Genomic DNA, 144,179 nt, shown 5'->3' with positions numbered 1-144,179 from the left:
GCTTCAATGATAAAATAAAGAAATGCTATTTCTTTAGTTAAATAATAAAAAATATGACCTAAAATCCAATAAAAGGCCCGTCATCTAAAACATTTAGACATGTTATCTATTCAGATACCTATTCGATTCATTTAATTCTTCAAGAGATACTGTGAGCGGTTTAAAAATTTTAACACTGTGACTATATGGTTGGAGAAAAAAAATAAAAAATATTTTTGTTACCATTGTAGACGCAGACTTATCATCTGTCCTCATTAAGAACTAGCGGTGGGGGATAAAGCCCTTATTTTCGTGAACTAATCCGCAGATCGTGTTAATAAAGAGTGATAAATGGGTGGTCCACCAGTTTTCCTGACCAGAATCTCCATAACTAATTGATATTCTTGAGAATAACGGAAATTGTGTAAACATTTTAAATATCACTGCTTATATGTGTTGCCGGCGGCTTCGCCCGTGTACATTTTCCACGGGAACAGTTATTATTCCTGGATGAAAGTACCCTATGTCGTTCTCCGTCCACATCATCCATGTGCAAAATTTCAAGAAGATTGGTTGAGTAGATAGAGCATGAAGAGGTAACAAACAAACTTACATTCACATTTATAATATTAGTATTAGGATTATCTCTGGTTTTCATCTACATGCACATCGGTTCAGTAGTTCTTGAGTTACAAATGGTGTAACAAACCCATAACAGGTTATTAGATATTATAGGCTTCGTTCGGGTAGAATCGTAATAAATCATACACTTTAACCTTCATCAGAAATCAATCTATGTATTGGTGAAAACCACACAAAAATCCTTACGATAGTTTTTGAGTATATCGCGTTCATATACACAGATGCGTTTCTTTTATTATATGTAAGGATGACAAGTAATGTGTGCTCCGAATGTAGCGTAAAACAGCGTGTTAAAAACGTTCTTTTGTGATTAATTCTCAACTGCCAGCGCTACGTAAATTGAGCACATTTAAACAGACAGGTCTCAAGTTTTATCCCGGGGTATGTACTCATTACAGCCGCCAGATGGGGCAGCTTAAGCTGTTAGCTCGCAGAAATATGAGCTGTTCAAGCCGCTTACTGAGACATGGTAACAGGTGGTATGGATAACGCAACAGATACTGTGTTTTACTTAATTATTTTTTATATCTGTCTCTTTTTGATATTGGCTTGTTCCTGGTTTTATTATCTGTGTCCCAAGGGCGAAGTATACCTGAAAAATAAACCCTTAAATTAAATTACACCTCTAATTTTATAGCCGCTTTCTGGAATGCTCTTGTCAACTAGCATTTTGTTCCCTCGTGATTTCAAATTCAAATTCAAATCATTTATTCAGAAATTATACCGTCACAGGCACTTTTTCTCGTCAATATTTATAGTTATTTCTCACAAGCTACAAACTACTGGCATTTCGGAACGACCACTGCTGCTGAGAAGAAATGCCGAAAGAAACTCATTTGAACAGTGTTGGTCCCTATCATGCCTATCTCGTACATCTACGGCAGTATTCTGATTTCGTTATGTTTAGATTTAATCACTCTTATATTAATTGCATAGACTGATACAATATGATACAATATATCCTTTATTTGTAGCATATTACATTGATTTGTTTCTACGTCCAATTTGTGCACATAATTTGCGACGTAAATTATCAACTGCAGAAAAATTATAACATCATTTAAATTTATATTGCTATAAATAAAGGATACTTTTAATACAGATAGATATACATTACTTTTAATACAGAATTTATCTGAGATTTTCGACAAGTCATAGCAATTTTGTTATAATGTGAAAATATATCGAAATACTAATCTAAAATATTTCTCCCAGACACGAACCTAATATGGATCTATCAAATAAAGCAACAAGTTCAATTTCACGCTCTGGACTACGTGTGCTTGGAGCACAGACATACCTACATAATGTAGAGATAATAAAAGGTTACTAACTTTATTCGTATGGAAAGCGTAACTTTTCTCACAGCTTCATCAATAGGCACAAAATAACTTATTTCTTATCGACTTGGTAAGTTATTACTAGCACAGATTTTGATTGCTTTTAATGTCTTTATTATACATTTTAGGGCACACGAACGAAGCCTTTCAAGAAGTCTAGATTAGTATAGCATGCAATCACCATAGCCGATAACGGCCAGGGATAATATTATGGACCAAGTGATTAATTAGACGGTATCAAAAATGACCGCGCTACTTGAATAATACCCAAAATGAGATGGCAATCGGCAAGTGTAATCAAATTTACTGGTCTAGGTATATTATAATGCTTGTCATATATTGGGCAGACTACAATTACAAATTTATTTGTTAGACAAATTGAAAACCGCCGACTTTCAATATTCATTTCGCTACAACTTTTGAACGGATGCACCGATTTTGATCAAACTAATCTTAGAACCACCGCATAAATATTTGCTATCAAATAAAAAAAAACTCATCCAAATCTGTTAATTCGTTAATGAGCTACGGTGCCAAGTACACACAAGTATTTTATTTTTCTTTATTTATTATGTTGGGTACGTGTATGTAGCTACAGTCAATGTTTATTGTATAAGTAATATATCAATCGTAGTTATATATCTCCTTCTTCACTGTTAATATACACACACACCGTTCGCACACTGATTCAGGTCTCATCTGAAAATCAGTGTATCGCCCCTCGGGGTGATATGTGTGCTGAGATGGGCCTTTTTGTATTGCTGCAACACAGTACACTTGCTCAATTGTGCTATGTGAATACTGTGTTTCATTTTGTGTTTTTAGTCTGGTTGTGTATTGTGTTGTTGTTTTACAAATAAATATGTTATCTATCTATCTATCTATCTACACACAGACACACAGACAGATACACCTAGCGGTCATACTTATAACACCCCTCTTTTTGCGTCGGGGGTTAAAAACGGGTTTTATTACAATTCTCTATACTCCATGTAGTCTAGTCGCAAGCAAGCTGGAGCCGTATAACCCCAAAATCAAGCGCATCAAATAAAAAAAAAAACATATAACCACGTGAACATAAAAATTCAGAACGTCTACACTGCGTGCCCCGCATAATCTATTATACACGGGTTTTAATTCGTCCCCTTGACAACAGGTCTAATAAGCTTATTCCTGTCATGTCCCTATATCCCATTTTCTTTTGATGCAATGTCATTTCATGTGATGTTTTGAGAGCTGACGATATTTATCTTCTTCGTGGAAGACGTATCGTGGTAATGTAATAAATTAGATGGTTTTTATTTTGCGTAAAGTTACCTAATTAGGGTGATTTAAAAAGAAGTACGAAAAGAACTTTGAAATAGTGAAGTTTCTGCTATCTCTCTCTTTCGTGTGAGTGTTTTCCCGGTTCTTTCGCCACCGTAAAGAATCAGAGCCTAGTAAATATAAGTCCGCCACTACCGCCGTCAAACGTCTAAAAAAATGGTGTTACATTTTACATTTGAGTGAATTAATAACTTTTTCTTTTAAGTTTGAGGTACCGGTTTTCCTTTGCAAATGCATCAACCCCTCCATTGCTGCAATTGATTCGTCTCACTCGAAGTGAATCGATTGAGATAAGTCGATGAGATTAATCTTCTCGCGTTCGATTTTTATCGTCGGGCTTCCAGTGAGAGAATAATCTGCTCTACGTTGCTTTATACAGTACTTAATTCATCTTTAATTCCTAATTGAGATTGTTTTCGATTAAAACTGAATACACTTATCTGAATCTATACTTTATTAAATTTACATTCGTTTACCAATCGCGATGTTACAGCGTAAATACAGGCGTGCTTTTTTTTTCAATATTGTGCAATTTATATATTTGGAAATTTGTCCCTAATGGGACAATAGACTTTATTTGATTATATAAAATCTTTGTATTACTTTATGAAGTGAGCAGGAATTAAATTAGCATATATAAAAGGGGTATGTAGATGTTTCAAGTCATTAAATCTTCTTCCAATACAGTACGTTCCAACGTACAGTAGACCGCATGTCAAGCTACCAGAATTCATTGGAAACTCACATTTATTACCACCGCATACAGGGCCATGCAGGGTAATTTGACATTGATAAAAAGATAAAGTTCATTATTTACTCCAAAGATTTAAGTTTCAACGATTTAAGTAATTTTTAGAGTTCCGTTCTGGGTTTTTTTTTCTATTCGTAAAATAATGCGCGTTTTGCATTAATAATATTAATACTACGATTTTAGTCAATTTTAGGATTCATTTTTTTTCATTTTTTTTTTACTTCTATTTATCATTTTTATCATTTATTCGCACAAAATATGGCACAGAAAGATGTTAAAATTAAATAGTATCACATATTTTGCCAAACAATGGCATGCAAATGTAGCTACATAAATCAATCAATTAAACTCTAAAATTGTTAATTTCCAAGATTACATTATGTCAACAATAATTCGTTTTTTTTTTGTTCGTTAAATATTGATTTTTTAGATAAGTTCAGAACTGAAATGGCAATTGGCATATGGCCAGGTAGCCTATATCCAGATTATATTCTCGCATCCATCCTAAAGGTTCCTACGCAGCGGCCGACTTTGGCAAATTTCGTAGAGTTGCTGAAATATTCATCGAACGATGTGATGAAAGGTCGATATCCGACCATAACGCGGTTGTTATAGCGGTGGCGGTACGGTGCATGAGCGGAGCGGGAGCGTTTTTCACGAGTACACAGAAGATCACAACAGGAAGAAAAAATAATTAATTGTTGTAGCACACTAAAGTTTATTTAGCCTTTTGAAGAGAATATCTCCTGGGCTACTTGGAAATTTATAGTTTCAATTTCATTTAAACATGGCGAACCTGCGCTTGGCTAGTTATTTGTTGCATTTTTTTTTGGTTGTTCAGCGCACGCCATGAATAAATGTATGAATATTATTGATAATAAATTCATCTTACATATTATTAGACAGTATTTTGTTGTTTCCAACATCAAATAGTGAAATGAGGCTTGATAAAGACATAAATCAAAAATATCGTTAAAAAATAGACGTGTATTATATAATTATGTGATCTCGCTTAATTGGATTTTTTTGTCGACACAAATATTTAACTAGATTTTTGCATAATCGCTTCCGCCTCTGCACTAAAGCCTCACCCGTTCACGTGCCCGTCACTACAATACCAGCCCACCGGACGGTTAAAGGAAACTCTCCAACTATTTAATATGTTTTCTGAGGAATTCCTCTGGCATTTGGCATTCTTACCAAACCACTACCTACTTTGTTGCTTTACATGTAATTCCATGCAAAAGCCTTCTTGAGTGTGAAACTTTCCTTTATTGTGCGTAAAAATTGTTTCTTTATATTAGTATCTCTGTTCATCTTCGCGTTCATATTGTGTACTGATAAAAAATTATACATAAATTTATATTTAAAAAATGGTAAGCCCTTCTGGCATAATAGGGACCAACACTGTTTGAATGAGTTTCTTTCGGCATTTCTTCTCAGCAGTGGTCGTTCCGAAATGCTAGTAGTTTGTAGCTTTGGTAAACATCATTTAATTTAGAATATGACGTGAAAAAGTGCCTGTGAAGGCCTAATTTCTGAATAAATGATTTGATTTTGATTTTGATTTGATTTCGCATGTTTCAGGTTAGATTAGATCGAAGCTGTGACGCCCCAAGACCCAGGATACGCGTAAAATTATGTTGCTTTATGGTAGTGTCCAATTGAAATTATTATTATTATTATACCACACTAGCGGCCCGTCCCGGCTTCGCTCGTATAAAAACATAATAAATTCTACCTTCCTCTGTAATCACACTATCTATTGGTGAAAACCGCATGAGAATCCATGCATCAGTTTTTGAGTTTATCGCGGACAAACCATACAGATGCGGCAGTGCACTTTATTTTTTTTAATATGTAAGGATAAAACAAATGATGGCTTTTTTAAATAAAATTTGCATTGTTGAATAAAATGAATGAATATTTATTGTCAAAAAATAAAAACACCACAACACAATTTTCTTATACACGTATGAAAACATAACACTCCATGTTTCCTGCAGCAGTCGCGTAAAAGTATCTATTACCACCTCCTCAGCTGTTCTTCCGGATAACAACCCACAATAGACAGATAAAGAGCATCATTATTTTTCCCATTAGCTGAAGAGGCTACCTACCTATTCTACCTAAGTTCGAGGTGCGAACTGGCCTAGTCTTCTACACATAACTGCACGTAAGTTACCCTCTATGCCTTGGTAATAAGGACCAAATTGCAACGGATTCGGATCGGTTAATTCGCAGCCGACTGTACTTTGCCTGCGATTAAATGATAACGTTGTAATTGGCATCGTAATCCCCGAACGTTCTATTCTTTTGCGTGATTTGCTTTTGATACTTCCACATTAGTGAGGAATTACGGGATATGCTTACCTTTGCTTTTTTTTTATTTTTATTACGAAAAAATAAGAAATACCTCAATTACAGTAATGTGTTGCTTTGTTGACCCTCTGGGTATCGATTCTACTAACGACAAGCCGTTATCGTGTCTCAATAGTGCGTTCATAATGCATATCAATAAGAGCTACTTTAGGTAATTTAGGCTTAAAGTTGTCGGAATAAACAACCTTCTTGTATGTCATATTATACTATAAAAAATTGCCACATTTTTCGTGTGCATTTATGTCGGTAAATTTTATACATTAAGCCATGGGGCGCAGCTAGTATATATTCAATGAAATAACAATTAACAATAAGAGTAAACGAACCTGGATAACTCGGTTCATGGTTGTAACCACTGAACCATCAACGCTTCAACTTCGTCATGTCACTAAGTGCATGGAATTTTTAAAGATCTTAAAACTGAGATTAATTCAGTTCTTCATATCGTCCTTAGTTTTTATTATTGTTATTATTATCGACCTTCACAGTGATTTGTAAAGCTTAATCATAAAAAAAAAACAGACATCTTTGGTATTCTACAATGTGCTCTTTTGAATATTCATCAAAATATTCTGAGAAATTTTTAAGAACAAACAGTTTTCATACGTTTCTTAGAAAATATGCCTCTTTGAGTTACCCAATCTTATAAGATAACGCTCTTCAAAAGATCTCAAATATATTAAGACATAATATTTACCAAATTGTAACAAGTAATAATATTTACTAGTGGAAAAGTACTACCTATCACATATGTATTTGAAAATATTAACTTCAAAGTGTTACTTTAAATTTCCTACTTAAAAAGAAAACAAAAACAGCACTGCACACACAAATACTTGATTTGTCTGATAACAAGAACGCCAGCTAAAGACATTATAAACCTGTCTCTTCATAGTCGTATTTCTCATGGCTGAGGGTCGTGGTCATTACGTAGAATGAAACACACACAACTACTTTCTTTGCATTATTAATAGAGTGGTTTGCCATTGCCTTCTCCATTTACACGAGTTGAAAATCAATCGAGTAGGTTTCCCCACGATGTTTTCCTTCACCAGAAGCAAGTGGTCGATGAAAACACGAGTCAGATTGATATACAAACTCATGAAGCACGAGTAGGATTCGAACCTGTGTTTCATCATTAACAATGCACCATCTCTTCAATGTAAACCGCTTCCTTGTAAACTGGATGAGAAAAAGTAGGTAAAGTGTACCTTGGGCTCCAATGCTCTCATCATCATGGGGTGCCATCTTCGAATTGAAGTTTGGAGGTCAGCATACGGAAACCCTCGCGGCTTTGGGCCGATATTTTCAGTTGGTTGTATCTAAGTCCGGTCCAATCCGTTATGTCATCAAACCACTTTCGCCGAGGGCGGCCAGGCGGTCTTTTGCCAGGGATTTTACCAATTTATGACTTTCGAGAATCAGTCAATGCTCTACGGCTGTGGAAGTAACCAGAAATGTACTCTGATGACAGATACTCTTCTTCAACAATCCTCTGAATCGATAAATTTGTTTACTTCAATTCAGTTTCGAATTCAAACAAAGACAATGGCGTTCAAGCATCAATTTCACAGTTCGAAGTGGATCGCATCCATAGATTTATAGAAGGATAGATATCATATTGTCTTCGCCGCCACACTGGAGCCTATTATATACTGTAAGTATCTATATATGCTATATTTATACAATCATCCCGTTAAGTATATGGAAAATGTTAAAATTTAAATGTTTTATCACTATCGCATTTTGTAATATTTGAGACATTAATAGAAAGAGATAAAATGTATAGCTTAATTAAAGTATGCTTTAACTTTTTTTTAATAACAGTTTTAACATCTTTTATGAATAACCAGTGCTTTTTACGTTTAACCTATCTGTTATTACATTTGTATCTGATGTGTATTCTGTTATGTATACACACGAAACGTGGACTTTCCTGTATGTATACAGGACTCGTACATGTGACGACGCAGATAAAAAATATTAATGGCATAGTGACCACACAACTGCGAACTTATACTCTAAGAAAAATACTGTACAAGCTGAATTTTCATAAAATGCTCAACACACAAAATACAAACCACCTATAAAAAATATTTCTATAGTTAAGTCCGATCAGCTGATTGGATAATGATAAAATGGTATGGGAGAGTAAACATTTTTTGACGATCTCGGTGGTGCAGTGGTAAAGTGCATGCCTCTGAACGGAGAGGTCCCGGGTTCGATCCCCGGTCGGGTCATGATGGAAAATGATCTTTTTCTGATTGGCCCGGGTCTTGGATGTTTATCTATATATGTATTTGTTATAAAAGATAGTATCGTTGAGTTAGTATCCCATAACACAAGTCTCGAACTTACTTTCTAGCTAGGGCTAGCTCAATCAGTGTCATTTGTCAAAGTATATTTATTTATTTTCTTAAATATTTCGCAATTTTTTTAATGCCTGCTTTGACCCAATGTTACCCAAACCTAATGTGAAAAAGAACGTATGCGCAAGAACAGATTTCGGTATCTAGCCTAAACCATATCTATGATCCAAACAATTGCCGGCGAGTGAATCAAGTTTACCCACTCGAAAACGAGAGATTGCCTAATGAGCTCATTTTTAAAGATCCCACACAAAAGCGCAGATAGGGCCGGCATTTCGGGATGAGCTGTTGTGCTATCATTATATTTTATACTTGTGATCCTCTTTTGTTTCAAATGAATTATGAGATTTGTTTTTGAAACGCGCCATTTCCAAATTCTGAACGGAATACAAACGGTTCACTTGTTCAGCTTTTTTTCTTCTGTCTTCTGTCTTTAGAATTGTAAAACTCAATCATAGGCTTTGAACCTGAGGAGTCTTCTCATACGTGTTAGGAACGAAAGTCAGTTTAGCTGTGGCTAAAAGTGACTTTCTAAATCAAACTGGCTGTCTAGATAGCTCTCTCATTATTATTTCCAAAATAATAGTGTGAAGTTTGTCCATAGTTCCGTTACAAAAGTTTCATGTAAATCATTCATTAGTTCAATTCATTCAGACAACGAGATTTACTCGAGCAGTATCTAACATTCATTGAAATGCAGTGACACCCATTCACCGCATGCATTCAATAGGCACATACAGACACAAAAGCACAAAGCCGAGGTTTACGGACGAACCCTGTTACCGATATTGATGCCTCTGTGTGAGAATGTAAGGTAAATTGATCTTATATATGTACATAAATATATACACAAAATGATCGTAAAAATGTTGACTCATGCTGGCAAAGTTTGACATTATGTATTTAACGACCTCTGTTTCCAATCGGCCATTCGGATGTTACGGATAACTATCGATAATAATGTTTTCTTTCAAACAATCGATAATCTATCGAAACGCTATCGATAGTTGACTATCGAGAAACACAATGTTATTGTAATTAATGGAAATTATTCCATATTTCATGTCCGCATCATTCGTTCATGGTTCACCGGGTCGAATCACTCGTTAATTGGCGTCGTTTTAATATCAATCAATTGGTTGTGGTGTTGTTAATGTCAAAAGTGAATTTCGGCATGCGTAACTGAATACTTTAAGGGCGAGTTGCACAGTCAAATTTTACATTAAAACCACTGCGCCGAAATCAGTCTGTGATCAATCAATTTGAAGAGTCTGTGGTAGATTAGTCCATTAGAAAAGTCTTGTCGTCGAAACTCTCAAATGACAGAATGTTTCACATTCTGTCGACGAAACGTCCGATAATTTTTAAAAACTAATCGTCCTGTTGTTCACTAGTGCAAGGGAGAAACAACTGTCGGGGAAAGCTGGTACAATCCCGCTGATGTACAAATTGGCGTACCTCGTGTTTTTCTGTTAAGGTTGACGATGCAACCCTAAATCCACACGCCGTAGTTGCAATGTCACAGAAGCTTAATTTTAGCACATTACAAGTAAACTGTCGAGGTCTCAGCTCAAAATGTACCAAACAATTTTGAAGATTCGTCTGTGATTTTACAAGCTGCCGTCTGGCTGACGTCAACCCTTCTTGGGTATGATATTGTTGCCTTTCAGCTGGCAAGGCTATATCTTAGTTGCCTCTTGCATCCACCTCCAGGTTCCATACCGTTATCTATAAAAACAGCAAAAATCACGTGTGTTATATGGGAGCTGCCTTAAATATATACATCCGAACAGCGTCAACAGAACATCATCTGTGAAAATTTCAACTATCTATCACGGTTCACGAAATACAGCCTGGTGACAAATAGACAGACAGACAGACGGACGGACGGACAGTGGAGTCTTAACCCACTGTGTGCGAAACCTTAAAATAGACGCCATGTTGGATGTCAATTTATCCATGAAAATATTGCTGCGGTGGCGTGTGACACTGGCAGGTGGCCATTCTTATGCATTTACGAATTTTATTTATTTACGCTCGCGCATCCAACGGGTTAATCAGACTATGTTGCAGTGAGTGTAGCCTCGAAAGGTCACAGGTTCGAATCCTACTCGTAACACATGTGTTTGTATTCCTATCTGACGCATGTATGTATGTATAGTTTCATATAGACTACCACTTGCATCGAATGAAGGAAAACATCTTGAGGAAACCTGCACATTGATGGACAGTTCAGTTCACTAGTGTCTATGCGACTATTTGCCCCTAAACGGCGGTAAGTAGTCATAAAACTCATGTCAGATGCCTTTAGACAACTAGAATAAAATCTGACACCAGTGCTAGCAATAACACACTCGATAAGAAGAAAAAAGTGATTGATATGTTCAAAATACATATTTTAGAGTCTATAAGAAAAACGTTATTTGATGAATTAGTTTCTCCATTATGTGTTGCTGTTATAAGTATCATAGATGGGATTACAACTAGTATTAAGAATTTCGGAAAATACTAGCTCAGGGCGAGATGACATTTTTCTGCGCTTTTCCGAACCCATAATAGATTTATGAAAGTATTTAGATACTTGAAGAAAATTATTATCTGCATGGACACTTGGTGAAGAACATAATAATGTAATTACTCAATAAATATTACCCATTATAAATAGCGAAATTGGAAATCTATTGCATTTTACAAAATAACACGAGCATTAGGCTCCTACTAACGCTCAATACTCGTACCATTTGGTAATAAGCCATAAACTCGCTATAAGCTACAACAAACATTGATCTGCGATACCATGAAATGTTAGTTTGGAAGCGGACACTGTCAATAATGTGTGCATGGTTATTGCCCTCTGCTTTCCACACATTAGCAAAATAACGCTCTCAAAACTGTTGGCTTAATGGAGTATTATTGTGGTCACTGTACACATTCGCCTATTTGATTGGCACAGTCTAAAAACACCCATACAAAAACACACTTGAATAATTCAGTCGATCAATGAATGTTCGGAATGTTTTTACACTGTGTAGAGAATTTAATTCCTAGTGAAAACCACATTCCGCAATACGTTTTTACGAGGTCCGTAGCTGTTACTGTTATTAGAATCGGTTCAGAATAACCCTGCTTATGTACTGTGCACTTATCAGAAGCCGGTCAGTTTACATTCATGGGCTTCGATTTTTGTTAGGGATTATTTTTGTTGATTTAGGTTTATTTATTTATTTATTTATTTATTTTATTTCGGAAAAACAAACAGTTACATAATAGAGCTTAAGTATAATATACATAGTTCTAAGAATAATTTTTATTTTGCATCCCACAGCGTTTTTCACAGCTTAACAAGTTCCATTTAGCAGTGATGTTGCCACTAGAGGTAAAGTAATTAAAATATATTTATGATTACGTGGGTACTTATCAATTTTTTTTTCACATGATTGAAGGTAAGTGAGAAATATGTAGGTAGTTGATACAGTGAAAATTGGGTAAAAGGTTATGAACACAAAAAATAAATAAAATTAAGGTTATTATGTGTGCTAATTCACAAAGTGTCCATATCGTATTTACGCAAAATTGAGTTGAGCATATCTTTATAGATCTTCAATTTGCATGCGAGTATGTCTATTTTAGTATCAAAGAGTTCATTGTATGACTCAACCATACGACGCATAGGCGATCGCCGTCCAGAGTTTGTTCGACAAATGGGAAAAGCGAAGAGCGGTTGTTGTCGATGTACAGCACGTCGGGATGCTTTTCTTGGTACAATATAAGATAATTTATTAACAATGTAAAAGGATTCAATTTTATTCTTGGTTATATTGAAAAGCAGAACAGCTTGAAGATACGTCTAGATTCAAGAGACAGCAGATTGTACCTGGCAAGTAATTCGGTATAACTAAGGTAACGGTTCATTTACATAGTTAGTTTTGAAAATAAGTAGTGTATTGTTTTTTGTATTTGAGTGTTATATTATTATTGAGTAATTGAGTATGTACAGTCAACAGCACATCAACCCACCAAAATTCATTGCAAACTCGCCGCCGCGCTATAGAGGTTCATCCAGGATAACTTGATGTGCTGTTGACTGTACTGTAAATTGTGTGTGATCAGTATCCACCTGATGAAACTCCGTTACTGCGGTCCTTTATCTAGGGAAGCATAAGTATCCGAGCCAGATATTTAATATAAATTTGTAAATAATTATAAAATTGTTTCTGTTTAAAAGATATTGTTAAATATATGATAGTGGCGCTAGTGTGCGCTCGGTACACCCTTAAGGCATCAAAACCATTAATATTACCGGAAAATTCACACAGATGAGAGGTCCTCTGTCACCTCTAACGTCATACCATGATATATAATATGTTTACATTTTAAATGTATGTAAACATAGTATGTAAAAGTTTGATTATAAAATATTTTCCGGTTACAACCTAGCTCACACTAACTTTGAAAGTTCTAGAAGCTTTCCAGCAAAAAATGCCGTGAATAAAGCGCTTGAAAGCGACAAAAGTTGCGACACCTGTTTTTGCGGCGACAACTTTACTCGAACTGCAAGTTAAACCAACTTATCAATACGTGAAAAGATTCTCTATTTTTAAGTAAACAAGGTTGGGATTTGTTCGGAATTGCTTAGCTTTAAAGTTGTAAATGATACAATACCTAAGTTTGGAACTCGAGTAAACTAATCTGCTAATGGGAAAGAAAGTTTTGGACGGATGAGACAATGATTATGGTTTGTGTGGTTCAATGGAGGTGGGGTAGGTTTGCGGGGATGATTATAATGAATAGGCTGGGGACTCATTTTCATTGTCCACTTTCCATATGTTGCCAAAATATATACATACCTAAGTAGCGGAGAGCGAGGTGATTTTGCTCGACCGCCACAAAGGGAAGATCTTCCCGCGAAGCTAGGTGTTGCGCCTGGGCACCGCACGGCTCCTACGGTATTATGTCGGAGGTTGTATATATGCTTCCAAACGAAAACGCATTGTCTGCGCGTTCTAGGCTTGTTAGCTTCTGGTATTGAGTTGACCGTAGTGCCATCTGTCCGTAGATGTCGTGGATCACTTGTGTGTCTTGTCATCCGTTGCGTTTGGTCGGCTTTTTATATCTGCGGCGTTGTGCATGTGGCGTGGTAGATGTCGCCACACATATTATAAAACTAAAGTCTTCTGCCGCGTCTGCATAAACTTAAAAACGACGGTACAGATTTTCATACGGTCATCACCAAAGATAGTGTGATTCCTGACGAAGGTTTAGGTTAATATAATTTATTATGTTTTACATGGTTTTTACCTGAGCGAGGCCGGGACGGGCCGTTAATTATTTTAAAATTAAAATGACATTTTTATGAGATTCTTAAAAAATATATAATTCATTAAATAATATCAGGACGATTCGAGCGCTAAGTAAATGTTTACTTACATCTACATTTCCAGGATAATCCTAATAAACAACTAAATGTAACAAGCGATCTTTAACAATCACATCCAAAACAATGATGTCAGTTTATTATATGAATCTATGATAATCTACTTTTACTTTGCAAAAATGACGTTACTTAGCAAAGCAAACAATAAATAAATCACAACCTCGTAATATTTATATTTAATCTCGTAATACTTTTCTATGGTAGCTATCATCAAGTAGCTATTGCCCGCGAGTCCACTCGCAGCAAAACAAGTCTATGTCTCTCTCCAGTTCTCCAAAAACCACCACACACACTCCAGAAATCACCCCAGTTCAATACTCAATACTTTGGACATGTACAAAGGACACACATTGTTCGAATTAAATTAATTCTTAATCCGTGTATAAGTTTTCTTCGACCTAGTTTGGTAACTAATCTCTATTCGATAGTTGTTTATACTTTGAGTGCGTTGCACCAGTCATGTGTAACGTTAATTTTAATTTTAATAGTTTCCCGCGCAGCTGATGTTTAGATAAAATAGCATACTTTGCATTTATCTGCGCAAGTTTAAGTTAACATCAAAGTTGATGCAACGTACCTTTGCAAAAGTTAAAGCATATTTTAAGCTAAATCATATTTTGTCTCATTCTGTCAACGTCAAATATTGTAAAATGTGATAGTGATAAAACGCATTCTTTATCTTAAAGTGTTTAATAACTGTTTTATGATTTACAAAGTTAGACTACAACTGTTTTTTTTTGTAATTTCAGAGATCGATATTTTATTTTACATAAAAAAAGTTACAAGAACTTTCACCTCACAGTCACGGTGTCTGTCTGTACTGTTCTCGTAACTCTTCTACAATTCCATTTCGTTACAACCTTATCTTCTAATTACAAAGAAATCGTGGAACCTCACCTTTATTCGTGATCGCACATCGCATGTTCAATCACGCAATTACTTAAGAACCCCCCCCCCCCCCCCCACTTGAGGGGGACAAATCGAAGCACCTCGAATATTTTATGACCTTAAGTGTAATGAGCCAATTCCTTAAATTACTGTTACACTTTCCTATTTCTTATACAAATGATTAATTTGTTTTCGGGGTCACAAAGGGCGTAACTGTTCCACTTTCATTTGATTTGAAATATTTATTGGCATTTTCAAAATTCAATTGGTAATATCTGAACTGGGTTCTTGCAGATTTAGTATTTTTCAATACTGTTTCCTCTCGACGATTTTACTTCCCTATACGATACCACACATGCCTTGTATTTTAAAAGAATTTAATAATGAAACATGTTTTATACATAACTCATCTTTATAACAGACTCATTAATAAATATTCTTTTAATTTAGTTATGTAACCCTTACTAGAAGGCGGGAAAGTCTAGTCTTTTTTTAAAAGTAACTGTGACACTTCGGGATTTTAAATCTCGAACCTTCTAGAACCTTCCTTGTGAATATCAAACCGATTTCGATATTTTTGATCCACTTCAATTTAACACATTGAGCCTAACAAACTCTTCTAACAGTGCTAGATGTTTATATACGTACTGGTTTAATATCGCAGAGGGGGTAATTAGAGATGGGTGGCTGGTGCGTGAAAATAACAATAGGAAAGTGGATTCATGGCTACGAAATCATATGAGAGAGAACGTAAAGTCAAATAATTTTAATTAGACCGTTTTCGTCACGTATCCGTTTACTTTAATTATTTCTAACTAGCTCGAACGCGGCTTCGCCCGCGTGAATTTATCTGCGAAAGCGGAGCAGACAATTTTCATACAAACTTTCACACCTCATTATAGTCATTTGGAGGTTGATTTTTAGAAAAAAGTAGCCTATGTTTGAATAGGGGTATTTAATTATATTCCATACCAAATTTCATTAATATTAGTTCAGCAGTTTAGCCGTGAAAGCGGAATAGACAGACAGACTGATAAACAGACTTTCGCAATTGTAATATTAGTATGGATTTATTGTTGATTAGTGGCACCTTCATCATCTTCCTAAACCTTCCTCGGGAATTACACAATCTACTTGAGAAAACCACATGAAAATCCGTTTGCAGTCTGTGTTTATCGCGAACAGACATACAAACAGACGCGGCAGAGAACTATGTTTTACATTAAATACGAAAGCAGACATTAGTCAGTTATGTATACCTAATATCTGTATGTATAACACTTGTTTTACTGTGTATATAATTGTAATAGTTTGGTAAGTATTATAACAAAGTAGATAGATGGAGACAAAGATACATCGACACGCTGCCGGCAAGTTGAAACCTTTTACGATATCAAATAAGCTGGAAATTAGACTGGGGATTCAGGGATCCAGGTATACGTCACACACCTTACCGACATAAGACGTAACTTGTACGTTTCGAAATTTTAAATCGAATAAATATTTTGCTTAAAACCGCCTTTTGCACAATGTATTTAAATCATAATGTCATGTTATGTGTGATTATACATTTTGTACTATGTAATTAATTTATGCAATAAAGAATGATTGTATAGTATTTTGTATTTTAAAAAGTTAGACATAGTTATACATTATTATTAAAAATTAATGGCGAACTTAATGTTAAAAACAGCAGTTTAAAGTACACACATGAACGTAAATTAATTTATTCTTTCTATATTTCTTCTCAGCAGTGGTCGTTCCAAAATTCTAGTAGTTTGTTGCTTTGGTAAATAATGTTATTTAATTTAAAATATGACGTGAAAGGGTGTCTGATAAGGTCTAATTTCTGAATAAATTATTTTTATTTTTATTTTACAAGAGACGATAAAAAAATAATTACCTGTCGGTCGTCCCATGTGCCTACTGCTGAAATGCTCTACCACTACATTATGTACTTTGTTATACTATTCAAAAAAAATATGTATGAAACAACAATGGTTAGCCCTTCTGGCATGAGAGCGACTAAAACTGTTTATATGAGTTTCTTTCGACATTTCTCAGCAGTGATCGTTCCGAAATGCAAGTAGTAGTAGTTTTTTGGGAAATTACTGGGCCTAGCTCAATCTGTGTGATTTGTGTGTATAAATAAATACATTTTATGTATGTATGATATATGATTGTAACGTGATAATTTTCTAACCACTGGCTAATTTTAATGAAATCTAAGAGTTATGTAGGATCTGTCAATAGCAACAAAATTGGTTAAATCGTTTCGAAATATTTACAATGTTGTAAAAATGTATTGTGTTCGCGGGGTCTAAGTGAAAATAAAACAATTTCCCAATGATCTTGCGCAGTTACGTACATATTTCATAAGAATGCGCTCAGCGCGGGCGTGAACTGCAATATAGAATATATTCTCAAGTCTCCATACCTACTGCAACTTATACTTGGCTAGCGTTTTCCTGCTGGCACTTCCAGTTTCGATCAAAATTTCTCTGTCTTCATTACTTTCGCATCGCCAAATGTCTCACATTCGAATGTAAAATGTTAACTAAAGATTTTTCTCATAGGTTATCTCTATCGTGGGTTTTAAGTTTCGCAGCTCCTCATATTATAAGTGATAAAATACGTCATTCTGTATAGATCCAAAGATGGCGGAAAGGTAAACCCAAGATGTACTAGGTTGATTTCGTCAAGGATGTGATTAGAGAAGAGAGAGAATGACAGAATTAGAGAAGAAAATGCAGGAAAGCTGAACATGGACTCCAGACGCTCTAGGACTGGGGGGAAAATCAGCAAATTATGCTCCACATTAAATAAATATCTACTTTCTTCTTTGTTCATTGCACAAAAGTTCACGTTATTGTTTTAAAATGAAACAATTTTCATATAATCCGATCATGCGCTGTAACATACATTCATTGTTAGAATAGAAAACTTCTAAATCCTCCCGTAACGTATCGTACGAGGTGACTAAGGGATACATGCCTTAATAACTGATAAGCGACAATAGAATCAATAGAATCCCCAAAGAGGGTTGACGTCAGACAGGTAGCCGGTTGTAAAAGCATAGCCAAATCTTCAAAATTTAGTAGTTTTAGATTTTATTTGCTCAAACCCGGGGCTTTGGAGCGTCACAGCTCCGAATCTGACCACGTACGGAAACATATAAGGATAAGAGAAATTGTTATCAATAAATAAGTTTACAAAAAGTTTATGCAACATGTCGAAAAACAAAGATGAATTGTACGAAAACTTTGAAATATCCAAAGTGAAAATTCACTAAATTATGTAGTAAACATTAGTATTTAAACGGATTATATCGAATCATTGTTATGAATACTATATAGAATATCACTGTTTAAACAAAAGAACTATAAAAAACATAAAAGTCTTTAAAATTTCTAGAACCAAAGAGATTATATTGACTAAAGAGATACATGACTCCAAGCAGCAAAAGTTTCGAATACATTTGAACAAGACCTGCATTATATTTTTGTACGTTGTTATTACTACACTATTGTAGTACAAAGATGTATGTTAAAAGCTTATATCGAATATCTGAATTGAATTTTATTTGTAGAATAAGCGACTTCTTGAATTTGAATTTACACTTTAAAAAAATATAACAGACATGTCCACGACTTTCTAATAATTATACTAAACTTAAATATTAAATCCACAATCAACAACAAAAAGTTTTTTTAAATGACATTTTTGACACAGGTATTTATTATTGTCGAAGAGATCCTATTGCTTTTAATGTTTTAACTTTGAGGACTTTCCCACATCTGGAGCAATCCTGCGTGCACTATCTAGTCATGCTTATCATAATAATGCATTGGCTTCCAAACTAAACATTTTAGCTTAATATGCTTCAAATTTGAGTTGCAAGATTCCACCCGAGACATAGTTAATATTGCAAGTTAAATAAAAGCTTGTAATAATAATAATAATCGGCGGATATTTAAACTTAGAACATATATCTTATCTATATTCTTATCTGTGGCCAGTGTTCTATCCTAAATGGACTGGACAAGGTTAAAAACTCCACTTGTTTCTGAATAAATTGTAAATATTTGTCGTAGACTCTACAGCCGTTTCGTAGCATGGCTTTAGAGGCTACGCCGTAGACCGTCTACGCCGCCGTAGCACCTTTCGTAGATATGCGTTGTATTAAAACTACTAGAAGTAAATGATAATGAATAATAGGGTAGTTGACAAGTTCAGAGAATTGTAAAAAAAATGTATAATATAATAGATATATTTAGTATTGTTATGGTAATTCATTAACAATCATCATCATTATATGGAGAATTAAAGTTGATTGGAAAATCCATTTTCAAAAGTATGAAATTATACAAACAAACATAACCATCATAAAAAACTAAAATTTTGTAAAAAAATATATTGAGAAGTCATCACCATAAATGCAATATTTAATGTAGCTGTCGAACAAACATATTTTTCTTTGAGAATATTTTAGCAAATTTTGACGTCACTGTTCGTGTCATTTAATATGGAGCGTAAGCTGACACATTGACTATCAGGCTTCTTGACTACGTGAATTTGACACTTTTGAGACAAAAAGTACCCCATGTGATAATACAAGGTATCGACTACCTCGATACCAAATTTAATAAAAATTGCGCCAGCCATTTGAGCATTATCAAACATATTCACAATCACAAACTTAATAATATTAGTGGTATTAATTCAAATATTAAACAACTTCATCTAAACTTTCGTTGCGAAATTATCACTGAACTTTATATGATCCCAGTTATATACAAGCGTCAAACAAAAACATACCGCAATGGTTTGAAGTTTGCGAGCTTTTCAATGTACAGCGCGAACTTAGAAAGCACAAAAGCTCGTCTTACGACAGTGTCGGAACTTCGGCCAGCAATAACACAACTACATTTTCACAGCTTTAGTCAGTATTGTACGATATTAGTTTCCGACTATTTTAGATAGTTGCGGATACAACTAAACTGGTTTTAGTACTGCTCAAAAAAAAGAAGTGTTAGATTTTCAGTGTTGATGTTTTTATCTGTGAGAGTTTATTTATTATTTCCTAGCAGTACGTCCCGGCTTTGCTTGGGTAAAAACATGATAACCTATGCCCTACACGTAAACCTTTGAATTTTTTTGATTCACTCCATGAATCCTGAGGAGAAACGCGAGACGGGAGAAAACCGCATGAAAAACCGTGCAGTAGTTTTTTGAGTACATCGCGAACAGACAGACAGACGAACTAACATTCTTTCGGACTAAGTCCGTTGCCAGAGACACGCTATGTAATCCGCCGTATTGATTTCTGTAATGTCAGGAATCTTTATTTGTTTACTTAGGCGTTTAAATAAAACTAAAATTAACTCTTCCAACACGTTTAAATAAAATTTAAATTCTTTTGTCCCAAAACCCATTCAAATCAATAAAAATGAACGTTAAGTCAATTCTACTTATACCGTGATGCGAGTTAAAAAAATAGTGATCTATTTTTCCTACCAATAAATAATTCGAGCTGGAAATTCTCGTGGAATGAAAACCACACGGTCACAGTTTTGTATCCGCTCAAATTTGCTATTCTAGAACCTTCTAGTGAGTTCGTAACTCGCTGCAGTTGTTAGACTAGAACTTCCTACACTCACTATTAGTTTTTGCATATATAGTTACATATACTTATATTCTGTAATTTAAATCTACTTATACTATCTTCCTTACGTGGTAGTGAAAATAATAAATAAATATTAGGACAAATCACAAAGATTGAGCTAGCCCCAAAGTACGTCGAGACTTGTGTTATGGGATACTAACTCAACGATACTATATTTTATAACAAATACATATATAAATAAACATCCAAGACCCGGGCCAATCAGAAAAAGATCATTTTCCATCATGACCCGACCTGGGTTCGAACCCGGGACCTCTCGATTCAGAGGCAAGCACTTTACCACTGCGCCACCGAGTTCATCAAAAACTAAAAAAGAATAAACCAATTGAATTAGTACGTACTCCGTACAACTACTAATTCCATGAATAAACCTTATTTTTTTAAAGATTCAGCTGTTATTTTACATGCCTACCTGTCCGCTGTCAACCCTCCTTAAGACTGCTATAAATTAATTCACATCATTCATTCAACTGTACATTTGCAGGTCTAATTTCTGAATGAATGATGTGTAATGGCTTTGTTATATTTATGTTTATACATTGGCTTGAAAAGTTTGTTTCTATACGCGTTTTGGAAACAAAACACATCCATAAAAATATTAGACAATAACTTCATAAAAAATGAAAATATGTGTTTCATGCACGAGTTCGTTTAAATACGCTCAGCTGTTTAGAGGTTATTATGTAACTTACAGACCAATTGACGCTTTATAACTAACATGAAATAATATCTTCAATTTCGATAATACAAAAAGTACTTGTACAGATATTATTTACAAGAAATACACCTAATTTGACGACCTCGGTGGCGCAGTGGTAAAGTTCTTGCCACTGAACTGAGAGGTCCCGGGTTCGATCCCCGGTCGGGTCATGATGGAAAATGATCTTTTTCTGATTGGCCCAGCTCTTGGATGTTTATTTATATATGTATCTATTTATAAAATATAGTATCGTTGAGTTAGTATCCCATAACACAAGTCTCGAACTTACTTTGGGGCTAGCTTAATCTGTGTGATTTGTCCTAATATATTTATTTATTTATTTAATACAGGAGAGAGCACTAATATTTTGTTACATATCGCGTGCTGGCTTTTACCAGGTAGGATGGACCACGTAGTCTGAATAGGAGTAACGTTTATGTATGAAATAGTTCTATCTCCTGTGGCAGCACTCACCCCATGTCTATAGTTTTCTCGCTCTACAAGCAAACCGCAAGATAAACGCGCTGATTGTCCGTCACCTGTCAGAGATGTGCCTTAATTGGGATGATTAATGGCGGGTTTGTGTTACAGTCTGTTTTTCTTCAAAATTCGTAGAATATGCTCATTAAATTTATTTTCATGTGTACATGGAAGAAAATAGTAGTTAATTTGTCTAATAGAACAATTTAAATGTTATTGATTTTAATCTCAAATCAGAATCGTACGCAAAGTCCTATTCACAGAAAAAAAAAGTTTAAATTCTGTAGAATACATTGATATAAGTAACTTTAACATTTTGAAATAGCACAATGTTATAGTTCCATTAAGAATTGATAATAAGTACAATACAATGACAACCCAACATTTTTTTAAAATGATTCAGCCACACTGGTCATTACAATACAATAGCAATAGGTATATAATATCTATTTTAATTTAAGGATTTAGTACCTAAGTACTTCGTGTACGGAGTACCTACTAATTCCATGATAACATTGGCTATGTAAATAGTAGTAATATGATTTATGTAAGTAGGTTGTTAGTAGTAAATTGTTATTTTCAGCGACTGTAGCGCCACTGGACTAATCCAATTTTAGGTAAAATATGACCGAAAAAGTCAAAATGCCTCAAACATTAAGATCGCATCAAGTTCAAACTTGGGAACTTATAGTTCTTACGAACTGAAGCCCGCTTAGTTAGTGATTCAGAAAAACGAACTTATTAACTTGGGCCCTGAACTATCTCGCGTTTCACGGCGCAAGAGCCATAGTACAAGTTGTATAGTAAATTAATTTTTCGCTCACGCGTCTGGCATGGATGCGAGTGCGATACTTAGTAAAAAGTAATATTGAAAACCCCAAATTTTTGCTAATTCTTAGTTATTAAGATATCTGTCATGTCATGTCTGTTTATTATTATATACTTATGTTCTTTCTTGGTCTATCAAACTCCTTTGTACCTAATATTCTCTGTAAGCACATGTTTGGATTACAGCCTGTTTTCTTTGTATCTTATCTCTATGAATATTTTATATTTGTTGTAATCTGTTTTGTGCGTGAATAAATAAATAAATAAAATAAATAAATAAATAAATAAATAAATAAATTTTGAGGAAAAATACTATATTTGGTCTATTAATTGATTTATACTGTTCAAATCGTAAGAATAAAGTCGTTGTATAAGGCTATTCAATGTCAATCGCATAAATTAAGCCCTCCTGATTACATATTAGTAAATTACGCAATTGAATTTTTGATTGCAATAAATCCCAATTTACTTAGCTATCTATAATATATAAATATAATAGGGGATGAGAAATAGTTGTGTGGTTAACATACCTAAATCGTGCTTAAGTTTTCTTTTATACAAACTGATGATATATAGGTATGATACCCTATAAGTATGCAAACTTTATGCCTATAATAGGTACGTTTTCACGAAAAATAGTTCAGTACAACATCACTAGATGGCGCTAGTAGTACTAATTGAATAAAAACTGATTGTACGGAACCCTCTTGACCTGTTTATTAGTTAGTTGTGGCAACTGTCTCCAATAGAATACAATGATACTTTCTAATGAAATCATTTATCTACTGTAACATAATTTGTAAAACTACTTTTGATATAATAAATAAAATATTTTTTTAAAATGTGATTATAGTGCTAGGTCTGGCTCAGTCCTAATAACAGCACATCACGTGACCAGTGGCGCAAACGAATGAGCGAAAATATAGTCCTCATTATACTTATTCAGAGTTGACTTACTTGTTAATATTTACTACATCGAGTTCCTGTATAATGTGCAGCTAATCCATGCAGTTTGAGTTCTGCACGCGGAGTTTTTAAACTGTAGGACTTCCTAACTTGCCGGCATGTGTGGTATGAACTTTCATATTTGGTCTTGTGCAAGATTTTAAGCTGAGTTTAAATATGGAACTTTATTTTACCGCCAATGTAATATAAAATAAATCTCTCTCTCTCTCTCTCTCTAATCTCTGTAGGTTTCCGGTTGTGTTTGGGGCTATGATGCCGGGAAGCCAGAGGTGAATCGTGTAAAAAAAAAACAAAAAAGAAATGAAAATTCGGCTTTGATTTTGATAACCGCGACCGGCCTGACCTTGGGAATACCATTGTTACCTTCGGCTGGCCTAGGCTATGTATCCTTTAGTTGCTTTGTCATTCGACATCCACTAAGGATGTTGAGTACGTAGTCCTATACCAGACGCTACGCTGCCACATTTTTCGGTCCAAATTTAGTCGATTCATCTTTCGAGATAAGATTGTTGTCGCCCTCAATGACGTCAACATTTGAAACGAGTGGAAGGGGAACAAAATATAAAAGTGGCTACATCGAGACTGGGGGCATTCTCACTTGAGCAGTCGGACGGAACGGTCGAATAAGAAAAATATTGGTATCTATAAATAATAATAACGTAAGTAAACTCTTAACTTTATAAGTGTGTTAAGTGATTCAAGACGTGGAGAAATAATTATATTAAAATATATATTGGTCAAATAAAAAGTTAAGTAAGGATAGATTGTGCTACTAATATTAATTAAGAGTGAGTTTTGTGATTAGAAATAATTTAGTGTAACTATAATTATAACGGTGGAATAAACATGTGTGTGTTAATATATTTGTTATTATTTCAGTTGAAGTTTGATTTAATAAGATGAGATGAATTGACCAAAAGCCATTTACTAAACTATTACTATGATAGGTTAATAATCATGATATCAATGACAAAATACCACTGTTTGGACCTACTACTTAATTATTATAATTTAAATGAGTGACTTTTTCATAAAATTTAAAATAATTGCAGAAAATTAATGACAAATTGAACGCTCGCTTATTGACAAACATTCCAAGTTAACTTGAGAAATAAACGTCACACAGAGTTTTATCTTTCCCACAGGGAGATTAGTCGCCATTAAACCAAACTTTGACGTCTCCAAAAATTCTCAATTACGTAACTTGCATAACATAAATAAATCTGTCCTATTCCGTCCGCAGTGGGCCGAAAACTGTCAAACAAGTTTGAACAAGTCGACTCGTTCGCCCAACCGACTTGTAACTTAATACGTATCTAATAAAGCAACTTGTCTAAATTGAGACAAATGTGACCACTTCATTATACAGGAAGTTTAATTTTGCCGGGATGTTTAGACCATTCGTCCACATTAAGGTAAATTAATGGATTTATAGCTTTTTTATATTGCATCGCGTCTGCGGCTGACACAACTATTCATTTGAAGTGGGGTTATGTTCGTGAAATCTATCTTTCTTATCTATGGTTGTGTTACTGCTACTTACTGATATCACATACTTATTGATCGAGTCAGTGGGTGAGTTAATTAATAAAAAAACAACATCGTAAAATATTCAACATTATTTAATTGCACTTAAGTAATTATTATAATAATGAGTAGTTACTCATGTGTAAACCTTAATATCTGTTTATTTTTTTGAGTACAAAATGTTAAATTGATTAAAAATGACTACATCATTCGTGACGAGGTACCTCTATAAAAATAGTCATAATTTTTTTTAGATCCCTGTTTTCAGCATACTAAATCTGCATATAACTATAACTTAAAGCGAATAAATGCATATTATTAGACACCTGAAAGTAATAATTAACAGTTGGAATATTCGAATGAATTCGATTTAAAATCGATTTGATTTACACCAAAAGAGTCTTTGTCCCCTTATCTACTCAATTTAATGTGAGTTATTGGAGAGTGCGGTTCAGTAACCGGAGGTATATATCAAAAAGATTGTCTAATTTAAAACTTTCTTTACGAACTTACAATCTACACTAGCTGGTTGTAGTATTGCGTATGATGCGCGTATCTATAATAATTATACCAGCTACTAGATTACCCGTTGGGCAAATCTCGTAAGTGAGAATTTTAATTACTTACTACCTACTAAGTATAACATGTTAAGAAGGAGCTAATGACCCGCTTAAGTTGGTTAACCCCTGGTTAAGTTACTCTCACAAAGGTCAGTCATTGGATGGGTGACCAAAAATATATTATGTTGAGCTCCTCTGTGCTTCGGAAGGCACATTAAGCCGTTGGCTGTATATGGGGTCATTAAAACTCACCAATGGGCCGCCGTGTGGGTCACGGTCCATACGTCTTATCCATCTATAGGGGAGGCCAGTGCCCCAGCAGTGGGAAACTCAAAATGGCAGATGATAATGATCATATATTGTATAATAAATTTCATCGACATTTGTTTCACGATTAGCTGTTGTGCGCTTCTTTAAACGCAATCCATTTTCACAGATATTATCTTGTTTAACATTACTGGAATGTGACATCTTTATATATTTTCTTAATTTTATTGTTGTTTTATATACAAGGTAAATAATTCCAAAATGTATGAATTCGATTTAGTATCCTATAGCACTTCCGTTACCTCTAGGGTCAAAAGCACCCTCCAGTCTACCATCAACATGTCTTACTAACGCACCCGCTATTCCGAATTTAGCAGAAAATGCCGGCATCAGATCTAAAACATGACCTCTTTCTTTCAAATATTCCAATGTATCTTTAGAAAATCTGTCTTCTAACCTCAACACATCTACTAGATCTTTATCAAGAGTATCACCATAAAGCCACCTTGGAGCAGACACAGCCATTTGCAAATTAAGATCCTGGACAACATATCGGTGGAAAATAGCCGCTTGAGTTTGTGGCTGTCCATCCCCACCTCTCGTTCCATAGACCATTATTCTACCATCTTTTAGTTTCGCTGCAGCTGGATTCAATGTGTGCAACGGTTTCTTACCAGGTTTTATATATCTTACATGGTTTTTATCTAAACTAAAAGTAATTCCTCTATTATGCCATAGAATTCCAGTTTGGGGCAAAACAATGCCACTTCCATAAGGATGATACACGCTTTGAATAAATGATACGTTGAATCCTCTATCATCCATCACTCCCATCCAAACTGTATCACCTGGTCCTTCACAATTTCCAGACTTAGATGTTTTATTCAGGTCAATATTTTTCGCCATTTTAATTATATTTGCTGGCTTTACTAAATTATCAGGATTTAGTTTCATGTCACGGGGATCAGTTATGTTTTCGCGGAGTATAAAGGCTTGTTTAGTTGCTTCTACTGATGTATGAATTAGAACCCCTTCATGTTGTCCCTGAACTTTTAATGCATCTAAAATGCCAAGTATGCTTAAGGAAACTGCACCTTGCGTAGGTGGAGGAGAATTCAATAATTCTCCATGCTCATGAGCCAGCCTTAGTGGTACTTTTCTTACAGCTGAGTGTTTCGCTAAATCTTCTCCAGTAATAGGCATCCCTACACTTTTCATGTCTTCTGCTATGAGTTTAGCAATATTCCCTGTATAGAAACTATTTAGCCCATTCTCTGCTAGATCTTTCAATGTTTTCGCAAGTTGTTTTTGTTTAAATATCTCACCAACTGCTGGCACTGTACCATTTGGCATAAATGTGTTTTTGAAATCTTCTGATACAGTTTCCGACTTCACATATTCTGTCAAATCTGCTTCTTCTAAAGCTGAGATGGCATAACCATTTTCTGCATAATAAATAGCGTCTTTAAGTAGTTGATGTACGGATAGTCTTGAATATCCACATTCAGATACATAATTAAGAGCTTCTTGCCAGCCACTAATGGTTCCTGCTACAGTGCTTGCTGATCTTGGACCTCTTTTTGGAACTTTACTAAAGCCTTTGTAAAATTCTTCAGTTGCTAGACTGCCACTTGCACCACAAGCCTCAATAACGAACGGTTCTTCATGTGGTGGGACTATAAGCCAGAAACCGTCTCCTCCAATGCTATTCATAGCAGGATTAACCACAGCAAGTGTAGCAGCAGCGGCTATGGTTGCTTCCATGGCTGTTCCACCTTGTTTCAATATGGATGAGGCTGTCATACAGGCAAGATGGTGAGGTGTGACCGCCATGCCACGGGTGGCAATTGTACTAAACTCCGTTTGAAATGACATGGTTCTAATATAATCTTCTTTCTGTAACAATAGATAGTTAAATTGAGTTACAAAAATAAAACATAAAATCTACATTTTTAAATGGATTTGCTATACATGTCATACATGCTTTTTAACTTTAAAAAATTCTGGAATCGAGCGGGAATTGAACTCGCGCCCCTGTCTATCAGGGACAGTGCACTTAACCACTCAACTATCGAGACCACGCCAGTTCGGCTGAATTAATTCGTCTCTTTCGTTTTACGTCGTCGTATAGTATTTTCATTAGAGAGTAGTAGGTACACTTAACTAATCAACATACCCCACTTTTACGAGCAATAAATTATGTTTTTTGAAAATACTCAAGAATCTATTTATTTTTAAAAAAAACGTACAGCCTTCAGTCCACGAGTAGAGTATACCGTAGCTTCGGACCATTAACATGTTTGCACGAAATTTAATGAGTACCTAGGTAGATACAATTTTAAGAACACGTATTAATTAATTGAACAACTTAAGTAGATAATTATGTTTTCTCATACACCATATGGGAGGTCGACTCTTAGAGACCAGCCATAATATAAATTTTAACGTGCGATAGCTTCTAAGCCCTTTCATCGTAAATAGCGGTAGGGTTGTACCAAAAATTACCCTCAAGGGAGAGAATTCGCTATAAAGTAATATCGATATTAGATAAAATACATTATAATAAATATTTGGAAGGCATAAAGATGCACTGGGACTTGGAATATGCTTTTGTATCAAAAACGGAGTCTTAAAAAGTTTTATAACTCAACAATCCTCTTACTGATAAGTAGGTACATGGTAGGTACTTTGATGTTATAGTGATGTAGGTAATACTGAAATCTAAATTCAAATTCCAGTATTGTAGAATGAGATCCGAGCTTGACACTTAATATAAAAAAAATTAAGTAGGTACAGAATTTTCATACAGTTTTTACATAGTCATCTTAAAGTATTCATACAAACGTTGTTCTTGTCGATGGAGCTGCCTCCATTTACATCGATTTTACCTCCCTATCCCTAGTTTTTACTTACGGTTGATTTATAAATAGAGAAACCATCAGAAAATAAGGCCGTCCAAAGATATTAGAAAGCACGTTGATCATAACTATGAGGAAGGTTAAAGAAAGAATAATACAGGTGCTTTATATCCAAAGACGCATAAAGCATGGGCAACAATTATGACGATTTATTAAATACTAGCTACTCCCCGGAATTGCTCCCGTGGGAATTACCGGAATAAGTACCATAGGGTACTTATTCCGGTAATTTCCACGGGATGTCATGTGTTAATCCAGGTTACAATGTATCCGTGTAACAAATTTCATAATGATCTGTCCACTCGATTATGCGTAACAAACATACACACATACATACATACATCCTCACGAACTTTAATATGTAGTAGGATAATACATACAGACAGTTATCAATCTTTTGACGTAAAGAATGATATGCGTGCCAATGGACTGAGAACTAAGGATACCGATGACCGTGCGAAGTGTAGGCGAAAATGTAGCAAAGCGGATCCTGGATTGAAGAAGGTAGGTACCGGAAAACGCTCAGATGAGAGAGAAGATACTATCTAATATGCCTCAGCACAAGCGAAAGTTATTGCCAGATTTTCCCCTTTAAAATAACTGTACGTATCAGAAGTTATATCCGATATTTTATAGCCGATTCTTGCCTTAAAGAATTAGGCCAGTCTAAGTCGGTTAGGGCGATAGTCGAGTCGTAAACTATCTCATGGCACTCGTAAAATGTGTTTTAGAGGATCGCCTACCCGAAGTACATATTGCTGGCCGGGGGATATTGAAAATGAAGTTTTTTGTATGCATTGAAGGTTTTATGGCGGGAAGTGACGCGGATAACGCGCGCCGTTTCGAGCTGGTGTTACACTGATAATTAAGTAAAGTATAAGTTTGTTTGTAATAACTTTATTGCATAAGAAAAGACAAAAAACATTAAAAGCACTAGCAACTGCGGACTTATCCTATGGGAGGATCTTTTCCAGTAAAACCTACTAGATATAGGCCGAAGTGAATGTACGTTTATTTGCGTGGTAAAGTACAATACCTGAATGCTTTTAGTCATATTCCTAAGGCCGAGGGTGTGCATAAGTAACCCAAACAACGATTTCTTGGAGTGGATAGAAGAGTGGTTTACCATTGTCTTCTCCGTTTCATACTGTGGCTGATAAAGCATCGGCTAAAGTTCAAGTTTCCTGAGGATATTGTCTCTCATCGAATGGTTACAGCTATTAATTTCACCCTATAAGGAAGCTTTAATTAGACTAGGTAAATAATTTCTCTTCAATTCACGAAAATGGTTTTCATAAAAAAAAACCCGAAATCCTATAATTTCCAGAATTTCGTATGTTCCGTATATTAAAAAAAAACGGAACCCACTGGTTTAGTGTGCCCCTGCCCTATCATGATGTCGGCTGGCTTATAGTTTCATTCACGCTGTTGTTTCCTTTTGGCTTGTGATTTCGTTGACCCTGAGTTAAGGGGTCACCATAACTCTATATGTTTAGGAAATGAATGTTCATAGATCTCTCGTGCAAATTGACAAAATGATACCTACACGAAATGTGTGCTGCTTCTTGAACCAATCAACTTTGCTTGGTTTGTGTTTTGTTATATCATTTATATGTTGAAATAAGTGTTATGTAATTCGTTACATAATATAGGTAATTGATGAACTATAATGTCGTTTAAAAACGTATTATATACTTATATATAAAAAGTATTATATATATAGGTACATAATATTCCAATTATAGTGCGCCATTTGTAGGCATTTTTTTACTTGGAATAATACAATTTAATAGATTTATATTTAGGTGCTACTTTCCTATCCACGAGGGAGTATCTAAGTTTTAGTTATCTAAGTTTCCTAAGTATCCAGGGCATGGTAAGTTTAAAATAACAATAGTTCCTGAGTATAACAGCTCAACGTCCAACATTTCCGAGCAGTCGATCTTGAAATAACTTAGAAAGAAATCTGAAACATCGCGGGCGAACAAAGGCGATCCCTACACGTTTTTGCTCTCCGATACGACGTAATAAGAGTTATACCAGGGCCGGATTACACAAGGGAGGGCGCGGAAAGTCCTCGGCGCCCCAAACATCTTTAATTAACTTATTGAAGTGAAAACTTCTACAGCGGCGTTGTGCACTTTTTGTGATCAGTAAAAACTGTTAAACTCGCGTCGGGACACGCATGACTTGATCGAGAATTCAGACGTCAATAATGCACAACGTTAATATTCAAATTGTCACTTCTGTCGGCACACCCGGAGCGCAATCCATTTTTTTTTATAGCAGTGGTTTCAAAGTTTGACAGCACACTTCTCTAATTTTGAAGTAGGTAAGATTGTGGTTAGTGCAGTCAAATAGTTTGTGCGCGTAATCGCACAATATTTACTAACATCATATTAATTCAAATTGTTACTAACATATTTGGGATCTTTGGTCATCTGAATAAAAAGTATTTTATTTTTCTTATTTATTTAACTCGACTGACAACCCAGTACGGCTGGCAGTTGGTCACAACCATCTTTTATCCGGAAAAAATGATAGTAAATCTACAATGATAATTAGCTTAAAAGTACTAACACGAAAATTTTGTCAAAAGAATTAGGTAGGTATACGTACCTACCTAACCACAGATGTTCTAAAATCTGTGGTACTAACTTAACTACGTAGGTACTCGTAACTATTGAATGTAAAAAATATTTACCTACGAAGTTGTTTATCTATATTATATGGTATATTCTGACGGCTTCACCCTCTACAATCAACAGAGTCAAGTACCTAACACCACTATTACAATCAAACATTTTATTGCAACTTGGGATTGTGTGAATTTCGATGTAATATTAAAATTAAGTAAATATAACACTAACAAATACATACATTACATGAAATTAATTTAGGCATAAGTTCCCCCGAAATCACTTTACCCAGGACCCCGCTATGGTAAGTCCAGCCCTGTTTATAACCGTGGTACCGGCTACCCGGGTCGCTGGGATAAATCGAATTTCGTGCCGGGAGTTCTTTGCTCAGTTCCTGACAAAGTCCGGTCAACTTTGTGTGCATTACTGCTTAACTTTCTACTCCGGTAGAAGCAAGATTATAATTTTGTTGTGTAGTTTTTTTTTCTTTGACTTTATTATTATCTACTAGCTGATGTCTGCGACTTCGTTCGCGTGGCCGAACAATTTTTGTTAAGGAGTCAAATCTATTAGAGAAATTTAATTATTCAGACAAATGTAACGATACCTATACATACATACATAAGATGTTAATCAGACTGAAAAAGTATACTTTCTATAGTTTAGCTCTACACGACACACGGACACACGGACACACGGACACACGGACACACGGACACACGGACACACGGACACACGGACACACGGACACACGGACACACGGACACACGGACACACGGACACACGGACACACGGACACACGGACACACGGACACACGGACACACGGACACACGGACACACGGACACACGGACACACGGACACACGGACACACGGACACACGGACACACGGACACACGGACACACGGACACACGGACACACGGACACACGGACACACGGACACACGGACACACGGACACACGGACACACGGACACACGGACACACGGACACACGGACACACGGACACACGGACACACGGACACACGGACACACGGACACACGGACACACGGACACACGGACACACGGACACACGGACACACAGACACACGGACACGCGGACACACGGACACACGGACACACGGAATGTACAGGATTTTTTTTTCTACTGTTTTATTAGTAATTATTAAAAACCCCTAACAATTTACTAAAAACTCAGGGTGCAAGTCCTAAGAATAAAATAATACCATATTCATCAGTTTGCATTCATTCCAGCGAGTTTATCTTTGCATTAAATTTTTGATTTTATGTATCGGGCAACACTGGCCACTATAAAGCGGGCTATTCAAAACTCTTTTGTGGCAGGCCGCTGCCACCGCTATCGTCCGGTATTATGAATGTTTAAAAGGGAACTTTAGCTGCCAACCAAGTAAATATTATTATTATGGAAATAGGGATATAGAGTGAATGTCCGGGCTCATATTGCACTCCGCTCTGAATTTATTTTACGACCATTCTATAAAATATTATTATCACTCAATATGTTAGGTGTACACATTGTGCTTGTGAGTTAACATATTTATCACTATCGTTTAGGCTGCAATTAGGCTTGACTTGTAAAATTACGAGGCAAAATTGTTGCATTGAATAATTCTAACTTGTAGCGACTGTGCATTATAATTTCACCCTAAACGTATGTAGTAAAACATTTTTTTAAATGTCTTACCTACCTACAATATTTTATTCGAAAAAGAACAAACCAATAAAAATACTTAATTGTAAAATTTATGAAACACTTACCAATATTATAAAACGTAAGTGAGTTAACCATGAATAAAGTAAGTAACTATATAATAATGTGTGTGTATTTAATCCAAAACAGAATTATTAATAGCGTGTCGAACTATTTAATAGACGTACCTACCGGTACTTGGATACAGGGACGTTCTACCTATTTCAAATAAAAATTGCTTACAAGTGACATCTGTGTAAAATGGCTTGCAACAAAAAGAATAAATCCAGAAGATTTTATAATAAATTTATAGTTCAGTACATGAAAGGTAAATTCTTTACTATTATTTTGTAAATATATTGTTTTGGATAGTTAGGTACCATATTGAATAATTGAATATTGTAATGAGTAAAATATTAGATAACGTGAACAGTAACGTTTGTGTAAGACGCCATCTTTTGAATAAGTAGGTAACTTACTAATAATATAGTAGCCATCACTAAACAATACTTTGGACACCTAATAGGAGTGTAAACATGTGCAATAATTCAATATTGAATGTAGAATTATGATGACAAAACAAGACAAACTCTATTATTATTTGAACTGAAGAAGGTATGTACCTACTTATATACCTCTAGATTTTTAAATTTTTCTGAATAAAACATAAAATGAATAAATGAAAACAATTGGGGTACATTCATTTTAGCAAAATATGTATACTTGGATTAACACATTAATAATTATTTGGTTTCTCGAATCTATACGTATAACATGTTTCGATACGTTCGTTACGCAATCGTTACAAACATCACTATTATGTCAAAATTTGCGAAATAACTCGACAGATTTCAAAAGTCTGCGACGTTGTAAAAAAAAGCTACAGACAAAAGCCTTCTTAATTAATCCGGATTATTCACTGCCGGGCGGAGATGATCATGAGCTCTTTGCGTGGTCAACTAAAATAGATTTTGTAATATTTATACGTATTGTGACGTGTTATCAAGGCAAACGAACTTTACACATCCATCGCTGAGTTAAACAATATATTTTTTGTTTAAAAAGACGTTGTTAATTACCGAAAATCATTGTAATGTTTAAATCCTTGTTGAGCTCTTTATTAACGCAGGCCAGTTGTCAAGAGGTGGGTAAGTTTTCATCATTTAATGACCAAAAAGGTTTTAATTTTCAATAAATAAAGATCTTTACTTATATTTAAGAGTTGCTGGCATGCAGATATTTTTTTAATATGCCCTTGGGCCGCCCCGTCCTTGACCTGCAAAATACGTCACTTTGCGGCTTTGTAATAAATATTTGTATAACGACAACACCTGTCACATAGATCAACATCTTACAAATTAATCAAATAAAATGACATGATGCTAATAAATAGAAAACACTATTAGATAACCCAACTAACATAACCTAAAATTGACCATACAGAATTTTTATTTTACTAAAATCCCCTTTTAAGACATAAGATCTAGTGGCGATTTTTTAAATTAAATTCTAACTACTTACCTTGTATTGTGTTTATTTATTTCATAATTTAAAGATCAGGCATGTCAGCCTGTTATGAATGATTGAAGCAGTGTAAAGCATTAGTATCGTGCCAGTATACTTGAGTACACAAGATAAATTCTTATCTGTTACGTCAGCTTTCCTAATAACCATCAATTCAGTACGATTTGTGGCTCCACAACAAAATGTCTACTCGACGGGTAATTTATTACTTTTTAATCTTTAGCTCTGTGCCAGTATCAAACACTTAATTAGTTCTTTATTTGAATCAATGCATTACTTATTTTAAACTGTGTGTGCCTGTGAATGTATTCTATTATGATTGGAAGTGGGTTCAAAATTGGAGTTCAATATTTAAATTGGTTTTTAATTTTTTTCTTAATAAAGTTGTGTTGTGGTTATCATTATAAAGTGCAGTGTTCTCATTAAATAATGTTAAAGTACATAAATGAGGCTAAATGTGATTTGTGGCCCATTATTCAGTGTTAATTAAACTTAAATCACAAAAAGTATGGCAACTGCGACCTACAATTTATTTATACATATTGAATAGAGAAATGAATGATGCAATTCAAATTTCCGATATTTTATATGGCAGTCTGATGGGATGGAAGTCCTGCAGACCTACCATCAACTTTTACAGAACGATTCCAATGCAACTCAGTTCAATTTAGGAACCTAAAATGAATCACATTCATACAAAAAAATTAGTTGATGGTAAGCCCCCTGTAGGTATATATAAACCAGAATTACCCTTTTTATATTGACAGAGTACACTTCTGCGTCATCCCTTGAGTTAAACTTAATTCTCTCTTAAAATTATAAGTTAACTGTATGAAGGTAGATGATTGTCTTAACCAAGACTAATCAATTTCGTCCTTGGATATTCTCCGTACCAACAAACTGGTGTAGAAAAAATGTATATTAAATGTTAGATAATACATTTGACAATTCTGACTTATTTCATAGATGTAGCAATAATAATTAACATTATGACCTTGTTAGTTTTTATTTGCAACATGTTTCAGACATGTAATCTTTATTAATCTTGTGTCAAGTGCGTTTGAAGGATTTGGTCTGTCAAAATTACAGAAGTGTTGGAAATAAGTACTATTTATATAATAAATACTATTTATATTACACTTGCCTATGTTAATTTGTTGACACGAAGACTATATCCATTGCTTACAACTAATAACTAAACTGTATTCCGATATAGGCTATTATAATGCTTAAAGAAAGTATAATGGAATATATAGTTGTAATATTGTTAGTAACTTCAGTCAGCTGTGTTAATATAATATGTCCAGATGATTATTATCCTGATGGATGATAAAATTTGAAAACACTTATATATGATAATAGTATATAATAACATAGATTATATATATGTATGCATCAAAGATTGAAATGATAAAAAACATTCTGCAAAACCTTTGTAACATCACTTTCTGATAACGAAACATGCTGAAAACCAAGAGGAGAAAAAAGTAGATAGCTGCCCCTGGCCTCCGACGATTTATAGCTGAGAATACAACCAGGAAATTCCACAGATGAGAGACAGATTCATCATAACCTTTGCTCGAAAGGAATATTACAAAAATATATAATATAAAAAGTAATTTGAGCAGACTACACTTACGTAAGCTATTTGTTGTTTATTGTTTTTATTACACAATCAAGTGTTTGATAGTCTTATCACACTGATGTAAGATTTTTATATGTACCTCAACTATAATATTTTCCCTGTTTGTAATATTATAATTCGTATATTTTTACGCTTTTAACCCAATATTGACTTAGTTAATTATTTGGGGTCATAACATCTGCTTTTCTTAATAACTTGTGAACATTTTAAAATTATTTTACAAAATTAAAGTGAGGAAACTGAGGACATGATCATATTAGAATTATTTTAATTTCTTGTGAAAACTCCTAAACACTTTTATTGTTTGTGAGGTGGTATTTTATTTAATAACCCTAGAACCTAAAAAATAACGAAGTTTTTATTGAATGCTAAAAAATATGATTTTATTTAGATTAGAATAGTATAACTTTATAAAACATTATATGAATCAACTTATGTTTTTTATCCAAAAATTTCACATTCCTTATAACTATTTTATATGTGTATTTTGATTTAATTTCTCCCCATGTGTATCTAAGTAGGTATATGTGACACGTGACGATTCACGGGTAAAGGTAAATTATATGAGGGAGGCGGCTCTTTATACGGCATCTATAACAAAAAAAAGCAAGTAAAACGTCTTAACTTCCATAAGGTATCATTTCTCGTGGTACTTATATAGTTATTATATGTTTCTTTTGGACCTACTTCAGACACATACAAATTAACTTATTCTTGATTAATTGTACATATATACTAATATTATAAAGAGAAAAGATTTGTATTTTTGTTTGTAATGAATAAACTCAAAAAAATATTGGGCCGATTTCGATGAAATGATGATGACGGGCTGCTGGATTTTATACAAGTGTAAATAAAATAATTATCTATGATTCCAGGGGGCTGGTTATTTAAAAAGGGCTGACACAGACAAGCTCCATGAAATATTTCTGAGTTACGCCACAGTCGAGAAAAATGGAGAAAGGCACATCACTAGCGAGGACTTTGTGCGCAAATTCCTTGGACTGTTCCCTGAAGGTAATTAGAGGTTATTTTATTCTGGATTTTATAACTATAGCTCTCTCTCTCTCTTTTGCTTTGATAATTGTTATATATGTACTAAAATTGAATTTTTAATACGAGTAATTTTGGCTTCTGCTATCTCTGTCTCGCCTCGATCGGTGCATGAAATTTACTATGAAATTATATTAGTACGTAGTTTTAGTCTATGTCCTTTCTAGAGGACGCAAGGCAAAGGAAAATTTGACACCAACATGTGCAGGGATCATTAATCTAGCAACCACTGAATGTGAAAGTCTGTGACAGTATTCTGGGCTAAGTTTTATAGATAATATCTGTATGAGACATGTCTCAGTCGTTCACTGGCTTATTATATTATCCACGAGTACGATACTGTATCAGGAAATGTGCGTGGAGACACGATAACGCCACAATAACGATCCTTATTACCACGTTTATGTATACATTTATTCATTAATACTGGCGATGCTATATATATATATATATATATATATATATATATATATATATATTAATTTCCTAAACTCGGGACTTGATAAGAAATTGTATTTTAATTCGTGAGATTTTATTTTTATGCCAAGCCGTTAAAAATGCAAAGGTTGAGACTGGCCGGAAAGAAAGAAATACTTTTTTCGGCAAAGTACACATGTATACAGTACCTATGGCATAAAATAATAAGATTGTGCCAAAATTGATCCCAGCTCAGCTAAGATCCGAATGTTTTGAATACCAATTTTTTTTAAAATAAGCACCGTAATTATCTTTATGTCTTCTTTTCATTCCGAAAAGGTAAATTGAAAGATAAAGATAAATTTATTTGCATAAACATGTGTAAGTATCAATGTATAGATGTATGTGTGTATAGAAATATATAGAAACATATTTGTACTCGATTATTACCGAAGATTTCAAATGTTCACTGTTCTGTTTACAATTTAAATAAGATAGACAATTCCATAAGCTTCCAGTTGGTGGTAAAAAGTATTTATTTATTTTTATTTTCTCTAAGTATTTTTCGTATAACTTTTTTTCTGCATTTTTCTCACGAAATACTTCGTTTTTAGTAATTGTCACAGATTTTTTTTACTTTTCTCTGTATTTTTGTCATAATACTACACAGATAATAAAATTAAATTCGCTACCGTAGCTTCAGTTTATGAAGCGACTTACATCTGATAGCGATAAGATAGCAAGCTGGTCTAAATCGGTGTGGGTGCATCAGTCATGCAACTAGAACCAGACGATATTTTATTCAAAAGCCAAAATAATAAAAAAAAATCTGCTTTTTTCAAAAGCCTGTATCTGATAGCTGTGCTGATGAGTGCCTTTTTAGAGTTCCGTACCACAAAAGGAAAAAGAAAACGAAACCTTTACAAAATCACTCGTGCGTCTTCCGATCTTGACAGCTAATTTGCTCTATTAACTATTGAAGCTATTGAAGCAATTGGTTTGAAATTAAGTTCACTTAAATGTGTAAATCTGTGACCAAAAGACGGACAAATAACTTAAAAAAATTTAAAGAACAAGTCATTTTTTAATTTTGTGGCTACTTTTAGCAAAATCGCAGAATTGTTATACATATAGCGTGACGTATAAATTGAAAAGGCTTGTTTTGAGGATCCCCGATTTTAAGTCTTCTTTGTTGTCTTCAGTTCCGGTTTGAAGGGTGAGACAGGCGGTGTGATTACAGGGTTCTGTGGCAAAAGATCCTATAGGCCACAAAGTCGGTAACGCGCGTGTTACATTCCTATGGCAGGCGACCATAAGCTGTTGTGACCACTTCGCATTAGAATATAATATTTTTTATTGTGAAACATACACACGAATATAAACACGAACCTAGTATCTAAGTTTTTCTTTGTGTGTGTGTGACACACAAAGAAAAACTTAGATACTAGGTGTGTGCGCGCATCGTTTCATAACAGGTAACGGCTCAATGTTACGCTAAGCAAAAATGCCCAGCACTGATTTTCAGTCGTTACCTATGGGGTGGGCCGTATGCCTGTTTGTCTGCTTGTAAAAGAAGTACTAAACAGCATCCACAAGCAAATTAAAAAAAAGTAACTTGACTTCTTAATCGAAATAGTGATGACAAAATGGATTGCCATTCTTATACGTCGCTATTTAATCCTAGGTGTTAACTCACGTCGAAGTTAATTTATGGTAACGATATTATGAGATCGATAACTAATAATAGCCTTTTGTTTAACACGAGAATATGAATATGACATTTGTTGTCCTTTGTTCTCGATGTGTTTGTAAATTCATTTGTTTCAAAGAGCGGTGAATGATTTTTATTTCCCAACTAGTGATGTGCCTTACACAAGTGTTCTTGGCTATGGCACATCACTTATAGATTCCCCAAAGAATCTAGAAAATGTGTGTATTTTGCTAATGCGAAAAAGGGTCGTGACTACTCCACCACGCTGAGACGATTTTGGTTGAATGAAGCGAACGAACGATTTTAAGTGAGTCGATGTAAGCCCTAATCTTCCAAATTTTAAGGTTTGCCATGTGAATGATTAAAATATTAGTAGAATAAGATTTCTGAATTTATTCGTGCCCGTAAGATCTTTTTAATGCTTAACATTTTTCACATTGACACCTTGCTTCGTGGCGTTTCAGTCACAAATGGAGTACGCGAAGATGAGAGAGAGAGAGAGAGAGAGATTAATAAAGATTGTATGGACAAATCACACAGATAGAGTTGGCCCCAAAGTAAGTTCAACACTGAAAAATTCATTCTGAAAAAGTTCATTTTCCATCTTGACCTGACCGGGTATCGAACCCAGGACCCCCAAATGTAGCAGTCCGGCATGATGACCATTAGGCCACGGAGGTCGTCATGATGATGATAGATTATAGGTATATATAATTTTTTTATGATATCTATAATTTATATCCTGCTAAATTTAATTCCCACTTCCAGATGACTACAACAAGCAGTCAGTTGAGCTTATCGCCGGCATCGTGGACATGGACAAAGATGGCTTCATATCATTCTCCGAGTTCCAAGCGTTTGAGGGTCTGCTGTGTGTGCCTGACGCGTTGTACAAGACTGCGTTCCAGCTCTTCGATACTAACGGAAATGGTCTCGTCGCATTCGGTGAGTTTCTTTTTAAACCCCGACGCAAAAACTGTCGTGTCTGTCTGTGCACCGTAGCTTATCAACGGGTGAACCGATTTGGATGCGGTTTTTTTTTTTTTAATTTGATAGCTGATTTTTATGCGGTGTTTTTTTAGATATGTTTGATCATAATCTGTTCTAGCCGTTCAAAAGTTGTAGCGAAATTAATATAGAAAGTCAAGGGTTTTTTTTTTAATTTGTTTAACAAATAAACTTTATCATCATGCAATGGAAAATTCTTTGTTTTTATTTTTAAAGTATAGTAAACCAGCATGCAGGTTGTCAGATGGTAAGCAAACACCCATGGACACCGGCAACCCGATACGGGTCACCGGTGCGTTGCCGACTTTTTAAGAATATACTCTTTTCTTGAAAGCCCCAATGTCGAAACTATTACGGTACCTACACTTCTAAGGGAAGTTTATTCCATAGTTTTTCTCTGAAGGTATTTTTATTTAATACTAGATATTGCCCGGGGATTCACTCCCGTGGGAATTTTGATATAAAATATAGCCTATCAATCAATCATCAAAGCAATCTTGGATTTTCACCATTTATATATATAGATTAAAAAATTTTTATTTATTAGAAAGGTACCTTACCTTTCTAATGGTGAAAAATTTTTTGAAATCGGTTCGGTAGTTTCGGAGATTACCCGCCTCAAACATACAAACTCACAAAGTCACAAATGCTTACGTCTTCATAATAATAGTATAGATGGAGCGTTTGGACAAGTCCAAAAATGTGTGATTTTATTTTTGTCATATCTTTGATAGCAATGTCATTATCACAGTAATTTTTTAACCGGTGTTTCTATTCATTTAAGGGCCTTAAAATAGTCATCAAAACAAAAATTTGTCAACTACTGAATCCATTGAAACAAGGATAGTGGCAACCATTATCTTTTTAGTAAACTGTGGCAACTGTGTCAAATAGAAAACTGTAATATTCTAATAATAAAATCAGGTATTTTCTTTCGTTTTCGCTGTGAATTGAAGAAAAAAAATGCAAGGTGTGCGCTATCACACATACAAAAGATAATAATCTGTACTTAACTTGAAAATCAAAATCATTAAATTGATAATGTTGTATTTGTAGACGAGTTCGCTGAAGTCATGCGCAAGACGGTCCTCCACAAGAAGTTGCCGTTCAACATGGAGAGCACGTTCGTCAGACTGTACTTCGGCAAGGATAAAAAGCGGCTAGTCACATATCAGGTAAAAATTGTGTGGGATCGGAGGGGTTCAATAAAATGATTAACTTCTCGATAATTTCATTTCTTTTTATTTTTTTCTCCACAACACGTCTTTACAATTTCGTTTTAAATCGCCATCTTTTCTAAAAACTCTCTGTCCCTCTCACACCCATGCATTCGTCCCTTTCCCATACCAACCTTCTTCCATCTCTTTCATACACACTATCTCGCATATACGCCATCTCATTCTTACAGTGTTGCAATCCCACATTTATTTTGAATGAATGAATGAATTTATTTATTTCATACAATTTACAGTCCACATTATTTATAAGTTCGTTTTTCTTTTGACGAAGTTTGTGTTGCCCATGGGCTTTTGTAATGACGAAGCGTGTTGCATATTTAATAATTACTTACTTAAATTATTTATGCTGATACACTTCTGTAAACTTTCATTTTACTGCATTTAATAATAAATTAATATAATTAAGTAATATTTTTTTAAAGAACGGACATTTGCGCTTTCACATTTGAGATTCGGGACTGTGACGCTCCGAAGCCGCCAAAGGAGCCGCGTAAAAATCTCTACATATTGACGTGTCGGCTGGCCTTATGTCTATACTCTTTGGAAATGCTATTGTTACATACAGCTATTAAGGGGGTTCTTAAATTATTCGTTCTTTTTTTAGTTATAATGTTTGTGGATACTAATTTGTTCTAAATCAATGTATTTTTGGATAGTAATTAATATAATAATAAACTCAATAAATTGTTAAAGACTTACATTTTGTTCTTCTATCAGGAATTCAGCCAATTCCTCCACGACTTCCACGAGGAGTACGGAGTGGAGGCTTTCAAGAACAAAGACAAAGATGGCACCGGCTTTATCAGCGCCGGAGACTTCCGCGACATCATGCTGTCGATCAAGAACCATCTGTTGACCAAGGAGCTCAAGAACAAAGTCATAAGTGTGAGTTAATGAGGCACTTTTGCCCACTAGTTGGCGCCACTGGACGTGTGTTACTCTCTCTCTCTCTCTCTCTCTCTCTCTCTCTCTCTCTCTCTCTCTCTCTCTCTCTCTCTCTCATCTGCCCTTGTTTACAGCTGCCATGGTATACATCACATTGATTTATTTATACTATTATTAAAAAGAGGTAAGCGTTTGTGAGTTTGTATGTTTGAGGCGGGTTGTCTCCGATACTACCGAACCGATTTCAAAATTTCTTTCACCATTGGAAAGGTACATTATCCAAGATTGCTATAGGCTATATTTATCTTAAAATCTCACGGGAGCTAAGCCCCAGGCAACATCTAGTTTAAATGTTACAAGAATATTATAATAATAAATAAATAAATAATAAATATATTAGGACAAATCACACAGATTGAGCTAGCCCCAAAGTAAGTTCGAGACTTGTAATATAAATAACTTGTAATAACATAAGATACATTTTACTGTATCTCATAATAATATGTCGCCTCAAACGAGAACCACGAGAGGATATGGACTAGTATTTTAGGGCGGAACAACACAACACACTCGTCACAACAAAAAAAATCTGTGCGCATGCGGACATAACAAACGTTCGCAATTAAACAGTAAGTTTGGCGTGTAGGTTTCTGTTGGCATTTACTAATTTTACAAATTGTATTTTGTGCAATAAATTTTTAAATAAAAGAAATATTTTTCAGGCATCAGGTTTCCCACAAGGCGAGCGTAAAATCAGTTTCCCTTACTACATGGCCTTTATCTCACTACTCAACAACATGGAATTGATAAAACGAGTGTACCTCAACGCGACCAACGGTCATCGAACCCAGGAAGTGACGAAGGAGGAGTTCCTTCACTCAGCGCAGATGATGAGCCAGATCACTCCGCTTGAGGTCGAAATTCTGTTTACACTGTGCGAAATGCTACATCATACTAACGGGTGAGTTTTTCTTACTATATTTAACAGTAAAATCAATGAGATGAAGTTTGGATTTTTTAAAATTAATTTATAATATTACCTACTAGTTACAGTCGATCGCGCACAATCGAGACACAATTGATAGACAAATGTTTGTTCGGCGCATTTGCACCGGTTCGTAAGGTAGACGCTAAATTCAATTAAAATACACAATACTCATTTATTTATAATATAATTCACATAAAATTAAAAATAAAACAATGTATTTATCATTGAATTCCTACTTTTCCATTACATCATTCTTATCACGTATCACAGTATTATAACTATGGTAATGCATCGATAAAATTATACTTGCAGTGATAATTATACCACATCGTAACATGATTTTTGATGTCAGTGGGACGCGACTGTCGCGTTACTTGAGTTGACTTCTAAATTATAAAAGAAATTGCCTCTGAACCGAGAGGTCCCGGGTTCGATCCCCGGTCGGGTCATGATGGAAAATGATCTTTTTCTGATTGGCACGGGTCTTGGATGTTTATCTATATATCTATTTGTTATAAAATATAGTACAGTTGAGTTAGTATCCCATAACACAAGTCTCGAACTTACTTTGGGGCTAGCTCAATCTGTGTGATTTGTCCTTATATATTTATTTATTTAAATAAATAAATAATAACATTTTGAGATTTCAACTTGATGAGAACTTAATGTTCTGCTACTAATTGGGAAACAATGTAAACATGTTGCGCAAGCTTTTAGACTACAGTTGTTAAAATTTGATTCAATGAAAAAATTCGGACTTCCGAATGGAAATTCAAAATTTCGAACCCATATCTCTGCCATTCTGGGACAAGGTTAGGGTTCTAATTGTTGCTGTGATAATTTCAGCATTCTAAGTATTGTTGTATCTATGATTCTAACTATACCTTACATTTATTGAAACAGTTGTATTGGTAGGAAGATCGAATTAAAAAGAAACATTAGCACTGCTCTAATTTAAATACATCATAATTACTTCCTTGAAAAATTATAAAATTATATTTAAAAAAACATTTTTTTTTTCCAATGGCGCAGTGGGTCAGATCCAGTCAAGCGAGCGGTCACGGGTTCGATTTCTCATAAAAAGTGTGTCCCTTTTTGTTAATACTGGTTTTACCCTACCAGGATATGCACATTTTTTTTATTCTACACATATTGATTCGACACGCATCTCACTCGTATTTGTGGGTCTGAAAGCACAACGACACACCCAGATTGCATAAAATATTTGAATATGACTACGTCTCACTTCAATTTTATATAGCGATGTGTCGAGTAACTATCTGTTCTCGGAAAATGCTTGCGTTATGCCAGTTTTGCCTAAATAAATAAAAGTTTCTACTCTGAACATTTTCCGGAGATTTCGCATAGACTTTTTATCGAAAATATATCCCGTCCATTTCTGTGTATTCTTGAAATTTTCTAAAACTTCACATCGCTAATATATTTCTATATACTAGCATGGCTTGACAATTAATACTTTTTACTATCGATAAATACATGTATTCAGAAGATAATAATTGTAAATGTACAAACACAAATATTCTCGATTCTCCTTATTTTTTGCCAAGCTATACTATTTGTCTTTCAGTGACTATTATATTTGATTTTATCAATATTTAATACACTTATCGCGATATTCTTATACAACATTTGTTAATTCATAAATCAATGGTGAATAGAATCATCGATTGCTTTAAGTATTTTATAATAAAGGTATTTATGTAACCCTATTCAAGTCTAAATAGTTAAAATAAGCTTTTGTTAACTAATTTCTAATGTAATTTACAATTGCCTAGTTTTAAACCTTTATTATTATAGCTTACAAGTACACTTCATAGGTACAGAGTTACTTGTAAAATATGGACAACTTCGTAGGATTGGAAAGCTAATGTCGTAAGCAAAAAATATTTTTTACTAGCTTTTGCCCGTGGCTTCTCCCGCGTATTGTCTGCTCCTGATTATTCGTATGTCGCGAATACGTGTCCCTGTTTGCACCTTGGGACGAACGCGGTACCGCGCTGCACCAATAACTGCATACTTAAAACGGAAAGTTAAATCAACTTTTATTTTTGTACTAAAGTAAAATTTTATTAATTATATTATCAAGTGTTAGCCATCTTCTCCTGCGAGGTTATATTAACTATAAATATATATTTTTAATAATTTATAAAAATAAATAAATTGATTATATATATTTCTTTACAGCCGGATCATCTACAATGATCTCAACTCGATCACGCCTGAGCAGTACTTCAAACAAGTCACAAGACGAGTCGCCGAAATCAAAGCGGTCTCGGTAAGTATACCTGTCTCCCTCGCACACCGACATAACACACCGCTGTCTCGTTTTAACACTCGCAAATTTTACAGGGGCCGCCTGCGCGATAACACGTTTATTAAAAATGTATGTTTAGTCGATATTAGTATTTAGTGATAAGTAACTGGAAACATCACTAACTTATTGCTATGTATTTTTTCTGTTTCTTAACGCTCAAAAGGAGGAGGTAAATATGTTAAAAGGGCCTTTGCTATTAGTAGACTCTTTGGGACGCCTCATGGTAAGTACGGGTCACGCGAGTTATGATGTTTCTGTTGTTTTTCATATTTAAGTGAGTTTTTGATTTATACAGACCGTCTCAAGTTTACAACATTTACTAGAAATCATCAGCCAAACTTATTAGTTGGCACCCAGTGCCAGAAGCTAACTTTAACTCAATGTGAGTAGGTAGGTACGGGTTTGTCACTACTGACGAAAATTCACTGAAGTCTACAGTTGTATATTTTTGTCTACATCTCGAAAGTGGCCGAAATCTAGTAATAAAATAATAATAAATCTAATAAAAACTAGCGGCCCGTCCCGGCTTCGCTCGAGTAAAAACATAATAAACGTTACGACATACACCTAAACCTTCCTCGGGAACCGCACTATCTAGAGGTGAAAATTGCATGAAAATCCGTGCATTAGTTTTTGAGTTTATCGCGAACAGACAGATACGGCTCTGTCGCGAACAGACAGATGACGCAGAGGACATTGTTTTATAATATTTACAAGGATGCTTACAACATAAACGTTAAATTGTCCTGGACATGCACCTCTCTCTACACTAGCGCCCCTAGCGGCCCTTTTATTCGCTAAAAGATGGCGGATTGACAGATGATTTACTGCGCGGATGGCAGCATACTCCATTCAATAGATATATCTAGAAGAAGGAAAGCCTTTGCACAGCATTGGGTCACGACTATGTGCTAGAAAAATAAATTATAGTCATAATTACTTACATCTACAACATAGGATTCGGACCAAATAAAACTAGTAGATGGAGGATTTTACCAGCAGTGGGACACCAGATGGCTCTAAATAAAAATATTGAAGCTTGAAATACACTGTGTTTATACAATGCTTGCTTGCTTACTGAAAATTCAGGCTTCTATTTTTATCCACAATAAAGTTTAGGGGTTCGAAAATGGCCTGAGTTGCTTCTAGAAAAGGATGGTACGGTCGTCGATATAAGTAGTCTTGCTAAATTATATAAAACAAAAACTCGCTAATTTCATATCAACTCTAGTCAGATAGCTTACAACATCACCATTTTAGGTCGATCCAAGGTTTTCTCGAGGCCGTTAGTTATAAGGCCCTATCTAGACGTACACTAGCGCCGCGATCAAATATTTTCGGTGGCCACCAAAATCTGTGTAGTCAATTGTGACTACATTGCGTAATTCAATTCAAAATATATATATTTTATACATGATGTTAGTAGCAATATTCATTTACACTATGTATTAGTATAAACAAATGTAGGTATACTATTATTATAAAGAGGTAAGCATTTGTGCGGTTAATTACCCGCCTCAAACATTGTATGTTTGAGGCGGGTAATTTCCGAAACTACCGAACCGATTTCAAAAATTATTTTACCGTTAGATAGGTACATTATCCAAGATTGCCATAGTTTATATTTTATCTCAAAATTCCCACGGGAGCGAAGCCCCGGGCAACATCTAGTGTATTATACAAATGTAAAGGAAAACTGAAATAATTTCTAATAGAATCCTTCATGGCATAATTTATCACGATCATTTTTTATTTTTCGCTAAGAAATAAAAGATATCAATAAAAATGTTATGGTGGCGCTAGTGTGCTCGTATTTAGCCCCTAAGTTCGAATTCCACTCATTCCTCATTTTGTATACTTAGTATAGTATACTACACTAATATGATTCAAGTACTGTCGTCCGCAAGTCAAGATACTCTGCATTAATTTCTATATCGTGGTAATAGAGGCGAATATGCAATGACTTTAATGCTTGATGTGCAGTTGGCTGTACACTGATTTCCGGTGAAGAAAAACATCCGATATATCAGTCGTTGAACCTACTGATCTTATTGTTTGTTAATCACCTAAGATAATAATCTTTTAACCCTTATATAATTGAGATAAGGTTCATTTTAATATCTCTCTTCTTTGCCGTCACATGAGAAATTATACATTAAAATAAAAAATATTCCTAGTATTAGACAAACTGAGTGTAACAACAATATTATTTAATTTTAGAATTTTAAATAGATTTCATAAAACATAGACTAAATAAATATGGTAAGAATATAATATATTGTAAGAGCAAAATTACTATAAACGGTTATATATCTTTTTCGTATAAGTACTAATCGTGCTATCCGCGCATAAAATACAAGTATAATACACACTTCACTTGTCATCTTTTAAATATTAAATCTTGTATGTGTTAGAACAAGACAAATATATTTATTATGGTTGTTACAGAGTCCGGAAGAAAGAGGTGTCCTCATTCAGATATTGGAAAGCACATACAGATTTACCCTCGGTTCTATCGCTGGTGGTAAGTAATTAGATTTTAAATTTATTAATTTAGAAATTAGAATGGAATAAAAATCTATAGTTCCCTTTACGTACGATAGAGGCGCTGTTCATTTTCAAAATCTTGCAAAATCCCTTTTATCTGTAACCAGAGAAAGTATAAACATCTTATATTATTTAAACTAGACGTGACACATGTTAGAAATACATGAGAAGGAAAGGGACAGAGCGCTGACGTGTTATATTTTATTTCTCATAATACATACAATGGTATCTCACTGAGAAAATACTTCATAAATTTATATACAACTAACTGCGCCCCGGGGCTTCGCTCCAGTGGGAAGATCGAAATTTAAAGTATGTTTTACACCAGGTTATATTCTGCCCTTGCACCAAATTCCATAACAATCCGTCCAGTAGATTTTGCGTGAAAGACTAACAAACATACATCCTCACAAACTTTCTATTAAACGAGAAATATTTGTATTTATATTCGCGACTCCGAAACTTCGCTTAATGGTTTCTTTAAAGTTATAGGTATAATCGATCTAACTTGGAGCCACGTCTAGGAAAATCAGTTTTTTACCTAATTACATAGAAATAAAACATCAATCAATCAATCAATCAATCAATCAATCAATCAATCAATCAATCAATCAATCAGTCAATCAATCAATCAATCAATCAATCAATCAATATATAAAACTCTTTCGTTACTGAGTGACTGACAGTTGACAGACAACGCGCAGCCAAAATTACTGGGCGTAGAAAGCTGAAATTTGTTGTGTAGGTTCCTAGGACAGTGTAGGGGAGCACTAAGAATGGATTTCCTGAAATCCCCAAAGGGAAACGGATTTTTACTCACTTACGAAGTTGTGGGCAAAAGCTAGTCTATATATAAAACTCTTGCGTTACTGAGTGATTGACTGACTGACAGACAACGCACAGCCGAAACTACTGGGCGTAGAAAGCTGAAATTTGGTATGTAGGTTCCTAGGACAGTGTAGGGACACACTAAGATTTCCTGAAATTCTCACGGGAATCTGATTTGTACTCACATCGCATACGAAGTTGTGGACAAAAACTAGTAAATAATATTTATTTCCCAGCCGTGGGTGCGTCTGCAGTATACCCCATAGATTTAGTCAAAACCCGAATGCAGAACCAACGAACGGGCTCGTTCATCGGGGAAGTGGCATACAGAAACTCCATGGACTGCTTCAAGAAGGTTATAAGGCACGAGGGAGTGTTCGGGTTGTATAGGGGACTAGTTCCACAACTTATTGGCGTAGCACCTGAGAAGGCTATCAAACTTACGGTAAGAACTATTTATCACATTTTTAGGCTTCAGTATTGCAAATGGTGACAATGGAACCGTTAAAAAATCACCCGTGCGTCTGGCTTTCGGACCTTCACTTCAGCTAGTTTGCTCCGAAACTATTGAACTGAGTATTGCAAATGGTGACAATGGAACCGTTAAAAAATCACCCGTGCGTCTGGCTTTCGGATCTTCACTTCAGCTAGTTTGCTCCGAAACTATTGAATTGATTGAAGACTTCGCCTAAAACTAAGCATGCATCTGTGTGCCACAGCAGCACAAAAGGGCTACAGCTCAGCACTATGTCACTCGGTTTTCCGAGCAACTGCTGATCTTTAGCTGGCACCCACAAGAAAGTGCGAACGGGGCAATTTCATAGTTCAATTGTTTTCCGTAGTTAATTAAATCACATTTATTGCGTCAGAAAATCATCAAGTACTTAAATTAAATTGTAAAACATGATAACAAATTTTAGGGATTGGAATTATAATAATAGTTCAATGATAAGAAAATATATGAATATGAGGAAAATATTATAAAGGGACTAGTAACTAAACATTTTGAAAGAAAGACTTAGATGAACTATAAATATATACTTATACACGTCTACATTGTATGACTTGTGCGGCGAGCAAAGTCCTTGTCTTTTTTTTAATTTCTATTTAAGTTTTTTATTTTTATTGAAGTCTTCATTTTTGTTGGATCTCTAGTGGATACGAGTAGATTTTTATATGACAACCCCGCGCGGTTGTCTTTGCTCTGTATCCGTTTCGTTAAGTATATAACTTCGATTCCACGTCGCAAGCGCAATATAACGTCGCGAATAAAACTGTACATCTGGAGTACGAGATTATTCAAGGAGCAGAAATTTTATTTTAAAGACCCAATTATAATCAAAATGTTGGGGAACATTTTGATTATAATAATGGCTACAAAAAATAGAAAACAAATTTTTAATTATATAATTTTTTTTGCATTGCAAAACCAAATAGAATGTTCAATAATGTCAGGATTGGAAACACCCAGTGTTGCTAGCGCACTCATGTATTTATTTTACTTTTTATGAAGACACTGTATTTGAATGCTCTCTTGCGCAGGTTAATGATTTAGTGCGAGACAAACTGATGGACAAGAATGGTAACATCAGTATTTGGGCAGAAGTGTTGGCCGGTGCGTGTGTAAGTATCAACTATATTTTTTCTTATCTTTTCCTAATTTATTCAAATGTTATATATATATCAGGCAAAATTAATATCTTAATGTCTTCAAATTGTTATCATCTCAACCATCACCTTTTTGATCAATTTGTTTTATTTCTTAAACTAAAAAGTAATTAATTCAGATTATGCTACGATACAAAAAGTATTTTGCTAAAAAGTAATATAGTTTTCTATTTTTTATTGGACACTGTTGGCACAATTTACTACACGAACTGTTGTGGTCAACGTTTTCGGTTTTGTAAATAATTCTGTTATGTTCGTTTGTGTAGTCTGTCAAGAAAGTGAAGTAAACTGATTTCTAATGAACTATATTTTTTTGTCATTGCAACACCAAATGAATGAATGAATAGAATGGTTTAAATTGGTTAATAAACACCCAATGTTGCCAGCACACAGTTGACAGCGCCTTCGTTTATTGTCTTCACTCTCTTGACAGACTGTAATAACTTAATTGTACGAAAAGAAAGTAAAAACTAACACAACTTTGTTAATAAAATTCGGTAAATTACTGTTTTTACCGTACTTTTATAGATTAGTCATATTTTTTCTCACTTTCAGGCCGGCGGATCCCAAGTAGTGTTCACGAATCCGTTGGAAATCGTCAAAATCCGTCTCCAAGTGGCCGGAGAGATCGCGGGCGCCAGCAAAGTCAGGGCGTGGTCCGTTGTGAAGGATTTAGGGCTGTTTGGCCTTTACAAAGGCGCGAAGGCATGTTTACTGAGAGATGTGCCTTTTAGCGCTATTTACTTCCCTGCGTACGCGCATGTTAAGGTAAAACTTTCTAATATGTTTTTCTCTTTCTTTTTTGGTAGTACTTTGAAACGTGATTATGTCTCTTTCTTTTTTGGTTTTTTCTCTTTTTTTGTATTCTTTATATATGTATCTCACTTTTGCGTGTTGCCGGCCTCATCCTGACGGAGTCAGTTTAAAAATATAATATTTGAATATTTGGCTGTAATTTTATAACCGGCCTTCCTGACCTTTTGACGTCAGGTATGCCGGTTATAAAAACATTAAAACCTTTTGTTACGACAGCGCCATCTAGTGATGGATACCCAAACTATAACAAGATGGCTTGCTTACTTTAAATTGATTATAATAACTTAAGTTTAACATAATATGGTTAGATGGCGCTGGCGACTTAACGTTAGATATATATTTTATAATTGTTATGAACCTAAGCACTTTTTCTCTGGCTTCCAACCAATAAACGTTGTTTAACACTTTATTTTGACGACCTCGGTGGCGCAGTGGTAAGCTGCTTGCCACTGAACCAAGAGGTCCCGGGTTCGATCCCCGGTCGGGTCATGATGGAAAATGATCTTTTCATGATTGGCCCGGGTCTCGGATGTATATCTATATATGTATTTGTTATAAAATATAGTATCGTTGAGTTAGTATCCCATAACACAAGTCTCGAACTTACTTTGGGGCTAGCTCAATCTGTGTGATTTGTCCTAATATATTTATTAGACCTCTTACATTTTGGGCACGTAATTTCCACAGTTATTGTGTATGTGTATTTATTGCAGGCGAAGTTCGCCGACGAGAACGGCTACAACCACCCGCTGTCGCTGCTGGCGGCGGGCGCGGCGGCCGGCGTGCCCGCCGCGTCGCTCGTGACGCCGGCTGACGTCATCAAGACCCGGCTGCAGGTACATCACATTTATATTCATTATTTTTACTTACGACCTCGGTGGCGCAGTGGTAAAGTTCTTGCCACTGAACCGAGAGGACCCGGGTTCGAACCCCGGTCGGGTCATAATGGAAAATGATCTTTTTCTGATTGGCCCGGGTCTTGGATGTTTATCTATATATATATATATTTGTTATAAAATATAGTATCGTTGAGTTAGTATCCCATAACACAAGTCTCAAACTTACTTTGGGGCTAGCTCAATCTGTGTGATTTGTCCTAATATATTTATTTATTTATTTACGTGTAGCGACCCTTATGTAACAGCCCTATTAGCCGAACGCGATTGGTATAAGGTAATACAAATTATAATTCTTCGTTCCCGTAGGAATTTCGGGATATTAAGTACCCTATGTGTTATTCCAGGTTGTATTCCACCCGTCTACAACTTTTATTAAAATTTAATAATAATAAAACCGCTTATTTAATAGATATCCAGAACACAATATCTAATAGAAAAACTAACCAAATACACATAATTGAAGGATTAAATAAGTAGAATCTGGCACCTTGAAAAGGTTACAATAGTAGGGACTATAGTTCTTTCTACGACTGGAGTTATACCGAAACAGCTACACCAATCTTTAAAAACCTTAAATCTATCACCTACAACTTAGAACCTGCTTCAAAAGGCAGCTATATTAAATACGTGCTGAATAGTGAGAAAGTTCTTACAGACAGACGGACAAATTTCCTCCACCGGCCCCATAGATTCCAACGCAACAGTACAATCTCAAAATCACTTGCCTAGTTTAACTCCCAATATAATCCTACCCTAAATACAATTAACGATCTTTCTGTTATATACTTAGCTTAGGCCCGTGTATTATATAGCTAACTTTTTCTTTATTCATTTTTTGGTTTGGCGTGTTGTGTGCTATAGAGATTATTCAAAACAAATTGACTAAATGACAGATTGACATAAACCCACATTTTTTTCTTATCTGTGATTACAGGTGGTGGCGAGGACGGGCCAAACTACCTACAACGGTGTCATCGACGCCACGAAAAAAATTTACGCGGAAGAAGGCGCGAGAGCTTTCTGGAAGGGCGCTTTAGGTAATAAACATAAAAAACAAATTTTGATACATCGTTTTTGTCGTTACCCTCACAATCATTGCACCTTCACATGCACTTTTTAAATTAATTATTTATTTCTCACAAACTACTGGCATTTCGGAACGACCACTGCTGAGAAGAAATGCCGAAAGGAACTCATTTGGACAATGTTAGTCCCTATTATGGCAGAAGGGCTTACCATTATTGTTTCTTACATATTTTAACAAAGTACATAATCAAAAAGCAAGTATTTGCAAGATAAAAGCTTGTTATGTACGGCGACCATTTTTAGTTTGTCTGCAATAAATTTCTAGATTATTGTTGTGTACATGACATGACATTTAAATAAAATGTCCGATTTGTCTTCAGGCATTTGGCTGTGCCATTTTTACTAATATTGTTTTATTTCCAGCGCGCGTGTTCCGCTCCTCGCCACAGTTCGGTGTTACGTTAGTCACATATGAAATTCTGCAGCGTCTGTTCTACGTCGACTTCGGTGGATCGTGAGTATCAATAGTATACCACAGATTACATAATACCCCAGTAAATACTAATTAATTAGTCTACTGACCTTACTATATATAAGTACATGATTGTGTACATACTAATCAAATGTGGGGGGCTGAGGTACGGAGAGGGAGAGGGGGTTGTTGCTCAAGGGCGTCACAAAGTGGCGGTACAACCGATGACAACAACGTGGCCGATTGTGCCGGAATCATGCAGAGGGGTGGTTCGCTGAGCGTTTCGACCGCAGCGGTCGCGTGGTCTTTACAACTTTTCAAATTTTAACAAAGACGAGAATTAGTTTTACTATATGACTTTAAAATCGTTAATCTGCACTGTGATAATTTCGATTTTATTAATGATTGATTTTTGGTAATGTTCTCGTTCCTCAAGAAAATTGACGGATCGTAATGACAGCGCGGCCGCAGCTGTCGAAGCGCTCTGAGAACCATCTGAGACGAGTGACAATAATGTATGTAAATTATAAACGAGTTTATTCCCCTTGCAGCCGGCCCACTGGATCCGAGTTGCACGTAGCGACGCCGATCGAAGAGCAGAAGAAGAAGGCGGACCACATCGGCGGCTACCAGGTGGCAATGCCGGTTCTAACCGGTTTGGAGACTAAATTCGGCATCAGTCTGCCCAGGTTCTCATTCGCTAAGCCTGCACAATAATATAGGTAATGTACAGTGTTTTATGAAACGTATACGGCAAAAAAAATTTTTTTAACCCTTCGATCCCGGAGATAATAAAAATAATTCAACATAGGATCGCGTCAGATCGGGCCGCGCGGGAATTGATAGGTTAAACCAGAAACTAGTGTCTGACTTAAAACTGTTGGGATTTTTGGGCGAAACAAAACTTATGTGGCTTATTCGTTAACCATCTTATATAGAATATTGATGGTGTTTATTAAAGAAAAATATTTTTTTTGTCTTCACATGATGCCGGGTTAATGCTATCCGCGAACAGTTTGCCGAACTTTGGCGAATTCGGTATACATTGTTGATATCAATGGGGTTAACTAAATCACACACAAATAATATAAAATACGCAATGTTCATGCATTCGCGTCGGCATCTGTCCCGAGTTCGACGATAGTGTGAAGCCTAGGTACATTAGATATCTATTAATGTATAAAAAAAAACTAGTAACGACTGCTTTAAAGTTGTGGCTGAACTGGGCGAAACTGAAACTATACCAGATTGTAACGAATTTCTGTCAGCTACTCCTAAAATTGCAACAAATCGATTGATTTTGGATACGTAAAGCTGCGCAGGATTAGCTACTATTAGTGTACATGCGAACTTGGGTCTACACCGCGACAATAGTGACCAATTCGCAATCGATTTCGTTGACTTGATGTGTTGCCGACTGTACACAAATGTCCGTAATCTTTTTGTTGATCTATGAATCTGACGCAGTAAAAGAACGGCAACTTCCTCGAGGAACCAAAAACTGCAAATATCTTTATTGTAAACATCAGACCGCCTAGGTCATTCAGTGAGCTTGGGCAGTTATAAATATGTATTTAGTAGTGATTTAAGACGTATTGAAACTCGGCAAAATAAATATATAGATTTATTATTAACAGAATGTTTTTTCGGCAATATGTCTGGCAAATTTTTTATTTGTCTGCACCGGTTTAGGAATGCATTTGCATTGAGCAAATATTCTTGAAATAAATAATATGCGGTAGCATTTTTCCGAGAGCCCGGAAATGGTAAATATACAAATCTGTTTTTTCTAAGCAATATTTCTAAAAAGACGGCATTAGATAAAATAATTTATATTTTATTAAGCAATATTTTTTAATTTATATTATACAGAAAACAGCAAAGACTGTATAAACGGCAAAATAATATATTTTTAACATATATTTTGTGACAAGTTGCACTTTTGTGTTCTGAAGTAATATTTTTTTAGCAATAACTTGTGTCACCATACATATATCAAATGTAACAATGGTAACGCATATACTAAAAAAAATATTTAATGTAATACTTAGTTTTGGTGTTATGGTACAAACAAACATATTTGGCAACTCATAGACAGTTTCTTCAAATACAATTTTCAAAAAAGAAATAGTATTTTTAACTTCAAATCCTGATAATACATACAATATTCGCGCCATTTTCAATTTTCTATCTGACAGTTTAAAACCACAGACTAAAATATATTTGTCTATGATTTAGCGAATCGGTAACATTCGTTCGCACTAAGCATTTTAATTAGTTCTTCGATCAAAGGAGATTTTTAGATTTGTTTAGTTTTAAGCGAAATCTTGTTGAATTTTTGTTTTTTAGGTATATTTTTGCTTTCGGCCACCTTCGTTTGAAGGTGCTAGCGTTTAGCATACATACTGTTTCCAACTCTGCAATGATTGTGTTCAAATCGTATTTTTTTTTGTAACGACAGTTAACAAATTTAAATCAAAGATAAATTATGGAGAAAAATTGAATCAATTTTGCCTAATTCAGAATGTTAGATATAGTTATCGATTGTACAAATGTGAATCCGAAGGAAAACAATGTATCAATGAGATTATATAAGATTTCATAGTATAAATGATTATAATCTATTTCAATATTGTCTTCAGTAGCTTGGGCGTCCATAGACTTTGAACTACCTATAGTTCCTAAGATAAGTGTAATTATATAAGTCGAGAATATTCATATAAGTATGTTTCAATAAATACTTGATATACAATTATAATTTTCACTGTATAATTAAAAAGGAACGTTCATCTGGTGGATGCTACGCATTTTCACCTCGTACACCTATCTCCGGTTGCTTCCTCAGCCGTTTAGTGTCAAATCAAAAGGATCTACACACGTTGGACGAACGAGACGGTATCGAAGTAACTGTACTTCTGTACGTACTGACGTACTGATGTACAGTCGGGGACAGATATACTTAATAAGGTAGTCGACCTTTAATTTTTTAATTTTCTGTATATTTCTCTGCGCCCGGGGCTTCGCTCCCGTGGGAATTTCGGGATAAAAAGTACCCTATGTGTTATTCCAGGTTGTATTCTACCCGTGTTCTACCAAATTTCATAATAATCCGTCCAGTAGATTTTGCGTGAAAAAATAACAAATATACACGTATATCTTTACAGACTTTCGCATGTTTAATATTAGTAGAATTTGCTTTAGTAAATTAGGTAGGGGTCAATAATTCAGGTAATTCGCTCTGATTGGTAGGTACCAATCAGAGCGAATTACCTGAATTATAATGACCCCTACCTAATTTACTAAAGCAAATCCTACTAATATTAAATGCCAGGTGGTTATATATACAGGATTACCGGTATCAAAGGCAAAACCTCCTAAAGACTACTTGAGTCATACATCAAAACAAGCAACTTTTAATCTAAGACTTTTCGTGATTCGTAGATTTTTTTCATATTAAAAAAAAAACAATCTAATTTGCTATTCTACACATCTTAACTCTATGCAATAGCCAAGCAACACGAGACAGTACAGTAGCGTTATGTAACGGAATCGAACATAGAGTTAACGTTTCATAGAAACGACATTAAAACTAAAAAAAGGAAACTTTTTGTATTTATTATGTTTAGACAAAAGTCGTAGAACAAAAGATGTTAGTCTCTATGTACCTTTGCGCCTTTGGAAGGTTATGCGTTAGATACCAGTAACCCTGTATATAGGATATCCATGGCTACTCAAAGAGGAAATATGGCCAGTGTGATGGGAACCTTTAAACAGGGTGGGTACTATCGAAGGTGTTATTGTATATTTAAAAAAATAAAAATAAAGGGGCTTTAGGTGTATCTGCCCTGACAACACAAATAAATTTACTTCGATTCATCAAGATTGTCATGAGGTTTATACTACACTTTCAAAGCTGAATATTCTGCTCTTTGTATATAAATAAGTTTTAACATACTGTATGTGGCCGTCCAAATCAAAAGGGACTTCATGGCGGCTTGCGCTTAGGGTCATTATTGCCGTTGTTCGAATACAAAACAACGGCAATAATGGCCTAAGTGCCGGACGCCATAAGGTCCCTTTTGATTTGGACGGCCACATATAATCGCACTTTGTTCCTGCATTTTATTACTACTATTAAGTAAGCAAATCTAATCCATATCAAAATAAGGGGATAAAAAATAGTGTATAAAATACACATATTTTTATGTAAGTAGATAAAACTATAAATAATTGTGCAGAAATAAAGTAAGAATTTGGAATTATTTTCAGATAATATATTTTATTGAACAGGAAAATTGTATTGTAATATCTGAAAATTTACATTCACATAATTTATATCATTGCTAACTTAGGGTGAGTTGCACCAGTCAATTTGATGTCAGCTTAAACATGCTCAGAAAAACGAATTCAGAGTGTCATTTAAACGACAGCGGTGCACAGGTTGAAGTTAATGTCAAAGCTGACTGGTGCAACCCGCTCTTGTCTATTTTAGCACCTTCGACTATTTCTCACACCACTTAAAATATTGCTATAGAAATGGCAATAATCTCACCCAGTTATTCATAAAAATGTTAAGTCATACTGCTAAAATATGTTTTGTCTCTTTCTGTCAATGTCAAATATTGTAAAGTGTGATAATGATAAAACAAAGTTTAACTTTTTTTTTTGAATAACGTGGCTAAACTTTTGCTACATTTTGTTGTGCTAAAACCCAAATGCTTCTCACTATGGATTGCCCAAATGTGCACAATTAGATTTCCTCCTTCTATACAGTTTACTGTAATTAAGCTATCATGTTGTATGACAACATTGTATAAAGTGAATAATTCACTTTATTAGGAGTAACGACAAGTGATAGAAAACTAATGTGACTACTATATTTATTGATATTGTACATTTTTGTGTTAAATAAATCGAATAAAATTGTTATGATGGTTTCATTAAAACGTTTCATCCAAAATTCCTAATTATTTCAGATATGTGTAAAACATATACAGAGAAAGAGATAGACCCCGTCATATCTTTCATCTCGCTCATGAAAGAGATAGGTAATAGGTATATGGCACAATAGGCAGATTGTGCCATATACCTAGGCAAGTGGCAACTTGCCTGCATGAGAAGTTATATGAAAAAATAAAACCTTTGTTCTAGTTTGGTTATACTCCTCCGCCATCTATATTACAGTCCGTACCACGAATATGGTTCCGCAGTCGTGGCGCTACTGTCGCTGCAGACAACAATGTATCCTATCTGTCATTGATGGTTCCTGATATTGTCACGTGCTTACTTTCCTGGCAACCGTCACTAGTTTTCTTCTGGTTTTTGGCTTAGAGAGAAAATAAAACTAAAAGTTTTTTTTTTTGTAAATTAGTTTATTGTAACCATCCACATATGATGCGTTGTACCTACAGTTTACCAAAAAAGCCATGAACACAGGTGGCGCCACTTTGTTAAAATACCATATAGCAATTTCATGGCTTCATTGACATACTGCGCTGTAGTAAAACTATTTTGTGATTACTTCGAGCGTCCAAAAATATACTACTAACATTATTCTCCTTTATAGAAAACAAATCGACTTCTATGAGCATTTATATTTTCATAAAACAGCACATTGAACAAAAACAATTAATAGGTTTAATATTAAAATATAGAGCTACAAAAAAAAAACAAGCTCTCTTTGAAGTCGATTGGTGATAACTATTTACAATAATTAAATAAATTATATAAAACTATAGCAACGTTCTAAACATACATGAACGTGCCTTGATAACTATTTGGGTTGTCGACATACTTTTGAATAAGAAAATTTCCAATATGTTATTCTTCTAGTACATAAATTATTAATTTAATTTAGTTATTTCTATACGAACTTTCAGTTCATAGTATGGTGAACAATATTTGAGATGTTCCACTAGGAAAGTTATGTCACGGAAAGTCACTTTTCTTGACTTTTCACTTTCTCATTTTAATTATATATACGCTTATATACAGCGACTGTCGTACAGAAGCTACCATTTCTCGTGCAACGTCAGATTACAATTTTACATTGGAGGTGAATGAAAGTGTGCCCGTGCTTGTTTTCACGAGGGCTAACGCGATTTTATTCGCCGCTAGGGGAGCTGGTGTAGAGAAAGGTCTAAATCCAAGGTAAATTTGTAATGTTAGCTGTGAGTAGTGTTGTACTGTTTTCGAAATTTTCAAGCTGTTAGGCAGTATTCTCGGAAATCATAATCTTAATTGTGAGTACACACGGGTTTATTATAAATGTTCGTCATAGTTACAGGACCTCCATCCAATGGCGTCAACTAGTAGACTAGACTCTAAACAATAAATATTATATATTTTTTAAGATACTATATTTTCACAAAATAGTCGACAGTTACGAAATTACATAAATATTTATCTAGAAACGACCAATAAAACCTCTCATACGTCTAACAAGAAATAAATACCTAAATTTCATTATATTTTATTCAAATGTGTGACAACAACCTTAAGTTTATAATTAGCTAACGTAATAATAATTGTGTCCTTTTAAATAATTCTGTAACGTCTCAACTTTCCATATAAACACGACCTCGTCATGTTGAATTACTACATAAGAGATTCCGATATCGATGCCCGGTCAGGTCAACATGAAAAATTTAATTTAATTGACCTGGGTCCTTGATATCCACCTATAATATTAATTATAAATTATAGTGCACTTGGAAGATCTAATGAGGGCACTAATTATAATACGCCGTCTGTGTCAAAACTATTATTTAAAAATAATTTAATTCATATGTATAACAGTTGCAGTAAGAAAGTTGAGTTAGTAAACCTTATAACAAGTTTCGAACTTATAGGGGGCTGGATACTGATTGATTTAACGCTACTGTGAAGGTTTAATTAATATACAATAGTCGTGAATACTTAATAATATTATTAATACCATGTTATGTTCGTTCATACAATACATTTTAAATTAACAGGGCAATTGGCACACCATTTCACAAACGATGCTATCTCTACCACTAATATTCTCTCTCAGCTGAGCGTTTTCTCGGTTGCTTCCTCAACCGTTGTGCGCCGGAGACCAGGGTCCGCTTTCCTACATGTTCTTCATCAATTCGCCCGCTTCTATCACTAATATTGTATTGTCATTCGATTCACAAGGACACAACTATCAGAATTATTATCAAACTAATCCATCTACATTATACAGATGTTTCTAAAAAGTCAAAATCATATTTTGGCTTTTGCGCAATAATGGCAAGCGATGTGAGATACGGTGACAAAAGTGACGTAGGTAGTTAAATTTTTAATGAAAATAAGCAACTTTCTAGCGAGAAATATTTTTTGATGCAAGAAATAAAAAATATTTCATAAATTTATTTATTTTTTGTAGAAGAGTATTATATAAATTTGTTTCTTTGAATAAAAGTAATTAATTACTGACCCAGGAAACATCCGTATTTGTATTAACAGACGGCTTTGGTTGGCAGATAACTCGATTGTATCCTATATACAATATTTTTGCCGACATAATAAATCATGAAGCGGTAGGACATTCGGTTTTAGGGATTCGAATCCTACTCGTGCCTCAGTTTGTATACTGACTTATGTATAAATAGTTTTCATTGACCATCACTTGCTTCCGGTGAAGGAAAACATCGTGATACAACCCCCACACTGATTTGGCTGTTTGTTTCGCTAATGTGTACTCAACAACTGGCGGTAGTCGTGTAAGTCATGTTAGATGCCTTTAGGCGACTCGACCAAAATCTTTGATACCAAACTTAACAATAACACACTCGATAAGATCCTAATGTACATACATGCTCTTCATTCAGGTAAACAGCTAACAGCTCCATGTTTTACTAATTGTCTAATTCGTGAAATGTCAAATGTCTGATCGTTGTGACATTTTGACGAATCATTGTCATTAAAACATCAAAGATGTCAGGCAAATCGTTACACTTGATTATCATCACTGCGAACAAATTCGCTCTTGAATAAAGCGTTTATCCATAGACAAAGAAAATTATACACATGGCCACATTTTGTAATTTCACTTGAAAGGGAAACGCATATAAATACACGGGACAGAGTGCTGAATCTTTTCTCCCTCATCGTGTGCTTTACCTATTTATATAACATAGGCTGGGAAGTAATATAAAAGCATTCTATCTCATCTGACTACGCTATCCCGTTGCCTATACTTTTCTTTGTCTTGTTTCCTTCGAACCTCTCACACAATCTCGTTCGCCAAAAAGCCTGTCTGTTAACTAAAAACGCTAAACTTCACCGAAATTCGTGTGTTGAGTTTCTTTCGCGTGTTTCTGCGCTTCTGCTTGCCCGGTTAGGAACTTGTCACACACCATGCACTTTAGAGTGAACTTGTTGAGGTCAGTGAACTGCCTTGATGATTTGGCTTCCTGCGCAAGTTGTTCCGCTTCTCTGTATATGTCCATATCTTCAGCTGGGAACATCGTTTGAATACCACCCTGGAAATATACAAAAATGTTTTACTTTAGTAGGTAGTATTAAGTAATTTTTTACAGTTTTAACATCCTAACCAATATTATATGCGAAATAGTATTATCTACTCAACCAATGTTCTTGAAATTTTGCATACATGTAGTTTGAAGTATGGAGAAGGACATAGGGTAACTTTTATCCAGGAAAATTAACGCGGGCGAAGCCGCGGGAAAAGGCTAGTAATACATATTTATCAAGACGCACACTATCTTGATGCATTAAATGCGTGACAAAAACAATTGTGTGTGCAATTAATTGTTGTGGAGTTCTGTCGTTGGGAGAAGGTCCAAGTGTGCAAGTATAACAGTTTCATTGATTATAGTAATGTGTTCTGCTCATATTTTTATACCATGGTGTGCATAATAATCAAAATATAACTTTCAAAATGTGAGTACTTACATCAGATTGTTCTAAATATAATGGGTCATAATGTACTCCATCAAACAGAAGAAACACTCTTTGGCCATAATTTTTGTCTTCTCCGAACCTATTGATTATAGCATTCAAGGTGTCCACTACCGCCATCTCTAATCCGTAAAAACGTGATAATATCGCTACCTGAAAAAAAAAAGATTCAGTAACAAACTAACTTTAATATTTTATTAACCTTTGATTTGTATTATAAATAAATTAATATAGAATTGAAAAGGAATGTACAATTGAATATAAAAATAAGCACATAAATCACAAAAAGAATCAGTGGATTTTTAATAACTTGCCACTAGATGTCGGTAGGTAGTCGTCGACAAGTCATGTCAGATGCCTTTAGGCGACTTGAATAAAATCTGACACCAGTGTTAGCAATAACACACTCGAAAAGAAAGAACAATGTGTTTAATGACCAGATTTTGAGAACTTTCAGATATAAATATTTAATTCCACATGACATGTGGATATGAGAAGCAGTAGACTTAGTTTAAGTAATTTTTTGATGTCAATAGGTGATGTATATCATCCTAAATTGAATAAAGAATTTTGAATTTGAATTTAGAAGCTTTAGTGATGGAGCTAGCAAAAATAACTTTGTTAATATGAATAATTTTAATAATTTAAAACAACACGTAAATTCGTTTTGTAATGTAAAATGTATCATACCTCTATAGCACCACCCCAAGAACTGGGTTGCTGTATCCACAGGCAATATTCAGCGTTTGGACGTCCGAGCATTGCTTCGTTGTAAGTGTCCACGTCACTTGCCACTTCCATCGCTATAATTTGACGCATCAGCGTGTGGACTGTCGTGTCCACATTGCCATTTAGAACAAAACCTGTAAACAAGAAATTATGTGGTTCTTGAGTTATATTTTTCATCCTACATATAAAATGAAATTTGTGTTTGTTTAACAAATACTCAATTTTTTTTCTTCTAAATTTGAGTATTTGTTAAACAAACACGATTGACAAGGCTTCAGTGCACTTTGTGTGACTATGTCAGCCTCATGGGGGATCTCTAATATAAACTTATCTAGCTTTCATAATGCTTGTCCACAAGATATAAATGGATTATGAAATATGTAAACATCGTTAAGAAATATAAATGTTAAATTAGCTCTCTAGACCATTGCGGTGCCTATACTAGGCCCATAATATTACACTGTAAAATGTTTTTAACTACCCACAATTGTAATATTTATCTGTAATATTATGGAATGCAATAAAATGTTTGAATTTGGATTTAGTCAGATAATGGACTGCTCAACACTATTTTCAGCAATCCAAAAATTATCATATGGATTTTTATAGGTTTTCACCAATAGATGTTGTGTTTCCTGACAAAGGTATAGGTGTGTACTTTATTATGGCTTTAGCTGAACAAAGCCAGAACAGGCCACTAGTTGAGGTACCACAAAGTTTTATATCTTGTTATACATTTGTCAGACAGTCTACATACTGACAGCTTGGAATACAAAATATTGCCTGCAACTGATCTAACAATAAACATTTTGTGGTGACAAGACAATAGACATTGTGTGTTCACATTAAGTAGTAAAAAAATAATGAAATTGTAAACATAATTTCATATTTCAATGTTATCAGAAAAAGTTAAACTTCATTATGAGTGACTGAAGAGAAAAAATGTTAAAAGAAGTTATTATATAATAACTTTTTTTTTTAACCTTCTGATGACATGTCCCACTGCTGGGCAAAGGTCCCTCCCGTTATTCTTTCACATCCAAGGCATCTGGCTATTCTCTTTTATTGTCATCTACCCCTTGGCCTGCCTTTAGATATTAAAAGGTATGTTATGCCCATGCTTATTTTGTGCGTCCGCTCATAACTTGTTAATGTCAATATCTCGGGTTCTAAGCAACGTATCATGATGAAACCTATACCAGATTTTTAAGTTACACTATACAAACGTGGAAACTGCATCCAATTAAATCCAGTAGCTTTTGCGAGATTTTGCAAACCGGTGCATATGTGCTGGTCAAACAATTGTTTATCTATTGTCTTTATGTCATTTGAAAATGGTCAATTATCAGTATAATTAACCTTTTTTTGTTATTTCCATAATATAAGTAGGTACTTCAACAGTATTCCCAAAGAGAGTTGACTTTGGACTTTTGGACTTTTTTTCTCGTACTACCTATGTACTATTATTACGTTTAGATAATATAATCAAGAGGCGGGGCCTGATGACTTGTAATACAGGTGTATTCCTAGTACAGGCGTCAGCTCCCACAAATTCAAGTTGTTAATTTTGGTACTTTAATTTAATGTAATTAATAATAAGATTTCTTGTTTTGTGGAGAGAAATAAACACTTATTATTATTATTTTGGACAGATCTGGTCAATCAGAGCTATATCTCTACACAAGCCTCGGGGTTTGGGCGTCACGGCTGCGTGGATAAGAGAGGTTGATACTCACCTATACTTGTGAAGAGACAAGAATTGTCTGATGGGACTACTTTCTTCATGAGAATGCCAGGTCTACAAGGCCCAATAGTTTCATGAGATGCTATGCCATTCTCTATGGGCTTAGATGGATTACTACTTTCCGGGTTCATCGCTGACAGAGACTTCTCTTCGACGATTAACGTCTCTCCCGTCTTTAAACCAATATCAATAATTCTCTTCCCGTCATCACTAATATCCAAAGGTTTCGGCGGATATCCACTTAGCACACAAATCCTCTCGCATGCAACGTCCGATATACTCGACAGAAACAATTTTAGTTCACCCACTGTGCTATCAGAGGTCAAATCTTTTAATATCTGTTGTCCATTTTTGCTTTTGACCTTAAAAGCCACAGTAGTCATTTTTGTGAACTACAACTTTTATATTGATTTAAATAAAACTAAATGCACAAAAAGATATTCAGAAAGCAATTTTTAATCAGGTCAAACTGACGCCACAAACGAAATAATTATATTTGGTAGGTACGTGAATTTGGATTACAATGACTTTTGAAAATGACTTTAGTGACATGACACTGACAGCCCAGCATTAATTGTTTGACACATCGTAAATGTTGCCATATTAATACAAATTTCTTACTAGATGTAAAAAAGGCATATTATATTTGCCCGCCAAAATAATTAGTTTTTAAACATTGTATCTAAATATGAATGTATGTACTAACTTACTTGAAAATAATTATTAATTGATAACTCACTTGGCCACTATTATTATTCGAAGAGATGAAAAATAGAATACTTACCAAGTAGCTGGTTCTAATGTACCTATGAAAATTAAAACTCAAAGGGATTTTCAAGTCTTTTAATAAAAATAACATTACTACGTATAAATATTTTTATCTTAAATTACAAAATGATACTTATCATAATATTCATTTTTCTATAACAATAACTAGGTAAGTATCCATTTTGGCACATGCTAAATTTTTGAAAAATTATGAGAAAAAAAAGAAGTAATAAATTATCGGCTTTACAATACTTGGTTACACGGTTGGTATTAGCATTTCTTTTTCTGTGGTATTTGAAATAGAAATTAAATAAATTACAAATTAGTGACTTAAAAAAGTAGATATCTATTTGTGTAATTTAGATTTAAATTAGAAAAAAAAATGTATGTACCGTATAAAATTATAACATCTCTTGACATATTTTAAACTCCTTATTGTTAACAGCATGTGTTATTAGAGGTTATACCTAAATGAGTTTACATTTTTATAAAGAAATCTACTAGAAATGTCCTGTAGGTAATGATAATGTTACATTGAAACTTTCAATTGTTGAAGTTAACAATTTATGCTATAAGTACAGATATTTTAAGAATGGCTACTTAATCAATTGATATGGATTCGAACACCTAGTTTTATAAAATAATCATACCTATTTATGAATTAACTTCCTAAATTACATATTGTCATATTTTTACTCATGAATATAAAGTGCTAATTATAGTATACGCAAATTTAAGTATGGCAGTATTGGAATGATTCATAGTACTTATTCAGCTTATTATGGCACTAATAACAACACTCCTAAATATCTACATTTCAAATATACTTAGACATGTGTTTGCACTATTTAAATCTTTGGTAGGTATGTACCTAATTACTCTTATAATGTAAAATTATATGATAATAGTAAGATGTAACACATTCTTTCTATTTAATGTAGGTAGATATAGGCCTAGTCTTATTGGATTACATTGTAAGTCAGCGCCTGATTAAGAGTTTTAACAGCGCTTAGTTTATTATATTGATGGTGCCCTTTATCAGGAACTCCCAAACTCACTGAATTTTTTTAAAGCATTTAGTTTTAATGTTTTGCTTTAATCTAGTTGAAAAATGTTGTTAGATCAATAGTGCTTACAAAAACATGATCTCAGGGGTTACATAGGTAAAACACGTAGCACATTATTGTGTCCACTAAATCTCTCATTATAGTACACGATTTAGGAAAGAGACAGCATGTGGACGTTAGTTATTGTAACGTGCTACATGTTAGTGAATTTCGTAGTAGACCTTCAGTTCCTAGTGCCCTGGGCTGCATCTTAATTAGCCTAAGGGTTAATCAGGCCCTTATTGCAGATATTTTTACAAAAATATCAGGCAAAATGATTATTTCTTACTATGTTTTACTTTTTTTAAAGTACAAGTATATGGTAACTATTATTGTAGTTAAGTAATACACTTAATTATAAACTATCGGTATATTTACATTTTCATTCAGTCGTAAACGTAATTGATACTTTAGTCCAATTTTAAAATGCGACTGCTGTTATCGCAAACAAATACAATAGGTATCTTAAAAAAAAATTTTTCCTATTTTGGCTGCATTTTTTAGAACTTATTTTTTTTTACAAAAAAAAAATAACAACTTTGGTATGTAATACAAATTGGTTATTTAATAATATAAAATAATGGATTACTAATTATTATGTTAAGTAACTGTAAATAATTATTATTCAATTCATTGTACTCATTGTGTGCTTTGCTTTTGGTGGTCTTTTGTGACATTCATAATAAAATCCATCTCAAAGTATTAATAATAATTATGTTAATTAATAATATGTTTTCCCTTACAACCAATTTACAAAAAAAAAAGAACAATAAATACATAGTTAAATACCTACAAAACATTAAATATTTTCGACATCGACCTGATCAAAAAAAATGAATTGTTTTCGTTAGTAGATATTAATAGATCTTTGTGTAAGGGCAACACAAAAATTTTTAGCGTGAAGTTTTATCGCACGTTGCGCTTTTTTTAAATGACCAAATATAGATGTTGATACAGAAATCGAGCCGTTACTATTATAGTTTTATTTAAAATCTTGATTACACGGTGCGGTAGAATAATTAAAAAAGAAATAAATTGAAACAGATTTAAAATGACCCATTTTCAGGTAGGTAAGTATGTTTAATCGGTTGTTGTCATAGAAATTTAAAAAGGTCTACTTTCAGGTCTAAATCGGTTGGCGTTGCGATACGGTCGCCTGGTCCTGGGATGGCGGGGCAGCGGCCAGCGTCACGCGGGGCGGCGCACGAAGCGCGGCGCCGGCGCGCGCAGCCCGCGCCTCCCCACCACGAGGGGCGGCATCCTCTCGTCTTCCTCTTCCTCGTTTTCGCTTTCAGAGCTGTCGTATTCGCTCGAGATCTCTGGCTTCACAGCTTGGTAGGACGCGGAGAAACCCTTAAAGACTATGGAATCGTCCGTGCGGAATCTTACGAGTAGTGCTTCCGATGTTGATATTATCTCTGATGGCATCTGGAAGTAGACACGTCTTGATGAAAACTGATTTGCAGAATCGACTTAGCTACATTAATATCTAGAGCTACCTATTAGGCATGGACAAATAGGTTTACAGGTAGGTACTAAGATTACATTTTTGTTCGTAACTCCTAGATAGATAGGTACAGTTCAAAGATGATTTACCTAGTTAAATTATTTTAAAGGCCCCACTTTGTTTGATTTTTTGATTACAGTTGCCAGCTTTTGAGTCAAGAACCATAGAACTTGAAACAAAAGAATTACCTAAGCTGTTCGAAATAAATACTTAGGCAGTTTATAAAGTAAAAGAAAAAAGAAGGAAAGCGTAATCTGGGCTTTGATCCGAAACGGCTGCGGAAGAATCCCGGAAAAACGCTCAGACGTGTAAAAACAAAAACATTTACCTTAGTACCACACGACGCCCCATAATCCCCGCCACTTCCATCCAATCCCCCGAAGACCTGAACGTAATCATAGCCGCAATTCGCTTCGGGCTCGAGTTCAAACGTCAAGAAGGTCAGCTTCACGAACTGGCCGGGGGGCGCCACTATGCTCCAGTCGCAATCGGCGCGTGATTCGTACGAGTCGTCGCCGTACCGTGCGTGGGAGTACAGGTGTTTGACCGCGTCTGTGGCCGCTAGGTAGCCGCCACATGCTGAAATAATGAGGCCTTGAAGTTTAACACTCTTGAAGACTAAACTGTCGAGATCCCTTATTATTTTTACTAAATGAGCTAGCTGTAGATTAAGAAAAGTGTCCTATTCTAGCTCATGGAGTATAAATAATAACCTCGAACGGATGTGGAGTAACATTATCGTCCCGAAGTGACTAAGGGGCATATGGCCTTGATAGTTTATAGGCAACAGTGACAATCGGCCTTCTTGGGAAAAAAGGGTTAACCTGAGGCAGAAGGCAGAATGTGAAATCACAGCTGAAACTTTAAAACTTTACTATAGTTTATTTTGACTATGAGATCACTCATCATTTTTACTTAATGTGCTGATGGTGGTACAACAGCATTCGCAATGAAGTTCAAGAAAATGGGTAACGAGAGAGGAATATACCTGTGGAATGCGTAGCCAGGAAGCCCTTCCTCTGCACAGAGGCGTCAGACTTGAACACCACATACATCTGGTTCTGGGACGCCACCACCGGGTGCGGGAGCTTGCTGCCGCAGAACCTTCCTAAAGTCTTCTCGTCTGCTGACGCCCCGTCGTAAATTGTCACGTGGTCGTACGCACATTCCTGTTTAATAGTTTAATAGAATTATAGCAAGCTGGTTGATGAGAAATTTCAGCATTGATTGCTTTATCTAGAAAGTTGGACGTGTTGGACGTTGGAATTGATGAAAGGATACATAGAAGTTAGCACAGTTGCATATGTTTTCGTAGACGTCGAGCATACTTAACCTGGACAGATTATCTTTGTGCCTACAGGCCCATCTGAGTGCGCAGCATGATACTTTCATCTAGCTACTGTATTTGGTAAACCATATTGATCCTAAAGATATCTTCGAAATAGAGTCATAAAAACAGATTCGGGCGGGATGTCGGGTCAGATTGTAGTTAGTTGTTAAGATTCCATAATTACCTGGTGAGGTTCCAATTCAAATACGTTAAAGATCAACTTGATGCGATGTCCGGGAGTAGTGGAGAACTGCCACACGCAGTCCTTTCTCGCCGGGTATTGATCTGGGAAGTTTGGACTGTGAAGACAAAGAAAAAAATAAATGGTGACTAGACTATACTTGTCATAATTTATTTATTGAAGTACGTGTATTGGTGTGACAGAATGTATGATGGGTTTATTTTGGTGAGCTGTCTCAGAGTCCGTCCAGCCAGTGTGTGACTGGACACTGAGGTAGCTCACGTGGCTAGACAGATGACCTAACTGAGCATAGTTCACCAAAGGCCAGTTTTGTTATTACTATATTACCCAGTTGGTACTAAATAATGAAACCCGAGAAAATTATCTGTAATCATTTATTGGCCCATAGAATGTGTGGCCGCGAAAACCGGGATCAGCCCAAATAACAAACCATTGAAAATTAAGTTGTGATTATTACAACTTACTGCCTGCCTGACGTCATACTATATTATGGGATAACATGAAGTGGTTTTAATTTAGAGGGAGGGACTATACAACACAATCCAAGAAATCCAAGAACCAACTCACCTGACAATGGTCCCATGCGGCTGAGTGACGTCATGTTTACATCCACCTTCCTTGCAATCGTGTTTGTTTGGATGCAAGGTAAAGCCGCTGTGGCAAGCACACTCGTAGCCGCCCAGTGTGTTGTGACATTCGTGCTGGCAGCCTCCGTTGTTCTCAGCACACTCGTCCACATCGATGTAGTAGACTGCCGCGAAGCCTGAGCGGTGGACCGATGCGTCTGATGTGAACTAAAGACAGAAGATTTAGTTGAGAGATTACTTAATGGATGGATTACAACCTCTAGCATAGGTACCTACGTTAAGAATTAACTCCTGATTTGATTTGGTAGATCATCACAGTCATGATGTATTAGGTAATTATAAGAGATCTTGATCACAATATGATTAGATTCATACGGTTGTTCGACAGCCTTGATAAAGTCGAAGCAACCCTGACTACATTGACCATGCAGTCAGGGTTGTCACAAAATATATAATAGGTACGAGATACTGTATATATCTGTATTGTTTTTTCTAAATTTAGCTCCCTCTCATAATGTAGCATAGGGAGCGGCCCTCTCTCCCTGCTCTTCTAAAACCCCCACGATTGCCTTGGAGTCGTTCCAAATTCCACTGTTGGGACCAAATAAGCGGTGTATCTTGATCATCAGCCCCCTCACCTGAACTCTAAGTACGGAGCCATCAGAAGTGACCGGGGGTGGCAGAGCATTACCGCAGAATGCGCCGTGCCGTCTCAGCACGTCAGCTCCCAGTTTAGAGTGTACCGTCACACTGTCATATTCACATTCCTGAAAATTAATTAGCAAAAACACCTTATTGCATCAAAAACAACAATACAAAACACAGTTTAAACGATGTGACTTGGTATTCAACGCTAAGCGGTGGCGGAAGAAATAGGAAAACGCTCGGATGATATGGAGAGAGATTTATATAATTGATATAATAAAGATAATGAATCTAAGGAAAACATTAATTACCTGCTGATACATATTGTTTCCTTCCAAATCAAAATGCGTGAAGTTCAGTGTGATGCGGTGTTGTGGCGGCGCCAGGATTTCCCAAAGACAGTTCTTGGAAGGCGGGTACAGATCAGGGAATGACGGCGACGTGATTGTTCCATTAGGGCCGTAGAGGGCGCCACCGCAAGCATCTTGGAAAAAAAAGTATTTGAGAAAATCTAGGACTTGAACGGGATTCGAACCCATAACCCTGTTTAACCTAGGCAGTGCTTTAACCATTAAGCTATCCAGTCTATTAGGCCGAATTAATTCATTTTTAAAAGCTTTTATTTAATTTCACCTGCTTGCGCGATGTTTGTCCACAGAGAAACCATCTGTTTGTCCTGTGGAGTCGAAAGTTTCTAAGTCGTTTCATTTTCCATGACAATATATTATTTCGATAAGCAGGATCTGAAGGTGCACCAAGGATCCTCCTTAACGTTGTACTGCCCTGTACCTGTACTGTACCGATATTGGCTTTTGCTTACGTATTGAATGCGAAAATATCTCTCTGACGACAATAAAAGTTTATGGCAAAAATTACCGGGACATCATCCTACCGGGTGAGAGCAGCGAACTAGAAGCAAACTAGAAGTATCGAGCTTTATTTCTATCCCGGCAGATTTTTCCACAGTACTTAAGAAAACTCATGCATATCTTCGTTTAAATAAAGTATTTAGACTTACTCTCACACTTCTTCCCGTCAGAATGCAGCTCGTAACCAATATCGCAAGCACACTCGTACCCGCCCAAGGTGTTGACACACGAGTGGCTACAGCCGTGTTCAATGGAGGCACATTCGTCGAACTCCTTCATGAAGGTCGCGGAGAATCCTGCTTTCTGGACTGTGGCGTCTGACTCGAAGATCACCAGGAGTTTGTTTGAAGTAGATCTGGTTGACATTGTATTCATGAGAACGTTCGCCAATATGATTAGCTATAATACACATGCAAGTACTGGTGGTGTACTTGTATGTGTATCAGCGAGCACAGTATTATTGAAGTTGTTGCCAAGACAAAAATCGGTCGGAAGGACATCATCATTGGGATTTCAAGACATCGATTTTAAAGCTTCAAAGTATTCAATTTAAATCACTCGTTCACACTAATCACTGCTTCCATTTTGATTAATTAATATCAAGGGCCGATCACTCGATTCTTCTGATCTATCACAATTTAATTTCAATTCCACTAGTCTCTTCGAGTTTCACAACTCCTTGCTCTGTCTATCCCGCAATAGATACAGTATTTGTAAATCACTTGACCATGATCCGTTCAATACTGATTACAACTACTGCAGTAGTCATCGATTGCAGTAATCTACGAAATCTTTATAGTACCAGTATGATAATGATGTTACCTGATGTCCGGTGGTATTTTGTGTCCACAGAACATGCCAATCAGCGGACTGTCCATAAAGTCCCCATCTCGGACCTTCACCCTATCATACGAGCAAGTGTCGTGGTTCTCCACTTCGAACGAGTGGAATCTCAGAGCTACTTGGTAATCCTGTAAATATATCGCATATGTTAATTGAATCGTAGATTTAAGTAAAAGCATTTCTGACTTTTTCCCGTCAAATGTTATCCTCAAAGCTACAAATATTTCTCTAAAAGCCACAAACGAATAGTATTTTGGAACGACCACTGCTGAGAAGAAATGTCGAAAGAAACTCAAACAGTATGATCACTAAACAATTACAATTACTTTCATAACGTATAACGTTACTTATAAAATAAAAATACATATAAAAAATAAGAATCGAGCTAACCTATTGCCCCCGGAAGCACCCGTTCATGCATTGACACATGGCTCAAGACAATTGCATTTAAGACATGGATATAAAACATTTGTGATTTAAGATTACAGTTGAAAGGTGTATACTAATCCTAACTAATGTTATAAATGCGAAAGATTGTTTGTTTGTTACCTCTACACACTTTATCTATTCAACCATTCTTTTTTAAATTCCGCATATATGTAGTTTGAAGTATAGAGAAAGGTACAACATAGGGTACCTTTCATCCCGGAAAATTAATGCGGGCGAAGCCGCCATATATAATATGTTAAATCGTATTACTTACCTGTGGAACAGTAAGTCTCCAAATACAAAGCTTGCTGTGCTGATAATCATCAGGGTAGTTCGGCGACTCCAAGTGGCCGCTGCTGTCCACTTCGATGTCACCACCACACACGGCTGTAACATCACACAACAGTATTGTGACAAAAATACATTATAACACGAAGTTTATTTGTCAAACAAATAAAAAAAACCCCGACATTCGATATTCATTTCGCTACAACTTTTGAACGGCTGAACCGAACATATCTAAGAAACACTGCATAAAAATTAGCTATCAAATAAAAAAAATCCCATCCAAATCGGTTCATCCGTTGATGAGCGACGGTGCCACGTACACAGACCGACAGACAGACAGACTACACACTTAGCTTAACTTTTAACCCCCTTCTTTTTGCGTCGGGGGTTAAAAAATACATTATAACAAAAAGGCATTTGGACTGGGCAGAGAGTGGGTTACGAATACTATAGGTTCATGCCTGGTCCTGCCTGAGTGTGAGACCACTACATATCCTCTCTCGGATTTTTTAGGAGGCGAATGGACACAGCCAGCCATGGCAACTCACACAGATAACAATTTTAAGGTCCGTAATATATACTATTATTATAAAGAGTTTGTGATTTGTATGTTTGAGGCAGGTAATTTCCGAAACTACCAAACCGATTTCAAAAATTCTTTCACCACTAGCAGGGTACAATATTCAAGATTGCTATAGGCTGTATTATAACTCAAAATTCCCACAGGAGCGAAGCCCCGGGCAACATCTAGTTCGAGAAATGGAGAACGTAGATTACCATGTACCTATGTGGTATAACAACATCGACAAAGTCACAGAAAGAGTACATGAAAATCCATATTAAATGCCCATATCCAGGTCTTCAATGGCATAAACAATTAATTACACTTACCTTCATAATGAGCTCGAAAGCCCTTCAACGGTTTGGGTCTGTTTCCCGGCTGGTAGACCACAGTCAGCCTGGACCCAGTAGACCTCAGCAGCGGGCCTTTCCCAGACCCGCACACCCTGGCAAGTACTGGAGCGTCAGGCATGTAACCGTCGCGGACTTCCACCCATTCTGAGCGGCACTCCTCTGATTTGTGGATGTCGATTTCTGAGGGAGGAAAACGTTCTGTTATTCATTACATTAGATGTCTTGGCGAGGCGATGGGACACATAGCCTAGCTTATAGCAACAATAACATTCCCAATGAGGTTTGACAGCATTTGCTATAGCAGTAAATAATCAATCATCTTTTGTCTTTCGCTTGCTTGATTTACAGTGATATCCTGTAATTTTGTAGTTAAATCTTTTGTGTAATTAATACAACTGATAAACTAAAGTGATATGAAATATGGTATTTGGATCACCTTTGGTTTGGAAGATATGAGGCCCGAAATGTGTATTTTTCACTAATGCCTAAATAGACAGGGCGTGGGTTGAATTCCCGCTTGATTCTAAAATGTTTTAATGTCATTAATGAGAGTCGACTCTATGGTGAGATGTAAAGAGCAAAGTCGCACTATGCACGCAGTTGAGAATGTCATTATTTAAATAATGACATTCTCAAAAATTCTCTCTAAAAATAATTTTATTTTTAGAGAGAATTTTTGCATGCAATTTGAAAATAATAATCATTATTTTCAAAACCTTTATGCATTTTATTTTATACTTAGGTAGTCAAAAAGCCAATTGGCTTTTTGGCTATTTTTGCAATTGCAAAACTCGAGTAATAAATTAATAAATCAGTAATTTATTATTTATTATAAGTACATACATATTTTATAGCTTTTATATATTAATTTGTTTGTTCATTGAAACCCAACAAATCCTAACCTTCAAAGTTGGCATCACGTGACATCCAGACAGCCACAAACTTTGTGTCCAGCTACAGTTGTAATATAATAGATATAAATTAATCTGCGTGGCTTTCTCTGAGCGTTTGTATCGTCCCAGTACTGAGTGGGATTAGAGTAAAGCAATAGGGTTGACACCCGTGAAAATAATGTCATTCTCAACTGTGCGAGTGCGACTTTGCTATTTACATCTTACCATCGAGTCGACTCGCAGTAAGACGCAGCTAACCAATCACAGTGTTCCATTGTGACGCAACGACAATCTACCGCAATGTGATTGGTTCGCTGCGTCTCACTTCGAATCAATTCTATAGTGAGAAATGAAATGTGCCACACTTCGGCCCTCTGATATCATAAGGCGGAAGAATACTATACAAAACATTACTGCGCGATGGATTATGTTATAAAAAGGTGGTTAAGACGACGCCCACCTTTAATCAAAAGATACCAGGTTCTAATTCTACACATACGTGCCACATGACTTTGCATACCAATCTGAGTCATGTATATGATGTATATATATTTCTTCTGTCCGGAAAATATTACCGTAAGGAAATCCGGAAACTGGTTGGCTGTTTGGTTCACTGGTGTACGCGACTACTTGCCATTAATTGGCGATAGGTATAGTATTAAAAGTTATGTCAGATGCCTTTAGGCACATGGTAAGAAATAGCTCAATGCAAATAGGGATTTCATTTTGCTCTCTTCTTTTGTTTCAGCGGGTTTATTATTTTAACGTTTAATCATAGTTAATAAGCATTATTTGAATTTAATTAAATGTAAATTAGGCTACATACATTCAGTTAGAGATAACTATTTCTCAAGTTAGACAAGAACAAAATAGTCAGCAATTTAAAATTGTACACTATTGTAGAAACAATTGTTTTTATTTGGAACAACATTTTAAATTATGTTAGTACTTAATTTAAAAACAGATTTTTCATAATATGCGTCATATATTTGGCAACCCTAAACATCCGTAGAAGGCACTACTGACCATCGAAATTTTACGGCATCCCACTCTAAAAACCATTTTACGTTTACCTTTTAGTTTTAACCAGTCTTACCTTCTCGACCAAAGTGAAACGTATATTACAAGATACCAGAGGCCTTTTTATAATGGTCGTTTTGTTCTCAACAGCATCTGCACTTGGGGCCCTACTACGAAACCTATATAGGTAAGGTATCACAAAACATATATAGGTAAGTATCCTATAAAACAACATTTACAAAATATATAAGCTATGCCGTGTATAGTAGTCAAAAAATCATTAGTTTAGATTGTCTTAGATATTATAGAATTTTACGTTTTAGTCAAGAAAAACATTCAGTAATCGGTTATTTACGTTATTATATTATTTATAACAAATACACAGATATAAAAATTTTAAAACAAATGAATAGTAGATATAAGAACTATATATTTTCATTTATAGGTATTATAAATTTTATTAAAAACACTAATAATGAATTCGAAATTTGCGTCATCAAAATAATAATGTCTTTGTGGATTCTCATGGTAGTTACGCATTGACGCCGTCGCTACCCAACCGGAAACTATTAGTTTCTGCCCCATTCTGTGAAAAGACGGCATTGGAAGCGAGTGGAGAGTTGGAAATCTCTCTTCCGATGTCTATACCTATTGAAAGGGTTGACTGCTTTATGTAACTATTAGCTTTTGCCTGCGGCTTTTCCCGCGTGAATTTCCCACGGGAAAATGTATTTGTCCTGGTTGTAAGGTACCCTATATCCTTCTCCGTACTTCAAACTACGTGTATACAAAATTTCAAGAAGATTGGTTGAGTTGATAAAGCGTGAAGAGGTAACAAACCAACTTAGGTCCTTCGCAATTATAACATTGGTTAGGATACTATTTTTTTTTACCTGTTTTTCTATCTGTTTTAACGGACTGGGGCGGCAAATTGATAAATCTGTGCGTTATTATTACGTACGTAGGTAGGTCACGTAGTAAGTTCAAATTTTCACTATATAAAAACTTTTGCTTGGCCAATTCTTAGCACATAAAAATATCGGTATTCCAACAATAGAAAAGCTAAAGGAAAATAATGAGATAAAGTGAGACCCACCTCAGTTCTCAGTTCTCGAGATGACGCTACTGACGTAGGTAGGTACCTATTTATTTAAAAAGTAAAAACCAGTTAAAAAGTGGCCTATCACTGTCCACCCTTCTACTTGTACTTATCTATAAAACACTTTAATTATTATACCGCATTTTATTTACTATTTCACATTGATTCATTACGATTTGGCGCGAAAGAAGGAGAAACACACTTCGACATTTGTAAAAAATGATTTTTTTTATTCAAGTAGGTATTGATATAAAAATGGATATTGCTTATAAGCAAATGTTTATTGAATAAGAAATATCATAAGTATGTTTTATATATCCTTTAGCAAACATAAATAAAATTAATACTAACTGAATTGTTTTCTCTCGGGCTATTGTCCAACCTTTCATTCGTTATATTAAAATATCCATGAAGGAATATTGTTCTGGATATTAAACGTTACATGATAACAAATGGGTAAACACAGCGGCACATCAATCTGGATGAATAGAGCGGAGATAATAGGTACAGGAATGTTTAGAAAATTGTGGAAAAATTTAACACACACGATTTAAATTCACGACGTTGAATAGATACCTACTGTCTGAAGTTTTTATTATAGTTATTTCTACAGTGTTTACATCATCGCATGTACAATACATCATCATCTCAGCCACAAGAAGTCCGCCGCTGAACACAGTGTTTACAAATAAATTCTTATTACATTAAAATGTAAAAAAAATTACATTAAAAATGTACTTAGTTCACAGCGGCACTAGACTAGACACTGCGCCAGTTCGAAATACGTTATATCTTGTTACACTTTGATGTTTAGACTATGACAATTCATACATCGGTGGTTCAATTCTCAAAACGTTTGATATCACTAAAACTATTTCTCCCATCATGGTTCATTTCACCTTTTTTTTTAGCTACAACATGTCCCACTGCTGGGCAAAAGCCTCCCCGCTCTCTTTCCACGTGTTCCTTTCTTTGGCCTTCTCCATCCAATGTCTGTCGAATGCCCTAAGCTCATCCGACCATCTAGTCCCTGGGACTAGATGGTCGGATAGGCCTACCTCGCATTCCGTAACCGTCAGTTGGAATCCAGGTTGTAAGAATGTGGGCATCTCTCAGGCTGCATACGGCAAACATGCATTTCATTCGTCATAATTTCATCTAAACACTTTTAATTTTAAATACATTTTGTCTTGCTGCAATTAATCTAAACGAATTAGCCCTACGTATATTTTCATCTCATGAAAGTTGATTACGTTATGTTTCATATATCTGCACTTTGTAGTAAGTTTATATATAGTTTTTTATATTGAATATAGTATATTACATAAAATCATTTTCCATTAGTCTCTTGCTTGGTCATTTTCAAAGTTAGATGGGTCGAAGGTGTAAAGGAAATTGCTGGAAACAACTGGATAGGGATGGCCCAGGACAGAGATGGTTGGCGGAGGCTATAGGAGGCCTATGGCCAGCAGTGGGTCACGGAGGACTGCAGACGATGAAAGATGCTGCCGAAAAAAGAAACTTTATTTTGTTTTTGACTTCGCTCCCAAATTTATACAGAATCAATAAAATGTTTAAATTTATATAATTTTTGCTATACGTTGTATTTTTGTTATACCTGTACTAAACACTATTAACTAATAGCGAGTACAGGTCCACCCGCCCATGACTGCCGTCAATCAATCAGCTAGGTAATTACCCTGTAATTACCCAGGGGCCAGCTGATTGCGGGGTAGGTATATAGGTATAGGTAGCTATTACTTAGGCTACACAACCGACCATTACTTTTAAAAAATAATGAAGAGTTCACAAAGTGTACTTTAGATGGAATAAATTAGCACACATGACAAAATGGTTTATTAATTGTCATTCAACACTAACGGCCCGTCCCGGCTTTGCTCGTGTAAAAACATAATAAATTATACACCTACACCTCCCTCTGGAAACACACTATCTAAGGTGAAAACCGCATGAAAATCTATGCATCAGTTTTTGAGTTTATCGCGAACAGACAGACAGATGCGGCAGTGTATTTTGTTTTATATTATGTAAGGTTTTATTCAGAGTTTCCGCTATTTTCGGGCAATGTAGGTATCTTTTATTCTTCATGAAATTCAACAACTTCCAAAATAATTTTACAGTGAGAGAAGAACATAAAATTTCGACATTTCAGACAATTTGAGATAACGACGAACTTTAGTAATTTTTTTTTATGCTGTTTAGGTTTAAGGACATTTATTCTCATGAAGGCATACCTATTCTGTTACTGTTCTGGTCTGTTTTCTTTGGAAACCAACTCGGTATCATCCAATCCGTCTTATAAAATACTAGATGTTGCCCGGGGCCTCGCTCCCGTGGGAATTTTGAGATAAAATATAGCCTTTAGTAATCTTAGATAATGTACCTTTCTAATGGTGAAGGAATTTTTGAAATCGGTTCGGTAATTTCGGAGATTACCCGCCTCAAACAAACAAACTCACAAATGCCTCTATATAATAATAATATAGATTTGATGAGGGAAACAAATATTAAATGAATGAATTACAATGGAAACCATTAAAAAATAATTATATAGCAATAATGCAATTTAAAAACCCGATAAACCACAAATAAAACTTAATTATATAAACAAAAATACTTTTCACGTTTTATCGCAACATCGACAATTTAATTAACAGTGTTGGGAGAAGCAAGGAAACAAATTAACAGATATAAATTCAATTTCAAGTGGCTTATTGTGTGGCGCACAAAACATTAGTATCTAAGTACCTATAGAATACAAAGGGTGTTAAGCTGTGAAAGCGCCGAGGATTGAACTAGATTGTATTAAGACTAGCTTTTAAAGATTTTCACAGTACCTACTATTAGTAGTCAAGATTTTTAGGCGACTTTACGAAATATCACTGAAATTTTGGTTTAGTTACATATAAAGAAATAGTCGTTTTTAACTTTGGGAAATACTATTTAAATTATATCTTGACGTGAAAAAGTGCCCGTGAAATTTTTTTAAAATTAAAATGAAATTTACGAAATCCCCGACTCCTGAGTTGCAGGCTTTTCTGATTAGCTAGAATCGAACTGACGATTTCTAAACAACTGAATATACATTTTTCAAACATTATTTTTCAAATAAAAAAAAATACTATAATATACTAGACCAAAATCGGTCAGCCGTTTGGTTACTACGATGCCACGGACGCAGACATACAGATACACAGACATGCTTTTATTAAATAGTAAAATTATTAATTAAATGATTTCATACGCAATGTCGTTAGAATTTATTCAGCATTCATTAATTTACTTGTACGTACATAAGTTCAAAATCTTATATTCCTCTTCGATGGAGCACCACCGTTGTTATACAAACTGAAACTCAATTGAATACCATTATAATCAATGGAGCGAGTCTAGCCGTTATTGGCCGAGACATCGACCATTAATCATACAAAGGCTATATCGAATAATATTTAAATATCGTTTGTCTTGTCGATAACGTAATTATGCGGCTTGGAAATAGCTTCAAAATTGAAGTTATTTGATTTAGTAGACTTAAATTGTTGTCATTATTATTGAAATATGCATACTTAGGGTACATGCAGACATGCAGGCTATAAGTATTTATTAATCGAAGTAATGTAACAAGTAATAATATTTGTTAATTTATTTTCATAGTAAATTATACACCAATACATTAGTGAAGAATCACACTATTTATTGGTGAAAACCGTTCATAAATGTACTGTAATTACCGTACATACAGACGGACAGACGCGACACGAGGACTGATTTTTATAATATATGTATGAGGTGAGTTTAGTATGTTTTAAGTTCATTTATTTTAATAATGTTGATTATAAAATTCGAGTAAGTACCTAATTAATTATTATTTTAATCTGAAAAATTTCCACAATAAATATGGTTCTCAAGGGATGACTAAATATCCTTCAACACGTGAACATAGAGTTTAATAACTTCAATTTAGAATATATAATTTATTTTGACACGAACAGTCATAACAATATTATTAACTTGATGGTAGAAAATATATATATTATTAGCTTCAATAAAAAGGCGTATTATATCGTCGACATTGTTTTTATTTTATATAATGGCTATTGTTACAAAATGCATTATTATCTATACGAGTAGTTTCTTCTAACGCCAATCAAAATTTAAAATTCACAATCAAAATTATAACATTTAATAAATCGACAAATACGAAATCGCAAAGTATTTTTTGTTTACATTTAACGACTCAATAAAACTGCCATATGAAAACAGTATTTAAAATAGCAAAAAAAAAAGGAAAGCAAAAACCCTGGAGTCAACAAGATTGATCGTCTGCGGTGGCCGGTCGCCACTTGGAATAAAAGCTGGCTATATTCATTAATCCTTGGCCAAATCCATTTAGTTCACCGGGACGCGAACGAAAGAATTAGCATATGTTCGTCTTCTATTTTTTGTTAATTTCTGGTGAAGTAGCGACTCCCTAATTTTAATGACGTAGATATAATTAATACCCATTGTTTTATTCAATTAAATACTCAATAAGAGACTCTTGTGTTGAATATTTTATGGAAAAGTTTAGAGAAATTACATTACATAGTAAAGTAGTGAGTAAAGTTTTGAGTTTCTTTCTGTACATATTTTTCGCTTATCTCTCAAACGCCAGGAGATAATTCCCTTTCTATCGTACTAAATATAGAAATATTAGCTTTTACTTAAGTCTATCATGCTTTTACCCGCGGCTTCGCCCGCGTCAATTACCATAAAACATTTTCAGAGATTAAAGTCTATAATTTCTTGCCATATTTCACAAATGTCTATTGAATGACGCTTGAAGGAACATACAAATTACATTGCATCTCCCTAATAATTCACAAGTGTTTACTATAAACATCGCATTTTATTACGTCCAGTAAAGCTGTCAAAACACTCAGAATGTTATGTTCGATTATGTTGAGGACCCTACGAGACAATAAGTACTATAGAAAGTATCTAATTTTTATTCCCAAACTATTCTAATCTTAAAGATACTTGAATTTTCTTTGCCATAAAATTATATTATAATGTTCTAGTTGAGATTCTGTGGTGTTATTATTTTACAATGTATTTCCGTTTTAACGCGGGAAATATAAATATTTTAATTTATACATACTATTTTTATAAAGAGGTAAGCGTTTGTGAGTTTGTGTCTTTGTGAATTTACCGAACCGATTATAAAGATTCTTTCAACATTAGAAAGGTACATTATCCAAGATTGTTATAGGCTATATTTTATCTCAAAATTCCCACGGGAGCGAAGCCCCTGGCAACATCTAGTAATGTATAAATTCCTTAAGGATGTTTAACCGAGTATATTAGTTAACAAATGCGTGAACAACATAGGTAGATAAAAAATCTCCGCATAGAATTCCAGCATCAGGTTTTATTTATGTAGGTTATGTAACCGTTATGTATCACCCTACATAACGGTTACCACGTATTTTTTTTCTTAAATTTATACTGGCTTATTATAATTCCATAATTTACTTAACATATCGTCTTGGAAATAACTCACTAATACTTGGACTATGTCATACAAAGACACTATTATTTCGTAGGGCAGACTGGTGGGGTCTCATAGTGTAAGCTTCATTGAATTACCTCGTATCGAATGTGTCATTGGCTTGCCTACTGTTGCCTACGTGCCTATTCTGTCAGGGAACTGTCCGTCTGTCTACAGATTTAATTGTTTGTCATTCTGAATGCTTAGATATTGAAGAAATTAATTGAAGAAATTAAAATTAATAATTAAGCTATTTAATCGGCATTATGTTGTTAAATTTGACCTTTTAATTACAAATGTGTATTTTCCGTTTATTTAATTGAATAGTTTTTTCTTCGTAAGAGAAGGCAGAAATTATAAATGTCTCAATTGCAATACTGAAAAATTACACAATCAAGTAAATTTCTACTTACAGGTACTCTTCAGCATCATTTCCTTTTGTTTTTTGGTTATGGGTCCTCCTAATATTATTTTCCTTTTTTAGATGCCTTTTTTCTGTTAAAAATATTGTATTTTCTCAAAACCATTTATTGACATTTTAAATCTTTCTTTTGATTAGGAAGAAAAATAACATGCATGTCTGATTTCGGAAAGTTTGTATGAAACTTTTCAATTTTGGAAGTTCAACATGCGTTTCAAATTACGCGGACGAAGCAACGGTGACAAGCCAATAAGCCTATAAATTGAACATTCCCACATTGTTCTGAAGGAGCATCGTCAGGTAACAGGTCCTACAGACCTGAAGCACCACTCGAGACACCCCAACCCACTGACCTTATAACACATTGGCTAGATAGATCATTCTAGACGATGAGGTACAATAAATCTCAGGATTGCTGCCTAAGAAAGTCTAGTTTCTAAAAAAAATTGAACTTGTTATTGTATTTTGTTTTTTATTATTTTACAAGTTTTTAAGTCGCGATGTTGATCTATCTGTAATAACGATAATTCTTGCATATTTTCATCATATACCATCTACCTTACGCTTGTTTTACAGAGTTGAAATTCACATTGCTTCAATTTCTATGATAAAATATTGTTATCATAAGCATAAGTAAAGCAGTAAGCATGCACCAAGGAATCGGCTACCTCGTCGGGATCCTTAGTGCATGCCTTCAACGGTTTACTGAATGGGCAATGTATGGGCTGGCATGATTTGTCGTTGTCGTTATTTTATAACATAAATTATTGCAAAAAAATATATCAACATTTATTTTAATTACGACATAATTTAGCAAACTAAAAATAATACTTTATCAGGAGTAAATAGGTACATACTATTATTTGATTTTGGTTATTATCTCCAGTATAGTTAACATTAATACAAGTCAATGCCGGAATACACTATGTAATTTTTGCTGACGCACGTCGCACTTGTGTTATATATTGGCAACCTTGAGTATGATAGGCTTTTGAGGTGGGGATCGTTGAAATGTCGTCAAATTTCAGAAGTGGTTCGATCCAGTTATGTAAATATACCTGTTTGTATGGGACTAATGTCGATATAAAAAGGCTCGCCTTCGGTAGAACGCCGTTGTATTGAAGTTTCACCATTTTTTATTCTGGTCCAAATCAAAACGGCTGCTTGTAAAATATCAGTTCGAATAATTTTTTCGACATTGGGTACAAGTATAAATAAAAGCATTTCCATACTAATTTCTCTGTCACATGAAGTATACTAATGAATGTTATACTGTTGAGTGTTACACATGCGGATTACCTATATTTAACTCAATTGTCTATATGTAAAACAAACAAACTTTTGCTTGTCTCTCTTTCAATTCAAAAAGCGCGATGGATGAGTGTTTGGGTAAAATGGACCCAATATAGAGGACTGATCACCCGCCTGGTGCTTGCACTGGAGTGTACTAAAGATAAATAGTTGGAAAAGAGGCTACTTCTTGCCATGGGCTGAACCGCAGAACATAGCTATAGTTAACAAAAAAAAAACGGGTTGTACTCCGGGGGTGCCGGCAGAAGTGAAAACTTGAATATTTGACGTCTTACGAAATTTCGATCAGAGGGGTTAGGTGTATGGGTTTGCATTTTACTTCTCACCATCGAATCGATTCGAAGTGAGACGCAGCGAACCAATCACATAGCAGTGTGGTTGTCGTTGCGTCACAATAGCGCATAATATAATAATTTGTGCCCATCACAAAAAGTGCACAACGCTGCTAAAGAAATTTTCACTTCAAAAACTTACCAGTAATGTTAAGAACGACTCTCTCTCCGTGTGTAGCGACAATCCTCCATTCGCAGCGTTCGGCCGTCGCCGGCGCAACCTCCGACCCCCAGCCGGGCGAGTTGAACCACCCAGAGTTACCCAGAAGTGTCCTGCCGCATTCTATCAACAAACATATTATTAAATACATGTTTATAATGTTAGCTGCGAATTTCAGGTAAAATAAATAGTAATTTCGGATAATATAAAATAAAAAGTACCTTATGTGTTACTCCAGGTTATATTCTACGCGTGTACCAAATTTCATAACAATCCGTCCACTAGATTTTGCGTGATAGAATAGGTAGCAAACATTCACACATACACGTACATACATCCTCACAAACTTTCGCATTTAAAATATTAGTAGGAACTAAAACAAATTGTCTGTGAAATAAAAGTATGATTATAATCGAAAGCGCGACTTTCCCAATTTAATAAAATGTCTAAATGACGTTCAGCCAATTTGTTGAATATTTGAACATTTCATTCAACAACTTGATTAGTTGTCCTTAAGTAATTCACTTGACGAGTCAGCGTTCAATGAACGAGCTAGCCTTCCAATTAAATGGCTGACTTAATCAAATGGCTGCGACATATAAACTAATAAAAATAATAATTTTAACAACTAGATTATGCAGAATACGAATAGCAATCCTGCACTAACTCATGGATGAGTTATAATGATGCATTTCAAGTATTAATATTTCATATTATAGTGATCATATGAAATATTAATACTTGAAATGCACTTCAATGCAGTCTGAAACTTCAGAGTAGGGAAAATGATGTGATATATTCAAAAGCGAACTTCACTATAGTTCACACATGCACTATTTCTTTCGACAAAGAATAAGCAACAACCAGAGTATATAACAATAAGAAAGATCACTGTGGAAAATAATTCGAATGAAATTATAATGTCACAATAACATCAAATATCAGAAAATTGCGTACCTAACCGATTTGGTAACTAATTTAGCGCACTCTAAGGGTGAGGTGCGCCGTCAAATATGACAAAGGTTGAAAACGTCAAAGTTGACTGGTGCAACCCACTCTGATGTACCTATGTAAAATCATTAGTTGAAATAAAAATTTCAAAGTGTTTGCAGATGGATGTTGCAATTAATTGAAATATATATTTTTTTATTGTCATAGAGATTTTATTGTATTCAATGTGTGCAGTAAACCGTTGAGGAGCTTGATTTAGTCAGGAACCGCTGCTGGGTGCACCATCAGGTCAGGTGTATCATAATAATGAATTCCCATCCAAACTAAACGTGGGTACAAAATTTCTGCTCAATCGCTTGAAGATAATATCTGCTTCAACACTGAGGTGCTAGATTCCACCCGAATAGACTAAGGACATATACATACATAGACACATTGCAAGCTTGAAAAGAACTAAATGCTTAGATACGAGTATATCTATGTATTATAGACATATCTCATACCATGTGGAGAACTCTGAAAGTTGGAGGTAAACCTAATACTTTTTATACCGAAATATCTTTCCGCAGACGACATTTTAAGCTTTCGTCTCGGTTGAAAGACCTTAGGCCCTTTACTTTATACAAGGCACTTTGCCAAGGCTCGACACTGCGAAAGTAGATATTTATTTATGAGATAACAAATAAACACCCATTTGAATACAGAATTTGTGTTTAGTTCAGTGGTTTCGGAAAATGATCTGAATATTTTGAGTGTACCGATACCTATCTGTATTTTTTTTATTCTAAATTTCCATTATAAGTAGGCAATTCAACGATTTAAAAAAGAAGTTTAGCCATGACAGCGTGACAGACATACTTTCTCATTAAATAATATTTATATAAAAACGGGAGCCAAGATATCGTGAAAAACAATTTACTCACTCGCACATTTGTATAGTAGATTCGTTTGCGCTATGTCGCTAGCACTCAACTTGTCTCGCTGCCCGATCCTTGGTCGTGTCTTCCCGTCAAATTCCAATGGTAGTATGGTGTCCAGGAAGGTGCCTTTGCTGAAGGTGTTGGTAGCGTAATGCATAATGGAACCGTAGTCGTAGGTCTGCCCGAGCGAGTTAACTTCCTCTTCTGTTAACTTGTTAAAGTTGTATTCTTGTCCTGTGAACAATATTTTTGGACAATATAAGATCCTTCTAAAACCGAAATCATCTTGGACCACGTTGGAATGTGGAAAGTTATTATTACGATTAGCAGGGGCACGTTTCTCATGAAATCGAAGTTCGTTTCATCAATTTTCTCAAATTTTTTTACAGGTTAAAGTTCAATTCAGATTTTTCTGTGAATATCTGCATTCACAGAAAAATCAGAATTGAACTTTTCGGTAGTACATTTGCTAATAACCTGTAAAAAAATTGAGAAAATTGAACTTCGATTTCATGAGAATCGTGCCCCTGCTGATCGCAGTGCGTGTACTCTGAAAAAAAATGACGATTCGAATGGGAACTTTTTTAGTTAAGTAGTAATTCATTTGCACACCGTAGCAGAGCTTAGCTAAGCGTGATTTAATCGATGACTTTATAGAAGTAAACACAGTCTATCATCGGTTTGCTCAAGATATTTTACTTTAAAACATTAACTATAAAAATCCTATACATTATTAATATAGGATTTAATACAAACTCACATGGTATGAATTAAGTAGAGTGTGAACCTTGAACCACATTATGTGGCCTGTCATCGGAACCATAAAAAAAATTGCAATGGTAGTCCAGTGAATATACTGCAAATTTTTCAAAAGTCTGACAAATGGTTCGTGTATGGTTTAAGTCTACCCAATAGCTTTGTTAAATGCTCGCAGTCTTTCTCTATCCAATTAGACAGTCACAGTGGTCTCTTTATGACAGGTGTAATTACGTGAGTTACGAGATCTTCACTAAAACGGCAGTAAAAGAAAGATGTCTCTGCAATTAGCTCCCGTACTAAAATATACTTTTTGTTCCGATACTTTACGAGGGGAAGGAACTAATCTAGTTTCTTGTTTTATGTTATCGTAATAACCTTTTTTGGGACACTAGATAGGTCATTGGGGACAGAAGTTTACAAAATGAGCAAAGACATTTAAGTATTTGGTTATAATTTCCCAAATAAATAAAAAAAAACAGTAAAATTGTCACTATATATATAGAAGTGCTTGACCATGAGCAATGAACACTTGACGAGTTAATGATTTTTAAAGACTTGGCGAAAAGAAACAAAAATAGACTTGACCAAACGCTACTAATGATTCAGATGACAAGTTGTCAATATTTCACAGGACATGAGGACAAAATTAAAAAAAACGCATGACCAATTATCACTCGAAGAATTGTGATAAAGCTGTTTAGATTCTAAAGATCATTTAGATACGATATGTGCCTTTACACATTATTGTTTTTATCCCTCACAAGGCATTTTATCTCAACTTGTATCCGGGCAATCTGGACTTTAACCTTTTTTACCCAGGCGTAAACCATTTTTGGACACGGCTAAATCTCATCCCAGTTTTCCCTGAGGAAAATGTTTCTGCCTATTAGCCTGTTAGCCTAATCGAGCCTACCAAATTGACGGGCAATCAATGCTTTTTTGTAAACAGGATTACGTTGAAGGTACAAGCCATTTTTGATTAGAAAAAGTTATTAGACTACCTAATAAAAATAGTACAAAGTTTTAGGGGTTTAGTTTTCGACGGATCTAGATTTATTACTTGGACAGATTGCATAAAAAGTTATTGTTTCTTTTTTGTTTTATTGCATACGTGCCGTCATTATCATGTATCGTTTCGTTTTAAAGCTAACACTAACAATATGTGTCATTTGTCTATATATATATATTAATATAAGTATATATTGTGAAAATTAGACTGAATCAAAAAGCCATACTTTATATCGCGCTTCGCTTGAAATCTCTACTTGCACTAGTCTTGTAGATTGAGCTACTTCTAAAAATTACCATTACTATATTCTTTAAATATTAACAAACAGTTATTTTCCCTTACAACAATACTTCAATAAAATAATAAGATTTTCATTGTTGTGATGTCACTCAATCACACCGTCACATTAGTGGCCACTAATGGCGACCAACCGCCATTTGTTTCATTACTGCGGGTCTTTTAATCTGGGTTAATGTTGGCAAATTGTTCAGGCCATTTTAATGCTGCATGTTGTATACGTCAATTCGTCATCATGAAAATATCTGGTGTGGAAATTACCTACACATACAAGTGACATATATTTTAAAATTAATTTCTAATTTTCCACGTATACGTGACATGACAAATTGCCCGTGGTAAGCGAGCATAAGACGTTACGTGTTTTGGTTTTGGTGCGTGGCGTGTCGTTCTCACCTTAGAATAGGACCATTATATAACTTTCCGTGGATGTTGCATAACGCAAACTAAGGGAGATACGCCTTCACTGTTAATACGCATCAATATTATTCCAAAAGAATTAGGTGAGGCAGGAGAATACATCACACAATCAGAGCCGAATATTCGAAATTTTGTGTTTTTTTTTCTCAAACCCCGGGCGTCGTATCCCAACCGAGAAAGCAACTGGGAACATGCGAGGATAATAGAGACAGTTACGTATTTTATACTTACATAATTTTTGTATTGAACGAAGTCTCGCTCAGTCGCGCAGGGAAGGGACACGATTTTCACACCAGCCGCAACTAATTTCATCAATTTCATTTGAATTTACAATTAGCGGTATGTCACTGCTACTTAGTGGATTAGGAGACTTTATGAAAGCATTGTAATCCTAATTAAAGTAAATTTGTTTCAAGTCAACTTGAAATTTTTCATACATATAGTTTGAAATATGGAGAAGGACGTAGGGTACCTTTCATCCCGGTAAATTTACGTGGGCAATATCGCGGGCGATAGCTAGTCATCTATAAAAAAACAAGAAGTCTTAATTTAATTACACCGTAACCCCTCACCCGAAATCGACAGACAAAAGTCACGAATCCTGATACGGCACAATGGACAGGAAGCGAGCTCGTCTCTCGGTGAACTTATTATGCCAGAATAAACGTGACATACTCAATGTGAACTCACTTTCGTGTCACTGTCACGCACCGGGCTTACGTGACACCGTAGCGTAACAAGGAAAAATATTCATGTACCATCTGTTTTATAACAAACTTTTATTTACTTTCAACCCGACGGTGTCCTGTTTGTAAAATAATCTTGTAAATTAAATTTCACCCACTTCTGCCACACCCACAAAGTTGAAACTTACCGCGCTTCAGAATCCATGACAATGTATTATTGTGATAAGCGTGACCCAGTATTAGCTTCAAACGAGGAAACTCTGCACAGGTTCACAGATATTAATATTTTTACGTATTAAATGCAGCAAGATATCTCTGACGACAATAAAGCTTGCAGCATATATGGCAATTTAGTAAAAATAACTTGTATCATTTTATCAAATAGTTGTAATCTGCAGCACTGTAAATATTAAGTACGGATTGCTGATGGCAATATTTAATCTAAACATAGACTCTAAATAGTATTAAATTAGTGTGTTACACGACGCGACGGTGTAATGGCAGCCATGTTGGTTTGCACTAAGACGCACGCACTGGATTCAGGTCAAGTATGCCACACACTGTCGGAGAATAGAGCCTGGAGCAGTAGTGTGCGAGTTTGAGATGTCACATTAAAGCATTTCGGAACCATCATACTTAACTACGAATAAGTATGCCTTTAGTAATTAGTTAATTTACACTTTAGATTCTGTGTCTGACATATTTTGTTCAAGAAAATTGGATCAGACGTTTTGCTACCGTCACGTAGAGTATTTCTAGAGTAACGAAACGGCCAAGCTACACGTTTTAACTAGAATTTAGAATATGTGAAGTTAGGTCTGGTAAAGTTAGGGCGCATATATCAATAATCTTGGTTCTACATGAGATCTGACCAATTTTTCATACATTTTGACTAAAGTGTAGAGTTAGTGAAGCAAACTAGACTGGTCTTGGCAACATTTTTACATGAAAATGTTTTTGGTGGGGATTACATTTTGCATTTTCCTTCTTATTGTGTATTTCAAACATGTGTTCTTTGTACAATGAAAATATTATAACAAAATCTAACCTATCAGCTATGTGTCCTGTCGTTAGATAGATAAATTGTTTATTCAGCTGTTACAGACACTAAATAACAGAATAAAAAGAACAGTAGATAAAGCACAATACGAACATTTCGTGTGTAGTCAATATGATCAAGCTCACCGATACTTTTTGCACTAGTGGGAGTACAAAAACGCGGTTTAAAAAATAGATGCGAGATAGAAAGGATAATAATAGTTTTACAGATAAAAGTTAATATATCGTTATGTACGACATCCACGACATGATATGAATTGGTCCAATTCTAAGACGAAAGCACAAGAAAATAAAAAAAAATACGCCTCACCAGTCATAATATTGTCCCTGATGATCTGCACATGTCTGTCCCTGTCCGGCCTTGTGTGCTCGTGCCAGAAGCCGACAACATGACCCAGCTCATGAACCACGATGCCGAACTTATCACAGTTCTTCCCAATGGAGATGGCTTGAGCTCCGCCACCGCGCTTGCCGACGAATGAACAGCATCTGGCATAACAAGTTCATTTGTTAGACAAATTAAATAACTCATACTCGACTTTCAATATTCATTTCGCTACAACTTCTGTACCGATTTTCATGAAACATGGCTAAGGGCACTCGGGATACAATTATCGGTTCATCCGTTTGGGAGCTACAATGCCACAGACAGACACGTTAAACTTATAACACCCCTCTTTTTGCGTCGAGGGTCAAAAAAACAGTTAATACAATACAAACTAATATAACACATATAATGTTTAATAAATAATTTATGAAGATATTGTACATCCTCTGTACTTACCTTTATTTTACAATAATGATATTGAAAGCCTTGTATTGACACTACAGGTGCAAAATATAATTATGGTATGCTTTTTCGGGCATCATAGGTTAAGGATTAAGAGTAGATTTCAACATTTCCTATTTTTTTGTTAATTTTGGTGTTTTTTTTTATTTATAGGTTTATTGTCAGAATTATATATCCAGACGCTTAAGGGATGTGTATAAAATATAAATACTCTTAGGGATCTTATTTTTTGTTATAATTTTAAAATTATAAACGACACCTAAATTACTCGTTCACCAAAATTGAAAAATGACACCAAAATTGAAAATGCTACCACCAAAAATTAATTAAGGTCACCAAAATTGTAGTCCTTAAAAAACCTGAATTATGATCAATTTTGTGTTTAAATGAATTTCTATCGGCATTTCTTCTCAGCAGTGGCCGTTCCGAAACGCCAGTGGTATGTGTCATGTTTTTGAGAAATACCAATATTTTGACGTGAAAAAGTCTCTGTTAAAATCTAATTACTTAAGAAAAATTGGTTTAACATCATTGACGACCTCGGTGGCGCAGTGGTAAGATTCTTGCCACTGAACCGAGAGGTCCCGGGTTCGATCCCCGGTCGGGTCATGATGGAAAATGATCTTTTTCTGATTGGCCCGGGTCTTGGATGTTTATCTATATATGTATTATATTATATAAAATATAATATCGTTGAGTTAGTATCTCATAACACAAGTCTCGAACTTACTTTGGGGCTAGCTCAATTTGTGTGATTTGTCCTAATATATTTATTTATTTATTTTATTGCACATAGATATTCGTATTGTATACAAACAACTACTGTACTGTACAAAACTGCCTTTTCTCCTAAACTTTTATTACAGAAGTATGAATAATGTGCTATTGTATCTGATATAGGTGAAGTTCTTTTAATGCCTCATGACGAAGAATTTGTGAGAGCCGCCGCTAAAACAAACAAAGTCGTTACGTATGTTTCATTCCACTTAATGATCTTCAGCCATAAAGAATACAAATGTAATGAAGGAAGGAATGACTTTCTTGAAGGAGAATTTGATGGAGGCTAATACTCTCTCAAAAATACTAAGTGCTGGAGCTAAAAATGAGGCTATCTATATAAAATAATAAGGAACAGAAAGAAATAAAGGGAAGAAACTTCACCGACAAGACCAGCTCTTATTTTACGACAATGCCGATAAAAGTCATCATACAACAACTTACTTTAAAAGACAACACACAACAGATTGTCATAAAAATAGTCTTACCCACAAGGTCTTTCCGTGAAGACAATGTAATCTTTATGCATGTCAGGATCTCTTTCCACAAACTTGACACAGGTGAAGTTCTCCCAATGTCTCATGGCCTGTTTGAAGAGGGACTTGTGAGCTCCGCTGAAGTTGCCGTCGATCTCGTATGGTATGACGCCGTTGTCCCAGATTCGTTCTTTGCGATTGGTAGCTGCTCTGATTGAGCGGTGGCGTTTATGAGTCTGTTAGAGAAAATAATCAGAATTGTTAACAAACATTTAACGTAGGCTGTAGAAGGTTACTTTCAAATTTTTATGGTAATCTCTCATCCCCGCTAGTCTTTCACGTCGGTCTGAAAGCGAAAGAAAATTATTAAATGCACCAGGTAGTTCTCCTCCCGCGCGTATTGTAAATGTCTATAAGCTAGAGATTTTGTTATAAACGACGGCCTATCTATCTGTCACTATTTAATCTCAATTCTACAATGAGCAATCATACAGCTATAGGTACTAAACGTGGGCGAGATTCGCAACCCTTGTTTGTCACATCTGTATCACAAGTACGATGAGATCTAGATGATATAAAATTACACAATTCAGATTCAATTTACAGAAGTGGACGAACTGTAAAAATGACAATTTAATCAGTGCACTTGCTTGGGTGTACCATCATTATGGTTTACGTTTACATATTTAACATAGTAAAATTGTTATTTTTCTACGACCCTAGAAACTAATAAACTTAGTACTTACAAAATTATTATTATCAATTTACCTGAGAAGCATTATAGGCGCGGCTTTCCATTGCCTCTAAATCATAGTCCGAGTCCCGGAAAAACCAACCCTGGAATTTTTGATTCTCAGACACATTCACTTTAGGGGGAGGCTTCACTTCGAATCTCTCTTCGAATTCGTGTTCAGGAATCACAAACTTTTTTTGTTCGCTGTTCTCCTTCAACTTTTTATGATGACGAAAAAACTTTTTCCTCTCGAAATGTTCGTTATGCTCCGTTGATTTTAGCGCGTTATGTCCTGAATTTTCGCCTGAATGTATATTTCTGTGTCTAAAAAAATAACAGATACTTAATTGCCGTGGTGTGAATTAAAGGATTTAATTATTAGCAAATTTAGGGCTTGTTCCACCTCATTCTGATAAAATAGCATATTGTAATCTGACAGATAAATCTGCCCGATATATTTGGCCAATTAGCGCCCCATACGATACTGCTGAAACGCAATGTTTAAGGCAATCTGTTCGATATGTTACAAATACGTATAGACTCTCAGATACTATATGTTATATTATTAAAGGTAATATATTATTAAGTCGAACTTGGCGAAGATTTTCTATGGACACGACATATTTTCCGCCAGGTATATGGAACAATACTTGCAGAGTTCACAGAGACATTATGATACTGTGAATTATATGAAATTGTTTAAGTCATACTACTTGTACTTATGTATTTAGTGTATGTATGTGTGTATCTACAAAGCCGTGTCTTCAGGTCGTCACATATTTCGCTGTAAAGCTGCAACGAATCTTCCAGAAGCTGGAATTACGTTCGCAACGAGCCTTATTCACACTCCATCGGGAGGAAATCTCGCAAGGAGGCACTTGTGGAATTTCAATTAGTTTCAAGATGATAAAGTTATAAAGGACACTATAATATTATAACCAATATGGATCTATGATGCCGGCTGCTAAATTATTACCTCTTTTATTATAGATATTAATAATGCGATTATTAATAAATTCCTTTTGACCTGATCTTGGGAATTCGGCAGTAAACTTGATTTAAGTAAATGATTTCCTTTGGAGCTATTTCATACTTAGTTGAAAATAAAGAATATGAAATGTGAACACTAAAAGATATTCGTATGTTTAGACACTTCTGAGCTCAAAGACGAAAGGTACATATTTATGTACTTACGTCTTTGAGCTCAGAAGTGTCTAAACATATCGTTATAAAGATCATTCAGTTACTAATTATTAATGTGGAAATTTTAAATTTTCTTAAATGTCTCTATAACTTATAAATTAATTCGGAAATTGTAATATCTTAAAATATGTGACTTACAAAATATGTTATAGAAAAAGTCAATATTGCAGTTTGCTTTATATACTGTACAAAATTTATCAATATGTAACAGTTTCATACATAGATGACGTCGATCATTTGGATAGGCAATTATTTCTTCTTTGTGAATACATTCATCGTCAAAGCTCGCGGGAAAGCTACTGCGAGCTTTTGAGAAGTTGCAATTACAGTGTCCGCTCAACGAGCGCTTTTCACAGTTCAAAATTTAAGGAATATTCAGTTTAATAAATCTTAAACTAGACTTTTTTCTTTTACAAGAACTTTTTTTTCACTTAATTACTCTTATTCTTTGGCCAAATGTATTGCACAGTTTGTAAAAATATTTTTTACATTGCACGCACGATTATTATGTTCATTTAAAATTATATGTGGAAATACATATTGTTTTAAATACTAGATATTGAGTATCTTAACTGTATTTGTGTATTTTTGTAATGTATACATTTTTTTACTCACCGTCTGCCGTTACCATGCCTCCGTCTCCTTTTTTGTCTTCTGCCGGTCGTTTCTTCAGTCAATACTTGCAAACTCTCGGTTGGCTTTAGTAAATCATTAGCTACATCAAATTTATTATTTATCTCTTTGGCATCTTTGTTTTTTTTAATTACAAACTTGTCTATGCTATCATTTTCTTCTCCTTGTTCATTTGTAGGTATGACTCCATTGGTAGGAGCAGGTGCTACTGTGACATTATCTGGCATATCTTTAGTTTTTATATTATTATTCGAATCACCAGTAATTTCTCGACTATTGCTCTGAATTTTGTTAGTTACCTCGTCCATTTTGCTAGAAAAGTTTGCTAGTTGTATATGAGGGTATAACTCGTCTAAATTTAGAATGTTATCAGTGGAAACATTGACAACTAAAACTCCTTCTTGTTCTAGACTTTCGTATTCAGTCAGGTTCTCAGTTGACGTTTGATTAGCACGTTCTAGTTTACTATCATTTACTGAAATCTTTATGTTATCAAAGTATTCACCAGGAGGAAGATTTCCGTTTTTCATTATTACTGATTTGTCTAAACCAGATGGTAAAGTCTGTAAATAAGGGCTATAATAAATAAATGGGAGTTCAATGACTATTTCATTTGATAGGTATTTATATCGGAATTCTTAGTTATTGTTTCTGAATTCTTATCAGGTTACTGGTGTCCATGGTCTGAAGTGTTTGCTCATTATCAGGCGACACGCATGCTTGATTGACTACTTAAGTAAAGTAAATAGTATTCAATTCAAAATAACAAAGCTTATTCGCTCATACCAAAACTATTAATTTATAACGAAATTGTCGCAAATACTTGTAAAATATTTTATAAGTAACAATACTTAAAATCCAAAGGTACTTTGAAATCTTATAAGTTCAAGCGAAGGTATTCTATTTTTATCTCTCTTGATAAAACAATATCAAACTTACTTTAGTCATAATCACAGCATCGTTGTATTTCTTTGGTTTTTCCTGCGACAAATGCAAGGGCTGTTTCGTTCTCTTCCTCAAGATGTCTGGTAGACCTTCTTCCTCCACCTGAAGTCCTTCTAGTAGTACTTCTTTCTTTAGCCTTTCCACTTCTTCTTGTAATGATTTGTTGATCTTCGATGGTGTCGGTGTGTTCGTTTTCCGCTTGAAGTAGTCATCTTCTATTGCGATATCACCTTGGATATTACCTGTGAAAATAAAAATGACATTACTTTTTCTAGTAGTAATTATGTAGTTATTATGAAATCTTGTGGGTTTCTATAACACAAAAATACTTTTTGTAATGTGATTTGAATCATTCTTACAAATTTAGGTATTGCTAAACTCGTTAAAGGAGATACCATAAAAGAAAAACATACTAATCCTTGTAGATCGAAGATTTTAAACAAAGTGGGAAAAATTTAATACCCTGTTTCTTGTATTTCGTTTTCAAATAAAAAGTAGATGAGAAAGCGCGCGCAAAGCTATGCTTGTGGCAAACATTTGTGTATTTTCTTTTTTATAATGAAAATAAGTATTCTATATTAATGAATGAATATTCCATTCATTAAAATTAGTACAATAACAATGCATATTTGGTTGGTCCAATTATAGTCCAATCATTTCGCAAGTTAGCACCTATTCGAAACTGCAATTCCAAATTCAGAACTGAAATTCCTAATTTAAATTCAAATTCATTATGACAGCGCCGATTGCATCCAGCCATTAACAACATTGTACATCTGCCGCGATCGTAAAATTTAACGATCGTCGACGCGTGTCTATGCCCCAGCTGTAGCCGATCGCTGGTTGGCAATTAATTAATTGTCTATGTATGCTTACACGGCGCGTATTGGACAGGCGGGTTTACGATAGCGACTGCTATTTGAATATTCATGCTGAGGTCGTGTTTGAGGATTGAATTTGATTACATGGGTGGTCGTAACAATGGTTTGGTGCGATTGGACATATGTACTTATAAGCCAATGCTTATAAGTACATAAACTATTATAATTTTAAAAGATTTCCGAAATGTAAGATGTAAAAAGAAATGACTTTTCTGAGATTTGTTGTTTGACTTTTTTGAATTAAGTCAATATATTAAATGCTATTTAAATTAACGCATAAACTGCACTTTTCATTAATAAGTACTTATACCTATTTGTATATACAAGTTTTACTCTCTCCCAGCCGACAAACTTGTGGTCATATAATATGTTTGCTAAGTTTGAACGGGGGGTGTTTTTAACGAAATGCATAATTTGCATCGAAATCGGTCCAGCGGTTTAGCCGTGAAAGCGGAACAGACAGATAGACGGGCAGGCTTTCGCATTTATAGATATAGAGTAATTGTTGTAATTTGTTTTCATCATGAAGCGATTAAAAACGTTTTTCTTGTCAGCATTTACATTTACTTTGCCTAAGATATTTTTATAATGAAATTTGAATAAGTTTCACATAAGTATTACTAATTTTAATCTTTCGCGTCATATACTTAAAGTAGGATTTTAAACGCAGGTATAAAGAGGACGGATCGCGTCAGAAATACCACCTTACGCTCCATAAAACGCAAATAATGCGAAACTGAAAGAAGATGGGCCAGAAGAGTGACTGCCTGGGTCCCGACTGATGGGAAAAGATCGCAAGGCAAGCCGAAGATGCGATGGTCCGACGAACTGTCGGCCTTCGATAAGGAATGGCGGGGAATAGAAATGGCTGGAGACAAAGAGGGGAGGCTTTTGTCCAGCAGTGGGACATATATTTTATTCATATTTATTTTTGTTTTGTTGGAAGCATCGATGTTATATAACAAAGCTAGTAAGGTAAATAAACAAATTTCTCATGTAAAGTTGATAATAAAATATATAAATAAGAATATTTGGACATTTTAGCCATCTCATTGCTTCGAGGTAATATTGGTTCTATTTCACATAAATTTATCTTAACCAGGGGGCTTACCATCATCTCTTAACGCGATCCACTTTACGACCTAAACTGATCTGCATCGCAAATTCGTACCATCGACTTAATTTTTTCTATGGGTAATCATTTTAGGTTCCTAAATTGAACTGAGTTGCATTGGAATCGTTCTGTAAATGTTGATGGTAGGCCTGCTGACAATAGTATCAGATCTACTATGTATTCGATCGGACCAGGTCTACTATAGGTACATATACTATCGGAAATAGGTCACGTAAACAAACTTAAGATTCCAGTAGTAGACCCCGTCCAATAGGTCGGTTCCATTGTTACAGAAGGTATTTAAGGCGAATATTGTCGTAAATTACGATCTTGACCTTGAAAGTAAAAAGCATAGAGAATTAATATTCTTCTTCATAGTCGTATTCCTCATGGCTGAGGGTCGTGGTCATTACGTGGAATGAAACACACACAACAACTTTCTTGGTATTAGTAATGGAGTGGTCTGTCATTGCCTTCTCCATTTCACACACAAGTTAATAATAATCAACCAGTGTGCAGGTTTCCTCACGATGTTTTCCTTCACCGGAAGCAAGTGGTGGTCTATGAAAACTCCTATACATGAGTCAGATTTGTATACAAACGGCACATGCGGCACGAGTTGAATTCGAACCTGGGACCTTTCGATCCACAGGCGGGCGTCTTAACCATTACACCACCACCGCTTTTAGAGAGATTTAATATGCTTTGCCGAAAATGCGCTGATATGAAAGAGAATTTTGGAAGTTAGCGAAACAAAATATAGTGCTTTTATTTAATTCCCCGTTTGATTGGGGATAGTAATAGTAATATTTACTCAGATTATTATTTTTATTTTTTTTTTACTTTCTTATCATCTATACTAATATTATAAAGAGAAAAGATTTGTATTTATATTTTTTGTTTGTAATGAATAAATTCAAAAACTACTTTTTTTGATTTTGATGATATTTGACACAGAGATGAAAGACGAAACCTTTTGGAGTGACATAGGCTACATTTTTTATTACGGTTTTACCCGAGCGAAGCCGGGACGGTCCTCTAGTTTACAATATAATAGAAAACCCTACAGTACAAATTATAAAATTAAAATTATATACACATGTGGCGACATCTACCACACATCTTCATGTGACGTGGTAGATGTCGCCACACACAAAAGGCGGTCTTATCGCTGTGAGCAATATCTTCCAGGCAACTTTTACGAGAATTACTAGAAAATAATGATCCCGTTATTCATAAAACATTTAAAATTAGAACTAAAAATTCAAGCTAAAATATATTTTGTCACTATAGCACTTTACATTATTTGACATTGACAGAAAGAGACAAAAAATGTTTTTAGCTTTAAAGTATGTTTTAACTTTTTTATGAATAACGTGGTAAGAGTTGAGCGAGTTGGTCTAAGAAAGAACTGAATTATATATAATCATATACACACATACCTACATGATAGATAATATTCACTTATCATAATATAATTTTATAAATTTTGACAAGTCATTACAAAAAAAAAAATAAAGTTAACGATACTCAGCACCTTAACAACGTTGGTACAACTTCTGAATTGCAAATGGACCATGCTGCAGTTGAATAATTTTGCAGGAATCTTAACACAGACGAGTCAATAATCCATTTAATTGCAGTTAGATTCGTACAAAATGTGTGGTCTAAATCAACAAAAGTGTGGGGTAACATGATAACACCCCTAGACAAAATAAATATAATTTATCTGTGGTAACAACTTACTAATACGACAAATAAGAATATTAATTATTAGTTTAGTTAGGACAAATAAGAATATTATTATTAAGATGGAGGGTAACATTTCTTTTTTTTATCACCCTTATTACAATGTAGTAGAACCCTATTTAAACTATTGTCTAATGTGGCGTAGGATTTGTAGCGGTTAGTATATTATATAATGGTGGTAGCCATAGAATTAGAAATAAATTATACAATAGAAGTTTTGAAGATATTTGGTTATCATTTGACGTAAGCGGAAAGCCTATATAATCAGAATGATTTTCAGTTCGAAATTTAATTTAGTGTTAAGTAAAGTTATTAAATGAGTTTCTTCTCAGCACGCTATCGCTATATTTGGAGCTTTAAGACATATTATAAGGAAATTATGAAGTATTGACGTCATCATTTGTAAAATCACAGCAAATGATTTATATTCTTAAGATGTCACCGCTGGGCTTCTTGGCCATACAGTACCGTATGAGATGTAGACGTGTCTAAATTCCTGTTAAGATCTAATTTCTTAATCTGTGACATCAGAGGTCGAGTGTTGGTTTGCATTTCACGTCTCACTCTCCAACCTATTCGCTGTGAAACGCAACTAACCAATCACAGCGTGTCATTGTGACGCGATGACAACCACACTGCAATGTGATATGTGTCTCACTGCGAATCGACTCAACAGTGAGAAGTGAAAAGCAAATCCTCACTTTGCTCTCAGATGACACTTCTATTAGCCTTATTATTCCTAACTCTGTGCCGCTGGCTGTCGCTGGCAGGTTATGAAATATGTCGGGGCGACCCCTGCCGATACTACACGAGTCGATACATTGAACAATTTCAACACTCCACTCGGTTATTGCTAATGATGTATTGTTTTTTGTACAATAAAGTACGTTATGTAGGGCTTTTTCATGTTTTTGCAAGATTTTGTTTAATTTTATTTCATGTGTCTTTAATTGAATACTTTGGAAATTTACTTTTAAAATTTCAACTCTGCAGAGTTGAAAATTTTCACGTTAGTTCAGTTTTCATGGCGTTATGATAAGCATGACCTGATTGATGGTGCATCCAAAATCGGCTTGTAATGAGGCAACTTTTCAACGTTTTAATGCATGGACACGATTCTTGTCTCGAGTTTAACGTATATGACATTTTTGTTAAAAAAATCGAAGATGTTATTAATTGGTTCATTTACTTACAATTGTACAAATCATAACATATTAAAACATATAATGAACTTTTACAAAAGACAGAGTTTAATTGTATTTTCTTAAATATCCAAGCAGTTACTTTTTCGGCAACTAACGATATTATTAAAGAGAGACTTTTGTAGTTGTTATCTCCGCGGTTTCAAAACAAAGATTCATGGAACTTTGAAATACATTATTCATGTATTGGACACATAAAAACTTTCCAGCGAAATCTTTAACTGTTTGTAATGACCGTCCCTCCTGTAAAACCATGGATTTAAAGTGGGGAACCTATTTGAGTAATAAAGTCGATGAATTATGCATGTTGCAAACTAAATTCAGATAAAAGAAAATAATAACAAAGTTTAAAGGTAAATATTTATAGCTCACCTACCACGGGGCTACCACGAAACACGTAGCAAGTAATTGCGTCCACACGCTCGCTCTTTCTTTTACACGATGCGTACGCGATATGGGAAAAAGAGACAGTAAGTGGACGTTAAAGCTGTTACGTGTTTGTATGTCTCGTCCTACGCCTTCAGGTTTCTCATATATGCCAATGGACTGACAACTACCAAAGACTGTGAGAAGTTGAAAAGAAAAAGTAGGAAAACGGATTCTAGGCTCCGGGGCTGATGAGGAAGTAACTGGGAAAGAATACATCCAAATAATACATAAATACATTTCTTAACATTTTGGTTAGGTACATTTCTTTGGTGATTATTATGTAGGTACTCATATTTCCTTGATAATGTAGGTGTATAAGTTTTTGATTTATAAAAAAGTAAAGGATTTTAAAAATACTCAAATATTCTACTAATTTGTATGTAAAATTTTGTTACTTGTAAAATTGATCGTGTAAATTTCACCTCACACATGTACTAAATCGTGATCCAAATACCTTTCTGTATGATATACGCCGACGTCGAAACCTTGTACATACGATATATTGGCCAATTTTTATTCGTCAGCGTTGCTAACATTTTGGTTGTACCTATAAATAAATATTTTGGCGATTTTTTCCAAAGAGTTTATGTTGTACACACCTGTACGTAAACTGTTGATGGTTATATAAATATTTACGTATATTATATACATATTTACGTTTATTAAAAAGTTACATTAGCATTTCAGGTACATAAAAATATCATGATTTCTAGAAAAAGTACGAAACTAAATTTTGACACCAATCACGATAACAAATGAAGTTGAAACACCCAGGGCGTTCGCATTTCGCACGGTCGGTACCCGTATCAATTCTTTAGGTATTTTATTTATTTAAGTTTTATTGCACAAAAACACAATTTATGAAAGTACAATAGACGGATTTAATGCATAAAGCTAATATTTGACCTAGTTTAGCCTTTGCTTGGGGCTCTAGTGGTCCGAACTGATATTATTCATAGAATAAACTAAGCTTTAGCCATGACTAGACTAGTGCCTTTGCATTCACAAAAGCAAACAATATGTGGAAACTATTTATTTATTTATTTATTTATTTATTTAGTTCACCAACAATCGAAACAACATATTATGCAAAGATGATACATGTATAAAAGAATTAGTTCTAATTGATCGACCAATTAAAGGTAAACCCAGCATGCAATGGGTAACAATCCATATTTTTAATGTGTGTGTAGGTAGTATTACAAGATATGAGAAATGAAGAAGAAAATAATAAATTTTTTTTTTTAAAAACAACATAACTAGGTACTTTTACTTACGTTAATTAGGTACTCAAGCAACTCAAAATTGAAGTGCGGAATTTTTTTAAAGATAAATTGTGAATATCTGCCAATCCACTGATCCCGTTGTATAATCTGCAAATTCTGGTTATAGTTGAGTTTCTTCCTAACTTTGTTCTGCGGAAGGGGGGTACAAAAGATTGGATTGGTCTACGAGGTGGTCGTCGTGGTACTCTAAAATTAAATTTACTTAATATTTGGGGGCATTTTATATAATTATTAATAACTTTATAAAGAAACAACAGATCAAGGATATCTCTGCGCTTATCAAGGGTAGTAAGATTAAATATTGCCAAACGATTGTCGTATGGATCGTCTTTTGTTGCATTACTAGATATGAACGCCAGATGACGTGTAAACCTTCTTTGTACCCGTTCAATCCGCAATGCATGAGTCGCGAAGTGGGGGCGCCAAACTACACTGCCGTAATCTAAAATTGGGCGTACTAAGGATTTGTAGAGAGTACATTTAGTTGCCGGTTTGCGAAAAACTTTGCCATTTCTAATTACGAAGCCCAGCATTTGGGAAGCTCGTTTTATCACAGAATTAATATGGGGAACGTAAGTAAGTTTTTTGTCTAGTAATATTCCCAAGTCTCTGACAACTTCGACTTCCTGTATTTTATTTCCGTTGATATGATATTCCGTCTTATGGATGTTCTGTTTACGTGTAAACTTAATCAAACAGCATTTACTGGCATTCAAGTGCATTCCATTTTTAGAACACCATTGACATAGGGCGTCTATGTCTTTTTGAAAGAGTGAGCTGTCGTCGACGGAGTTTATCTCTTTGGCAAGTTTTAGGTCATCAGCAAACATAAACGATGAACAATTTAGAAACTGGGATGGAAGATCGTTAACGAATATTGTGAAGATAATGGGACCTAAAATAGACCCTTGAGGAACACCTGAAGAAGAGATGTACTGTGATGAGACAAATCCGTTTACTACAACATAAAATGACCTGTTAGACAGATACGCTTCAAAAAATTTGAGTACATTTCCGCTGAATCCATACATGCTTAACTTTTCTAGTACGACGTTATGTGGGACTTTGTCGAAGGCTTTGCTAAAATCTGTATAGACTACATCTGTTTCCTTTTGATTATCAATAGATTTAGTTAGCTCATCAGTAAATTCAACAAGATTAGTACAGGTAGATCTGCCCTTAACAAAGCCGTGCTGTCTCTCGGTTAAGTACTTGTCAAAGTGCCGTTGAATGTGCGGACGTACTAAGTGTTCCAGAATTTTTGCCAAGCAAGATAGTATTGCAATAGGTCGGTAATTATTGACAAGATGTTTTTCGTCAGCTTTATGAATAGGAACGACTTTAGCCAATTTCCATACCTCTGGAAATACTCCCTGGGTGAGACATTTATTAAAGATAAATTGAACTGGATCAGCTAGGCTGGTTGCACAACGTCTAAGAAAAATTGGAGGAATTGCGTCTGCTCCAGCGCCTTTTGAGCAATCTAAATTTTTTAACTGACTCAAAATTTCCTGTCTCGTGATTGTTATAGATGACAGGTTATCACCATGGGCCTCGAAGGAGCCGAGCGAGTTGTCACTATTGGCATTATTAGACGTACTCGTACTCTGCCCTTCGTTATATACTGATGAAAAATATGAGGCGAAGAGATCGCAAATTTCTGTGCCGTCTGAAGTTGTTATAGTACCATTAGACATAGTTCCTGGGTAAGACCCTGCACCACCGCGCTTACGCTTTACAAAACTCCAAAAAGATTTTGGATTTTTGGCAATATCTTCTTCTAGTCGTGTTATGTATGATTTATAGCATTCATTCGCGAGAGTCTTGCAACGTTTTGACAGTAATTTAAAAGAAAATAAATCGCGAACTATTCCCGAAATTGCGACAGGAACGCTAGCAGAGAGCTTTGAAAATGGAATTATTTTACAACAGTCGGCATCCTAGTTCTTGTATGGAAGTGGCCGCTTAGAGCCGGTTTAATCCGGTTTAATGCGGATATGTGCATTCAAGTAATCCGTATTTTATTACTACTGTGATTTCAGCTAAGACCCTTAATGGTTTTAGGCCTGGATGGAATCATATATAAAACCAGTGTCGCTGGTTGCCGGCTCACGATTGATTGAGAAATGCATGTTGGGCCCGCGTGGTGAGTGTTTCTTCCATACTCCTTATCCATCCGTAAGGAAGGATTGTGCCCCAGCAGTGGGGATGTTTAAATGGCAGTTGATGATGATGATATCTTTGCAGCTGCTTTTTAGTATTACACTTTCTTCTTGTAAATATTACTTTCTTTTTCTTATTGTAAATTTTGACGACCTCGGTGGCGCAGTGGTAAAGTTCTTGCCACTGAACCGAGAGGTCCCGGGTTCGATCCCCGGTCGGGTCATGATGGGAAATTAACTTTTTCTGATTGGCCCGGGTCTTGGATGTTTATCTATATATGTATATGTTATAAAAATATAGTATCGTTGAGTTAGTATCCCATAACACAAGTCTCGAACTTACTTTGGGGCTAGCTCAATCTGTGTGATTTGTCCTAATATATATATTAAAAAAATATATATTGATCACCACTTTTACGTCACAGAAAAGCACGCCACAGATTATAAAGCAGCAGGCAAATGAGAACACAGTCTTTTCACGACAATAACAATGCAATGCCGTCGCTACTTACGGTTGGTACTTACACATTTCAAAGTATACTTTTTTACATTGATATCTCGCTCTTTAAGCCGGATTGATATAAATAAATATTAGGACAAATCACACAGATTGAGCTAGCCCCAAAGTAAGTTCGAGACTTGTGTTATGGGATGCTAACTCAACGATACCATATTTTATAACAAATACATATATAGATAAACATCCAAGACCCGGGCCAATCAGAAAAAGATCGTTTTCCATCATGACCCGACCGGGGGTCGAACCCGGGACCTCTCGGTTCAGTGGCAAGAACTTTACCACTGCGCCACCGAGGTCGTCAGGGGGGATCAATGGTCATATTTATGCTCGCACTCATAAATAATTTGAAGTAAATTAGCAGATCATATGGTAGCTATAATAAAAAATCCATTCCCAATCAAATAATATAAAATTAATAAGCTGTGATATTCTGATGCCTCCTTGTGCTTGTGTGGTTTATTGGAGTCCTTCCAGCGAGTCACGCGACCACCAGAAGACACACAATCACTGGTAATGTAACACTAAACTTTTGATTCAATGGGACTGACAAGTCTTAAAGACAAAATCCCCAAAATAAATAAAGATAAAAAATATATCTGATTTTCGTACAGTCTATTCATCACCAGTGATCTGACTCATATATAGTAGTTTTCATCGACCACCACCTGCTTCCGGTGAAGGAAAACATCGTGAGGAACAGGTTTCCTCACGATGTTTTCTCTCACTCTGGTTGATATTATTTAAATACACTAGTGTGTATTCATCTACTTATTTGCCACTAGATTTCTTCTTCATAGCCGTATTCAGCCGTATTCCTCATGACTGAGGGTCGTGGTCATTACGTGGAATGAAACACACACAACAACTTTCTTGACATTATTAATGGAGTGGTTTGCCATTGCCTTCTCCATTTCACACACAAGTTAATAATAATCAACCAGTGTTCAGGTTTCCTCACGATGTTTTCCTTCACCGGAAGTAAGTGGTGGTAGATGAAAACCACTATATATGAGTCAGATTTGTATACTAACTCATATGGCACGAGTAGGATTCGAACCTAGGACCTTTTGATCCACAGGCAGGCGTCTTAGCATTACACCACCACCGCTTCTACCACTAGATTTAGGTAGGTAGTAAAAGTGTGACTCTGTTAACACCTTACACCATTGTTACCTTCACACACACACTCGAAAGGAAGAAAGAGAATAGTGACTATTTAAGTTATTTATGTTAAGTAGTTAAACATAAACGAAAGGTCATACGATTGCAAGGTAAATCGTAGGTTCCAGGAAGCAGCAGAAACCAACGCGCCGTGAAATCCCCTTTGTTTGGGTTGCTTTGAAACGCGCGTAAAATACGGATTGAAGTACTTTCAGAATCTCTGGATGTCGTATGCACAGATATCTACCTATCAGCATTGGAACCAACATCTTTATTTAATACTAGATGTTGCCCGAGGCTTCGCTCCCGTGAGAATTTTGAGATTAATTATAGGCTATAGCAATCTTGGATAATGTACCTTCCTAATGGTTAAATAATTTTTGAAATCGGTTCAGTAGTTTCGAAGATTACCTGCCTCATACATACTAAGTCACAAACTCACAAACGCTTACCTCTTTATAATAATAGTATAGACTAGCGGCCCGTCCCGGCTTCGCTTGGTTTAAAAATGTAATAAACAATTTTCCTCAGGTTTTTTTTATTTATTTACAAGATACAAAACCAGATTACAATCAAAGTATAGACACTAGATTGTATTTCAATTATATTATGTTATGTATAATATTCACGCTATTTCATTATGGTTGCAAATAGTAATATAAATAGAATAGTAGAAACGGTAGTATAAAACTTTATCTACCCAACTAATCTTCTTAAAAAAGTACAATTAATTTGCAATGTAGTTTGAAGCATGTAGAGGGACATACGGTAACTTTCATCACGTAAAAATAAAAACGTAAAATCACTCAGGCAGAGTCGCGGATATATGCCAGCTTAATATATATTCACTTCAAAATGATTTATTTCTTTTGCACCTAAAATTTACTTTTATTTAAAATACAAGTTGAAAATTCGACTTACCATATTGCAGCTAAGAATTTAACATGAAGGAAGTTAGGTACTGTTGGAGGATTTTCCGACGATATCTTATTATCTTGTTAGTTGGTAATTCTACTTGATAACTCAAGTTGTGCAAGGCTGGCGATCTTGCGGATTAACTGACCTAAATTTCAGCTTAAATGTTTGTGAAAGGGGTTAGGAATTGCGCATAAAGTTGGCATAATTAGGTATTTGTTTATGCCAAAAAGAAAGGTTATAATAATATGTGTTTTTAGGCACCTGTTTTATATATATTTCTAATTGTAATAAACAAATTTTATTACTAAATTAAATGGGATGGGAGTACAGGATGTACGATGTCAATGAACTTGAAATGATTTGCACATTTAGATTTAAAGCTTAAAAAATAATTCAAATGACGTATTTGAAATTAGAAGACAAAATTAATAGATTAAAAATAAATTACGCAGTGTTGTTTAAGATTGTGCCTATCAATTGACTCTGGCTGGTGTAAAAAAACTTGTGACTTTTTATTTTTAAACCCGCCACATTGGCGTGTTTTTCTCAACGTGACAAAGAGGCGCGGTGCCTTCAAAGGTCTTTGTTAACTAAGATGACCTATTCTAATCTACGACATGAGCAGGGTAGCCCACTGTCTGTTGAAAGGGTATTGTTGTATACTTGCGTAGTAAAGTCTGCATCTTTTATGTTATAGAGATATCTTTTATCTTTTATGTTATATATCTTTTATAGAGGGAATAAATGACGTGGCGTGCAAACAGCCTTAACCTAATTAAGTAGGTACCTAATCTGTATAATAACATGACAAATGTTTGAAGTGAAAACTTCTATAGCGCCGTTGCTTTTTGCGTATGCATTTTTGTGATGGGTAAAAATTTTAAACTCGCGTAAGGACACGTGACCCTGATCGAAAATTCGTAAGATGTCAAAAATGGACAACGTTAATATTCAAGTCTTCACTTCTGCCGGCACTCCCGGAGTGCAACACGGGTTTTTTATTTTGGTGACTATTCGAAGGCCCTTATAATATTAATAGCACCAGTGAAAAAAAAATACTATGATAATGACAATGAAATGCTTTCCAAGACTAGAAATCAAAAATAAAATTACACATTTTTGAACTCGTCCAAACGCTCTACTCTAAACGATAATACTCTAACGTGACGTCACTACTTATAGAATATTATATCTTAGCGAAAAAAACTATGTTCAATAGCTACCTAACATATTGCGTTTGTGTAATAATCTTCTTAATAAAAGTTGTGTCAACTTTTTTGTTATTTATATATTATTGTTTAAGTAGTTTATTTTTATAATTTTTTAAATTTTCGTTAATGGACTCACCAACCAACCTCAAATCTTCGTAATGTAATTGATTCGGCAGCATTGTTACAGCATATGAATTATGACAATGATCTAAAATATATCTATTTTTCAAGTACGGTGACAGATGTTGAAACTTCAAAAATTCTTGATTGTATCATTATACAAAACTTCACAACTGCACTGCAGCAGGTTGTGTTGCACCGTCAAATTTGACATCAAATTTAACGTGCGCAAAAAAAATAAACGTCATTTTGCCTAAACGTCGCGTAGGTTACAGTCAACGTCAAAATTTACATTGGTGTAACACACCCTAAATGTTATATTTAGTTATAAAACATTGTATAATCTTTATAGTTTTGAAAATATATCCAACTCAATTAGCTTTAGCCTGCAGCTTCGCCCGCGTGAATTTCTCTGTGAATTCGGAATGGACATGATTTTCATACAAACTTTCACCCTCCATATATAGTCCTTTGGGGGTTGATTCTTGAAAAATATTGCTTATAAATTCAAATTCAAAATTCTTTATTCAATTTAGGATGATATACATCACTTATGGACGTCAAAAAATTACTTAAACTAAGTCTACTGCCGGCTTCCAAAGAGCAGGTGAAGAAGAAGCGGCGCAACAAACTTCATTGCAGCCTTTTATCCAAGGATGTCAATTAACAAATATAAGTCTTATACATATATTAAAAATTAGAAGGACGAATTTACATCATTATTAAAAATGTCAAAATTTGAATAAATAAATAAAAATAAAAGTTGTATTTCCAATAAAATTATTGAAAATTGTCACACAAAAAATTATAAATAAATAAAAAGCTAAATGTACAAAACGTACGTAATAATGTCATAAATCAATTACATATAATTACAATTACATTCAATACTCATTTTAGATCTCGAAATCGCAACTATAATGCCTTTAATCTTCAAATTTATTCCAATAATACGTCTTACTACAATCCCTTGGTCAGAATGTGTCGCCAGTACAATGAAATCTTAGCCTCTAATAGGGAAATAGACATTTATTTGTTTTCACTGTTTAAGTTCCGGCGGCAGATAATGGAACATTTAAGGAATAATTGACTTTTCTTTTTTCATGTACTTTTCATTGTTTAATCGTTCTCTCTATATTCAAAATTATTCAAAATTGTTATCTACTGTTTGTTTTGTTCTAAACTTGCTTTTTAGCTTTCTAGCGTAATTATTATCTAACCTTTAAGTTTAAGCCTTGTTAGGCATGCATATGTTTGGATTACTATTTAGATCTACACTTTTATATGTTATTATTATATCTTGCTCATGATTGTAATCTGTTTTGTGTGCTAATAAATAAATAAATAAATAAAATATGTTATGAGGACACTGCACCATGTTTGGGCCATAAGCTTATTATAAAGCATATATAATAAATATTGCTTTATAATAAGCTTGTCTATCGTTGAACGAGCAACTGTACCTATACGTTAAAAACAATATTGTGATGATACACACTGTCTTTTATTGATATTGATATGATATCGATCGAAAAGATTTGTATTTATGTTTGTAATGAACTGTACCGATTTTGATGAAATTGGACACAGAGACGAAACCTTCAGGAGTGACATAGGCTACTTTATATTCTGGTTTTACCCGAGCGAAGCCGGGGTGCGCGCTAGTATATTATATACCTACCGACCGATTCGCTTACGATTTCGATACCGACCCTGTCGCTTTTTCCTCTCTGTCAGTATGAACGCGATAACCTCAATTGGACGGATATTTGTAAGGTTTTCACCAATACATAGTGTAATTCTTGAGGAAGGTTTGAGCGTATAAATTATTTTGGTTATATTTATTTAACTATATCCGTCAAAGAGGATATGTTTTCCAATAGTCCGTCGACTTAGAATGGTGTAGACCATGCGAAGAGAAAGAAATAGTACGAACTGACTGAATGAACTCTCATTGAGAGATAGACAGAGAGTGATGTACAAAATGAATTCAAACTGTAGGTATATTTCCCTTTTGGAGTCGGTGAAAAACAAGACAAAAAAAGATGTGCTCGCAGTACAGTCAACAGCACGTCAAGTTACCCTGCATGAACCTTTGTGGCGCGGTAATAGCGGCGAGTTTGCTATGAATTTGTGTAGCTTGATGTGCTGTTGACTGTACGTGCTACAAAGGTGCTATTGTGTGTCATACCAATGTTCAGACCGAGATGAATGAAAGGCGGTGAACGGTGAATGAATGAATGAGTGTACGGCACGTGGAGCCGCACCTTCGATTCATTATGCGGTACAGTGGACGACGAAAAAGTTTATTGATGATTATTTTATATACGACTAGTTGTTGCCCTGCGCTTCGCTCCCGTAGGAATTTTGAGGATAAAATATATATCCTATAGCAATCTTGGATAATTTACATTTCTAATGGTGAAAGAATTTTTTGAAATCGGTTTGGTAGTTTCGCAAATTACCAGCCGCGAACATACAAACTCACAAAGTCACAAACTCGCAAACATTTACCTAGCTCTTTATAATAATAGTATAGATTCCTACAAACATTTGTGTTTTTTTTAATGATTTGGTCTAGTGAGGAATCAAAATTAACTAAGTACCTATACATGAAAATATTCACATGATATAATAATGCCTCTATCGATATTATATATCTACATAATATAAAACAAAGTCGCTCCCCGCTTTCTGTCTGATTCTATGTATGTATGTATGATCTTTAAAACTTCATAACGGATTTTATTGCTGATGTTTAATACTATAGACTGATTCAAGAGGAACGTTTATATTGTACCCAAGCGAAGCGGTGGCGAGCCGTTAGTAAATTGTATAACTGGAAAGCCAATATTATAGGGTAATCTACAATTGGCACGTAACAAAATTGTTGCAATTTTATTACGTTTAAAATAAATAAATTATTAGTACAGATAACACAGATTGAGCTAGCAAAGTTCGAGACTTGTGTTATGGGTTACTAACTCAACGCTACTATATCTTATAACAAATACATATATAGATAAACATCCAAGACCCGGGCCAATCAGAAATAGATTATATTTTCCATCAGGACCCGACCGGGGATCGAACCCGGGACCTCTGGGTTCAGAGGTAAGCACTTTACCACTGCTCCACTGAGTCCGTCAAATTAGTTTACAAGCATTAAATATGATAAACTTACGTGATAAAGCTGTTTCATGCGCACGTTTTTTAACTTATTTTGATAAATATTTATAATGGGATGAATTTACACCTAATATTTTCAAAATTTACAAAAAAAATTACTAGTATTACTATTATTTCGCGTTTCATTCATCGTTCATTGTTTAACATTAGCAATGTATAACATATATATATATATATATATATATATATATATATATATATATATATATATATATATATATATATATATATATATAATAACATATACATATATATATATATATATATATCAAGCACGCGCACGTACCTATTTTTAAAGTAGTAAAATTGCCACTAATACTAATTCGCCATCATAGTTTCAATCAACAGACAAAAGGTAAACAAATCTTGAACAAAAAATCATTATTTCTCGTTATTCCTTTGTTAATTTTAATAATTAAAAAACAACAACAACAAAAAATTTAACATTAACAGAAAGTAAGAACAAAATTAACAATGGTTGGTCAAGGTTTGTTTACCTTTTGTCTCAGTCCAAGATGAATAGGTTTAAATCTTTTAAACATGTAGTCTAATTTTGTAATTCATTTTATTCGAAAGCAACACAAACTTTTTATTATTTCATAGTGTGACTGTACGGTACATACACGCATATTTCCCAGTGCTCAATAGATAACAGACAGTATTCTCGATTTCCGGCAGACTGGTACAGTCGGGCTCATTATCGGAACTGAATAGACGTGAACAGTTGCAGCCACACTAGTACAGTCAGACACAAAAGTACATACATGCTGTCGCATTGGTTGCAATGTGTCGCCGGTGTGTAGTGATGGATATTACGCGGTTCATTGATTCGAATCCTATATAGTACTTTGATATACCTATTTAACTACTTTACAAAGGTTTATTGTCGGCCATTTGTGTTGCACTAGTTGTTGCCTGCGGCCCCGCTCTTGGAAAATGGTAGTCTTAAGTCACTCTCCACTTTCGCAAAAAAAAAAGACTGCATATTATATACTTCAACGTCTCTTTGATCACCTGGTTTTACGTGCATACCCATCCAGGTTTCGCTCAGGCTTCAACTCGCGTAAGTTTTTGAGTTCATCGTCTTTTTATTAATTGGCTACAGCCCAACTAGTCAAATTAGATACGTTTTTCTAATGTCAAAAACAAACTTTTATACGGAGTTTGTATGATAGACAGTGATGTATTGTGATGTCACGGATTTTGGAGTTAAATATCATTTCTATTATATTTTAATGAGATCGAGAATATAGTAAATCTCGTAATAGCATAGTATGTATGGCACCGAAAATTTACAACAAAATTCCAAATCAATATAAAAGCTGAAATTTAAATCTATTTAAAAAGCACCTCAAGTCTTTATTAACTGATAAATGTTATTATACTTTAAATGATTTCTTTAATGATAGACTCGGATAGAATTTAGTGCTAGTATACATTATAATTATTTTTTTGTTTTGTATTTGTAGTGGATAGCATGCTCCTCTGTATTTATTTATATTTGCATACCTATATTCGGTAAAACATGTAGGTTTAATTCATTTTGACATCTATTTGTATATTTGTACTCATATTTTTGGCAAATAAATGTTTTCATTCTTTCTTCCTTCCTTCCTTCCTTCCTTTCTTTCTTTCGTAATTAATAAAACTGATCAATTTAAGTGACATGTAATTAATGTATTTGGTTATTTAAAGAGCTATATGCATTTTATTTCAAGTAGCTAATTATTTAAGGATTATTATACCTATACTCTGTGTATAATATAAAATACATAAAAATATCTCAGTGTACTCACTTCAGATCGAAGTGGAATAAAAGTTTAATGGTTTCGAAGCGACGTCGTGTAAGTACAACATAAAACCGGCAAAGTGCGAGTCTGATTAGCGCGCGAAGGATTCCGTAGCATCTTTACCATCCGTCTGTAAGAACTCGATAAACTCAAAAAATATCAAACGGATTTCTGTAAGGTTTTCACCAATAAATAGTGTGATTCCTGAGGAAGGCTTAGGTATATAATTTATTATGGTTTTACCCGAGCGAAGCCGAGACGGGCTGCTAGTGAATGATATAAAAATCTCTCGCTTCTATACCCATTTTAGATTAACATAAAATAGATTAAAGTTTAATGGTTCCAAAACGAACGTCGTGTATAATATAAAACCGGTCAAATAAGAGTTGGATTTTCACACGAAGCCTTCCGCAATATTATAATAACGCTTATTGTATGCGAGCTCTCAAGTAATTATTTTATCTTTATTAGCATTCCTAGTTATAGCGGCAACAGTGATCATGTATGTGAAAGTTTCAACTTTTAACTATCACAGTTTATGTATTATGGTTACCTACATACAGCCAGTGATAAACAGATGAGCGGACAACGAAGTGCTAGTAATAGGGTTTTACCATTAGCGTACGGAACCCGAAAATCCTCTATAGGAGTAGGACGCGGCGCAAAGAGCGTCCTACGTCAAACTTTGCAGACTATTATGTATCGAATATCCTTATATAGCACTCATAGTATCGGATAAAGTGGCATTGCCGTTATCATAGTAACGTAGTCGAGTTTGCAGTCATTTATCCGCACTAATATTATAAAGAGAAAAGATTTGTATTTTGTTTTTTTTTGTAATGGATAAGCTCAAAAAGTACTAAGCCGATTTTAATGAAATTCGGCACAGAAATAGGCGAAACCTTCAGGAGTGACATGGGCCATACTTTTGATTATGGTTTTACCCGAGTGAAGCCGGGGCGAGCCGCTAGTTATTGTTATATACTTGATATTAATTTATTCAGCTCTTCAATTATCTACAACCGAAAATCACCAAACAGACACAATAAGAGTGGCTTGCACCAGTCAACTTTGACTTTAACATTAACCAGTGCAGATAAACACTAAGTTCAAGTCATCACGTTAAGGTGACTGGTGTAATTCACCCTTAAAATTCACTGTTTCTCAAAATTATTATTTATTTCTTTTCGAGCGAGTTATTGCTAATTGTCAGTTTTCATTCAAGTCACCTAAAGGCATCTGACGCAACTTTTATGACTACATGAATATCCCAATTTTAATATTCGGATATTCAAGCGTATGATTTTAACATGCAAAGTAAAAACAAAAGTCACATTTAATTCAATAGTGATTTTTTCCTGAAATCAAATTGAAAAGCATGCCGCGTCGCCTGTGAAAATCCAACAAAATGATACAGTTTGTTCTTTGAAAGTAAAAACCATTACTGGTCTGTAATTTTACGACTGGTTCGTTAGGCTGTGTTCACACTAGGCTTTTGTTGGGCAACAAAAAAATATACTCTATATTTTTTGGTTGAAAATGTTCAACCAAAAAATATAGAGTATATTTTTTTTGTATTGTATTTATATATTATATTTATATTTTTATTGTATTTATATGTTATTATAAATGTATAATTTTAACATCTGTGTAGGACTCTAACACAGAAAACATATAAATATAGTATCAAGTATATGATATCTAATAATAATTGTGAAAAGATAATATATGACAGTGAATTATTTAGGTTTGCCCGCGACTCCACTTGCGTCAAATAGTTGCCAATATCATTCTACAGCTATCCAACTCTCTACAAAAAAAAAATCACATCGATTCAATGCTTCTTTTTCCCACTCGCAAGAGCGTAATTGAGCGAAGAACGAAACGGTAAAGTATGAGGTATGAAAGTACGAGAGGCATAAAAGTGAGAACTGGAATGAAAGAGTAACCTTGAATTAGAAAGACTCCGATAATGTTGGAGGTGAAAAAAAAAAAAATGGTTGCCTGTAAAGTCGGTTTTACGGGCGAAGATTTTACGTGACAACGTCTTTTTACGCGCGCGGCAGACCGATCATAGTTGAGTGGGAGAGAGACGCAAGGCATTCGGCGGGCCTCTCTCTCGTTCGGTGACTCATCGTAACGTTACCGGGCGTTACACTTTTTCATAAGTGACTCCCAGCCGCAACCTAATTTAAGACGTTGTCACGTCAAAAATATGTATTTGTATGTAGTGTGTAATCTGATTGACGACCTCGGTGGCGCAGTGGTAAAGTGCTTGCCTCTGAACCGAGAGGTCCCGGGTTCGATCCCCGGTCGGGTCATGATGGAAAATGATCTTTTTCTGATTGGCCCGGGTCTTGGATGTTTATCTATATATGTATATGTTATAAAATATAGTATCGTTGAGTTAGTATCCCATAACACAAGTCTCGAACTTACTTTGAGGCTAGCTCAATCTGTGTGATTTGTCCTAATATATATAATATTATATAATAATATTATATAATCTTCGGAATTACTGCACAGATCTCAAAAATTCGTATCGACTATATGTAGAATGAAATGTCATGATGGACATAGGCTATGTACGAGTATATACGCGATATCCCACGGGAACAATTATTTTCCAAGCTGAAATTGTACCCTATGTCCTTCTTCATACTTCTAACTACATGAATAGAAAATTTCATGAAGATTGGTCGAGTAGATAGAGTGTGAAGAGGCAACATACCAACAAACTTACTTTGGCATTTATAATATTAGTTAGGATTTGTAATATAATTGCCAGCATTCCAGAACACTGTCCTATTTACACGACCAATAGAAACTCCGTGTAAACTCTGGGCTGCGAAAACTAAACTTTCACAAAGCCCGGCTTTTATTGCAATGACTATTTCGACATTTTATTTGCGTTCCTTTCTACAGTACGTGTGATGTTAAATTATGTGATGAATTTCTGTTTAATTTAATACTATTTGTTCTCTTTAATTCTGTGTACCTATTTCTATACAATTCGTTTCAGCTTTCCTACAGGCTCCACTTCAAAAATCACCTTGATCATTGGATTGAAGATGAAACAGACTTTGACGTGAAAGAAGTACAAAAAACAAAATGTTAGTGCCTTGATAGGCGAGTGTACAGTCAACAGCAAATCAATCTATCCAAATTAACTGTAAACTCGCCGCTATTATCGCGACATAGAGGTTTATGTAGTAACTTGATTTGCTGTTGACTGTACTATCGACACTATTGGTTGTTTTCAAATCTATCGACACGAAATACTGTCGTTTTCAAAATTGTCGATATCCTGACGGATTTTCGAGGTCAACTATCAAAAAGCTATCGATAGTTCGGCATCTCTATCGGATAAAGGGTCTAGTCTGTATTCCCACAAGTTTGTCTGGCCATCTGTCGAGCCCAGACTCCGAACTTGTCTTGTATGCCGACTTGCCAAATTCAGAAACAATAACTAGGTACTTAGTTACTTGTGTGTTGTTATTTAACTTTGTTATAAACAATTTAATATGGGTTTACTCCCAGTATTTTCACAATTTCTTCTCAAAAGTCGAGTGAAAATCCAACTTAATAGATAAGTTTGCATCGGACTAGATTTTAAGGTCTTATAAGCCTACCTCTCTCTCATTCTGGCCAGTTACATTCGGAGCTATGAAGCCCAGGGTTCGCATAAAAAATCAATAATTAAATTTTGAAGATTCGGCTGTGCTTTTAACGGCTGCCTACCTGACGTCAACCCTTTTTTAGGAATGCGTGCCAGCTGTCCCTTAATCTTCTTATACGACATCCACGGGAGGATTTGGAGTGGTCCTATTCTAGGGCGGGACCACATACCGCAAAACAAGGTATAAACCTATCTAATTTTAGCAATGTTGGTGCCGATCATGTTAATTCCTGCAATTTAACGTTAGGATCCGATTTATACGAAGATTTTTGACAGCTCAATCCTTATTAATCGCTTGGGGACCAATAATTATATTATTTTTATCATTGGTTAATTTGGAAGCAAATTATTGTAATATTTATTGTACCGCGGGAACTGGATATCAAACGGAATATTCTCGGAAATTCATTCGAATATTGGTTGAATTAAATTAATATAAATATTGAAATAGTGCCAGTAGGTTTGTAATTGTTTAAATATTGGTTTTTCTCAATACTCATGCAAATATAAACCAACAATTTCCGCGCTATTTGCATAAAACCAAACAGTTTTACAGACAATTTTTTTTATTTCATTTTTATATGAAATATCCTCAATAGTTTTTACCTTAACATTCGCATTATTAAAAATAAAATTTCATGTTTTTTTTAATAACTTACCCAAAACAAAACGGTTCTGTCGCAAACATTCATCAAATCAGAACAATTATAAAACGAACATATCCCAAATCTTACTTTTTTAATTTGTAAAATACGAGGACCAGATTTGTTCGGCCGTAATTTCTCAACTGCAAAACAAACAATGACAAATGTGGCAGCTGAAAAAAATATAGTTCAATACAGAAATAAAGTTTTTTAAACAGCTCTTGAAAGGTTATAATCACATCAAAAATGTTATTAAGTAAAAGATTTTTCTATGTACTGAATAAATAATACATGTATGTACAATGTTGATTATTGTCCATTTATTTTTGTTTCATATTAAAATTTTAAATTTAAGGCAGAAGGGAAAGATAAGAAAGGAGAAAACGCTCTGTAGTAGTGCAGAGATGCCACACGAAGCGAATTGAATTTTTGATTTATGACATCGCCCAAAAACAATCTTAAAAATACACATTATACAAATTGTACAGCCCATCAGAGCATTGCAAAAGGCTGGCGGCATTGTCAATTTGTACTGCAAACAAATTTGAAATTGAATCGTAGATTACCAGTATGTATTGAAAAACAGACAAGCCTAGCCACAAATTAAATTTATTTGTGTTGTAGACGCATTTCTGTAGCATAATGTTTTGTAGCTGCGGTCTTTAGTCCTTTGCCTTCTTTTAGGGGACCCTACGTGATTGAAATTTCAAATGAAACGTTTGGAGTCGACATTTTGCTCTGGGAAAAGATTGTCATCCTATTGCTAATTAGTTAGGTACATAATGCTATTTTATATTTTTATCTTTCTATGATTGCTTTTGATGTGGGTCTTGTTGAGAATATTAATCGAATGATATACTAATTATATTTTTGCAATGACTTTTATTTCCTACTAGCTTTTGCCTGCGGCTTCGCCCGCGTGAAATTCATAGCAAAATCTCAGTAATTTTTTATCGCGTACTCTGTAAGACTGGTAAACATATATGATTCAAATTCGCATTTTTTCTCATCTTTAGTTCAATTTTCTGTTTCCCGCTGCGTGTCTCGTCCCGCAAACTTTTCCAATCCCGCTTCTACTATGTAATGTAAAGTAGATATCCCGTGCCGTTTCCTACATATTGTGTCATCATGTTTTTTGCAATGTGTCCCGTTTCCCACTACGTGTCTCCTTCCCATTTACCGCTCCGACTCCCACTCCCGCTTTCTGCAACGCGTGCCGTCCCAATTTCATTGTTGCAATGACTTTTATTTCCTATTTTACATAAACATTCATTTTTTGTTGAAAACTACCTATGATACCAACACAGTAATTATACATACATCCACAATTATTTTGTCTATGAGGGTACCTCCGTAAGAGCTTGATTACTTGGTAATTAAAACATATATAAAACTAAATAATTGGAACACAAACAACACCTAAGTGAAATATAGGAACAGTTTTCGTGCAAATCATGTTTGATCTAACGGCATTAAGTTTCGAATTCTGGAACCAAATGAAATGGAATCAAAAAATAACACTAATATCGACATAGTCATAGTTACATAAAATAATACTGTACTGATAGTAATAAGTAATATTTTACTGACACCCAGACAAACCCCGCGAAGTTTTCGTGTTGCTGCACTATGTGTACTTTTTTATATATATTTTTATAAGATTATATATAAGATTATACTGAATAAACCATGAAAAAATACTAAAAATAGTTTAATAGCGAAACCTCTTTTCATCTATCAGTAAAAATCTCTCCAATTCCAACCCGCAAACGAAACACAACCTCGTTGTACCAATAATTCGCACTTTTTCTAATTGGTCACTGAGTGGCGGACTAATGAATCACTTGACACAACCAACGGAAATATATGCGAGTCCAAATTGGAATGGGAGCTTTATTTTTGTACCCTCGTTAATTTTCAGAATATATTTTTTAACTGAGTTAAATAACAAAAGAGCATTTTTGTTATGTATTTTTTATGGATATTGTTAGGTTAAAATTATTGTACAAAATTAATCAAAGCAACATTTTATTGCAGGTTGGGATAAAAATACTATTCTATCCGTGCTAAAATTTTATCGAATTGCTTTAAGAGAGTGACACCGTAATGTAATTATTTCATAAGCAGGATATTATGTAAGATATTTCCCACAAATAAAAAATAAAAGTTTTTAAATAACAAAACACGATCAATGTCACTTTGCTCTGCTTAGTTCAGGCACCAGTCTCTCACAATCTTCTTTTATTGAAACCTATGTACAATCTAACATATCTAAATTATACCATGTTAAGATTGTAGAGAAAATAAAGAATTTTTGATTTGATTTGACTTTGTATTGTGTGATTTGCTCGGCGCGTAGCTATAATATAACAAATGCCTCGCTAAAAATGCTTCTATTTACGATCTTGATTTTAACGATAACTCTATTTTAACGACCAGTGGTAGACTTTGGTACACAGGTCGTCTGCATGGATACTTCACTCTCATCTATCTCAACCACCAAACGGCAGTGCTTGCATTGTTGTGTTCCGGTTTGAAGGGTGAGGGAGAGGCGGTGCGATCACACGGTACTGTGGCAAAAGATCCTAGACCACAAAGTAGGCAATGCGCGTGTGATATCACTGGTGTTGCAGGCGTTGATAGGCTGTGGTGACCACTTACCATCAGGTTGGCATGCCTGTTTGCCTGCTTTGTAGTATAAAAATAATAATAATACCTACGATAACGTACCTGGTTTGATTTATATTGAAGTAGCCGCCTATTGAACAAATCACAGAACACTACTGAAGGTCATCGACTTCTTCATTCACGATTAACTTGAAGAGTTAGCCCATTCATTAGTTAATGCGTCAATTAAACTGATGCCAACATCTGTCGATTAGTTAGTCATAATGTGATGTTATTTTAAAGATAAACAAGCCAATTAACAGACATGTGGTTCAAGTAATAAATGGCTTGTTGAGACAGTATAAGCGAGTCTATCTCTCTCTCTCTTTCATCTGAGCATGTTCCCAGTAGCATACAAGGTTGTAACGCCAAGAAGCTAAAGGTTCGTCGCAAATTGTTGAAGATTTGACATTGGTTTTATGATACGTCGCCTTCCTGAACAGGATACGTCGTGCCTCTCTGGGAATATTGTTGTCCATCCTAAGTTCTATCTAGTGTCTATAGATAAGGTAAGGGAGGGTAGTTTAAAAGAAGAAACAGAAAGTTAGCAACAGACAGGCGCAGTGGGTGACTTTGTTTTATACTATGCTTTGTTTTATAATTTCACCTCTCATCCATAGTCCATACTTAATACTATAAAGAGAAAAGATTTGTTTTTTTGTTTGTAATGGATAAACTAATAACTACTAGGCCGATTTTGATGAAATTTGGCACAGAGATAGGCGAAACCTTCAGGAGTGACATGGGCTACTTTTTATTGTGGTTTTACCCGAGCGAAGCCGGGGCGAGCCTCTGGTTTTACTCATATTTTTACTAAGTGTTATGATAATTATTTATTGTTTTGTCTTCATTCATATTTCATACTTACATCAATCGCTATGAATAATCTTTCAGTTTTTGCCGAAGGTTGACTTGTAGATAATGCTTTTAGCATTAAGTCCGTCCTTTGTACCATTTTGTTAAATAAAGTTTATGTAAATAAGTAAATGTGCAGTTTCAATTAGATTAAAAGTATTCTAAAATAAAGTAAGAAACATCTCGTCTATCGTACCTGTCAAGAAGTTACACATTTGCTATACGTAATTTCACACGCACAATAACCCTTTCAGTATTGAAAGGGAATGCTAGCGACTACAAATTTCTCATTCCGAAACCCTATTGAAATTTGGCCAAACACATCCCACCCTAAGGTCAAGTGAGGATAACAAATCGACCATATAAATCAGCAACCTCTGTTTGACCTTCAACATTATTTTTCAATGAAGTAACCTAAGCCGTGTTTATTGATGAATGTTGAGATAAAAAGACGCAGTTTCAAGTAAAGAGTCTCTAAATAATCGACCTATTTGAAGGCGTTGAATTAAAAATGTCATTATAGTACAAATTATATCGACGAACTTTATGCCGTGATTAGTGGCGAATTTGCAACGAATTTAGGTTTTGTTCTTGTCAATAAATTTCCAAACTTTGTTTCCTATATGTTATAAATGTAAATGTTTGGATTGTATGATACTAGCTGTTGCCTGCAGCTTCGTCTGCGTTAGCCCGTCTTTAACTTATTCCCAATTTTCATCAAAATCAATTCCCGCTTCATTAATAATATTAGTAAGTATAATTAAATTGTATGCATTGTATAATGATTACAATAGTCATATTTTATATTTAAACTTTATTGCACGAAATACAATTTATAAGACTACAATTGCTAAAGCATTATCTAACATTTAACCATTGGGACATACATACAGAAAATGCTGTGTGCAAAAACCATTATAAAAATAATATACTATCGTTGTTAATATAGTATCGTTGAGTTAGTATCCCATAACACAAGTCTCGAACTTACTTTGGGGCTAGCATATATATATATATATAGCATATATATATATATATATATATATATATATATATATATATATAGCTGATTTCTACGAAGTGGCTACTAAAAGTCGTAGCTGGCTTTGACAATAATTTACCTAATATAATAGTTAATTACGCCACTTATTTGTTAAAAAGCTTATTTAGATGTATACATAAATAACACATAATATAATTGTAAGTTATAACAATAGACTGCACTAGTATTTCGTAACTAAACAATGATTTTTTCAAGAAATCAAAAATATCCAAAATAAACTAACCCATTTGATCCGTTTTAAACGTTAATTTCCGTTTACATTAATATATTTGTTACGAGATAAGCCATAAATTGTAACTCTAGTCATAAATACAAAATCATAACCGGGATATATTGAAAAAGATTCACTGTGTATAAAACTGAACGGCCGTCGGCAGCTACGGGAATCCCAATCACTTTCTATGTTCAATTTCAGTTTACACACGGCCAGTATCTCATCTGACTCACAGGTACAGAAAATGAAAAACAAATGAAAAATTAATTTTTTTAATAATATAATTGTTTGACACAAGCTTTTCTCGAGAGATGTCTTGTGGCATTCAATGAGTGACCATAAACCATGAGAAGCATAGTAATTTGACATAAACAAATAGACTAAAAGGAAGATATGGATTTATGAATACATGTCCAAAGGGTCGGCAGACCGTTAATGATGTGGTGCAACGACATCCGTGCTGGATGTCGTTTCTTGGCAGAATGGCGGGAAACCGCATTAGATCGAGAGTTTATAAACAAAAAACCGGCTATGAGTACAGTCAACAGCACATCAAGTTACCCTGCATCTGCATTGCATCTCTGTGGTGTGGTAATAGCGACGATTTTGCAATGAATTTGGGTAGGTTTATGTGCTGTTGACCGTACATCTTTTATTTAGTTTTACTAGTCCCGATGTTTGCTTGTCTGTCTGTAATCAAATCTTGTAAGTTAGATCTCTTCTACTTCCAATTGTCCTATAGAGTTAAAATTTATCACGTCGCTTCAGTTTTCATGTGATAAGCATGACCTTGATGCACACAGGTTTGGCTCCCAATGTTTTTTTTTGTCAGGCGTTAAATGTCACAAGATCTCTCAGAAGACAATAAAAGATTGTGGCAGAATGACATTTTTGTAAATAACTTGTATTGTTTATTCTTTCCTATGTTCTTTATTTAACAATCCACATACCAGAAACAAATGGCAAACCGTGATCTTATCATGTATTAGTAGGGTTGGTTGATATTGCGTCCGCCATTTTTTAACGTACGTATAAAAGACGGTGTTCGCGACTCATCTGTCATGTTTACAGACTGCAAAATTATTTTATTTCTGCCATTTTACGTTCACCCACGCGAGTTCATTGACTCGATGACCGATATTAAATAAGTTGTGTCTATATTAAGCCATATCTATGGGCTAAATAACATGAGAATCTGTTCCATCTTTTGACGCCTCTGTAGCCTATCACGATGGACTGCTACTGGAGGTCCGGGTTCGGTGTCCAGGCCAAGACGAAAAATTATAATTTTCACATTGACCTGGGTCTTGGAACTATGTTTTTACAATATTATATTGAGAAAAAAAAATGTATTTTTGTTTGTAATGAATAAACATAAAAAGTACTGGATTAATTTTGATGAAATTTGGTACAGTGATAGACGAAACGTTCAAAAGTAACATAACATTTTGTATGGTTTCCACACGAGCGATCCGAGACGGCTCGCTAGTCCTACAAATATTATAAATACGAAAGTTTGTGAGGATATGTGTATATATGTATGTATGTTTGTTACTCTTTCACACAAAATCTACTGAACCGTTTGTTATGATATTAACCTGGAATAACACAAGGGGTATTTTTTATCCCGAATAGGTAGCATGTTATAAAATTAGTATCGTTGAGTTTGTATCCCATAAAACATGTGACTTGTCATTAATCGTATTCGAGTTATTGCAAAAAGACACTAAGGATTAGTTTAACATAATGGATTATTAAAAAAAACGTGATGTAGGCAAAAGGAAAATTACTTATTATACCTTGGCGTGTACTTCATTCGGGCCCTTATTAATATTCAAAGGTTTCGGCTGGGTTTCAGGTGCAAGCGCCACGATGTAGGCATGACCTATCTATTATCTCAAAACCTTTGTACTCATTTTTATCTCCGCCATTTTGAGGGTCTTTTATTTTTTACTGGATTATATTATACTACTTTTGTAGCTTTTTATCCGCGGCTTCTGCTGCGTAAATTTCCCATGGGAACAGTTATTTTACCCGGATATGAAAGGTACCCTATGTCCTTCTTCATACTTCAAACTACATGTATGCAAAATTTCAAGAAGATTGGTTGAGTAGATAGAGCGTGAAGAGGTAACAAACTAACCTTAGTATTTATAATATTACTTAGAATTAAGTGATGACATTCTATTGTCTTGGACAACGCGGACCCTGAGTTCCAACGCTCAACGGCTGAGAGAGATATCTTGTAAGATATTGAGTTAATTACTTTGTATGTATTAAAATATAAACATAAGTTTTCATACTTCCATACTGACATTATATGTGATATTATATGAATGTCTGTCTGTTAAGCTTTCATAGCAAAACCGCTTAACCGATTTTGATAAAATTTGTTATACATATAATCAAAGACCCGAATTTACATAAAGACTACTTTTTTTTCCAAATTTTTACTCCAACAAATCGAAAATGGAACCGCTATTTCCAATCTTTTCCCAATCTTTGGAAGTAGGTAGACTTTTTATGCTATTATCAGGTAATAAAACTTTTCAGCCACAGTTAAATTAATTCTTGGAAGATTTAAATGTTAGCTTTTAAAGTTTTAACTACTACTGTACTAAGAATACAATTGTGAGTGAATTACTTACATTAAAATTTCGAGTTTTTATTGCTCAAATATTCAAAACATTTGTATGTGCCAAATATTTTTTTGTTATTTTCGAAAATCAAATATCCTCTTTTTTGTTTCTGTTAAATTTTGCAATGACAGCGCGACCGAGTTTGCAATGAGAACCACCCTTATAATGAGTTAATGTGCACAACATTAACTCAAATAAACGTTTTATTATGCCTTACTTTATGTGCATTGAAAAAAAAACGCAGGCACATTCGGATTTCGAACAGACAGTCGGCCAACAGTCATTGCCCGCTCCAATTTATTTCACTACAAATTGAATTTCTCTTTTTATCGGAAAACCTGTTTCAATCGGCACCTATTAATTTTCACCCCGCACTGGCCGAGAGTTGAAAGGCTTTAAATATCAAGTTAATAGCTCCACTCCTCCCTTTGCCTGCCAAAAAATATGGGAAGCCATTTTGTATCGGCGATAATAAGATATGACGCTTTGTCAGATTGTAAAAATTATTGTGCTTTTTGTGGTACGGGAGGGAGAATTATTTTAATTGGTTTTTAAGAGTTAAGTACACCTAAAAAATCGATTAAATTTTTTTCAAGAAATATTTTTGGAGTAAAAATATTAGCAAGTAATATTTTCGTGTTATTTTCATGTTTGAATAGTGGATAAGTGTGTGGTTGTTTACGGTATTTACTTTTGATTGCATTAACAAAAGGATAAACTTTTATGTGTAATGAGAAGTGTGTTTCGGTATAATCGGTATTCATTGACGCACATTTGAAATATTCAGCTAATTTTAATGAAACTTGGTGTATCTACGTAGGCGAGTTAGTCACGAAAATATTTAGTCAGTGGAAAAAATAGAAAATTACCCATGGATAAATTCCAAATCTCTGTCTCATCTCGGTCCAAAATACTCGGTTTTCCTTAAAATTAAGCTATAATGATGCGATTTGACTAAACTTTTTTTATGATAAACTCCCAAGTTTATCATACAAAAAAAGGTCTTCAAAAAAGGAACGCGAGTAAAACCAAACGGATCCCGAAACCTAATCGTTCTTAAATTTACAACCTTAACAAAATACCTACCAACAAAGATGTATATCTGGAATCGAAAAAAACGTACGACATTCGAAATAAATACTGGCCGGCGAGAAGTATTGTTCGATTTTCACGGTTCGCTTGATGAGGGTCCCTTTATTGACTTTAAAGGTTTATAGAGTGCCAGATTCCAATTTACGGGCAGCGTACGGTAACGTGCCGATAAACTTTGACGGCTTTTACCGATTGGTCCGGTTAACGGAATTCGGATAGGTGTCATTTATTATTTTTAAAATCGATGCGGCTCTTGAAATAGGTCAGTTCCCGCGGAGCCATGTTTATCTATAGCCATAAGTATTTGTAATTTTTTCAAAAAGGAAGGACTATTCTTTTGCTTTTTTTTTAATTATTTAGATCAAGCAAACGAGCTTTTTCCTCAAATAATGTGAGTGATATTCAAATTTCTGAATTTGTATTAGTATCTGTTGTTATAATAAACTCTATTTTAATCATTCTTGTAAATTGTATTTTTTTAAATATTTCTAGTGTGACTCACTCATAATAAGTTCAAATACTTGCACAGTAGCAGTTAGTGGGCAGTTTATTATTTGTATTTCTCCTAAATACGTGTCGCAAATAATAATTGAATGGCGTTTCAAATTCAACGGTCAAAAAGTGTCAGCAATTTGAAAATTTCTACCAAACAATGTAGGTATTAAATTCCACCTCGACGGTGGCCATTAAAAAGTGCTAAAACAGAAATCAACTGGCGATAAAAACCTCCCTTGTACTCAAAAACCTCCCCTCTGCCCACTGGAAATTCTGCGGGCGGCTCGAGTTGAAAATTATAGAGGCAACTCTCTAAAGTTTGTGTTGATTTTATGTTTTCAATTTTTACAGAATTATTTATTGAGATTTTAATATTCTTGTTTTAATATTTTTTATATTTTGAATTTTTATTTATTGATACATAAAATTAATCTTTAAATAAAATGTAGTTACATATTTTAATGTATATATCACATAGATTATATAACGCTTAGCAAAAACAGAACTTTGATCATAACTATTTTATACATTAACATTGTAATCGTACATTTTTCATTTGATCCCATTGGCCGATAGCCAATCCCATTGGCCGAACTCTCATTTATTTTAGAATATTTGATCGAGCTGAGGTGAACTATACTGAGTGTTTAGAAACTGGTTAGAAAATTGTCACCACTCAAGAAAAATTGATTAAATATTCAGTTACAAGTAACACTTACCAGCTTTGCAAGGGTCCATTCCGAGATCACCAGAATCTTTATTATCAAAATCCGTTGAGAGTAATTCATCTATCGTATACTTATGCGGCTCATCTCTCCCCTCTCCCGAGGTTACCTCGAGAATAACACACAAAACTATCGTCAGTCTCACACCAACTGCCAGACGCGGCACACCTCTACACCGTATAACCATTTTGATGAACTTATATCACTACAGCATCTCCTTTGTATTATCTGAAACAAAGAAATATATTGTTTTATTTTCAGAATGAATATTTGTATTTTTATTTTTATTTATGGGATATTAAGTAGAATGTAGTCGAATGTGATGAATATAGAATAATTTAAAAAAATCCGAACCAGTTTAACGATAACAACATTTTCGTTTGATATTAAAATATCCACTGATTAACTTCTTCGAAATATTTTTTTATCCTATAGTAAAAACAATACGTAACAACATATAATGTTAACTATAGAAAGCTAAATGTAGAACACTGAGTTTATATTGAAGTAAATATCCATTTGTTCAGACGTAAATCTTACAAATAGTTTCGAACGCTGACTAATTGAGTGGTTCAGTCGAAAATGCCGCGGGTATTTACAAGGGCGTTTTCACCCTTAAATAAAAATTATAGCTATAGTATGTGCGAATTGAAACTTAATTTTCAATCGTGATGATAACTGGTTGTCATACTTGATGAGACGGCTTTCGTACCGCTCATACTACTTTTTCATTAAAAAAGTTTTCAATATGAGGAAGCCTGGACTCTGTATTGTGAATACAATAAGTACAAGTTACATACCATTAAATGGCGTGGCAGTCTTAAATGTTACGTCACATGCCTTAAGTGTGTTTTTTTTTTGTTAAGTCACTTGACTTCAATAAAATCTGACACCAGTGTTGGTAATAAAAAGTAATTTGACAAAGTCCATTACACATGGTCAGTATTCATGTGAAAACGCCCTTCCGGAAAATAGTGAGTTTTTGCAGAAAGGTTCTGTCGGTTTTTGTGCCCTTTGATTTAGGGACTGGTCGTGATGTAAACATCGGGATTCCTTTGCGTCGTGCGCTATATTTTCGAGTTAAAACTCTGATATTGCTAACGAGTTTTTCTGGAAATATATTTTCAAACGGACCTGTAATATTCCTAAGCGAATGATTCTATTTCAAATAATGTAAAAATGTATATTATTTTAAATACCATTAATACAATATAATAAAGATTTATTTAGCCATTAATAAGGAGATGTAATGTATTTTTTAGTTACATAGGTAACTAATATGCATTAAGCGAACTTTTATGTGGGTTGTAATTTTGGTGATCGACGAGATTTTATCCGAATTTATGTTTTTTCCTTACTTGTCCAATTATTGCATGCCTCGCTCAGCCGAAAAGTTATTGTAACCATTGGTTTTTTATTGTATTGCAAAACATGTTCTAACAAGCGTTTATACAGTTAATTTCGGGATTTATTCAGATCCAGCCAACGCTTGAGCGTACCTAACCCTACGCAAATAGTGAAGACAAACATCAGTGATATGGATGGAGCCTTTGATGTGATGATTACACACAAGAAACAGTGTGCAAGTTCGCAACTCCAGTTACGGTTGTTGACAAATTGTTGGCAACAATTAGACCTCAATCTGTAAACGTGATTATAGGATGATTCGGGAGATTAATTGATATCTCTGGTTATTGTAAACTGTGTATTGTTTATGTCGTGAATTATGTTCTTTGATTTGAATTTCTAAGTATTTAAAAGTGATTATCGAATTAATTATGGATGTATAAAGAGTATGCACGCGGAGCTGAACGTTACGCCGGATTTTTTTTTTATATCTCAAGTTACTTAAACTTTATTATCTTTCTTACCTAATTATGTCAAACAGAACTGAATTTAGTGATTATTTTAATTCGAGCCTATTTAGAATTTGAGAAACCAAAAAAATTTTTTCGACGGAGCGTGCTTTCGATGAAGAGTGATTCTGTGAGCTGTGGACACCCCTTCATAATCTGTATGTGCTCACCAGATTCGTGAAGTGCAAAATTGCCTCTGTTCTTTGTTGGGTTTTTACACTGACATGCGTTGTTGTACGTAAAAACTTCACGAATACGATTTCTACGTTCTTCTGCATTGATCCGTCGACGTCGCAGGACAAGCGAGCAATGGGATTGCGCTCTAATACGGGCTTAGATTAGCTGTCAACTACCCGCAAAATATCGGATCGCAATGTCCTCAATATGCGCGGTTGAGTTCGTCAAAAAAGTGGCCAAGTGCGTGTCGGTGTCACCATGGTTCGGTAAGGTTCCGTGTTTCGACAATATTATTACTATTACAGTACTTTTTGTACTTTATAAAAGCAAGCATATTTCCATGTAAGTACTTATAAAATAAAATTATCATCAAAAATCTTACCCAAAGTTTTAAGGTTATTATTTACGCTGATCACGAGTTTCGCGGCGTCACAGCCCCGAACGCAACCGGGAACATGCAACAAGATGAGACAATTTTTTGTTATAGTACAGTCAACAGCACATCAAGTTACTCTGCATGAACCTCCATGGCGCAATAGCGGCGAGTTTGCAATAAATTTGGGTAGGTTTATGTGATCTCTGTACTTATATTTATTGAGATACAGAATACGGGTTATATATATATATATATATATATATATATATATATATATATATAAAACGTTTTTAAGTCGAATAGGGTTTCGTTTGACATTCGCCTAGAAACCCCTAAATATTCGAGTGTCAAATGTCTTTATGAAAGGGTTTTGGAACAAACATTTATCGGTACAACGAGCAGGACAACAAACACTTTTCAAATAATTTAGAGCAGGACAGAATGTGAACTTATGATAGAGGAGTTCAAACGATAGATAAAACGAACGTAGTCTAACTTTGGAAAATTATTATATTCTTTTTTGGTGTTTCGCGTGTGTTTGTGTATTATCATCAGCCTAGGGACCAGAGTTAAGTTTTGAAGGGAGAAACATACTTATATATGGCACTGTATAAACAAATCGGTATTCGGTATCTGCTTTTACGCTGACGTTATGATAGGTCATTTATAAAGTCGACGCACTCTATCGTTAAATATTAACAGATAGGCAAACGATTTCAAACTTAATATTGCCTATATTATGTTTGTAACCGTATGAGATATGTGAAAATTCTATGTGAAAATTTTATCCGTATGAGATATAATAAACATTTTCACAGCGTTCACTAATAAATATTAGCAATGATAAAAAGTTTCTATAGATAAAAGTACTTATAGCTATTAAGAGCTTCCTCTACAAAATTATCACGACTATTCTAAGTACTTGCAATCAACATTACTAATCAGACTGTGTTCTTTGACCCTTTATTCCGTATTTTCAACTTACATCCCATCTAATATTTATCCTAAAATCGACTCTAACACCACGTGATAAGGATACGAATCGCTTGTTGAAATCTATAGTTACGTCGTTTCTCTCGGCTGTCATTGATACAGTGCCGGTCACTACTATCAGTGGATGATAAGGAAATACATTCCAATAATAATGCGGTTGCTTTCTTTGTGCCATACATTACGACTGGGAAATGGCAGCAATTTCGGTCTAGTTCCCACTGGACCGAGATTCGGTCCAAAAGTAAAATGTGTCTATTCGACCCCATTAATTTTCATTGTCAGTGTCTATTGGACCTATTTTAAAAAAAGTTCTCAGGTACTGAACCTTCGAGATTATTATAAAGCATTGTCCTTTTGCGACCATACTTTAAAGACGGTTTTATTTAGATAAATAGGTAAACTTGTATAAACCTAAAATTGGAGTGAGGTTCTGCCCTATAATAGTACTATCCACATCCTCATAGGTGTCGTACGAGGCGATGAAAGGATAGTCTTGGCAGCTGATAGCCAACAGTAGCATTCCCAAGGAGAGTTGACGTCAGGCTTCTTATTCGGGCTGTAGTACACCAGGTGGTCGAATAGGCACAATATATACATGAAGGCGAACATTTTAGGTCCAGTGGGCACTAGACAGTTATTTTAGGTTCTTAGATATAGTGAGTGTGCCATTACGATGACTACATTTAACAATAATTCGATTTTATTTATTTTTTTCTGGAAATATATTAAAAATACATATTTTTGAACGACCCTCACAATAACAGCTATGTAATAAATTAACAGCTGTGAAATGTTTTTTCTTAAACATCCAAACAGGACAAATCTGAGCAATATCAATGTGACATTTATTTGAAACAAAATTAAATAAAAGGCCCAATAAACCAATAACTATGAGCATGACAACCAAATTACGGAGGATATGAATTTTGTAACACGCTTTATTTGTTAGAAGTTGACATGTGACATTCGGGGTTCGTTGACACGTCGGGCCGTCAAGTTATTTGACAGGAGCTTGGATCAAATAAAATATAATGAAACAATGACGTAGACGATTGTAGGACTGTTGTCTCTGCTCTGTGTTTATAATCTGCTTTATTGGATATTGAATTTAGGTTTAAATCTATAGTTAAACTGTGGTTTTAAATATATTTTATTAAAAATAATGAGTTGTGATTTATTTATCAGCCAAAGTGAGGTAATTACCTTAATTACCTCATTATTTATTACAATTTTCGGTTTTGTATTAAACTTTTTGTTGAATTTATTGAATGTATACTATTATTATAAAATGGTTTGTTGAATGTTTACTATTATTATAAAATGGTAAGCGTTTAGGTACGTGAGTTTTTGAGTTTGTATTTTTGAGGCGGATCTCTCTAAGTACTCTAAATTCCGAAACTAGCGAACCGATTTCAAAAATTATTTCACCATTTGATGTGTGCGATCCAATGTAAGGTACATTGGATCGCACACACAAGATTGCTATAGGCTACATTTTATATCAAAATTCCTACGGGAGCGAAGTGCCGGGCAACAAAAAGTATAGCTAATTTTCTGAATACTTAGCAGATATTATGTAGTTTCAATACATACCGTAATCAAAGTAGAACATATTCGATCCTTATAAATTATATTGCGTTATATACTTTCATTAACGATATTATGTAATTTCATTCAAAAAACAATTGTTCTCTCATTTGCTAGAAAAACAAAAGATTAATAATCCAACGCGCCGTCGCCGGTAGCGGTCACTGCCGCTGAATAAGTTGGTAAGCATACCAGTTTTTAACAACATCTCCAGAATTATTGCTTGATATAGACAGATCAACAAAATTCTCCATTTTATTGTTGCGTCTCTTTCCTGTTTCCATGTAATGTTCTATGTAAGTAACTTTATTGATTTACTGATTAATTACTCTTCTTGTTTGCTCTCCACTTACTGTGGCTATGGCTGAAAATCAACGCGTTGCTCCCCGAGGAGCAACATCATCGTTGAGCCATGACCTTTTTGTATTGCTGCAGCACACATACACATTTCTTATGTATGATTGTTGTTTACCCGTTTATTGTGTCAGTTATTTTTTTTTTATTAACATTGATGTATGTGTGTGTACTGTGGCTACAAATAAAGTTTTTATCTATCTATCTATCATGTAAAATATTAGATTATTACTAGCTAGCGTAATACTTGCAAAGCTTGGAGTCAAATCAAAGAGTTAAAGTAATAAAATGCTAGAAGCTTGCTTTACACTCTTACAACAATCATAACTAATATTATAAATGCAAAAGTAAGTTTGTTTGTTTGTCACCTCTTCACGCTTTATCTGCTCAAGCAATCTTCTTGAGATTTTTCATACATGCAATTCGAAATACGGAGAAGAATATAAGATGCCTATATCATTCTGTAAAAAGAACTGTTGGGAAATCTACGCGGACAATATTTTCGCTAATACTTCATATCAATATTTAATCGATTCATATTGATGTGTAAAAACAAAGTACATCTACGTACATAACTGTCTTTTCACTCGAAATGCGCACGAAATTCTTACAACCACGCTCTCATTTCGCGACGACACATTTAATTTGCATTTTGTCAAAATTAATACAATTTGCGGGGTTTGGGCAATAAATCGCGGGTGCGCCGCCAGGTGACGCCGCTAGGTGACGGCCGTATTCGCGCGTTATGACGATTTACGCGGACTATTCCTCGTTTGTATGTCTTCATCAATTTAATGGCTGTACAGTCGGATGAAGAAGTGTTTTTAACTGTGTTACAGAAGTGTTTGATTTCTTATGGTTTGAATTTTAACGTTTATTTGCGAGCTCTTTTCAGTACCTACATGCTTACATGCTTAATATAATGAGTTTGTAATTTGAAAGCTAAATGTTTGGAATTAAGTTTGTAAATTATATTGTATCATTAGGACTACTTTGTATGCATTCTATATTTGGATATGTCGTTGGCAATTCCCACGATCAACACGCCGAGAATTAGAAAAAGATGCGCTCTGTTTTGTTTGTCTGTTTCTAAAATGTTGATTTTGTAATTTAAGATTAATTGAAAATTTTATATTTTTAGGACGGGTATTAAAAAAAAAAAATAATACCATTTTGCAATTCTGATTCTGGTATTGTACAATGAGGTGGAAGTTCAGGTAGTATTTAAAATCTGAAGGTATTTAGAGTTCGGGTGTTAGGCCTCGTTCATCTTAAATAAAGGCATTATGTTTTTTGAAATTCTAATTTATATAATTATTTGTCAATTTAGGCCCACTTTTTATTTAATTTTATTTTTTTATGGTGTAGTATTTTAATTTTTTTTTATTAAGATTTCTTTTTTTTATAGTTTAATTTTACTTTTATTTTATTTAATGATGCAATGTTATATCCCTATTATGTAAAAAGTGTGTGTGAAAGTCTAATTTCAAAATAAAGGCTTTCGAGTGTTATGATGTCTCACTGTGTATCATGGATGCTACAAGACAGCCATTTTGACTGATTTCAATTTCATTTGATTGCACATTTAATGTACATCAACATCCCTGGAATATTCTTCAGTCCCGCTCGCGGTAACTATTATTACGTAATCCAATTAATTTCAAACTCTTGTGTGCGTGGCTGTACGCACACTGACACAAATTGGGTAGAGCATATCCTGTTAACGCTACTAAGCCAACAGATTCCAAATAATTATTTGCTAAATATGCTTATGTCTACACTTGCTTATTTTAATTAAGTTTAAAATTGCTAGATCTTAATAGGATTTTTTCAATAAATATAATACTGTGGTCCAATTATCACGTTATTGAATTAGATTTCATCAAACGTCTCAAATATTTTTTTCTAAGGTTTTGCATTCACCGAAATAATCGCAAAAAGTTTAATCGAACGCAACCTGAAACTAGAATAATTATTCTAGTTTAATATTCAATTATGTCGGAATCCTTGGTTGTTAGACCAACCTTAGGATACAACCTAAAATGATAACACTTATTGACGTCAAAAATTTAATTAAAACCAACTCTACGGCCGACTTCCAAAGCGCAGGTGAAGAAGAAGCGGCGCAACAAACTTGCAGCCTTTTCTCCAAAAACACCAATTAACAAATGTGAATCTTATTTTATTATTATTATTTTATTTCTCCTTTTTGGGATTCACTTCGTTCGTCCTTTGGGATGATATGAACGCGTAGAGGCTCTTTGGAGAGTTTCAATATCATATAGTTCTACCGCCAAAATCCGCTACCGGATAAACCAATAGAATTAGTACCAAAAATTTACCTGTAAACAAGAATACTATACTTCTCCTAAAGATTAAGCGAACCCGGTTTATGGCAACACAACCCAGAATGCCTAAAACAATACGAAAGGACGACAGAGAGAGAAAGAAACACAAAGTGTAGAGATAAACAATACATCATTAATTAATACTCTATAAACAACACGCAATGCTTTGTGCAGTTGTGTAAAAGTACCTAGTTATTTTTATTTATGAAATTCCGAGAACCGATAGCAGTTTGAACTTCACCAGCGCGATACACCTTATCAAAAACGTTTTAGTACAATGATATTACGTGTTATTGACCTTATATCCTACTAAAAATGTTATAAATGCGAAAGTTTGTGAGTGTGCATGCTTGTTCCTCTTTCACGCATAAACTACAAATTCAAATAATTTATTCAGAAATTAGACCTTCACAGGCACTTTTTCTCGTCAATTTTTATATTTATAGTTATTTCTCACAAGCTACAAACTACTGGCATTTCGGAACGACCACTGCTGAAAAGAAATGCCGAAAGAAACTCATTTGAACAGTATTGGTCCCTATCATGCCAGATCGGCTTACCATTATTGTTTCTTACAATGTTTTTTTTTTCTAATAATATATAAAAGTACATAATGTACATAGTCAAATGGTATATCAAAACAGGTTATGATTGTGATCCGAGTGCTGATTATAATATATAGATAGATGTGAAATACAATTAACTTGGAACACACTACTGAACGGATTGTTATGAAATTTGGTACACGAGTAGAATATAAACTGGAATAACACATAGAGTAATTTTAATCCTGAAATTGCCACGGGAGCGAAGTCCCGGGGCGCAGCTGGTATATACAATACATCATCATTGTCACCATCCATGAACTACAAGATTTAAAAATGTTTTGATGTTGCCAATTAAATTTGAAATATACGTCACTTTAACCATTTTACTTGGGATGCGTTGCACTAGTCAACGTTGACGTTAATTTTAACTTGCGCACAAAAAAAACAACAAGTGTTTACGCTATTTTATTTACGACGGTGCAGGATAAAGGTTACGTAAAATTGGATTGATGTAGCCCACTCTTTATATGCAATTGTAAATTCATCATTTTATTGAATCGTCAACTAATTGGCAATGCGGTCATCAATATGTATTGTGCTGCCGAACGAATCTTTATGAATGCATCCTGTGACGTTGACAAATTACCTACCTATGCACTATTTTGCCGTAATATTCATTAGTCTGAAAATGTCCGGGCCATCCTCATATTATTTATAAAAGCGAAAGTAAGTTTTTACTTTGCAAAAATATAAAGATTTGAATTTAAATTTATTTAACAGACAGCTCAGTGGTTGATTAATATGTTATTATAATGTAAACGATTTTTTAACGACAGTCAAAATAAATATGAGATACATCAGTAAATAGTATCGATAGCTATACCTAATAATGTTACTTTTATTGACCAGTTTTAGTTTCGTGGGCTGATAGCACGTTCGTTCTCCATTTAAATTTGCATAGGTACCCATAGCCGATGGAACGTGTACGATTAAGTTTTCTTTTAAAACCACATTGCAAATAATGTAAACTCACGTTTTTTTGCAAAAACCTAAATGTTTTTATCTTTTCGAGACAAAATAACAAATATTTCACCATGAAATGATACAAAACAATTCCGTGTGGTGTTCAAATTACCAACACATTTCATCAAATGACCCTTATTAAAAGGATAACGCGAGAGGCATGCACTCGCATTTTGATGATACATCAAATTTTACTGACCATATTTTTGGTCTGCATTTTTATTTTACGAGAAATCGTAAACAGCTGGTGCGCCATCAATCATTTATCTGGTCGAGTTTTGTCGACCCTTTTCTGATGTGACTACAGATAACTTTGCAATAATTGCTATTAAATCTAACAATAAAATAGTAAAGACTCCCGCCGAGTCGTGCGAACGGGCCAATCTATCTATAACAAACTTAAGTGAAAATCTACACACAAGCTATACAGAATCAACATTTCATTGACATGCGGTTGGTTATACTTTAGAGAAATGCCCCATTTCCCAGTCGTTGCGTATCCTTTTACTCCACACGTTGTGCTCCGTATCCTACAACTATAGGGATTGACACTGCCATACAATTCCTGCGATGTCCGTCGACAGACGTCAAAATGACGGAGAGCTTATTATTATTAATGGCTTATTTATGACTAACTTTATTATTACCATTCTTCATAGTCGTATTCCTCACGGCTGAGGGTCGTGGTAATTACGTGGAATGAAACACACACAACAACTTTCTTGTCATTATTAATGGAGTGGTTTGCCATTGCCTTCTCCATTTCACACACAAGTTAATAAGAATTAACCAGTGTGCAGGTTTCCTCGCGATGTTTTCCTTCATCGGAAGCAAGTGGTGGTCGGTGAAAACTACTATACAAGAGTCAGATTGGTATACAAACTCATGTGGCACGAGTAGGATTCGAACCTGGGACCTTTCGATCCACAGGCGGGCGTCTTAACCATTACACCACCACCACCGCTCTATATCCATTACTATAGCATGAGCTTTTTTTCTTTTTTGAGATGCATGTATAGTATATCCTTTCTATATAGCTTGTACATAATGACATACATAATTTTTGAAATATTGTTCATTACAGTTATTAAATAAATGATGGGGAGCAAAATGACGTGTACAGTTAATGTCACATCAAGCTTCCTAAACTCATTGCAAATTCGTCGGTATTACCGGCGTATACATTCGTTAAGGTTAACATAGTTGTTGACTGTTCGTACGATAAATGACAGTATTTACATAGCTAATTATATAAGAGTTGTTTCTTCGGAACTCTAAAAATATAAGCAGCCCATTCCTGCTTCACTCAGGTGAAACTATATAATAAACTATACACTAAAATTTTCCTCAGATATCACACTATCTATTGGTGAAAACCGAAATATACTTACATATAATTCAACCCTATTTTGTTTCATAATTCTTGATATTGGAGTGATTTTTGTAGTAAATTTAGAGTTCAAATAGGAATTTTAAGTAAACTTCAGTTTTATTCGTTTTTTAATGAAAAGATATGATTTATTTTGTAAATTTTAATTAACCTCTTCCAAATATAGAAATTTGGCTAAATACTTTTGTTTCGAAAAGTTCATTAAAGTCTAAGGAAAATCTTTTCAATAACATACACATGTTCTTAATGCGAAGTTAATTGAATTTTTAATATAAAAAAATATATATATTACCAAATATTTCTGTCAAACACTTAAATAAAACTCGATAAAAACAATACTTACACATTCGCTAAGTAGGTGAAACCCGATACACTATCACTAACACTTCACTCCCGCGGACACGCGTGCCAGAGTCCCGACATCGACTGATACTAACCGTCAAACTAGGGACTCTGTACTGACGGACGCGCAATTCCCGATTTTTTTATTATTTGAATTTCGAACTTTGAATAGATTCATCGAAATAGCACTGGCCATCATAAGGATTTAATTCTAGTAGGTGTTCCCGAATTTGCTTTAAAAATAAACGTTTAGATTTTTTATGAACGTAGATACTGGCAGTCAATGATTAATGGAACAGGCTAAATAGGTAAGTGGAGAATTTATGCAAGATTTAATTATGACGTCATAATTTTTTTTATTTATAAATCGGTTGTATCTAAGTACCGTTATCTCGACGCAACAAGGAAATATCCATAAATTAATCTAATTATAACTAAGTTTATTTACTGAAAGCAATTAATGTAAATTTGCATTACCTATACACGTCATAAAATATGTTATTTAATTCTTATCAACTATTATAGGCTATTTATTATTGCATTCAATTTAGTATTCAAAGCCTTTGACCTTTTTTCCTGTTATTATGTTTATATATGTTTTATTGTTAACTTGGGGGTTAAAATTGTATTATGTGTATTTCATTAATGAACATAGTTGTAAAAAAAAACTGAATACTACATATAAAAGTTTGGATGTGTGTATGTTCACTATCTCCCTGAGCTTGGTGTCATTTCCGGCTGTGACGCTGCGATGCCCTTACCTTATCCAGTGAAATCTAGATAGTTAGCGAGCTATAAAGGTCATAGCTCATTAGAGCCACCCGGCACCCGACCCTCACCGCCTCAACTAGTGCGGTTGATATTGTTTGTATGGATTTCTATGGATGTACGCTCATTACATCAACTCCGGATCGCCTCGCTCGCAAGTTGCCCACGCGCGGGCGGCGAGTGGACCACTTGGTGACAACTCGCAACTCGCATGCTTGCCGCACGTTGATCGCGCGTTGCCGACGAGTGGACCGCGCGCTGCCTGCCAGTGATTCACTTGAGGGCGATGCGTTGGCGATGCGCCGCTCCCCACCCTCCCTTCATTCCCAGCCTTTCTTTCGAACGAAGCGGACGTATCGTTTTTACTTTTAAAATGAATAAAGAAAAACTTATCGAAGAAGTTCGTAAATATACTTTATTATATGATCTAAGTGACTCGAAGTACAGTGACAATGTAAAAAAGGAAGAAGCATGGACAGAAATAAGCAACACCTTAGCGGTAACAGGTAACGGGTATTATTTATGTATTAAAAATATTAAATAAAAGATAGTACAACAGATTGGTGCTTAATTCGGTTGTCCCTTGTTTTGCATAATGTTCATTTAGTCTAATTTTAATTTGGTAACATTGCAAGCTAGTAATGGACAAAAATGATATGTAACCTACAATGTAAATCAAACAAGAGACCATATTGTTTCAAACGTTGTTATGTGAAACAAGGTACTACCACATAATTCGTTATTAACTAGAGATCCACATATATGACATTTGATGATTAGTGATTCATAAAAAAATTGATAATACGAGTAAGCAAATTAAGTATTCCATGGAAGCTGTCCAACCGATGATTTGAAATAAGCAGCAAACGAATCACGTATGTTAAAAGCAGTAGTGATTCCACCAATGTGACGTAGATCATTGAACGCCTCCTGATGCAGGTTATGATGCGCTGGCCTGGGTCTGGAACAGTACTCTTCGTTACTTTCGATATTATAAGTTCGCATTACATTATGCAATATACATGTTGTCAAAACAACATTATCAACCATGTCTGGATTTAAACGAATATTTTTATTGTATATTTCAAACTTTTGGTATAATATTCCGAATGCATCTTCGACTACTTTGCGTGCGCGTGACAGGCGATTGTTAAATTCTTTTTGGTCCTGAGATAGTTGTTGAGAACGAGAATATGGCCTCATTATGTTCTTTTGTAACGGAAATGCCTCATCGCCCACGAAAACATGTGGAAGTGCTACGTTTGTCCCGGGCAATGCTTTGTCACTTGGAATATTGAACCTATTATTTTGAATTCGTTTTCCAATTTTTGAAGATGCAAAAATACCACCGTCGCTGTTTTTGCCATAAGCACCGATGTCAACAACTGTAAATCTGTATTTATCATCGACTATGGCCAAGAGAACTATCGAAAAATGTTTTTTATAGTTGTAGTAGAGCGATCCGCTGTTGGGTGGAGCTATTATATTTATATGCTTGCCATCTATGGCACCAATGCAGTTTGGGAAATTCCACCTGTCACTAAACCCTTCCGTAATTTTTTCCCAATCTTCAGCTGTAGGCGTTGGCATATAAACACTCATCATTTTGTCAATAACAGCTTTGCACACTTCCTTAATTATTGACCTAATAGTTGTTTCGCCTAATCTAAAGCTTGTAGATAAATTTCTGACTGAAGTGCCACTCGTCAAATATCTGAAACAAAGAAGTTTTTAATTTTGTATTACACAAAATAGGCTGTAAAAAAGTGAATTGTATTTAATTGACTATTTATTTTTTTCAGTACCAATGTGCAAGAAAACGTGGTCCAATTTAAGGGAAGCTCATCGTAGGGCTATTAAGAAAAAAAATACCAAAAGCGGTCAAGCAGCAGTCTCAGTTAAAAAATGGCAATTCGAGGATGAAATGAATTTTTTGACACCCTTTTATAAAGAAAGAGCAACTGTATCTTCACTACTCAGAGATAGTGATGATACAGAAAGTACCGTCAATGAAGATTCGCAGTTGTCTGCTCCCGATTGCCAATCGGATATTTCAATAATAGAAGATCGTCCAACATTATCTGAGTCCTCTACAAAGAAATCCAAGTTTTCAAATATAAAAAAGCCCAGAGTACTTGACGAAGACAGATCTTCTGCATCGTCATTGTTAATGAAATATATATTAAAAGAAAAAGATGAAAAAAATGAAGATGATATTGACAAATTTTTTTATGGTATAGCTGCAACGGTGAAGAAATTTAATGAATACAACAAAGCAATTATGAAATCTCAAATTTTTAATATTGTTTCGCAAATGGAACTCCGAGAAATCAATGAAAAAGGAAATAATTACTACGACAGTAATAATTATTCAACGCCAGGACCTTCGGGAAATTATTTAACAGCAGGCCCTTCTGGATACAGTACTACAACGAATTATGATACAGAAAGGAATGCCACAGAGGTGAACACACCAGTCTTGACTAATACTGAAAAAAATTTACCTGTTTTTTAAATACTGAAAAAGATTTACCTGATTTTTAAAAATGTGATTAGTAAGTACTTAATTAGTGACAAAATTATGTCAATATTACGAAAATAAAGGTTGATTTAAGATACTCTTACATTGTTTTACTTATACACACATACATACTTACATATATACCGGTCAAAAACTAAATTGTTATTAAAATGACACATGGATCATACCAAGAGGTAAAAAAAACTAAAGTAATAACTTTATTTACTTACTTTAAAGTCACAGCCAATTTCTCTTCGGGTGTGATCGCTTCTCTGAATCTTGTGTTTTGCTTAGATATGGA

The 144,179-nt window shown here is 34.7% G+C and overlaps 4 protein-coding genes and 1 long non-coding RNA gene across 9 annotated transcripts; 2 read left to right on the top strand and 3 right to left on the bottom strand.

The window, feature by feature from the left end:
* Positions 1-25,375: 25,375 nt before the first annotated feature.
* Positions 25,376-35,002, bottom strand: LOC128671127 (oxamate amidohydrolase proenzyme-like). Of its 2 annotated transcripts, none has more exons than XM_053747329.1 (2): positions 34,914-35,002; positions 25,376-28,021 (listed from the first exon to the last, which is right to left on the bottom strand). In XM_053747329.1, the coding sequence occupies exon 2, from the start codon at positions 27,998-28,000 to the stop codon at positions 26,402-26,404; it is 1,599 nt and encodes a 532-aa protein (XP_053603304.1). In that variant the 5' UTR covers positions 28,001-28,021; positions 34,914-35,002; the 3' UTR covers positions 25,376-26,401. The 2 variants fall into 2 exon arrangements, with proteins under 2 accessions (XP_053603304.1, XP_053603305.1); XM_053747330.1 differs by lacking the exon at positions 34,914-35,002 and adding an exon at positions 33,461-33,599.
* On the top strand, positions 33,907-59,379 carry aralar1. Of its 4 annotated transcripts, none has more exons than XM_053747328.2 (15): positions 33,907-34,007; positions 37,440-37,578; positions 40,511-40,687; positions 41,807-41,925; positions 42,706-42,873; positions 43,596-43,834; positions 46,067-46,157; positions 48,645-48,720; positions 49,808-50,016; positions 51,114-51,194; positions 51,795-52,007; positions 52,769-52,891; positions 53,889-53,991; positions 54,404-54,494; positions 55,004-59,379. In XM_053747328.2, exons 3-15 carry the CDS (start codon positions 40,558-40,560, stop codon positions 55,167-55,169), a joined length of 1,809 nt encoding a protein of 602 aa, XP_053603303.1. In that variant the 5' UTR covers positions 33,907-34,007; positions 37,440-37,578; positions 40,511-40,557; the 3' UTR covers positions 55,170-59,379. The 4 variants fall into 4 exon arrangements, with proteins under 4 accessions (XP_053603303.1, XP_053603299.1, XP_053603302.1 ...); XM_053747324.1 differs by lacking the exon at positions 33,907-34,007 and adding an exon at positions 34,299-34,536; XM_053747327.2 differs by lacking the exon at positions 33,907-34,007 and adding an exon at positions 34,299-34,540.
* Positions 59,380-59,803: 424 nt separating this feature from the next.
* On the bottom strand, positions 59,804-66,381 carry Yod1 (Yod1 deubiquitinase). Its single transcript, XM_053747682.2, has 4 exons — positions 65,849-66,381; positions 64,074-64,246; positions 63,378-63,536; positions 59,804-62,944 (listed from the first exon to the last, which is right to left on the bottom strand). The coding sequence occupies exons 1-4, from the start codon at positions 66,237-66,239 to the stop codon at positions 62,735-62,737; spliced, it is 933 nt and encodes a 310-aa protein (XP_053603657.1). The 5' UTR covers positions 66,240-66,381; the 3' UTR covers positions 59,804-62,734.
* A 304-nt stretch (positions 66,382-66,685) lies between these two features.
* On the bottom strand, positions 66,686-140,745 carry tok (tolkin). The gene is made up of 20 exons (XM_053747313.1): positions 140,591-140,745; positions 129,590-129,823; positions 97,785-98,032; positions 96,828-97,408; positions 95,045-95,333; positions 94,289-94,512; positions 92,544-92,722; positions 88,007-88,237; positions 86,115-86,255; positions 75,322-75,525; positions 74,417-74,529; positions 73,693-73,841; positions 73,020-73,225; positions 72,313-72,485; positions 71,995-72,123; positions 71,337-71,563; positions 70,752-70,866; positions 70,226-70,406; positions 69,566-69,816; positions 66,686-69,158 (listed from the first exon to the last, which is right to left on the bottom strand). Exons 2-20 carry the CDS (start codon positions 129,780-129,782, stop codon positions 68,919-68,921), a joined length of 4,074 nt encoding a protein of 1,357 aa, XP_053603288.1. The 5' UTR covers positions 129,783-129,823; positions 140,591-140,745; the 3' UTR covers positions 66,686-68,918.
* A 643-nt stretch (positions 140,746-141,388) lies between these two features.
* Positions 141,389-143,977, top strand: LOC128671117 (uncharacterized). The gene is made up of 2 exons (XR_010369944.1): positions 141,389-141,863; positions 143,160-143,977. It is a non-coding gene; the product is annotated as an uncharacterized LOC128671117 (long non-coding RNA).
* Positions 143,978-144,179: the final 202 nt, after the last annotated feature.

This window comes from Plodia interpunctella, chromosome 7, assembly GCF_027563975.2.
Source record: "Plodia interpunctella isolate USDA-ARS_2022_Savannah chromosome 7, ilPloInte3.2, whole genome shotgun sequence".
Classification (NCBI taxonomy): domain Eukaryota; kingdom Metazoa; phylum Arthropoda; class Insecta; order Lepidoptera; family Pyralidae; genus Plodia; species Plodia interpunctella.
Note: the sequence above shows the minus strand (reverse complement) of the source record. Positions and strands in the feature narration are given on the sequence as shown.

Coding starts and splice junctions, on each gene's coding strand:
- LOC128671127 (XM_053747329.1), bottom strand. CDS start 28,000: ATGTCATTTCAAACGGAGTTTAGTACAATTGCCACCCGTGGCATGGCG.
- aralar1 (XM_053747324.1), top strand. CDS start 34,486: ATGTTTAAATCCTTGTTGAGCTCTTTATTAACGCAGGCCAGTTGTCAA. Junction 34,537..37,439: donor CGCAGGCCAGTTGTCAAGAG/GTGGGTAAGTTT, acceptor CTATGATTCCAG/GGGGCTGGTTATTTAAAAAG. Junction 51,195..51,794: donor AAGTGTTGGCCGGTGCGTGT/GTAAGTATCAAC, acceptor TCTCACTTTCAG/GCCGGCGGATCCCAAGTAGT.
- Yod1 (XM_053747682.2), bottom strand. CDS start 66,239: ATGACTACTGTGGCTTTTAAGGTCAAAAGCAAAAATGGACAACAGATA. Junction 63,537..64,073: donor CTTGGGGTGGTGCTATAGAG/GTATGATACATT, acceptor TTTTTTTTTCAG/GTAGCGATATTATCACGTTT. Junction 62,945..63,377: donor TATATTTAGAACAATCTGAT/GTAAGTACTCAC, acceptor GTATATTTCCAG/GGTGGTATTCAAACGATGTT.
- tok (XM_053747313.1), bottom strand. CDS start 129,782: ATGGTTATACGGTGTAGAGGTGTGCCGCGTCTGGCAGTTGGTGTGAGA. Junction 86,256..88,006: donor TCTACTATACAAATGTGCGA/GTGAGTAAATTG, acceptor GTTTGTTGATAG/AATGCGGCAGGACACTTCTG. Junction 74,530..75,321: donor CTTTCGAGCTCATTATGAAG/GTAAGTGTAATT, acceptor GTGATGTTACAG/CCGTGTGTGGTGGTGACATC.